General features: G+C 44.6%; 1 protein-coding gene and 1 long non-coding RNA gene across 2 annotated transcripts; both read left to right on the top strand.

Annotated features, from left to right (window-relative positions):
- The first annotated feature begins 20,183 nt into the window (after positions 1-20,183).
- On the top strand, positions 20,184-129,042 carry SLC9A1 (solute carrier family 9 member A1). Its single transcript, XM_061596370.1, has 12 exons — positions 20,184-21,494; positions 93,073-93,533; positions 105,205-105,455; positions 108,795-109,012; positions 111,415-111,617; positions 113,031-113,120; positions 116,513-116,583; positions 116,988-117,161; positions 118,733-118,847; positions 120,868-120,969; positions 122,465-122,537; positions 125,099-129,042. The coding sequence occupies exons 1-12, from the start codon at positions 21,134-21,136 to the stop codon at positions 125,425-125,427; spliced, it is 2,448 nt and encodes an 815-aa protein (XP_061452354.1). The 5' UTR covers positions 20,184-21,133; the 3' UTR covers positions 125,428-129,042.
- On the top strand, positions 31,278-50,500 carry LOC133370277 (uncharacterized). Its single transcript, XR_009759112.1, has 4 exons — positions 31,278-31,941; positions 32,069-32,113; positions 42,494-42,585; positions 49,005-50,500. It is a non-coding gene; the product is annotated as an uncharacterized LOC133370277 (long non-coding RNA).
- Positions 129,043-140,532: the final 11,490 nt, after the last annotated feature.

Here is a 140,532-nt window from a genome sequence, read left to right as displayed (position 1 = left end):
ACCAAGCAGTTCCCAGGAGGATTCCAGTGTGGCACCGCCCCCTGCCCTCGAGCCCTTTGCTCGGGAGCAGGTGTCTTCAGATGAGCTGTTGGATGCGCGTCCCCTGTCTCCTCGTTCCCATCGCCGTGAGAAACGGACAGGGCAAAGACAGGAATTACGAAGGAGTCAGAGATTACGTTCGAAAACATTTCCTATATAAGCCTGCCGCTCCCAGTGGGGGGGTCGTTGAGTCAACTTCCTTCACACGCTGCAGAGCATGTCTAGAGTATAGTTAGGGACTCTAGTGAGTTAGCGTAGGGTTTCCTATGAAGTGCAGTGCCTTTGATGTATCCATTACTCTAATAAAACGAGATTTACTTGCACACACACTCCAGCCTCATTCTTTCGGCTCTGGATGGGACAGATTGACTCAACCACCATCCCTACTCGAACCTGTTCCCATGGCGGATGACATGGACCAGAATGGAGCAAGAGGGGGAGTACCTATCACCATGGAAGCTTTGTATGCCGAGATCCAGAACCTCCGAGTGACTACGCAAGCCCTACAAGCCGAGAACCAAAACCTCAGAGCCGCAACGCAAGCCTTGCAGGTGGATAACCAGAATCTCCATGCCTTGGTCGCCCAAGTCCAGGCTGCGCCTCCCAGGGTGGCAGCCCCTGTGAAGTCTCCAGTGGGGCTCCCCGTGCGATACGGGGGCCAGAGTGAACAGTTTGCCACGTTTCTAGCCCAATGTGAGTTGTACATTCAAGTGCGCAGAGCTGAGTTCCCAACTGATGACGCAAAGGTGGCGTTCATCATCAGTTTATTGGAAGGGGAAGCGGCAAAATGGGCCACCCCGTATTTGATTCGCAACGACCAGATATTGTGCCAGTTTGACCCCTTCAAGAATGCGATGGGGGACATGTTCCGAGTCCCCCAGAGGAAGGAGACGGTTGCCCGCCAGTTAGAGACCCTGAGACAGGGAAGGGGGTCTGTAGGGCAATACACGAATGCTTTTCGTGTTTTGTCTCAGGAGACGGAGTACAATGACCCAGCCTTGATGTACTTCTACAGAAATAGACTGAGTCCAGAAGTGTTGGATGAACTGGCGCGCTCCACACACGCCGACTCACTGAGGGGTTTGATTCAACTGAGTTTGCAGATAGACAGCCACTTAGAAGGAAGAAAGTTGGAGCGAAGAATGGAGCTTTCACGGAGTCAGGTTGCTGCTCCGCTGCCCCGTGCGCGCCCCGTGCCCAATCCTGGCATCCCTACTGTCTCGGGAGAGGAGCCCATGCAGATTGGGGGGGTAGACCGCGATTGACAGAGGAGGAGAGGGAAAGACGCCGGAGGGAAGGACTGTGTCTCTATTGCGGAAAGTCTGGACACCTCGCCAGAAATTGTGCAGCCAAAACCGGAAGATCCCAGCCGCCGGAAAACTTCACATCCCAGCTCTCATAGAGGCTAGAGAGTTGGGGGGTGCTACAGACACTGAGCCTCCATTACGACCCCTTCCCTCCCAAGGGGCCCTTCTGTTGCCCATTCGCATCACCCTATCCTCAGGCGAGAGCTTCTCAGCCAAGGCTGTGATCGACAGCGGAGCATCCTCTTGTTTCATAGACTGAGAGTTGGCGCTACACCACGCTATTCCCACAAGAGAACTGAGTCAGCCGTTGGCAGTGGAAACTATAGATGGCCGGCCTCTGAAGTCTGGGGGGGGTGTGACTCGGGTGACTGAGTCCATGGAAGTGAAGGTCCCTGGGCATCGGGAAGACCTGTCGTTCTATGTGGCATCCTTGCCATGTTTTCCGGTGGTGTTGGGTATGCCTTGGCTGGTTAGGCACAACCCCACAATCTTTTGGGATGAAGCTATGGTGGTTTTTACCTCCAAGTACTGCCATCAACATTGCCAGCCTGAAGAGGAGCCACAGGTGTTGGCAGGGGCACCTCCCCCAAGGGAGATAACTTTGCCCACCAAGTATGGGAGTTTTCGGGACGTCTTCGATAAAAAGGAAGTGGAGCAACTCCCTCCTCACCAGCCCTATGATTGTGCCATTGATTTGGTGCTTGGGGCACTCATCCCCGCCGGGCGGATCTACTCTCTATCTCAACCAGAGTTGGCAGTGTTAAGGGAGTTTCTGGATGCCAATTTGAACAAAGGCTTCATTCGCCCTTCACAGTCCCCAGCTGGTGCACCCCTGCTGTTTGTGAAGAAAAAAGGGGGGGAGCTCCGTCCCTGTAATGATTATCGAGCCCTAAACCAGCTCACTATCCCCAATAGTTACCCGCTGCTGCTCATTAGGGAAATGTTGGAGAGGTTGCGTTCCGCCAAAATTTTCACGAAACTGGACTTGAGAGCAGCTTACAACTTGGTGAGGATTAAGGCAGGTCATGAATGGAAGACTGCGTTTAAGACCCGTTACGGTCAGTTTGAGTATTTGGTGATGCCATACGGGTTGTCGGGAGCACCTGGAGTCTTCCAGAATTTTATGAATGACATCTTTCGGGACTTTGTGGACCGCTTTATGATAGTGTATTTGGATGCTATCCTGATTTATTCGAATACTCCCAAGGAACGCGACTCGCATGTGCGTGCAGTGCTGCAGAAGTTACGGGAACACCGTCTTTACGCGAAGCTGGAAAAGTGTGGGTTTGACCTAACCACGTTGGACTTTCTGGCGTATCGGATCTCTCCAGCAGGAGTAGAAATGGACCCAGAAAAAGTTCGTTGTGTACTCACGTGGCAACCCCCCAAGACCAAGAAGGATTTGCAACGCTTCTTGGGCATTGCGAATTACTACCATTGTTTCATAGCCAACTACTCCCATCAGACCGCACCGCTCACAGATTGCCTGAAGGGCTCAGGACCTTTCCAATGGACAGAAGCTGCACAAGAGGCTTTCGAGAGCCTGAAGCGAAGGTTTGCTACCGAACCCATACTACAGCATGCCAACCCAGTGCTCCCTTTTGTGGTAGAGACGGATGCGTCGGACGTCACGATTGGAGGGGTTCTTTTGCAACCGGCCCAGAAAGGGGGAGAACTGATGCCTTGTGCCTACTTTTCCAGAAAGTTAACCGACTCTGAACAAAACTACACTGTGTGGGAAAAGGAGCTATTAGCCATTAGAGATGCCTTTGAAGCCTGGAGACACCATCTGGAAGGGGCGCAGCATGAAATTGAGGTGTGCACGGACCATCGTAATCTAGAGAGTCTTCATACCGCCCGTAAACTCAATCAGAGGCAAGTGCGCTGGGCTCAGTTCTTTGCAAGGTTCCATTTCAAAATTCATTATATCTCCCAAGCACAGAATAAGCGGGCTGATGCCCTCTCAAGGAAGCCAGAATTTCTGAGGAATCCCACCACAAGACCGTTACAGCACATAATCCCTCCCGAGCGGGGAGTAGTAGGGGTCTGCCAAGATTTTTGGGAAGCTGAAGTGCGTGAAGCGCAACAACCGGACCCTTTTGTGCAGGAGCAGCGGGTCGAAGAGGGCGCGTCACCCCAGGCAGAACAGAAGGACCTTATATGGAAGGATGGCATACTGCACCATCAGGAAGCTGTTTATGTGCCCCCCGGAGAACTGCGAGTGAGGGTACTGCATCAGTGTCATGACGCCCCCACAGCCACTTTGGGGTTTTTAAGACCATTCAAGCTGTCACTTGGGAGTTCTGGTGGCCCAAGGTGAAGAAGGATGTAGAGCATTACGTTTGCTCTTGCCCCACTTGCATGAGGGCTAAACATGCCACTAGGAAGCCACCGGGGCTACTGGAACCCCTTCCTACTCCAGGAGGACCTTGGCGAATGATTACTATGGATTTTATAACAGACCTTCCACCTTCACAGGGGAAAACCACAGTTTTGGTGGTCGTTGATGCCTTCTCGAAAATGGCTCACTTCATTCCTTGCGCAGGGCTCCCAAGCGCTCAAGACACTGCCAAGTTGTACGTGCAAAATGTGTATCGGCTGCACGGTCTGCCAGACAGCCTGGTTTCCGATCGGGCCACACAATTCACCTCGCGTTTTTGGCAAGCATTGTGGAAGTTGCTGCAAAGTGAGCTGAGACTGTCGTCTGCCCATCATCCCCAAACGGATGGGCAGTCCGAGAGGGTCAACGCAGTGTTGCAACAATATTTACGTTGTTTTGTGGGGTATCAGCAGGACAACTGGATGTCCTACCTGCATTTAGCAGAATTTGCCTTTAATAATGCTGTGCATTCGCACACGCAACAGGCTCCTTTCTTCACCAATTTTGGCTACCATCCACGAGCCTTCCCTGCCCCAAAAGACAGTCTCTCAGTCCCAGCCGCTGAGGATTACTTGCAGGAACTTCACGCTATGCAACAGCTACTCCAAGAGCAACTAGAACAGGCCAAAGCGGATTACAAACGCGCAGCTGACCAGCATCGGAGAGAGGGGGACCTCATACGAATGGGAGACCAGGTCTGGATCTCTACACGTTTCCTAGCTATGCCTGGCCGGTGTCGTAAACTGCAGGATCGGCGTGTAGGGCCCTTTGAGGTGGAGGCTCAGATTAACCCCGTGGCTTACAGACTAAAATTGCCGCCCACCTTCAAGATGCACCCAGTCTTCCACAGGGCATTGTTGACCAAGGACGCTGCCCCCGACCCTCACCGTCCGCAAGTGGAGCCCGCACCACTGTTGTTGGTAGAGGGGGAGGAGGAATACGAAGTAGAACAGATTTTGGACTCGCGAAAACGCCGAGGGTGTCTTCAGTACCTGATTCATTGGAAGGGGTACGATCCAACTGAACGTTCCTGGGAAACAGAGGAGAATGTGCACGCTCCGACTTTGGTGAGAGAATTCCATGAGGCTTATCCAGAGAAACCTAGACCTCAGGGGTGGGAAGGGTTAAAGCATGGAGGGGGGGATGATGTTGCGCTGCAGCCAACTCAGAAGGGCAGGAAGGGGGGAGGCATGAGTTTCAGGCACCTCCGCAGCCAGAAGAAGCAGAGTTGGGGATTGTTGTGTCTGAGCAGGATCGTGCGGGAGGGGGGCAGCCTGCTCTCCAGCCAGTTCCCACGAGTAACGCCCTTTCCGAGGAGCCGAGCGCACCGCCCCCAGTTGATGCAGAGGACTTGTGGGGGGAAGCTTCAGAGTCAGTGCCAGCTCCTCCTTTACCAAGCAGTTCCCAGGAGGATTCCAGTGTGGCACCACCCCCTGACCTCGAGCCCGTTACTCGGGAGCAGGTGTCTTCAGATGAGCTGTTGGAGGCGCGTCCCCTGTCTCCTCGTTCCCGTCGCCGCGAGAAATGGACAGGGCAGAGACAGGAATTACGAAGGAGTCAGAGATTACGTTCGAAAACATTTCCTATATAAGCCTGCCACTCCCAGTGGGGGGTCTTTGAGTCAACTTCCTTCACACGCTGCAGAGCATGTCTAGAGTATAGTTAGGGACTCTAGTGAGTTAGCATAGGGTTTCCTATGAAGCGCAATGCCTTTGATGTATCCATTACTCTAATAAAACGAGATTTACTTGCACACACACACTCCAGCCTCATTCTTTCGGCTCTGGACGGGTCAAAGACATCCAAGCTGGATTTAGAAAGGGAAGAGGCACCAGAGATCATATTGCAAACATACGTTGGATAAAGGAAGGGACCAAGGAATTTCAGAAGAAAATCACCCTTGTGCTTTATAGATTACAGCTAAGCCTTTGATTAACTGAAAAACTATGGAATGCTGTAAAAGAAATGGGGGTGCCACACTATCTGATTGTCCTGATGCGCAACCTATACTCTGGACAAGAGGCTACAGTAAGGACAGAATATGGAGAAACTGATTGGTTCCCCATTGGAAAGGGTGTGAGACGGGTTTATTTTATCACCCTACTTGTTTAATCTATACAGTGAACATATCATACAGAAAGTGGGATTGGGCCAAGATGAAGGAGGTGTGAAAATTGGAGGGAGAAATATCAATAATTTAAGATATGCAGACGATACCATACTACTAGCAGAAACCAATAATGATTTGAAACAAATGCTGATGAAAGTTAATGAGGAAAGCATAAAAGCAGGACTACAGCTGAATGTCCAGAAGACTTAAAGTAATACAACAGAAGAAGAGTTATGTAATTTTAAAGTTGACAATGAGGACATTGAACTTGTCAAGGATTATCAATACCTTGGCACAGTCATTAACCAAAATTTGGACAATAGTCAAGAAATCAGAAGAAGGCTAGGACTAGGGAGGGCAGCTGTGAGAGGATAGAAAAGGTCCTCAAATGCAAAGATGTATCACTGAACACTAAAGTCAGGATCAATCAGACCGTGGTATTCCCAATCTCTATGTACGGATGTGAAAGCTGGATAGTGAAAAAAGTGGGTAAGAGAAAAATCAGCTCAATTGAAATGTGGTGTTGGAGGAGAGCTTTGCGCATACCATGGACTGCAAAATAGACATATAGTTGGGTGTTAGAACAAATTAAACCTGAAGTGTCACTAGAAGCTAAAATGATGAAACTGAGGTTATCATACTTTGGACACATAAGGAGAAGACATGATTCACTAGAAAATACAATAATACTGGGAACACCTTTTTTATCCCATGAACCCCTTGAAAATTGCTTGATGGTCTTGGCGGACCACTGAATGATTTTTTCTACCTGTTGTAAGAATTGTAATGAACTGTGGTAAATGCGGGATGATTTTTAAATTGTAATCAACTTGAAGACACGTAACAACCACTACAGAATCTTTATAGGAATCCAGAGCAAGCTTGGGTGAAGTTCTGCTTTATAATTGTGGTGTTCACTAAACTGTGGTCTGTGGACCACCTGTGGTCCATGAACTTCATGAGATGGTTCGTTGCATGTCTGTAAAAATATACTACACCACACTGGCTCTCAATTATAGCACAGTGCATTACAATTCCTACAAGAGGCAAAAAGATAATTAAGTGATCCGCCAAGACCATCAGGCAATTTTCAAGTTGTCCATGGCGGAAAATGTTTGGGAACCACTGGGCTATGAAATTGCCAAAGAACAATATCGATGCAGGGAAAAATAGTTAAAGAGCTGCTTCAAGTCCATTAGAGATCTTCTAGAGGGAGAGATGTTCCAGTTTTATTTATTTATTTATTACATTTGTATGCTGCCCCTTAGCCGAAGCTCTCTGGGCGGTTTGCAGAGGTTTGCAGAGGAATGCAAGTTGCATTCTTTTTGTAGCTTAATCTGTGAGGAAGCCCCAATAAAGCAAGCCAAGAGAGGGAGGGATAGCCCCTTCTAAATATTTCTGCCCCCCTAATTTTTTTATAAATAAATTCATTACTGAAAAAAAATTCCCCCTACTTCCCTCCTCCCCCAAAAAACTTTTAGGCTGGCCATGAGCCTGCACTGAAGTTAGGACTTACTTTTCTGAGTATACATGCATAGGCTTCATATGACACCAGCACACTTGGACTGAATGCAATCTGAAGAGGGCCGGATTTGCTATAGAAAACAGCAACAGAGTTGAATCACTAATGTGGTGCCTGTAGGCACAGTGGCACCCCTGAAAATTTCTCTTGGTGCCTGCAAAGCCTCTACTGCCAACCACCCCACTCTGAATCATGAGGTGACAAGGCTAGTTACCTTTCTTTTTGCATTGAAAAGTACTGTATATATAAGATGAAGGAAGTTGGAAGAGAGGTGCTCTTTCCCGCTTCCTCTTTCAGAACTATGTGGTTTTCAAGGTTCAGATTGGCACCTGAGCAGCTGAACAGAAAGGTTAGTGACCATGAGGGTAGGAGGGAACGGGAGTGATCTGAGAGATAGAAGGGAAGAAAACTGAGCAAATGGAGGAATGACAAGCCGAACAACGTGGGGTCCATAGTCAGGAGGGAGAGAGTGCCAGGGAGAGAAAGAATAGGAGAGAGAAAATGCAGTGCCAGATAAAAAGGAGGTGCACACATACAAAATTCAGATCCAGGTAAAAAAGAAAAAGGATCCTTTTGAAATCGCATATTTTTAATGAGTTTCCCCACCCCATCAAAACACTGACCACATATTGACTCCACTGAATGCTTTCTAGTGCTGCCATGGTGCAAAACATAGATCTGGGACATGGATCATAATTTTTACAAGGGATCTAAACCAGGGCCGGTGCTAAAGGGCGGCCAGGTCAGGCCCTGGCCGAGGGGCCCTGAGGGGCCCCTCGATATGATGGGCAAGGAGTAGCGCTCCCCTTCCGTGATCCATGGCAGAGTACTGCCACGGATTGCAGGCAGAGAGCTTCCCAGCTGCTCGCAAGTTTGCTGGCTCCACCTATCTGTCTCTCCTGTCTTTTGCGGCTGCGTGTGCAGGGCTGCCATTAGCCAAGATGGCAGCCGAGGTTTCCCTAAGGTGCTGATGCCCCTGCTGCCATCTTGGTTGATGGCAGGGATGCACGTGCGTAACAGTACATCCCAATGAACTCAAAAAGCGTGCAGATGATCAAACCTGCCCTCCCTTCCTCCTCCCTCCTATCCCCTCCCTCTTGCCCCTTCCCTCCCCCTTCCTTTGCCCCTCCCCATCCCCTTCCAATCACCTCCTTTCCCCTTCTTCTTCTCCTCCTCCTCCTCCCCTCTTCCACTCTTACCTGCAGAGCCACTACCAGAATGTAGTACTAGGAGAGTGTTGCCTGGCTCCATGGCTTTTGGGCTGTGGGTCTCACAAGCGTCCATTCTGTTTCCTATGCTATTTAACATCTACATAAAATCGTTGGGATCTGTCATCTGGAGATTTGGAACACAGTGTCATCAGCATGCAGATGACACACAGCTCTATCTCTCACTGTTCCATCTGAATCAGGAGAGGTTGGGAAGGTGTTGGACAGGAGTCTGGGTGCGGTGATGGGCAGGATGGCAGTCAACAAACTGAGGCTGAATTCTAAGAGAGAAGTGCTGTGGGTGGGTGTTTCCTGTGTCTGGAAATCAGGTGTTCTGGGAAGGGTTATATTACCTCTGAAGGAACAGGTTCGCAGTCTGGGAGAACTCCTGGATTCCAGCTTGTTACTAGAGTCCCAAGTGCCTTTGTGGCTAGGAGTGCTTATGCCAAGCTATGGCTGATTCACCAGCTACAGCTGTTCCTGGACCAAGATAGCTTGGACGCAGTTGTCCATTCTCTGGTGACTTTCCGTCTGGACTATTGTAATGTGTGGCTGTAGGGCTGCCCTTGGAGATGGTGGAGCTTGTGCAGAATGTGGCTGCTAGGCTGGTAATGTGGGCATATCGATGGGACCATGTGTCACCAGTCCTAAAAGCACTGCACTGGCTACCAGTGAGCTACCAGGCCCAATGCAAGGTATTCGTACTAGCACATAAAGCCCTAAATGATTTGGGTCCCAAGTAGCTAAAAAAGCACCTTCCCCAGTATCAGTCATCTTGGATCCTATGATTGGCAGGTGAGGCCTTATTGGTGGTGCCACTGCTGAACACTGTCCAGTTGAAGCTGGCCTGTGACAGGACCTTTTCAGTGATAGCTCCCCGTTTGTGGAATGCCCTCCCCCGTGAGGTGCATTTGTCTACATCACTATTGACTTTCAGGAAGAATTTGAAAACATTCCTGTTTACTCAGGCATTTGATGGCTGAAGGGGATTGTTGCTGGCGACCCAATGATCACCGATGAAAGAATGTTTTTAACTGCATTTTAGAATATTTTAAACTGCATTTTAGAATATTTTTAATAGGAATTGTGTTTGGTATGTTTTTAGCTGTATTTAGTATGATTTTCTTTTTCTTGTTAAATTGTTTTGTGTTGGCCACCCTGGGCTCCTTTGGGAGAAAGGGTGGGATAGAAATTCAACAAATAAATAAACAAATAGTCCGATCAGATGGACACTGACATAATCTCTGGACTGAAGTGAACTCCAGGGTTGTATCCAATGCTAGTCCTACTCATAGGACTAGGTTTCACTCATAGTAGACCCGTTGGAAACTAATGAACATAACCAAGGCTGCAATCCAATACACACTTACTGGCAGTAACTCCCATTGAACCCAATGGAGCTTTCTTCTGAGTGGACATGTACTGGATTGCCGCTTCAGTTAGGTTCATTAATTTCAATGGCTCTACTATGAGTAAAACCTAGTTAGTGACAACCCTTAGTTTAAAAAAGCTTATGTCATAATAAACATACTGTTTTGTAAGGCACTGCAAAACTCAGTTGTCTTGACTGGCTAGAATCTATGCTTGTTTAAAACTAGTGTTTTTCTACTGCATTATCCTGCATTAACATGCAACTGCAAGTCAGACCTTGCGGAAGGGTCATAGCTCGCTGGTAGAGCCTCTGAGGGTCCCATGTTCAGTCCCAGGCACGTCCAGTTAGGGCTGGGAGAGAGAGAGATCCCATTCTGAAATCCTGGACAGCCACTGCCAGTCAGTGTAGGCAATACTGAACTAGATGAGCCAGCGGGCTGACTCAGTAAGACAGCTTCCTATGTACCTCACTCCTGTAAAACACTCTTCTACCCTGGGTCTGAATTAGCCTTACTAAATTTAGTGGAATATACTTCTCTGCAAGTAGGCTGAAGAGGTTTGTAGCCTTATCCCTTTTTCAGAAATACGCCTGGCTGAAATCAGTGAGATCTACTCACTTGTAAGTGCAATCTTAACGTTACTTGTGAAAATACCATTTCTTAAATGTGTAGCTTTATACAACTCAGTTCCTGTGTTGGGAAATTATTTCTCCTCCAGAAGGTGGCAGTATTTGCAAAAATTAAAGAGGAAAGCACAAAAGCAGGACTATAGCTGAAGGTCAAGAAGACTAAAGTAATGACAACAGAAGTTTTATGTAACTTTAAAGTTGATAATGAGGACATTGAACTTGTAAAGGATTATCAATACCTTGGCACAGTCATTAACCAAAATTTAGACAATAGTCAAGAAATCAGAAGGAGGCTAGGACTGTGGAGGGCAGCTGTGAGAGAACTAGAAAAGGTCCTCAAATACAAAGATGTATCACTGAACACTAAAGTCAGGATCATTCAGACCATGGTATTCCTGATCTCTATGTATGGATGTAAAAGTTAGAAAGTGAAAAAAGCAGATAAGAGAAAAATCAACTGATTTGAAATGTGGTGTTGGAGGAGAGCTCTGCACATACCAGGGCAGTTGCCAGGCATGCCGGGGCCCTTGGGCACCAGCTTGCCCTGGGCCCTGGTGCACATGCATGCCCACACATGCACATGTGTGTGTGCAAAGGGCCCCACCTACCTGTCTCTCCTGTCTATTGCAGCTGTGTGCGCTGGGCTGCCATCAACCAAGATGTCAGCAGGGGCATTAGCGCCTTAGGGAAACTTTGGCCGCCGTCTTGGTTAATGGCACCCCTGCATGCGCAGCCTGCGCACTGCAGCTGCAAAAGACAGGAGAAACAGGTCTGTGGAGCCCGCAAATGGGCAGCTGGCTGGGAAGCTCTCTCCCTGTGATCCACGGCAGTACTCTGCTGTGGATCGCGGAAGGGGAGCACTACTCCTCACCCACCCTATCAAGGGGCCCCTCAGGGGCCTTCAGCCAGGGCCTGACCTGGCCGCCCTTTGGCGCCGGCCCTGGTCATCTGAATGAAGCTTGCAGACCACTGGTGGTCCATCGACCACAGTTTGGAAACCCGTGTCTTAAATCAATACTGTGGATTCAAAATAACTGTTCATATTGGTAATGTATGTACATAAGCAGCAGTTCTTGCCAATAGATTGTAGGGGGCCCAATCTACAAACAGTACCAGGCCCAGGAAATTCTGTTGGCACCCCAGATGAGAGACAGATATGAAAGAAAGGCCAAAGAATGGATTTTATTAATGACAATTTCCAGAGGCCATATTAGCCTGTTGCAGCATTGCAGCAAATACAGTGAAGAGCATTGTGGCATAAATGTTTATGGATAAGATGATGAAAGCTTAAGCCATAATAAATAGGGTTGCCAAGCCATTCTGGGCCTGTGGGTACATTTGGAGTCTGGATAGTGTCATAAGCACCATCCCTAACAGACAGAAAAAGTTTGCAGATATACATACTGAGTGGTATTCAATGCTAGTCCCACTCAGACTAGACCCATTGAAGTTAATAAACATGACTAACTTGGGTTAGTTCATTTCAGTGGGCCTACTCTGAGTAGGACTTGGCTTAATACAACCCATTATTTGTTTTTCCATGGGTCTGTTTAAGTCAGTGTATTTAAAGCAGATTCTCTTGAATTTGCATTTTACATGCCACTCCACAAATCACCATCAGATTAAAGTTTATATTACTCAATTGCACAGTAAAAACCACATATATGGTACTTGCCAACACCACAAAGACATTGATTCAAGGCATGGATCCTCAGGATTTTTGCATAAGGTGATGACAAAACCACCAACAAATCACAGAATTCATCTCTGGAGACAGATATGACCTATGATTTGATAGCAGTTTTGAAGGTTTTGATCAGGGCCAGCACCAGGCATGCTGGGGCCCTTGGGCTCCAGCTTGCCCCGGTGCGTGAACACACACACATGCATGTGCGCCCCACCTACCTGTCTCTCCTGTCTTTTGCGGCTGCACGTGCAGGGCTGCCATTAACCAGGGTGGCGGCTGAGGTTTCCCTAAGGGGCTGAAGCCTCTGTCACCATCTTGGTTGATGGCACGCATGCATGCTACATGCATGCAAATACAGGAGAGACAGGTAGATGGAGCCAGTGAGTGGGCAGTCGGCTGAGAAGCTCTCTGCCTGCTATCTGCCATGGATCACAGAAGGGGAGCACTACTCCTCACCCACCCTATCGAGGGGCCCCTGTGGCCCCAAGGGCCCTTGGCCAGGGCCCGACATGGCCACCCTTTAGCGCCAGCCCTGGCACATATCATGGACCACAAAAAAGACAAATAATTGGGTGTTAGAACAAATTAAACCAGAACTGTCACTAGAAGCTAAAAAAATGGGGGGGGGTTAAAAAGATGAAACTGAGGTTATCATACTTTGGACACATGAGATGGATTGATTCCATAAAAGAAGCCACAGATCTGAATGTACAAGATCTGAACAGGGTGGTTTATAACAGATGCTATTGGAGGTCGTTGATTCATAGGGTCGCCCTAAGTTGAAATCGACTTGAAGGCACGTAACAACAAGAACAAATTAAAGCAGAACTATCACTAGAAGCTAAAATGATGAAACCGAGGTTATCATACTTTGAACACATAATGAGAAGACAGGATTCACTAGAAAATACAATAATGCTGGGAAAGCCTTTTTTATCCTATGAACCCCTTGAAAATTGCTGATGGTCTTGGCGAACCTCTGAATTATTTTTTCTGCCTGTTGTAGCAATTGTAATGAACTGTGGTAGATGCTGGATGATTTTTAATTGTATTTTTATTGCTTCTTTTTTCTTATATCAACCTGCATTCCATAACATTCATGTTGTAATATAATAAAATACAACATAAGAAATAAAAGAAGCAATACACTTAAAGTCAATATTAATATTTAATGCGGACATGCCATGGACCACCTGAACAAAGCTCATGGACCACTGATGGTCCATGGACCACATTTGGGGAAGTCCTGCCTTGGACAATTTAATTAAACTTCATTTTTTCCTTTTTCTTACTGGTTTTTGTAGTGGCAGATTCTGAAGCGCAGGGTCCCTTCATGATAGACATACCACACCACCAGGACTCGCCATTTCTTCCGCAATTACAGAATTATAGACCCAAAATAAAACAGCAGAGTGCATAAGCTTCCCCCCGCTCTCTCTCTTTCTCTCTTTGGGGACTAAACAGTGGCAGAAATTTGAATTTAAGAATTCCAAAATTAAGCCAAGCATGGGACTACGATTTGGGAGACCGAGGTACTTTGCCATGAAGCTCACTTTTCACTTACCCTAGGAGCCAATTAGCATAAAAGGGGAGGCGTGTGTTAGCTACTGAGAAGAGCCTTCTCAGTGACTGACTGGCTCATACATAGAGACCCTGCTCCCAAAATAGTAAGGGATCTACTGTACAATTACATCCCTGCTGCTGAGCATTCCCTTCTGTACAAGGAAGGGGTGGAAAATCTGTTTTAGGCTCAAACTAGATGTGATGCCACATGCATCATGGCAAACCACTTCAGTGTCTTTTGTAAAGCTGAAACCAGAGACAAGAGTGGAGGGGAATTGTTGGGACTGCAGTGAGTAAGGTGGCCATGTGCTCTGCTTTACAGAGGAAAGTCCTCTATTTGAAGGTGTCCTCTGTTTGAAAGGCTACCCAGTCCAAGCCTGATAAAGACTCATTAAGAAGGGAGAGCAAGGACATTGGAGTTGTCCGTTATCAGCTCCTAGACAACCAAACTGAGCAGGCAGAGAGATCACCAGTCACAGTCTTCTCTATTAAAAACATGTTTGGGACATATTTGTAATGTGTGTTCGGGATCATCACCAGTGTGGCTAAGAGTATCAGACTAGGATCTGGAAGACCAAGGTTCAAATCCCCATTTGGCCATGATGCTCACTGGGTGATCTTGAGCCAGTTACTGCCTCTCCACCTAACCCCTTTCACGGGGTTGTTGCAATGATAAAACAGAGAGGGAGAGAAACATCTATGCCCCCTTGAGGTCCTTGGAGGAAAGGACTAACATTTACTTGTAAAAGATAACAGGTATTCAGCATTGTTCTAATTCTCAGTTCTGATCATTTTAATGGTTACATTCTTTCCTAATCTATCCAGGTGAATGAGGTGGCGGCAGCTGTAGGGCGGGGGCACATTTGTCACTATTGTTATTTTCCTCTTACAGTTGTAGGATTATCACTGTTGCAGCATTTACTTCTGTATGCTCACTGCATTGCTCGCCTATATTAGATATCCATGACTTACCTGTACACAGCATATGGAAAATAGGTAAAAAGTAAAAAAGAAAATAAAATGTCTTTCTGTTCAAATGATAGAAATCCTTTCTAAATTTGCATCTATCCATATAAATTAAAATATGCACTTTTAAAGCTTGATTAATTTTTAGCTTAAAAAGAAATAACTTTGAAATCGCACAAAAATATGGTGCAATGATAGAACAATACATTATTCTAAAAAAAAAAAAAATTAGAACAATGTATGCTACCGTGGCTCCTTCAAGGAAGAATAGAAATGTAGTTAATAATGTTAATTAAATTAACAACAACATATGCAAATTTTATGAGAAGTTGTATCCTCCTTTGTCTTCTTTAAGGAGTTTAACCCTTCCACCACCATTTCATTTCATTGGTGATCCCTCGTGGCCGAGTAAGATTGTCTTCCAGGGTAAGGTCTTTAACAGTGGGTCCGTAAGTGACTGTGGAGGCCAATTCTGGATCCACACAGCCTCCCACAGTGAGGATATAGGTTTCCAGATGGAAGATGGTCGCATTGAGGATTTGCTTGACGTGCCTTCCACTTATCTCATTTGCCTCTTTCGCCCTGTACTCGCTTCTTCAAAGTCCATAGCACCTTTGATAATGGCCCTTCCACCACCATCACCATGGTCTTAACAACCCTCTCCCCAAGCTGTGTGTGTGAGAGAAGTTCCTGTTGCCTGCAGAGGGGCAATCTTCATCAGGACTGCGGCAATGGGGGAAAGGATTTAAACTCCCCAGACGCCACAGTCTCAATGAAAATCCACCACCACCACTAACGTGCTATTAATTTAACTAGTTTGTCTAGACAAGGTAGACATGATGTCACACCAGGTCATTATCAGGACACTAAGGCATAAGCACAGCCTCGAGATATCTCACCTAGTTAGATCCCAGCCACAGATAGTTGGATGGGTGATGCAGTTAGGTAATTTTTTTTATTCTGCATTAATAATTTTATGAACTCCACCACCACCACCCTTTAGATCAGGTGTGGGGAACCTTTGCCTGCCCCCCCTAGCCATTGGCCATGCTTGCTGAGGTTGATGGGAGTTGTAGTCCAGCAACATCTGGGGGGGCACACCTGGACTGGTTAAAAGTAAGAACGCCGGCAGGTGTGGGCTGGCTGAGGTTGTTGGGGCAGTGCCCCATTAGCCCAATGGGTGTACTACCTCCACTGGATGTGCCTTCAGACTATGCCCTGTGGACCTCTGGATGTAATGTGTGTGTGTGTGGGGGGGAGGCATACATTTTCAGAGGCATCAATTAAAACCATAAGTAAATGAAGCATGGTTTTTATCATCTGTGGCCCCAGAAAGGTGCTGCCCCATACGACGGGCATCTGTCTGTAGTGCAGCCCTTTCAGAAGCCTTATTTGTATTCCATAAAAACTCCAACCTGTCACTGGCAGCAATTAATTATAAAGCCTTCCTTTCTTATGAAGGCATTTAAGGGTTTTTTTCTTTCTTTAATGTGGTGTGCATCTGTGCTACTTTAATGACACTGTAGCAAGGGCCTCTCTGGATATTCTGTATAAATCCCAAATAATTTTTTTTTGGGGGGGGTAATTTTTTTGTTAATATTTTACTTTATGCTTCTTTCTTGGGGGCAGGGAGGGAAAGAGAGTATATCATCATTATTTATTTGTATAACACCTTTCCATGCATCAGTACCCTATTTGCACAATAGTACACACCACACATTTTGTTATGTGCCTTCAAGTTGATCACGACTTATGGTGACCCTATGAATCAGTGACCTCCAAGAGCATCTGTCATGTACCACCCTGTTCAGATCTTGTAAGTTCAGGTCTGTGGCTTCCGTTATGGACTCAATCGATCCTTGTTTGGCCTTCCTCTTTTTCTACTCCCTTCTGTTCTTCCCAGCATTATTGTCTTTTCTAGTGAATCATATCTTCTCATTATGTGTCCAAAGTATGATAACCTCAGTTTCATCATTTTAGCTTCTAGTGATAGTTCAGGCTTAATTTGTTCTAACACCCAATTATTTGTCTATTTTGCAGTCCATGGTATGTGCAAAGCTCTCCTCCACCACCACATTTCAAATCAGTTGATTTTTCTCTTACCCACTTTTTTCACTATCCAGCTTTCACATCCGTACATAGAGATTGGGAATACCATGGTCTGAATGATCCTGACTAGTGTTCAGTGATACATCTTTGCATTTGAGGACCTTTTCTAGTTCTCTCACAGCTGCCTTCCCCAGTCCTAGCCTTCTTTTGATTTCTTGACTATTGTCTAAATTTTGGTTAATGACTGTGCCAAGGTATTGATAATCCTTGACAAGTTCAATGTCCTAGTTGTCAACTTTAAAGTTACACAACTCTTCTGTTGTCGTTACTTTACTCTTCCTGACATTCAGCTGTAGTCCTACTTTTATGCTTTCCTCATTAACTTTCATCAGCATTCGTTTCAAATCGTTACTGGTTTCTGCTAAGAGTATGGTGTCATCTGCATATCTTAAATTATTGATATTTCTCCCTCCAAATTTCACACCTCCATTTTGGTCCAATTCCGCTTTCCGTATGATATGTTCTGCATACAGATTAAACAAATAGGGAGATAAAATACACCCGTCTCATACCCTTTCCGATTGGGAACCAATAGGTTTCTCCATATTCTGTCCTTACAGTAGCCTCTTGTCCAGAATATAGGTTGCACATCAGGACAATCAGATGCTGTGGACCCCCATTTCTTTTAAAGCATTCCATAGTTTTTCATGATCTACACAATCAAAGGCTTTGCTGTAATCTATAAAGCACAGGGTGATTTCCTTCTGAAAGTCCTTGGTCCGTTCCAATATCCAACATATGTTTGTGATATGATCTCTGGTGCCTCTTCCTTTTCTAAATCCAGCTTGTATGTCTGGCATTTCTTGCTCCATATATGGTAAGAGCCTTTGTTGTACAATCTTGAGCATTACTTTACTTTCATGGGATATTAAGGCAATAGTTCGATAATTACTGCATTCCCTGGGATCCCCTTTCTTTGGAATTGGGATGTATGTTGAATGGGCCATTGTTTAGTTTTCCATATTTGTTGACAAATTTTTGTCAAAATTTGGACAGATTCAGTCTCAGTAGCTTGTAGCAACTCTGTTGGTATGCCATCTGTTCCTAGTGACTTGTTTCTTCTAAGTATTTTAAGAGCTGCTTTCACTCCACATTCTAAAATTTCTGGTTCTTTATCATACGGTTCCTCCGTGAATGAATCTATCATCTTTGCATCTCTTTTATAGAGTTCTTCATTGTATTGCTTCCATCTTCCTTTTATTTCATCTCGGTCAGTCAGTGTGTTGCCCTGTTGATTATTCAATATCCCTACTCTTGGTTTAAATTTTCCTTTCATTTCTCTAATCTTTTGGAATAGGGCTCTTGTTCTACCCTATTTCTTTACAATAACTATTGTAATAGTTCTCTTTGTCCCTACGTACTAGTTGCTGTATTGTTGCATTTAAGGTTCTGACCGTGTTTCTGTTTCCTTTTGCTTTCCTTCTTTCTTTAACCATTTAAAGAGTTTCGTCAGTCATCCATCAAGGTCTTTCTCTCTTTTTAATGAGAGATATTGTCTTTTTGCATTCTTCCCTGATAATGTCTCTAACTTCACTTCATAGTTCTTCTGGTTCTCTATCAACTGTTTAAAGCCTCAAATCTGTTCCTTATTTGATCTTTATATTCTTCTGGGATGTTATTTAAATTGTATTTTGGCATTATGATTGCTTTGTTGTTCTTCTTTAGCTTTATTCTGATTTTTGATATGACCATTTCCTGATCTGTACCACAGCCTGCTCCTGGTCTTGTTTTCGCAGGAAGTATGGAACTTCTCCATCTTCTGCTACCAATTATGTAATCAATTGGATTCTTATATTGAGCATTTGGTGATGTCCACATGTACAGTTGTCTTTTCAGTTGCTCAAAAATGTGTTTGCAAGAAACAAATTATTAGCTTCACAGAATTCGATGTTTTTCTCCTGCTTCATTTCTATCTCCTAAGCCCCATTTTCCCACAATTTCTAGTTCTTCTTTGTTCCCTACTTTTGCATTCCAGTCCCCCATGATTAACAGCACATCTTGTTTTGGTGTGTGATCAATTTCTTCCTGTACTTCTGTGTACAATTTCTCCAATTCCTCTTCTTCTGCATTTGCCGTTGGAGCGTAGACTTCGATGATGGTTATGTTAATAGGTTTCCTGTTGAATCTCATTGATATAACTTGCTCAGACCTTGCATTATAGCTCTTAATGGTTTTGCTACATCACTTCTCACTATTAAACCAACCCCATTTCTTCTTAATTGCTCATGTCCTGCATAAAATATTTTGTAGTTGCCTTATTGAAAATGTCCCATTCCCATCCATTTTAATTCACTCACGCCAAGTGTTGTAATGTTGATACGTTCCATTTCTTGCTTGACCATTTCTAACTTTCCCTGGTTCATGCTTCTCACATTCCATGTTCTTATTGTGTGTGTTGTACAACTCCGGACTCACCTTTCACATCTGTGCGCATCAACCTCTGGGCTTCCTTTCGGCTTTGACCCAGCTGCGTCATTAGTCACAGCACTACTCATACTTGTCCTTTTTTCTTCCCCAGTAGCTCGGTGAGTGCCTTTTGACCTGGGGGTCTCATCTTCCAGCACTATCTTGTGTTGCATTTTGGATACTCTGTTCATAGCGTTTTCATGGTAAGAGGTATTCAGAGGTGGTTTACCATTGTCTTCCTCTGAGTTTGGATGCATCTTAGTCTGGTGTCTCAGCTTTGACCATTCCGGCTTGGGTGCCCCTGCTAGGAGTCTAGCCTCCGATCTAGACTCCTGACGGCATTGCTCTCAGCTTCTTCAACACTCTCAAAGCCCCTCACCACGTTAAGGTGTGCATCCTACATTTAGAGCACATGATTTCCCCCAAAGAATCCTGGGAACTGTAGTTTACCCCTCAATACAATCCCCAGCACCCTTAGCAAGCTACAGTTCTCAAGATTCTTTTTCGGGGAGGGGGAGGATAATTTATGTATTGATAAAAGTATTTATATACCGCATAAGGGCAATACACAGCAACATAAAAACATTTAAAAGCAATGCAAAACAATAATTAAAATGACTAAGCATCTGCATAGGCCTGTCAGCAAGCGAGGTTGCCTGTCGCATCTCTGCCTGAAAAGTTTTCCACAGCATGGGACCGGGGACACTGAATACTGTAACGCGCTTTCAACGTATGAAACAGGGTCTCTGCCCCTAGGAGCTTACAATCGATATGCTAGATATTCCATGTTTTACAGAAGGAGAGGTCTCTGGCAAGGAGGAGGAGGAGCTTGCCGCAAGGCTGTGTGAAACCTCTCCAGAGCGGAAGCGTCTCCCTTCCCCCGGGACTGGCTATCTCCAACCCACACCTGTGGTAGGAAAGAGGGAGGGCTGGCGTGTAGCGCTGCTCCCTGCCGGTGGAGGCTGCTGTGGGGGCAGAGGCCCCGCCTCCTTCTCCGCCTCTCCCCGTGCCCTTGGCTCGGAGTTGATTAAACTGAAAAGAGCCGTCGGAGGAGGAGTTGTTGGACTGGGCCGCGCGCTGCAGCACACGAGGATCCGGAACAGGCACAGCTTCCTCCTTCCCGGTTCACACTAGCCGATCCTCGGGCCCCCCGCCCGCTGGCTTCTCCCGTGAGCTGCAGCGGAGAGGGCGGCCTCTCCGGGGAAGCTCGGCTGCGCTCGCCATCGCCCTCCCTTTCCTGCTGCTCCTGCTCAGGCTGTCTCCTTGCCCCTGCGCTTCCTTTTCTCGCGCCCGGGCATCTAATCTCCTTTCCCCCTCCCCACCCGCGCTCTTGCTGCCGCCCGCCGCCCCCTCTTCTAGCGATTCGGAGCCGCCCACTTATTCCTTTCCTCTTTGTGGGGGTGTGGGGGTGAGGTATGTCCCAGCCTCGAGTCGCGTTAGCTTTAGCGAGGTTTTCGGAGTCGGCTTTGTAACAGCTGCAGGCTGTTTTCTTTCTCCCCTCCCCTCCCCTCCATCCCCTGAGGAGAAAAGAAAACATTGCAGGGGGTTTCTTTGGTGTTTTTTTCGAGGGGGGGAGTCGAAAGGGGGGGAAAGTGCACCCCGTCCTGAAGCAGCTCTCCTTATTATGAAAGCTTTATCAAACTTGTCTCTGTTTAGGTTCCCTTCTTGGACAAGGGCTCCTTTTGTGGCCTTGTTTCATTTCTGGGGGGGGGGCGTCATCCGATGAAGCATCTCCCTGGAACCAATTTCCTTTGATTTTTTTTTTTTTTAGAAGCCCACTAAGCCCAGCAGATCCTCTTGGGTGTATTGTTTTGGAGAGGGAAGATAGGAAGGAATAATGCAGGGGAAATTCGTGGGGGCTTTTTGCTCTTTCTGGGCTTTGCCTTTCTTGTTTGGTGCAGCTGCCCTCCTGGGTCTCCTGCCGGTGCTCCATAGCTATGGCTCCCAGCCGAACCCCATGGTGGTCACGACGCAATCCCACTCCTCCAGTGCTCTGGTGGCTGCGATTGAGAGCATCACCGCTGCTCCGCCTGTGCCCCAAGAGAGTCAGACTGTGCCCAAGCACCCCGAAAACACTTCCACCGTTGGACATGGCAAGCATCGGAAGCTTTTCCCCGTCCTGGGCATTCAGTATGAAAATGTACGGATCCCCTTTGAGATTGCCCTTTGGATCCTGCTTGCCTGCCTCATGAAGCTGGGTATGTAATCTGTGCATTTGGCTACCGTGTATGTGTAAGTAAGCGCCCAATGTGTGCCAGAGGGATCTGTTTTGCAGAAAGTCATTTGAAGCGGTGGTCCGGATGGGTAACGTTAGACTGAGGATTTAACGTGAATTACTTTATTTGCTTCAAAACGTCGTTAGCCAGCCCTCCAGGGTTTGGGGTCCCTCCTGCGCATTCTGCTGAGTGGGACCTTTGGCTTCTGCTCCCAAGCTAGTGGTGGCTGGTGTCCATTGGGACTGGTAGGGCGGAAGGCAGGGGAGACCAACAGTAGGTGGGTGGCACGCAGAGCCACCCCAGTTGGTTGGAAGAATATCAGCTGTGAGAAGGCAGGCAGGTGGGGGCTGGCTGAGAGCAGACTGACACTGGTGGGGCAATGCCCCATCTGCCCTAATGGACCAGCTTCCATTGCTCCAAGTTCTGCCCTAACGGGTACTGCTGATCTGGAGTGTCCCAGGCCTGCGTTTCTATTAAACTGCTACTCCTTTAATGCTGCTAAGGCTGTCCCAGGATGCTTATGTGATTGAATCAAAGGCCATTGACAGCAGGTTGAATGCTTGGTTGTTTGAGGAAGGATGTGTTCCTCCTGAGATGCTCCCTACATACATGACACTAGATCACATGAGGTGCTTACTGAAGAGCAAAGCCTCTGGTCGTCTGCAGGGCTGTGTCCGCATACTGCAATAGTGGAAGTTCCCATTTGCTGTTTCAGGTTGGATCTCCCTTGTGCTGCTGTGCAGTACATTTTATGTAGTCCACAGCATTCACATGTGATAAAAGCAAACTGGTTCCTTGGTCCTGGTTTTTCTGGAAAAACCAGCCACTCCGCAGGGTTTGAACAGTTAACTTTACTGGGGAAGGGCTGTGGCTGAGTGGTAGAGCATCTGTTTTATATGCGGAAGGTCCCAGCTTCAGTCCCTGGTAGCTTCAGGCAGGACTGGGAAAGATTTCTTATCTGAAAGCCTGGAGAGTTGCTGCCAGTCAGTGTAGACAATAGTGAGCAAGATGGACCAATAGTCTGATTCAGTCTAAGGAAGCATCCTAGGTTCTCCCCTGGTGCCAAGAAGTCCATTAGATCCTGGCTTTCCCTGCAGTACTGTTCATTGCCCAAAGGCCCAGGATGGTCTGACCTGGGTGAACATGCTTTCAATTTCTCTATTCCCCTCACTGAGCTACAATTCTCAGAGCAGTTTAACAATCAATCCCTCTTCTTAGAGTACTCTGGGCACTGCAGGTTTGTGAGGGGAATAGGGATCTCCTAACACCTCTCGGCACCCTTCACAAACTACACTTCCCAGGATTCTATGGGAGGAAGCCATGACAGTTTACAGTGGAATAATAGTGGAATAAAGGTATGGCATGAATGTGGCCTAGGTGTGAACAAGGCCTATGTCTCAGATATTAAAGTAGCCTTCTGAATCCAAGTACGGAGGGCAAACTGGCTCTCTTCCAAGTAGTGGTGATTTCTATACTTCATCCTGGGGTGGAGCAGAAATTCTAGGTTTTGGGTGGGTGGGGGACATGATAGAAAAGGGATAAGGAGAAAAGTGCTTGCTTGTTCCTTTGTAGTGTTATCAATTCCCTTGTAAATGTAAAACTTGTGTGAACGGCTGGTGTGACTGGGTTGCAGGCTCAGCTCATTGGGAAATTGGGACCATTGCCAGGAGTGGGCTGTCTTACATAGCCTGGAGTCTCGCACATCCTAACACCTTCATTGAGGTTAGGCTGTTATGTCATAAAATGCGAGTGCTGAAACAGAGAGGCTGGCACTTTGGCTGAGAGGTATTCCGTGCATCAAGTATGAACATTCAAGAAGTGATCATAGTGTTGCTTCCCCTGATGTAGAACATAAGAGGCCTACTGGATCCGGCCAAAGGCTCATCTTGTCCAGCATCCTGTTCTTACAGTGTCCAACCAGATGCTTATCAGAAGCCATCAAGCAGGACCTGAGTGCAACAACACATTCCCCACTTGTGCTCCCCATCAACTGATATTCAGAGGTATACTGTCTCTGACACTGGACGTAGCATGCAGCCGTTCCTGGTTCCGTGTAATATTTGCCCATCACCTGACCCCACAAGACTTGGCCTCAAGAAAACTTGATTAGGGATAGAATCCGTAGGGAAGTTCTGTTTGCATGAGCCTGATTGGAAAGAATGTTTTCTATCCAAAAGCATCATTGTGCTTTCGTTCCTATCAATAGGGCCTATGCAGAACCTCCCTGTGGATTATGCCTCAGGTATTTATTTTTAATACTTGGCGTTCATTCAGGCAAAACACTGTGACAGTTTTCTACTGCCAGATGTTAGAGCTGGGTTTGAGACTTTTTTGCATTCTTTTTGTAAACTTTCTCCATCCCTGCAGTTGAATTCTTGGAAAGTTTGTCGTTGCTGTTTTCCACTTTTGGAGGAGCAGTTATTGCAAGGTTATGTGGTGGTGGAGCACATGTTTTGCCTGCACAAGGTCTGTGGTTCAGTCCCTGGCATCGTCAGGAAAAGAGCCCTGTGGGAAACTCTGAGGAGCCAGAGTCTGTCAGAGCAGACAATACTGAGATCATTGGACCATTATAGCTGAATAAGGCCTTGCAAAAGTAATCAAACCCCTGACCAATGCTGTCATATTACTGAGTTACAAATGGTACATTGTAATTTTGTTTCATATGATTTTTTATTTTGAAACACTTACAAACATTTCCCAACATAAAACCAATGTCACCTTACAATAATGGATTTTGAGTTTCAGTGTTTCAAAATAATATACCACACAGAAAGAAATTACAATGTACCATTTGTAATTCAGTAATATGAGAGCACTGGTCAGGAGTATGATTACTTGTGCAAGGCACTGTAGTTCCCTGTGTTTCTGTGTAAAAGCCTGAAGATCACAGAGGCTTCTGTTTTTGCACATCTTGTCTCTGAAATGTCAAGAAACAAAAAGCAGCAGTTAAGATTCTAGATATTTATTTGCATTGGCCACTGACCTTTGCCAATTGAATATAAAATACAAACACATAAGCTAAGCAAGTAAAATGTTCAAGCTTGCAAGCTGTTGCAATTTGTGTGCAAGTATCAGAACACTACAGAACAGATGAGATTTGCTAAGAATTTTGCCATTTTTGCTGTCACCAGCTTGTCTTGATCTATAAGGAGAAAAGTCACATAAAATCTTCTGAACACCCTCGTTATAATAATAAAAGAGAGATTAACAATTAATGGGAATCTGCAGCACTAGAGAGGAAATGGTCTAGAAGGAGTGAGAACTTGCCCAGCAAGATAAGATTCAAAAGTGAAGAGGGGAGGGGATATTAGAATAATCCCTTACCTCCAGTCTTCCCCCAACCTGGTGCCCTCCAGATGTTGTTGGCCTACACACTCACCTCAACAGCAACATCTGGAGGCTCATAGGTTGTCTACTCCTGAATTAGAAGGTAGGAGATGATGGGCAAAACCTTTGCCTGAGACCCTGCAGAGAAGTCAGTCCTGGGCCCCATCTGCCCTGCACATTTAAAGCAGTATTATACCATGACAATAGCCATGGCTTCCCCAAAGCATCCTGGGAATTGTAGTTTGTTAAGGGTGTTGCGTTGTTGGCAGACCTTTCTGCCCCTCGCAGAACTACAATTCCCAGAGTAGAGGAATTGATTGTTAAACCACATGGGAATTGCAGTTCTGTGAGGGAATTAGGGGCTCTTCACAACTTTCAGCACCCTTAACCCTACAGTTCCCAGGATGCTTTGGGGGAAGCCATGCTTGTTTAAAGTGGTATAATAAAGCTTTGCATGTACATTGTGGATGGGAACCTGGCCTAGATGGACAAACAGTCTGACCTGATATAAAGTAGCTATCTTTGGGGATGTTCTCTTTCTGCACATGGGCTAAGTAACATTTTCTTTGTATCTGTTTCACGAGTGCATATTGGCAGGGGTCCCTCTGATGTAGCAGGTAATGCCTGAGGAAATTGGGGGGGCTTATATGTGGAAGCTTGTAGAGGGTAGAAGGAAGAGGATAAGGCTATCGATGGCTACAAACCATGATGGCTATGTCCTACCTCCATGTTCATAGGCAGTATACTTCTAAATACCAGTTGCTGGAAACCACAGCAGGGGAGAGTGCTCTTGCACTCAGGTCCTGGTTTTGGGTTTCCCAAAGGCATCTGGTTGGCCACTGTGAGAACAGGATGCTAGACTAGATGGGCCTGATCCCTGATCCAGTAGGCTGTTCTCAGGTCCTTATTAAGAACATTGGTCTTTAGTCAAGCAAGTACCCTTGTCCAAGGCTGTGTAGATGCAACTGGCTGCCTCTTGTGTTTTGTGGTTGGTGTAATGCTGAGCATTAGGAAGACTGGTTTCCAAGTTACTGAAATTTATGCCATCTGGGGGGGGGAAAGGAAGTTTGGGGAGAAAACAGCCAGGAAGTCTGAATCAGCATGAAGATATGTTAGATCAGGGGGGAGGAACCTGTCGTTCTCTAGATGTTGTTGGACTACAGCCGCCACCAGCTCCATTCAGCATTGTCAACAGTCAGGGATGATGGGAGTTGTAGTCCATCAAAGATCTGGGCCACATTAACACCAAACATTTATTTGACTATTTATCTACTTTAGACAGTCATGGCTTCCCCCAAAGTCAAGGGTATTGAGGGTGCTGAGAATTGGTAAGAGACCCTTACAGAGCTACAATTCCCAGACTGATTTAACAGTCAATCCCTCTTCCCAGGGAACTGTAGCTCTGGGAGGGGAATAAGGGGGGTCTCCTAACAATGCTCATCACCCTTCACAAACTACCCTTCACAGGATTCTTTGTGGGAAGCCATGACTGTCCTGGAGGGCACCAGGTTTCTAACCCTTGTTCTAAGATCTGCTTGCTACATTTGAACTATTTACTGGCTGTTACATACACTATTTATTGGAAAGTCAGGATCTGCCTTCAGTCATAAAAATGCAAGTTTCCCATGGAAATCTGTATTAAATTGAAATGTATAATTGTGAAAAAATGTGTTGGCAGAAGTTTCAACATCAAGCAGAAATCCCAAGAAGAAACTATGCTACCAGCCTCATTTCATGTAGGTATCCCACACCCCTTTTTCTCTGCAACAGAAAATTGTATTATGCAGCTTAGAGGCCTGTGATATAGTAATTAATGCTGAAATGTCAAGCCATAAGAGAGGGCTAGGGAAGTTTATTTATTTATTTATTAAATTTATTGGTCGCCCATCTGGCTGGTTATCCAGCCACTGGGCAACGTACAACATAAAAACATACAAATTACATTAGAGCATTAAAAATCTCAACAACAATAATAGAACCTAACCCAGATGTTGTCAGACTACATCTGTGGTCCTCCAGATGTTGTCGGACTACACCTCCCATCAGCACCAACCAGTATGGTCAGGGATAATGGGAGCAGAATTTGGAAGGCAACAGACCTGTCTTGAAGCTCCAGTCCTATACATGCTAATCTAAGATATCGATCACAGGGTTGGGGAAGGGCCGTAGCTCAGTGGCAGTGCACCTGCCTTGCATGCAGAAGGTCCCAGGTTCAATCCCTGGCATCTCCAGGGAGGGCTTCGTGTGACCCTTCCCTGAAATCCTGGAGAAGTGCTGCTGCTAGAGTGGACAACACTGAGCTAGATGGAGCAGTGGTCGGATTCAGTATAAGACAGCTTCCTATGTTCAAGTGGACATTAACGTACAATTGAAATTGACTCACTCAGCAGAGGACATCCCACCCCACTTTGTGCTACTCCCGAATAAAGAGACATCCCCCTCTTCCCCCAAGACACTGTTGGGAACAGTCTAACATGGGATAAAGGGGTATGGGGACAGGGGAACAGCAGTAGTGTAGCCTATGAAAATACCTGCAGAATTAAATCATTGCTCCAGACCAGGAGCAAATTGCTCCAGCATTATAGGCCCAGAGACGAGAGGCATGGCAAAATCAAGTCCTCGCCTATGCTTTTAGAAGATGAGGCTTGCCAGTTTCCATCTTCATTTGTATATGGTAGGAAAGGCTCACCCACTAGCTAAAAACGCTCTCCCTTACTAAACAGCCAGTTTTGCAGAAAGCTGTCCTCCGGACAAGTTTCTACAGAGGGATTACAAATCAAGATGACAGATGAGGATCTTTACAAAGGGAGACAGCCAAGTAATGCCCCTGGTAGGCCAGTGGTCCGTGATGATGGGATGCATAGGTCAGAATATCTGGAGAGCACCAGGTAGGGCAGGAGAGAGGATCTAGAACTGGCCAATGGACTAGATCCTGACCTCTCCCAACCCCCGCGGCACATCCATTTTCTTTGGCAGTAACACGTTACTCCTAGAATTTGTTTCCTTCAGAGACTTTTCCATGTTTTTGGAAGCACCTCCTCTATCTTCATGAAATATTCTCTGATTCATGGAGGTGTTTTGATTCATGGCCTCTTATCCTTGCCCATTCCCTTCCCTTTCTTCCTTGCATGCCTATTTCAGATTGTGAGCCTTCAAGCTTGTCTCTCCTGCCTTTTTAAAAATTCTTCCCCCCCCCCAGGCACTCAAAATGAAATACTTATTATTTTATTACCGCTCCTCCAAGGAGATCAAGGCATTGTGCATGGTTCTTCTTCCCTTTTCATTTACAGCAACCCTGTGAGGTATGTTAGGCAGAGAGGGAGAGACTGGCCAGAAGTCACAGAGTAAGACCTTCATGGCTGACTAGGGATTTGAATCCAGACCTCCTCAGGTAGAGTTCGACATTAATCCCTGCACCATGCTGGCTCTACATAATATATGTGCGTATGTGTTATCAGAAGTGTCTCATGTTATGTTGCCTTTGCTCATATGGATACAGCCTGAGACTCTTTATAAGGGCACATCTGCACCGGACACCAGGTCACTTTCCTGGGGGAGGCCCTGTTGAAGCCTGTCCTAGTGCTGGGATGGGGAACCTCTGGTCCTCTGGAGATTGTTGGACTCCAGCTCCCATCAGCCCCCAGCTGTCATGGCCAATGATAAGAGATGATGGGAGTTTTATTTATTTCAGGCATTTATATACTGCTCTTCAGGCAGACCTCATAAAGCAGTTTACATAAGATTGTACAATAAGTATTTCATTTATATATTTATTAAATTTCTATCCCACCTTTCCTCCCAGACTGAGCCTATTGTATTTATATATGTGTGTGTGTGTATGTATGTGTGTATATATATATATATAAAGTTACAATAAAATGAAAAAGGCAGCTTGTTTGCTTAAGAAGAAGCTATCATGGATTCTTCTCACTCCCTTCAGGTCAAGATGGTACTGCTGCAGTTGCCCCTGTGGTGACAGTTTGGGAAGGAGGGGGCCACTATGGGAGCTGGATGGTATCAGTTCCTTAAGCTTCTTTCTTCTCCTCTCTGCTCAGGGCAAGATGGGTTTGTGGCAGGAGATCCAAGCTGGAGTACCAGATCTGCTGGTGGTTTTGCTGCCATCTTCCTTAAGGCTGAAGCAAACAGTATTTGTGGTCACTTCCAGGCAACCTATGCACTGAGCATTCCTTCTGATTTGTTTGCAGGGATGCTAGGTGATGTCTCACTAAGTTATTGTTATTCCACATTTTCAGGTGTTCTTTCCTATGTCTTTCCTTATTGCAAAAACAAAAAGTCCATGGGGGGGGGAGCAGGTTTGTTGTGCCAGAACACCAAATCTCCTTTAATTGCACAACCCTGAATTGTCTGTTATGCACTTGAATCCCACCTGCAAAATAGCAACAATCTGGCAGTGGCCCATGTTGGTTTTTTTATGTTACCTTTCCCTTTTTCTTGAGATCCCTCCTGGCCTCTCCTTTTATTACTTGATTACGTGTTTTGAAGCAGGACACACGAGCACAAGTAATCTAATTCCAGATCAGTTTCTATTTTCTGGAACTTGTCCTGGAAAATCGTTGGTCCCAAGACTACAAAATTCATAGAAGTGCAAAATTTGAATGCTCCTATCTGTGTATTTGTCCAGGAGGTTGGTTTGCTTAAAAATGTGAACTGAGCAAAGTTCTTCTCCATCCATATTGCAGACACCAATCACTTATCTTCCAGTGGGTTTCCAGACATCTAATGTAAGGTCAGACCAACATGGGCAGGATAATTATCTAGGAGGGTTTTGCCACCTTAGCTCACACCTCTCGATTGCAATGTTCAGGCTAACAATTTAGCTCTGAAATCCAACTGTCTCTCAGATAAGTATGGCTTGCTAAAATTGGTTGCCGGACTGACCCATCTTTAGTTTTAATGATGTGGGAGAAGCATAACAAAGGGGGCTTGAGCTACATTTTGCATCACCTCCACCTCCATGTCTGATCTGGGTGTTTAATTATCACCATGCCAACATCTGAATTGTAGTACTGAGACAGGCAATTGCAGATGAGATGGGAAAAACTGGAGACTTGCCTGCACTGCTTGCAATGCATTTTTATCTGGTTGTCTGCCCCTCTCATTGCTCTTGTAGGGGGGCTAGAGTGTGAATGTCTCAAGACACCTAATTTGCTTATAAGATGGGATGTTGGTAACAAGTAATGCAAGAAGGATGCTAAACTTTCTTCTAAAAAGCATGCTTCTGTCCCAAATCCTGTGGGTGGATAGCTGCATAAAACAAAAACGTAATGGCACAAGTGCATGTTTTAGAAAGTGTGGTGGAGTGGCCAACATGATGCCCTCCATATGTTGTCGGGCTCCATCTCCCATCAGCCCCAGCCAGCATAGACAATGATCAGGGATGATGGGAGTTGTAGTCCGGCAATATCTGGAGGGCACCACATTGGCTATCTCTGAAGTATGGTAACACTCCACACACAGATTAGATGTGCCTCTCCAAAATACACCTAAACGGGCATCTAGGCTGGCAGCTTCTTCTGCAGTCCACTGCCAAAAACGGTATAAGAAGGGGGTACAGTCTGTCCTCTGTGTTTTTGTTTCCCTTTGTTCCGGTTTAGCACTCCTATTAAGTACTTTCCCCAGTTGAAAAACAGATGTACTGTTAAATCATGGAAAAGTTTGTTCCTTTTTATCTGGGGAAAAGTAACATACTGTCCCTGTTTCCAGCTGTCATTTGGGCCCTCATTAATTTATTTGGTTGGCTGTCCTTTTTTAAATATTAAAATTGTACCTGTGCCACCCTTAATGTAGACAACTACTTGCTGTGTGTTTTAAAACCATTTCACGATCCTGGGACTTAGCTGCATCCTGATCCAGGCTCAAACTTCCTTCTTCATTGTAGCCAGCTCTCTGGCAAGGATCCATTGGTGCAAAAACACGTTGGAGGAAAACCTCACCAGAGGTACATACTAGATCAGCTTTTGCCAACCTGGTGCCCTCCCAGATCTGTTGAACTACAAACCGCGTCAGCCCTAGCCACTACGGCCCACCCAGTAACATCAGGAAAGTCACAGGTTCCTCATCCCTGGCCTTGGATTTCAGCAACAATTGCCATTGATCTTTAGCTGTCTAGGCCAAGGATCCATCTTTTGGAGAGAGAGATTTAAATATTACCAGGTTCTGGGTCTGTGATGACAGTCACAAGGCACAAGCCATCTGTTTCTCAACACTTTGTCAAGAGTCCAAATATATGAAGGATCTTGGATAATGAACGTTCATGACTGGGGTTGGACCTTCTGTCAAGCCTTTTATATATTATATATTATATATATATATATATATATATATATATATATATATATATATATATATATATATATTTCTGGCTGAGTGGCTTGTCAAAATATTTTGTTCCCTTTCATTTGTGGAGAATCGTGCCTAGCTTGCTCCCTGTGTAAACCCTATACCAGCCCCTAGAAAACTCCGGCAGTGCGCACGGAAACCCTGAGCAGACAATCCAGTGTGGAAAGAGTACTCTGGAGATAGCAAGTTTAAGAAGCGTGATTTTAAAGTAGGGATAGTGAAGCATTTTCAGCTTGAGAGCCGCATTCCCTTCTGAGGGCCACATGCCAGCAATGGGTGGAGCAAGAGGCATAAGTGGGCACAGCAATTGTACAGTACAGTAGGCTAGTTGCTACGCAGACTTGCACATCCCTCTCTTGTCTTCCATCCAGGGAAGAAAGAAACATCATCAGAGTTCAAGGACACCTTGCAGCGAGGCAAAGAAGCGTAAGGAGGGTGCAAAAGGATGCAGTTTGGGGAGGGTGGACTAGGCAGGGTATGGCCTAGAGAGGGTCCCAAGGGCCAAACAGAGAGGCCTTGAGGGCCGGGTTTTCTTCCAAGGCCTGAAATTCTCCATTCTGGTTTTATAGAATATAATTTTCTTTTTCAGATGTTTTCGTCTTTCTTTTTTTTGTTAACACAGAACACCAAGAGAGTGCTCATGTCCCTGGTTCAGGAAGATGTTGCCTTGGAATTCTAAGGAAGCTTTTTCTCCAGCAGTGAAGCAGCTGAGGCTGAGAGCTAATACAGAACCAGCGCAGGGGTGGGGGAACCTTCTGGGGGCTTTATGCTGGGGGTGGCCGGGGCTAGAACAACAAATGTAAATTTTACTTAGTACAGCAGGCTAGTTTCTACATGCACTCACTCACCCCTCTCTGTCCACCATCCAGGCAAGCAAGAGGCATGATCGGAGCTCAAGGACACATTCCAGCCAGGTAAAACCACTCTGGGTGCGGCCTGGGAAGAGGAGGTGTTGCGTGGTCAGAGTTCCAAGGGCCAGGGAAGGAAGCACGGAGGGCCACAGTTGGCCCCAGGGCTTGCGGTTCCCCACTACTGGACTAGAGACTCCACTCCATCCCAGCTCTCAGCTGGGCCCTGATCCAGGCATGTGTTTCCATGTGCTTCTTCTGCCTCCTGAGTAGACTCATGTGCAACCAGCCAGGCAGTTCATCAGCGCTCCTGCAGCTCCTCCCTGGCTCACGGCCTGCATCTCTCTGGCTCCTGGGTTTGATAATGGGGGCATCTGAGAGTAGGCCAGGAGCCCGGGCAACTTATATGGGGACTTCCAATCCAGGTGGGGAGTGTGTGGATCCGATGGAGTGGTGTGGAGATGCCGAGGAGGTGGGGAAGGTCCTGCTCCTTGTCCAAAGAGATCTCAGGTTTCAGATCTAGGGAATTCAGTGTCTTTCAAAACCTTGCTTCCAGTATTTTTAATGTTACATGGTCCAACGACTGTACATCATTTGGGGGTGGTAGGGCTGCTTTACATGTGCATACTCTGCCTAAGCATATCAAAAAGTCAGATATCTATATTAGCCATTCAAAAAAATTCCTCTGCTGACTATCGTCCTTTGTGTGCTAAATCAGTCTGAGAGGTGTGTGATTTCATTTTTGTTTTTAAGGCTGTATGATGTGAACATCTGGCCTTGACCTTGCTCATTGGGCCATTCCCTGGATGTTGTAGACGTTTCACATGCGCTCTTGTGCCCTACCTGTGAGAGATGTTCTTATACTAGTTTGGATGTGGCTGTAGCATAGTTAACTATTTCTCAGCTTGTAGGTTTGGAGTTGCTTCGTCCAACACTTTTTTTAATTCAATATAAACAAGTGTAAAATTATGCATATTGGAGCAAAAAAACTTAATTTCACATATACGCTCATGGGGTCTGAACTGGCGGTGACCGACCAGGAGAGAGACCTCAGGGTTGTAGTGGACAGCACGATGAAAATGTCGACCCAGTGTGCGGCAGCTGTGAAAAAGGCAAATTCCATGCTAGCGATAATTAGGAAAGGTATTGAAAATAAAACAGCCGATATCATAATGCCGTTGTATAAATCTATGGTGCGACCGCATTTGGAATACTGTGTACAGTTCTGGTCGCCTCATCTCAAAAAGGATATTATAGAGTTGGAAAAGGTTCAGAAGAGGGCAACCAGAATGATCAAGGGGATGGAGCGACTCCCTTACGAGGAAAGGTTGCAGCATTTGGGGCTTTTTAGTTTAGAGAAAAGGCGGGTCAGAGGAGACATGATAGAAGTGTATAAAATTATGCATGGCATTGAGAAAGTGGATAGAGAAAAGTTCTTCTCCCTCTCTCATAATACTAGAACTCGTGGACATTCAAAGAAGCTGAATGTTGGAAGATTCAGGACAGACAAAAGGAAGTACTTCTTTACTCAGCACATAGTTAAACTATGGAATTTGCTCCCACAAGATGCAGTAATGGCCACCAGCTTGGATGGCTTTAAAAGAAGATTAGACAAATTCATGGAGGACAGGGCTATCAATGGCTACTAGCTGTGATGACTGTGCTCTGCCACCCTAGTCAGAGGCAGCATGCTTCTGAAAACCAGTTGCCGGAAGCCTCAGGAGGGGAGAGTGTTCTTGCACTCGGGTCCTGCTTGCGGGCTTCCCCCAGGCACCTGGTTGGCCACTGTGAGAACAGGATGCTGGACTAGATGGGCCACTGGCCTGATCCAGCAGGCTCTCCTTATGTTCTTATGTTCTTAACACTGACAGTGGTGGCTGATGCCCATTGGAACTGCTGGGGTCGAAGGCAGGGTGGCCAATGATGGGTGGAGCCTAAACCAATGACAGGCAGAGTTCGAGCCAATGATAGGTGAAATCAACTAATTCTGGTTTTTGTTCCCAGCCTCCTCCCTATTGTGTAGTGTGTTAACCACTGAGAAGAGTCTTCTCAGTGACTCACTCATCTCCTTTCATTCTGATTGGCTCCAGTCAGCACAAAAGGACATGGAAGCATGTTAGCCAAGTGAGAAGACTCTTCTCACTTGGCTAACATGCCCTCCTTTCATGCTGACTGACTTGTACATAGGGACCCTTATGGGACCCTGCTTCCAAAAAAGTAAAGGGTGTATGACCCCCCCCCATGACCCTGGACTACTACACCTCTGAATATAACTTTTTCAAAATAAAATGTGAACTAATTCATCCTTTGGATACACTTACTTTCACTCCTGACTCTCCTCTTGTTGGCTATTAAACCGAGAAAGCAGAGGTTAAATTTCCACAAGTGAGCTACGTGACTTAGAAGCGAAAGTTGGCAGAGCTCGAGCCATCTTCAAGGACACGTTGCTATGCAACCTAGGCTCGGGCAGCTGGCCTTATCTATATAGAGGGCCAGCAGACACTTGTGAGTGTGGGGGTCGAGGAGTTTGTACAGAGAGAGCTTGTGATATATTGTCAGTAAAGTGACTCTTAAAACTTATTGCTTGTCCGGCTCATTGCTTCAACTGGCATCTAGCCTGTCACTATATTGTTCTGCATCCTGGGCATCTGCTTGCGCCAGATACAACATCCAACAAGTGGTAGCAGAGGATGGTTTCCTGGTGCTGATGGTTACCTGGTGCTGAGGATTACCTGGAGCGGAGGATTGCAGAAAAGCAGCAGAGAAAAGCCAGAACTGCAGACCAGCGGGAAAAACAGCAGAGAGACGGAGAAACCGAAAGCTGAGCTGAAAGCTGTGAGAGAGCCGTGGGAAAGAAAAAAACTAACTGAAGGACAGAGGTGAGAAGCTCTAATTACAAAGGCGGTGAACTGTGAAAAGTGAAAGTATGTCTGTTACGTTATCGGCCGGGATTCCCTTGGAAAGGCTGACAGGGAAAAATTATGGCACTTGGAAACAGAGAATGCAGGCTTTTCTAGTGAAAGAAGACCTGTGGAAAGCTATCACAGAAGACCCACCCGCCGGGGTGCCTATTCCAGCAGATTGGAGAAGGCTGGATGAGAGGGCAAAGGCGTTAATTGTTCTTGCTATTGATGATTCTCAATTACTGCACGTGCGTGGTGCAACAACGGCAAAGGAAACCTGGGAAACTTTAAGAAATATTCATGTGAAAAAGACTGCCAGTTCTAAAATCTATCTTGCCAGAAGATTGTATCAGATGCGCTTATCTGGAGATACAACCATGTCAGAGCATTTGTTGGAAATAAACAGACTGTTTACTGAGTTGTCAGAACGTGAAATTGAACATTCTCAAACGCAAAAAGTGTATATCACATTATCTTCACTAGATTCAAGTTATGATAGTCTGGTGAGCTCTTTGGAAGCAATGGACGATGCCAATCTCAATATGGATTATATAGAAGGCAAACTTTTACAAGAATTTCAAAGAAGGCTAGAAATGACAAAGCAGGAAAAGACTGAGTCTAAACACAACGTGGAAAAGCAGAACAACAAAGCAGCACAAGAGAGACTGTATGGACAAAAGGCATGTTATTTTTGTGGTTCCAAGCAACATCTTCAAAGGAATTGTGAAGCAAGAAGAAGAGAAAGAGGAAGAAAACCATGTGTACAGGTGATCTATGCTAGTAAGAATAAGCAATGTATTAACAATGAGCAGGGAAATAACTGTAAAGATTTATGGGCAATTGACAGTGGGGCAACAAATAGTATAATCAAAGATAAATCCATGTTTCATACATTTTGTGACGTAGAGGATCATGTAATAATGGCTGATGGGACTAAGAAACTTATCAAAAGTAGGGGTACAGTGAAATTAGCAGGTTTCAATACCATTATGACAGATGTGCTGTTTGTTCCTGATATCGAATGTAACATCATGGCTGTTTCGAAACTCAATGAAATGGGGTTCACAGTAATGTTCAAAAGGGGTTCAGTGCATGTAATGGGAGGAGAAAAAATATTCATGAAAGGAATAGTAAGGAACTCATTGTTCTTCTTACATGTGAAACTAACAAATCATGTACTCATGTGTGCTAATAAGAAACCCCATAATAATTGTGTTCATTTATGGCACAGAAAACTAGGCCATATAGGATATGAAAATGTGGTGAAAACAACAGAGAACAGTAATGATGTGACATTGAAAAACTGTGAAAAATATGTAGACTGCCACGTGTGTAAACAAACTAGGGCAGTTGTGGCTGCAAAGAACAAAGAAGCCATGCCCAGTACAAATGCACCTTATCAATTAATACACGTGGACTTAGTGGGGCCATTTCAACCTACTCAGGGGGGTGCAAGATATTTCCTGACAATAGTTGATGATTTTTCAAAATTCTGCACTGTTTATTTACTAAAAGCTAAAAGTGAAGCTGCAGAGAAACTGAAAAGATTTGTTACAAAAATTGAAGTGCAGTTTGGTGTCAAAATACAGAGAATAAGATCAGATCAAGGAGGAGAGTTCTTAGGACACTCTTCTACTGAATACTTGGATAAAAGAGGGATAAAACAGGAGTTAACAGCCCCTTATAGTCCTCATCAGAACGGGTTAGCTGAACGCTGGAACAGGTTGCTTCAGGACTCAATAAGATCAATGCTATGTGACTCCTCTTTAACACAAGGTTTCTGGGGAGAGTGTGTTCTGTATTCAGCTTGCATTCAAAACAGAATATTCCATAAGGCCACTGGAATGTCTCCTTATCAGAAATTGTATGACAGAAAACCCAGATTAAACCATTTGATTAGGTTTGGAGCAGAATGCTGGGTACATGTTCCCAAAAATAAAAGGACAGGGAAGCTGCAAAGGAGAGCAGACAAAGGGTACATGCTGGGATTTGAAAACACGTATTACAGAATATGGATGCCAAAACAAAGGTCTGTGGTGTTAAGCAGAAGCGTGCAAGCAATAGAGCAGGATTGGGAAGAGAAAACATATGTGGAGTTGGGAAACACTGAAGGTAGTAATGAACAAGAACAGGCAGACACAGTACCAATAAAACAAGAAGAAACAGGCAGCAGTAGTGAATCAAGTTCTAGCTCTGAGAGAGAAACAGAGGAATCGCCTGACGCAGACACAGATACTAAGGCAGAAATACAACCACGCAGATCAGAGAGAACAACAAAAGGTATTCCACCTGTTAGATTTAAAATAAATTCCATTAAACATATAGACTTCAGTAACTGGAGAAAGTGGGATGATGGAAATCATGAAGAGTAATGAAATATAATGAAAATGATGCTCAGAGTGCAATGGAGTAACTGTATTACAAATGAAAGTGATGTAAACTGAAATAAAACCAAATGATGTAAATGTAATGACATGTAAAATGTAACACATGTAAATGGAAGAGAAATGTAACTAGCTGAATGTGGAAATTTAAGGTGGGGGATTGTTGGCTATTAAACCGAGAAAGCAGAGGTTAAATAGATACAACATCCAACACCTCTCCCTCCTTTCTGCTAAGCTGTGTGTGATGTAAGATCAGCAGCTGATGCGGTTCTTTGGCTTAGCTGGGGCTGCTGTAACAATTGAGTAATTGCAGAGTTCTCTCCCTCTCGTTTGCAGCCCTTAGGTTTTACATACTGTCTAGATCAGGACTGGCGGATTGGGTTAGTGTGGTTGGTGTACAGCAACCTGCTCCATTGACCTGGCTCTTAATTGCTACCTAATGCCAACCAGTGCTTTGGGGACTGGAGAGAATGTAGCTATATAATTTAGGTGAGCAAGATCAGCTCTAAAATGATCTTGGCCTTAAGCCTTTTAACGTTAAGTATGATTGAAAAAGCGAACTGCTTGCAGGTTCCATGCAGTCGGGCAGACTCCCTGACCCGCTGCCAGACTCACTGTGTGATGGGCTAAGCCATGTGCAATAATTGTTAGCTTAGTAGATGCATCTCATCCACAATAAGCCTCGTGTGGGTTCATTTACACAATGTGCTATTTTTGTAATGTGGGATGGCTGCATTGCAGAAATGTCATCGGCTTTGTCGGGCTGCTTCCTGTAATGACATCCTGGCTTTCTGTTGTACCGCTTGCTCTCTTGGGACATAAGCAGCACACAGTCAAACCCCAGAGTAACCTACTGTCTGGGAGTAAATCTGCATCTCTTACCTGTCCCAATTACTCTTGGTCAGCTTATCATACCCTTGTTCTCTTAACCAGTGATCACTGCTATTTTTTTGTGTGAAATTGCCCCTCGCCTATGGCGAGTCAGAATTTCTCTCCAGGTGGCTGGGAAAGGGGAATGCCCATAAATTGGAAGAGTTGTTGCTCTCTATTTCTTTGCTTCCCCCCTCCCTCTTAAAGACAACTGATGTATCAATATTGGCTAGTTACATATCTGTTGGGAGGCAAGTTAGTGAAAATGCATGTGGGCTAGTAGCTCTTTTTTTGTGTGTGGACTAATTTGCAAACCTGTGTATGAGGACTGTTTGAGAAAAGTAAAAGAAAATCCAAGGACAATGAAAATCCTTGGATGAACTGTGCAACCTCTTGCACAGTTAAAAGCAGGAGAGCTGCTGGAATGGAACACCTGCTTTTTATAGCACTATGTTAACTCTTAAGCTTTTAGCAAATAGTATTTGTGGCTATTTCCCTTCCAATCATAGTTCTTATATGTTCAGTCATATACTCCAGTGTAATGTTGTTAATTTTTTAAATCAATATGCACAGTTGCAGGTTATTCAGTTTTCCCGTTTTGTACGAAGTATAGCAATACTACATGTGAGAAGAATTTTGGAATTGTTGATCACAAGCTGAATATGAACCAACAGTGCGATGTGGCTGCAAAAAAAGCTAAAAATATTTTAGGCTGCATTAACAGAAATACAGTTTCCAAATGGTGTGAAGTATTACCTTCCCCTCTATTTGGCACTGATTAGACCTCATCTTGGAGTACTGTGTCCAGTTCTGGACACCGCACTTTAAGAAGGATGCAGACAAACTGGAACAGATTCAGAGGAAGGCAACAAGGATGATCAGTTGGAAACAAAGCCCTATGAAGAGACAGTAAAAGAACTGGGCATGCTTAGCCTTGAGAAAAGAAGACTGAGGGGAGATATGATAGCGCTCTTCAAGTACTTCAAAGGCTGCCACACAGAGGAGGGCCAGGATCTCTTCTGAATCGTCCCAGAGTGCAGGACACGGAATAATGGGCTCAGGTTACAGGAAACCAGATTTCGGCTGAACATCAGGAAAGCCTTGCTGACTGTTAGAGCGGTGCAACAATGGAACCAATGACCTAGGGAGGTGGTGGACTCACCAACACTGGAGGCCTTCAAGAGGCAGCTGGACAGCCACCTGTCGGGTATGCTTTAATTTGGATTCCTGCATTGAGCAGGGGGTTGGCCTTTGATGGCTTTATAGGGCCCTTCTAACTACTGTTCTGCGATTCTGTATCAGAGTATTGGGTCACCTCATATAATGGAAGGATCCCATCATTTCCAGTGATGCTTAACGGTTGTTCTCAGTCTTTTCAAAGTATACAATAAAAAACAATACAAAAACAAATGTCTGTCATCTCATTTACAGATTCTCAAAAAGGGGTGGGTGTAAGGAAAAAACAACAAGGTTCCAATGAAAATAGTTGGAAGCCCCTCTGAGCATAGGAAACCGAAAGGCATGGGGTGATTCCTATTCTGCTCTGTGCTGTCAGCATGTGATGTGTTGTGTGCATGACCATGTCAGGAGGACTGAACGTGGGGCTCTTTCCCACCAAATCACCACCCTTCTTCCTGGTAGGGAGCCGATTGGGCTGGCCAAGTTTCAGGAGCTGCTGGATCAATATGCACATCCTCTGTGTGGTGAACCACTAAATTCTAGGTGGCAGTCTTCTCATTGAAGTATCTTCAGCCCCTGGACTATCTCCGCCCACCCAGGCTGGCCATGGGATCCTCAGGGCAGGGAGGAGTACGAAAGGGCTTCCTGTTCCAGCTGACCCTTGCTGGAGCAACAAGGCCTTTCTAGATACCTGGTTAATTCTCGGTTCTGACCCTCCCTGGTTTGTTCTCCAGTCCTGACTTGTTCTTCAGTCTTGATCACTGCCTTGTTCCATGGTTTCTGCCTCCCAACTTTGACTCACCTCAGACTGCTGCGAATAGCCCAGCCATGACAGCAAGGCCCTAAACAGTCACTCCACCCATTATGCTACTGATATTCCCAGTGCTTTTTTTTTTTGGTTAAAAAGCAAGGTGCTGGTACACCTAGCTTGATGCAAGTGCCGTAGGAGCCAACTTGTCAAGAAAACTAAGCACATAACACAGACCACATTCACACCATATATTTATTATTCATTATAAAGAGTCACAGTTTCCTCAAAGAATCCTGGGACATGTATGTGAAGGGTACTGAGAGTTGCTAGGAGACAGCCTATTCTCCTCACAGAGCTACAATCGCCAAAGTGGTTTAACAGTCCCGCTTCCCAGGGAACTCTGGGAATTGTAGCTCTGTCAGGGAAATAATGGCTTTCCTAACAACTCTCAGCACCATTCACAAACTACCCTTCTCAGGATTTTTCTCTTTAAAGTGGAACAATAGTGGAATAAATGTATGGTGTGAATGTGGCTGCAAACCAACTGTGGTACCAGATGAGAAAGTCCATCTAGTCCAGCATCCACTTTCTAGAACAGACCAGCCAGATGCTCCTGGGAAGCTCATGAGCTTGGCACAAAGGGATTAGCTCTTTTATGTTGTTTCTACACTACACAGATGCTTTAGGGTACCACACTGCATATAACCATATAGCTGTATACTGAATATAGTAGTCATCGATAGCCCTGTCCATCTCCATGAATTTATCTAATTCTCCTTTAAAGCCACCTGAGCTAGTGGCCATCTTGTTGCAATGAGTTTCATAAATTTATTATACTGGAGACATGTAGGACTGGAACACTGAATACTTATAATAAAGCTTGCCTTGTTAGCTAATAATATATCATGAAATGCTTAAACGAGAAAAATGATGGCTCACAGCCTTTCTGCTTCATTATATATTTATATAATCCATCCTAAGATTCTTAACACTCAATATATATTAAAGCGAACATTAAAATGACATTTATTGTAATATGTAGTAAAGTTTTTTTAATATGGGGGGAAACGTGATTTTTTATTGTGAAATATAACCAATTGATGACATTTCAGTGTGCTAAATGTAGACTCAACCTTAAAATATTGGGTGGGAGGACTGGAACCCTTCTTGAGACCATCATTACTTTTTATCTTCTGGATTGACTTAATAATATATTTTGTACATGAGAGTTAAGTAGCCTAACTGCACCTGAATTACACCTTTATGAGATTTAGAAGGATCTACCAATTTGCTGTGATTCATGACTACTATTAACTGATCCTGGGTATATCATGCTTGCTTTAATAATTAGGATAATTGCTTGCTCAAATGTTCCTCTTGTGGTTAGGCAATGCCAGAGAGCGAGAGAGAGTGTTGCCATACTGGAGATTTATGTTGATGATGTTACCAGTTCAAAAATATCAAATTTCTGGGAGCCAAATGGATTCAGAAAATCAAGCAAAGAGATGAATGCTAGGATGTTAGCAATATGTACTGCACATTGTCTCATGAATCCAAATCTAGCAGTGATCCGGACATGGAGTGATAGCTGCAGAGGCATAAGATGGGGAGCTGGGTCAGGGTCAGGGCTGACTGCTGATGACAGGGAGATCATTGTACCAGAGACTGTTGGGCAGGAATCCTCAGTGGAACCTTTCAGACCACCAGGGCTTACAGGCCTGGACTCTGGACTCCCACAGGCATTTTCCCCATTGACTGAAGAACCAGATACTTTCCATTGCACATCACCTGTCAGGCGGTGCAGGAATGCCCAAGGAGGGAGGCTATGGAATGGAGGAAGGCTGTTTCTCTTTAGGCTAGAGGGTTGGTCCTTTAAGGCTCTGGAGTTCTCTATGAGAGGGTGGAGCCTGGTGAAAGGAGCCTGGAGACAAAAGCTTAAAAGGCTTCAGTACATTCCCAACCCTTGTTGGAGCAAGTTTGCTCACTTGGAGCTATATTGCCTCCAGTCCAGCTGCTTCCTCTGTGATATCTGTCGCTGGACCAGAACATGCCACATTTGGGTTCTCAAAACCATATCTTCAGGACTGCTAAACATCATATTGATATATTTGTGGCATTGCATTATAGTAGGCTTGCACAATTTGTGACCGCTAAGCCAAGTGTTTCCTAACAGCCATATACTGTGGCATGGCAGGTGCATGATTAATATTGGCTTTTAATAAGCGTTAAAACCTGGAAGTGCATCTGGTCTCTAATGGGCCATCATATATAGTTTGTGGGCTTAATTTGGTTGCAGGTCTCTGATGCTATGCATATGTTTCTGTTCTGCCTGTAACTGAACTTCCCTCTTTCTGATCAGTAGGAACTTTGAGGACAGCTCCCAATGGGTGTGTTGAAGCCTGGGGATGTAATAGTGTTTCTCTGACATTGTTCTTGAAGGAAATGCACAAGGTGAGCTTTGGGACCTAGACTGGTTTGATGCAGATATAACACTTCTGATCTCCTAGCTGTGCTTTGGAATCAGGATAATGGGTTTATGGGCACCCTCCCATCGCATGTGAGAATTCCTCCTTCTCATTTTGGAGCCAATTAAAGTACTTTATCACTATTATTGCTAACCATGGTTAGTTTCACATCAGAGTCTTAGAACAAGGATTAGAATGTTATTTGTAAAAGTTGTTCTTTGTGGGGCGGGGGACAAATGTTTATTACTGAGCTTTTACAAAAGCTCTACAACAGTTGCACACAACCCTGCCATGGAATAGATGCATCAGAACATGGTTGGGGAACCTTTTTTGGCCAATGGGCCAGATCTTAATCTCTCCACTCCTGGCAGGCCAAATTTGACATCAGGTGTTGTGCTTTGAAGCCCTGATTGATGGAAATTCAAAGGCCAGTGCAAGGCTGTTTGAAAGCCCTTTGCAAGCAGCTCAGCACTGATCCTTCAACCTCTGAAAATCAGCACAGGGTTGTTTACAAAGGACTTCCAAATAGCCCCGTGCTGCTCTTTGAACCCTGGTTTTGGAGGTTCAAAGAGCAATGCTGGGAGGGAAAAGTGGTTTCCATTAAATGCAAATAACTTTCCCCTCCTTGAATAAGGCATGCACCCACTCCCCATCAGCTGATGGTTGGGTGGGAGTGCCTCATTCTCTAGCAAAGGAATAATTAGGAGCTGACTTTAAGAAGCTCTGCTCTTACCCACCCCACACCTGAATCATGTATGATGTCAGATGTAGGACAAGTAAGTGTGGTTTCCCCCAAATGGCCTTGCACGCCAAATTGAAAGGCTGGCAGGCCAAGTTTGTCCTGTGGGCCAGAAGTCACCCACTCAGGCATCCATGTAGGCAATGCAGACCCTGGCTATAGTCAACCATGATTCCCATGATCATTTGTGGAGATGTAAAGCCAAATGGTGGCTGGCTCTGGAAAGGGAAGGGAATGCATAAGTCAGCCTGGAGCCAGTTACTGCTCTCCTAACTGGGATTGTTACATTTAAATCAGTCCATTATGGTAGTCCAAAAAGCAATATAATTCCCTCCTCCCAAATACAAACTCCATCTGCTTTGAGCCTTTCCCCTCCCCATCAGCCCCTCAAGTCTATTTCTCTTCAGCCAACAGCAAAGTTCTTGTCTCCTTACTTGGCTAAGTTCCAAACCAAACAATTTCATTCCAGCCCCACCCAAATGTGTGGGATGGGTTAAAGCTAGTGGTTCCCAATTGATAATGCTGGGAGTTGTTTTAAAATGAAACCCCCTCTCTCCTAAGATATCACAAGCTATTGCACAAGCATCCTCGAAAGCGTCAGAAACATCAAGTGTTCATTGGCAGTAACCAAGTTATATAAGATGCAGTCATGTCTCCACTTGATACAGGAGTGTCCCCATTTGCAGTATATGGCAATGTTGGATGTCATATTATATTTTAGAGGCATTTATTAAAAGAGAAGAAAGCCAATTGAGTGTACCAATGGGAAACCTTAAATTTATGGGCTGTGTCAAGACCTTGACACTAATGAATGAAGAATTGGAAAGAGCGGAGAACATTATGTTGTTCTATAAAAAGCCAGGTATTGTAGCAAAATTTAAATTGGAGAGATGAAGATGGATCAGTTTGCTTTGGACCCTGATAATTTTTTTAGAAAGATTATGGGAGAAGGTTTAGAAAATCTTCTGGGCAACCTCTGTTGACTCAGTGCCTACATTTGCCGATGTATCTACAGATCTGAAAGATACTGGAAAAGGAGGAAGATTATTCTTGTAGCATCACAGAGTCTTCATGGCTTAGAATGTATCTGAGGCCTGCCGATGAGGGCAGCATCATTTCCATATTGTTTTGAATAAGATATGGTATAATTATGCAGGAAAGCTTGCTACATAAATATACCATATATATTTCCAAGCAGGTGCCTCATCTCCGTACTTTGGCATGGAATAGTGAAGGAAAAGGCTATATGGGGTGGTTTTGCATGGACTCCTTTATTTTTACTGTTGTAAACTGGTACAGCTATTCTCATTGTTTTAAAACAGACATACATGATACATTGACACAGAGCTTGGAAATGCCATTTCCTTGCACTTGCACACTCTTCCCCTTCTGTTACAAGTGGGTCCTGAAAAAATGAGTAAGTTTATGGGGTGTGGTTTCCCCACTGCAGCACATTTGAAAATCACCCGCCTGGGCAAAGGGGGATAAGATCAAGTGGAGGGCCTAGGAAAAGAGTTGTGAGAGGCTTGCAGAAAACAAAGGCTGAATGACAACTCCCATCAGCCCCTGCATGCATGGCAGTGGTCAGGGATAATGGGAATCGTAGTCAATCTGGGGGGCAGCATAAGCTTCCCATTCCTGTCTTAGTGTAGCCTACATCACAGGGTTGTTGTGAGGATAAAATGGGGTGGGGAAAAATCATGTATGCCACCTAGAGCACCTTAGAGAAAAGGTGGTATATGACTGTAATAATAAAATGAAAAATAAGGACAGGGCTATCAATGGCTACTAGCTGTGATGGCTGTGCTCTGCCACCCTAGTCAGAGGCAGCATGCTTCTGAAAACCAGTTGCCGGAAGCCTCAGGAGGGGAGAGTGTTCTTGCACTCGGGTCCTGCTTGCGGGCTTCCCCCAGGCACCTGGTTGGCCACTGTGAGAACAGGATGCTGGACTAGATGGGCCACTGGCCTGATCCAGCAGGCTCTTCTTATGTTCTTATGTTCTATATGTTCTTAATAACTTGTTCTCCAGACAGGATTGAAGCATAGCCAGGTCATATATGGCTATTGCAGTATTATGATTTGAATGATTTCTCCCTGCAGTTTGTGTGGGCACAAACTTTTTCAGAAAGCTTTAGACTCTGCAAAGGCCCAAATTATAGATATTAAGTTAATGTGTCTGTGCAGTTGCCATAATTCTTGCACTTTCTGGAACCAGCTTTGGCAATGAGGTGGTTAAGCTTCACTGCCATGGAAAAACTTTTGTGTATGTTTTCCTCACCTGACTGTTTCATGAATGCCTTGAATGCGCTGAGGGAAGAAAATGCTTTTTTAAAAAGTGTAAATAGGAATGACTTGCAGGAGCCAGCCTTGTAAACACTTTTTATTCTTTTGATCCCCAAGGTTTAATTTGCCCAAATCAAAACTGACAATTCCCATCAGCATCATGCATAGAGGATGCACACTTAGCAAGGTGCCAGACCTCTACATGGTAAATACTGTAGCTGGGAAAGAGATTTCTTTCCTCTCTTGTAGACAGAAGGCCCTTGCAGCAATAAGTTGTATATCCAGTAATCACATGCAAAAACGAAACAAGCAAACCCCATGTTTTTGCTGTTGAAGTATGTCATAGAATATAATGAACAAGGTTGCCTATAGTTGGTGGCTTAAAAAAATGAATTCTGTGCAATAAGTTAATTTTACATGTGTACATTTGCAAAAAAACTTTTACATAAATATTCCATGTCTTCTAGTCTTGAGAAGGAGCTAATTTTGATCCTCGGAAATATTATTCAGCTATCTGTCTGGCTGCTGAGATTTCAGCAGGTGTTTTGTCCATATGCTTTGAACCATATCATTGCATAAACCATAATGACTACAAACCTTTGGGGGGGAGAGTTCAGGTTCTTGGAAAATGAAATTCTGCATCCGTTACCATAGCCTACCTGTGTGTTTCTTGGTATTGTGATGTACACACAAGTCCTAGCAGTGAGCATTTGAATTGTGTGGAAACTGCCTGACAAAAGGTTTGTGAAACTTGAACTTACTTTCTTACCCTACTACAGTTTCACTAATAGGCAGAAAAAGCCCTTGCAGTTTAAGAACATACCTATAGCCAACAAATATTTTTATCAAACTTTAAAAAGCAGGGAAATTGGACAGCTGTAGTGGTTAGAGTGTTGGACTATGACCTGGGAGACCAGGGTTTGAATCCCCACACAGCCATGAAGCTCACTGGGTGACCTTGGGCCAGTCACTGCCTCTCAGCCTCAGAGGAAGGCAATGGCAAACCACCTCTGAATACTGCTTACCATGAAAACCCTATTCATAGAGTCGCCATAAGTCAGGATTGACTTTCAGTCCAGCCAACCTACTGAATGCACCAAGGGAGCAGGAGACTTGACCTCCTCTCTGAGATATTGTATTGCCCTCCAAATTTGTGAAAATGCAAACACAATTTGAGTTGGTCTTTCACAGTCCGCTTTCACAATACACTTCCTGTGTAGCTTGGAAGAATTTGGTAATATGTGCCTCCAACCATATGGTGAGTGGTGGCAACACCTGCAATCAGCCCAAATAACAGAAAGAAGATGAACTGTGTTGATCTTGTTTTAGCAGGGAGGAAGCAACAATATTAAGACAGTTGATAGAGTTCAGATAATTACTTTAAATATGTTTTATTTACTTCACAATTTTAGTGAAGTTTCCTATAGTAAATTATTTTCTTTTGCTTCCATTTTTGTGAATATGTAAAGTACAGAAACACTTTGCATAATTTACACTAAATAAAACCTCCAAAAACTATTGTGGTATAATGGTACTGACTTTTCTGCAGAACAGTCTCCAGTGGACATGAGGAGTGTCTCAGTGTGCACAAGTGGGAGGTGAAATCTATTCTAGCAAATTTCTAGGTGTGCTCTATGTTTTTAATTGACCGTGTCCACCCTTCCTTAAGTGGAGTGGTTTAAGCACAGCAGACTAAACTCATGCATCTCAAGCAGACCAAGTTTGTTTTTTCCAACAGCTAGATTTATCGCTTAAGAAGCAACATATTATCATCTGTCTAATTTTACATCAAACTGCAGTTTCAGATTCAACTGTTAATGCACCCAAAATATAAATAGAATATAACCTCCAGTTTGAAACACAAAAGGCTGTCTTCACCATCATATGATACTGACCAATAAAAGGCTTTGAAATTAATGAAAATAAATTTGACACAGATTTCTAGGATGAATAATGAGAGCAATATAATTTCCTAGGTCAGATTCTCTGTAGAAACAGTAGTAACACAGGAAAGAAGCAAAGTAAGAAGAACAGCAACAAACATACAAAAAGTGTAATTCTCCGTCTTTGGAGATGCCAGTCCGGTTTGCTTACATGCTTACTGAGAGCGGGATTTACTCCAGTGCAATCATGCTTGTGTGTCTGTGTACTGCCTTCAAGTTGATTCCGATTTATGGCTTAGGATAGGTGAAACTGACCACAGGGGAGGAGTAGAAGGGGGAGGGGTTAGAGGGAAGATTGGAGTGGGAAGGGGAGGAGGAAGAGGGAGGGGAGAGGGAGGGGAAAGGCAGGTCTGATCATTTGCATGCTTATTTAGTTCAGTGGGATTTATTCCCCTGCAATCATGCTTAGGATAGGCGAAACTGACCATGGAATTACTAAACTGTGTTGGAAGACGTGAGAAGGAGGACCCTCTCTGATAGAGTGGTGGTGAACACAGCTTGTCCAAGGCTAGGATGGCCCACTTGTGATTCCCAGCAACTGGCATTCAGGGGCACACTGGGTGGTGTCCAGTGTTCTTGTTCTGTTAGTGCAACAATTTATGCTTGCACAATGAAACTACCCCGTTCCTTCCCTACACCCTCTCCAAATCTGCTCTGGAGGGTTGGGGAAAACCCCAGAATAGATTTAGGGGTCATGTGGGGAGAGGAGGGGAGAAGTTCCATTGTGCAAGCCTAAACTTTTGTGCTAGTGAGACCAATTTCTTAACAGTACATTGGATACAAGCCACTGCCTCTGACCGTGGAGGTAGAACATAGCCATAGCCACAGAGTAGCTTTGCTAACTCGGGAAAAACCAGACTAATCTGCAGAAAGCTGTGATGTCTCCTTACTTTGCAGATTAGTTATGGCCCCATATTTGAAGATGCAAGGTTTCCCCCCCTGTTTAATTGTCATTCATATTTAATGGTTTATAAAGCTTCCATTTTCCCCAATGCAAAGAGCTGTTCCATGTTGTTATAGCTTGTGGTACATGGCAGACAGTGACAGGTTGAGAGATGTGAAGAGAGAATCTGGTGCTACAATTTCTACTTTGGTGCAGATTTCTAATGTACATAGTGCATATGTGCCACATCAGCTGTGAAATGTGTGTATATATACATGTGTGCACAGACGCACATGCTTTGCATGCACAAGAACCAGATTTACCAGTATCCCTAATGAAAATGGTCTTTGGTAGCAAGTCTGCAAAATCCTTGGAGAGTATAGAGGCATAGCAAGTGTCTTTGTTCCAGGCTAGATTATTTCTTCACATTCTTTTAACCAACTAATCAGCTGACAGACTGAAAGACATGATACAAAAGGAAATGTGAATGGGAGGGAGGAAAAAAGCAAACACAGGTGCTATTTGTTACCAATTTTTATATGTGTTCTTTCGAGCAGGGAAGGGCAAGCCAAGTGCCCTGCAACTGTGCCCTCTCTGGCCAGGACTGCCTGCTCCAACTGACGGTGTCTCTCCAGAGTTTCTCCCTCTCTCAAAACGCTAGACCTCGTGGGCATCCAGTGAGCCTGAATGTTGGAAGGTTGAGGACAGACCAAAGGGAGTTCATACAGCTCATAGTTGGACTATGGGAATTTGCTCCCACAAGATGTGGTCCCAGCTTGGGTGGCTTTGAAAAGTGATTAGACAAATTCATGAGGGCTAAGGCTATTGATGGCTATAGTGCCTCCTGTACTGGAAGCAACATACCTCCGAATACCAGTTGGGGGGGGGGATTGTGGGATAGAGCCATTGTCCTTGTGTTCTGCTTGTGGCCTTCCACAGGCATCTGCTGGGATATTGTGAGGATCAGGATGCTTTACTAGATGGACCTTTGGTCTGGTGCAGCAGGGCTCTCCTTACTGTGTTATGTAGGGGATGCCAGTGTGGTATCTGCAGGCACCTGTGTGCCCACCAAGTACCTCCTGTGATACCCACAAAAGGTCTCTGTGTATATTCCTTCAAAAATCCACAATGCACAAGAGGGTGTTTGCTCTTCCTCCTCATCTGCTGTTTGCACTGACTCAGCCTCTCCTACATTGAACATGCCCACATATCATTGGATGCCAGGATTGGACACCCTCCCGTCCATTCTGAACTGAGGAAAGGTGCAAAGCTTCCAGCACTTGCTTAAAACGTTTTTGTTTAGGCAAGCCTATCCAGTCACATGGATGCTGATGTGTTCTAATCGTTTTAGTCTGTTGCTGTTTAATTGTTCTTAAAATGTTTTAAACTGCTTGTTTTTAACTGCTTTATGGATCAGTTTAATGTTTTTTATAAACTGCTTGGAGGGGTTTTTTTTACAATCGAGTGGTATATAAATTTTGTGAAATAAAAAAAGAGCTTCTCTGTGTGCACGAGCACAGCGGTGCCTTTTTTCTCATTAATGGAGAGTATGCCCACACATTTTTGTGGTCCTGCCCCTTTTCTGCTCTTTTAGATGTGGCAGCCATTTTGTGTTCTTTTTCAAATTTTATTATGCAGTCATAGACCCACAATACAAGTGATTAAGCAGTCAGTTAAACAAACAAGATTAAAACCAAATACAGTATTAATGATAATAATTTAGCAAGAGGCCAGGGTAGTACAGATTGGCCTTTTCTGTAAAGTCTGAGCTACATAGAGAAACTTTGCAACTAATTCAATCTTTATCCTTGTCAGACAGAAGATATTGCACGAGCCACTCAATAGATCTACCGGGAAAGGCTTTGGTGATTGGAAAAATAAGTCTAGATCGAGCATCCCTGTATACTTCACAGGAAAGTAGGACGTGTCCAACTGTTCATTTTGTGTTCTGTTACACTCATGTAACAGCTATTTTGTGACTGGTGCCCTCAAGCACTTTCTCAAAATTTCAAATGTGCCCACTGGCTCGAAAAGGTTTATAAGAAAGAGATGTACTGGAGCATGCGAAGACAAGATGCATTAAACTGTAGGTATATTAGTTTTTCCTTTCAGAAATCCTTTCTAAGGAAAAGGTGGAACGGGGGATAATTTCTCTTGCTTATGCCCCAATAGTTTATATCGTACCCTCTGACAACCCACACCCACAAGGAGAAGCCCAGGCATGACTTTGTCCCACCTTGCCAAGTCGGCCAGTAGGCTGGGATACCTAAGCCACAAACAGATCTGCTGGTAGAGTAAGCTTTGGCTTGAAGCTTGATGGGACAGGATTTGGGCAGTCATGGTCTAGATGCTTTAAAGAGGGGAGGAAAGCCCAGCTGAACTGTAATCTATTGATGAGCAGGGCTGCGTGTTGTCCTGCTGGTGAGACTGTTTCTGGCACAATATCTGTCCAGACTGCCAGGAACACATCTCGTAAAGACTTATCTTTTTGCCCTGGCAACCCTGACCCATGCCAGTGGACCCTGTTTTTTTGTCCATATGAATGTTCCTAATTCCCTTTTTTTTTAAGTTTGCTTTTATATGATTTTACAGTACTGTTTACTACTCTCAAGTTGTGGTTTTGTTTAAATGTTATTGTCTGCTATTATGTTTTTACATCACCAGAGAGATTAAAATTAAAGCGGTTTATAAATGTGTTTAAAGAAAGAAAGAAAACATTGTTGGGAAAGACAAGTGTGATTTAAGTGGACATTTGCTTCTCAATAACTGTGCCCCCTGGAAACAGAGCCTAAATCCAGGTGCATGATATGGGTATATCGGGGAGGGGAGGGGGAAAAAAGCTGGCACGGATATAAAGTGAGTTTGCCCTCCCTTGTACCAGTGTTCCAGCACACCCCTTCTTTCTGGGACAAATAGTTCTGCTGGTAAAAGGGGAGGAGTCCTGGCTCAAACATAGAACACCATGCTTTGTGCAGAGGAGGTCCCAGGTGTCTCTAGGCAAGGATCAGGTGTCAAGTGTCGTCTGACCTGCTATCAGGCAGGTTTCTTGTTTTTTCCCCTTCAGCATCTCTTTCTCTTCTTCATGTATCTGCTCTGCTTGTTGTTCATGGTATCGGCTTCTCTTAGGACCACCAACTTGCTAAACTTGCCAAACTGAGATGTATTGCTGAGAATGCTGTTGAACTGACAATTTTGTATGAGGGTAGAAGTTGAAAATAGATGCAGAGGCTGTAGTTCAGTATAGAATTCTATGCATGCGGAACGTCCCGAGTTCAGTCCCCGCCATCTCCAGGTAGGGCGAGGAGAGGCTCCTGGATGAAGTGTAGGCCTCTGTGGTGTCCTCTAGCTGTTGTTGGACTACAGCTCTCATAATCCCTGACCATTGGGCATGCTGCCTGGCGACGATGGGAGCTGAAGTCCAATAACAGCTGGAGGGCGGCACATTGGCTATCTGGTGAAGAGAATGAGTTAGATGCGCTAATGGTCTGGCTTTGCATAAAGCAAGTCCCCATGTTCATTCTGTTGGAGTGTGTGTGGGGTGGGGATGGGGTTCACTGCCTAGTTCCGATCCACTTGTATTCCGGTAGTCTGTTGTTCAATCCTGATCTGCCCCTTTTTTGTTCCTGCATATTTTGGCACTTGCCGATTCAATCCACTGTTTGGGTTTTTTTGGTTGTGGAAAAAAAAAATCCGTAATTTTTAACATACATTCCTATGTAAATGATCATGGTGTTCCACATGTTCTTTTAGGCTTGGTGATCATATTATATGATTTTATTATTTTAAATTGTTTGTTGCTTTTAACCTATATTTATAGTTTTAATTTTTCTCATAGTTTAATTCTTTTTAATAATATATTTTGTACGTTTTAATGATGTTTTTAACTGTAAGCCGCTCTGAATCCTATCGGAGAAGGGCGGGGTATAAATAAAGTTTATTATTATTATATTATTATTATTTCTTCCTATTTAACACACCTACGACAGCCAGTGTGGCATAGTGGTTAAGGTGCTGGACTACGACCTGGGAGACCACAGTTCGAATCCCCACACAGCCATGAAACTCCCTGGGTGACCTTGGGCCTGTCACTGCCTCTCAGCCTCATGAAAGCCCTATTCATAGGGTCACCGTCAGAATCGACTTGAAGGCAGTACATTTTTTTATCACACCTACACACTGTTACAAATGCATCAGTTTGGAGGAAATTATGAAGATAATTACATAAAATAGGGATTTCTTTTTTTAAAAAAACCTGTGCCGATTACAGCTGCAGCCCACCGCAAGAAATTAGTGCCAGTCCGAAAAGACAGCGGACTGTCGAATTCAGTCAGAATGTGGTATTAAGTGCGAGTGAGTGGCTATTCTTCCCCATCCCTAGTGTAGGGTAACCACAGAGAGTTGTTTCCAGTGCCAGTCCTATTTTGAGTACAGTAGGGCCCCGCTTATACGGTGGGTTCCGTTCTGGACCCCTGCTGTAAAGCGGAAAACGCCATAAAGCGGAACCCCATTGACTTTAATGGGCCGCATCGTGCGAAAATGACGCGAAAACGGCGCAAAATGTCGCAAAACGGCGCAAAAGAGGGGAAAAAAGCTTTTAAATTAAAAATGAAAGCCGCCGCATCAGCGGAACGCCTTAAAGCAGAACGCCGTAAAGCGGGGCCCTACTGTAGACCTATTGAAATGAATGGGCATGACTAACTTAGGGCATTAAATTTGGTGGGTCTACTCTGAGTAATATCTAGGTTGATAGGGTCCCTGACGTGCATCTGGATTAGGATTTGCCAGGCCCTTGAAGACACTTGTATGTCCAAGATGTTGCTTGATTGATTACCATACAGGACAGACCAATTATTTATTTCTTCCTTGGCAGACCCTAATTTCAGTGGCTCTATTCTGAGTAGGCTACAACTCAGAGGGCTGGCATCACAAAAGTGCATCATTGTGCCACAGGATGAGACACTGGGCTGGGTGGACCAATGGGCTGACTCCATTATTAGGCATCTTGTTGTATTCCTGCTCTCCATTATGCTAGCAATAAGAAACTATTGTTGGAAAGCAGGCATCTTAACCTGGGCTCTTGGGAGTCTTTTGGCCACCCTGCAGTTGCTTGTGCCTAGTCTAGAAAGGCCTGGTTCTTCTGTTTCCAGCATGAGTGGCTGTCACACTGGTGAGGAGGCATAAACGCTGATTGTGTTCCTTGAATACATATTTCTCTCATTGCGTCAAATGACGGAGAGCACATGTTCATCTTTCATGTGCATGCGTGCATGTGCATGGACTATGTTTATCTCTCCTCTCAATCTGCCTTTTATCAGTCGGCTGCAGAGTGGCTTGTGTATTGCTCTCTCCTTTCCTTTGTTTTGGTTCTCAGAAGAGAAAAGAGATCATTTGGTGGAGGGAAAATGTTCTCATAACCTTGCTTGAGTTGCTCTAAAATATACAAAGATTTTAAGTGTCATATCTTTACTTGCATATCTGAATTTGGGAGAACAGGCTCACTAGTGAAAGCTCCTGTTGAGGATGGTTTGCAAACAATTATGTTTTGTATGCTTTTTTGGGTGGGGGGATTGGAGAATCATAGAATAGTAGAGTTTGGAAGGGGCCTATAAGGCCATTGAGTCCAACCCTCTGCTCAATGCAGGAATCCGAGTTAAAGCATACCTGATAGGTGGCTGTCCAGCTGCCTCTTGAAGCACCATTTCAGATTCTAATGCAGGGATGAGGAACCTGTGGCCCTCTGGATATTGTTGGACCATCTCCCATCAGTCTCAGGCAGCATTGTTGATGCCCAAGGATGATGAGAGTTGTAGTGCAACATCTGGAGGTCACCAGGTTGCCCATCCTATTCTAATTGGTTACAGTTTTAAGTTTATTATTATTATTATTATTATTATTATTATTATTATTATTATTATTATTATTATTATTATTATTATTATTATGGTTTATTTCTATTCCACCTTTTGGGCCCTCAATAAAAGACGACGGTTTTAAGGCTGTCTTCTGATAAAAGATCTTTGCTGATATTGAGACATGAGGATTACAGTTTATAATATTCTATTACTGTTCTAATTTATTTACTTTTATTGAACAAACTCATTTTAAGCATATAAGGATTTAAGGAAGCACAAGTTTCTCTCTCTGTTTTAAAATATATTTTTATTTCATGTTTAACATACAAGTATCAACACAATTTACCAGAGCTTGGAAAAGTTACTTTTTTGAACTACAACTCCCATCAGCCCAATCCAGTGGCCATGCTAGCTGGGGCTGATGGGAGTTGTAGTTCAAAAAAAGTAACTTTTTCAAGCTCTGATTTAGACCTTCCCATAAGAAGTAAGAAAATTAAGAGCATCAGTCATGTTCAGTGGAGGCTGGGCCATTGGGGCAAATGGGGCACTGCCCTAGCAACCTCAAGTCTGCCATCATCCAACCTGCACCCACCTGCTTTCTTATTTACAACTAGTCCAGGGGTTAGCATTGCCTATCAGCTTCCTCTTCCTTAGTGTCAGTGTTGCCTTTTGTAGAACTCAGCAGGGAGGAGGAGGATGGGGACAAAGACAGAATTAGTTGGGTCTGCCTGTCATTGGCTCTGGCTCCGCCTACTTTTGGGCTCCCTGCCTTCCACCCCACCAGTTCTAATGGGCACCAGCTACTGCTGGTCATGTTACATCTTCAAAGTACATCACATTTCATAGCAGCTGCAATTATTGAATATTTATCTTCTCCTGGTTCCAAGGGGATCTTATGGAGTCTGTACAAAGAGGTCCACGTGTGGACAATGGTTGCCAGTGATGCCCTTTTTGCACCATACATGTGATGAAATTCAACCACATCTCCTGGAACTTGTGGTTTTTTAAAAGTTATTTCTATCTCTCACTTTCTAGTCCAGCCTTTCCCAACTAGTGGGCCACCAGATGTTGTTGGACCACAATTCCCATCTTTCCTGACCATTGGCAATGCTGGCTGAGGCTGATGGGAGTTGTGGTTCAACAACATCTGGTGGCCCACTAGTTGGGAAAGGCTGTTCTAGTCAGTTTTTTCCATTAAAGCAGTTGACTGTATTTGTTGGTAACGTTCGGTCATTAGAAGCACAAATTAAGGTATGCTGGACACTAGCCAGCAGTCTGAAAAATGAATGTGGTCTTAGGCTGCATGAACAAAAGCATTGTGTCCAGATCACAAGAACTAATGGTTCCACTTTATTCTGCACTAGTCAGGCTGTACTGAACTGACTGGACTGTAGCCAACACTAATCCTGCTCAGAATAGACCCATTGAAATGAATGAATGAAAATAACTAATTTGGTTTTTTAATTACAGTGGGTCTACTCTGAGTAGAGCTAGCGTTGGAGACAACCCCCTTGGTCCAGATCTGGGTGCCACATTTTAAGAAGGATGTTAACTAACTGGAAGGGAAGGGTGACCAGGGCAATGAAGGGTCAGGAAACCCAGGTACCGTGAGGAATGCTTGAAAGAGCTGAGTGTGTGTAGGCTAGAGAAGAGGTGATTATAAGGAAACATGATAGCTGTCTTCAAATAGCTAAAGCAGCCTTTCCCAACCTTTGGGTCCCATCAGCCCCAGCCAGCATGGCCAATGTTCAGGAATGATGGGAACTGTAGTCCAGCAACATCTGGGGATCCAAAGGTTGGGAAAGGCAGGTTTAAAGCATAGTTCAGGGCTGGGGAAACCAGATGTTGATGGATTCCAACTTCAGCTCCAGCCATCATGGTTATCAAGCAGGGAGGATGCTGGGAGTTGTAGTTCAGTGACATCTGGAGGGCCCCAGCTGTGGTGTACTGTTTAATCTCTTTTGGCTCCGATAACATTGTTTTAGTAATGCAAAACATACGATGACGTGTCATCATTTTGCAGCTTTCCCTGCGTGTGGACATGAATGGAGAAATGTGGGGGTGGGGAAACTCATGACATGATGATGCCATGGCTCTTGCATTGCTAAACAAGATGGGGGGGAGAGAAGGAGATGGCAGTTCTGGGCTGTTGCTTTTGGTGCCCATCTCTTGCCAGCCATAGACCATAGACCATTACTTGCCAGCTTTAGACCACGTAGTTCTAGCCTAGGATCTTTTTGGTTGCAGCTGAAAACATGCGTACCCGGGTATAAAATGTGACTGAATTCCTTGGGACTTATTTCTAGGGAAACATGCACAGGATGGTGCTGCATGTAGCATAATTACAAACTTTCTATTCTGTTCGGTTCCCCCACCTTCACCCCACCCTTTCTGACAGTTTGGGTATTGCCATGTTGTTCTCCCCTAGTGATTTTGTTTTGGAAAAGACATGCATGCAGCCCCTTGATCTGAAAGTCCGAATTGTATTTTGAGAGAGCTCATATTTTCGCCCAAAATAAGTGATGCAGTTTAATTTATTTGTGTGAATCTGCTTGCTTTGCATTAGTTTTGCTTTATTCTGCATCCAATATTCATTTATTTTCTTGGATTCTAAAGTAGCAATGGCTAGAGTGTTTGCAGGACTATTTTGTAAGCAAGGAAACATGACTAGTAGGAATCATAAGGGAGGAACAAGTTGCTGTGCATGACACAAAAGCCACATGGGAGCCCTTGGCATGCATTAGCCACAGAGTTTCAAATGTATTTTCTGCAGCAATGAATGCTAGAAACTTGTCTTTTTTCCTTTTTTTTAAAAAAAGAATTTTTTTGATTCAGTATAATGGTCTTGCAGCGGTACTTATTAAATAATAATTCCTATATGCTATTCCTGCATTGAGCTGGGGGTTGGACTTGATGGCCTTATAGGCCCCTTCAACTCTACTATTCTATGATTCTATGATGATGATGATAATGATAATAATAATAATAATAATAATTGCTTGAAGTATTTATATACTGCCACCTTTTTAAGAGAGGTGTGGGGAACCTTTTCAGCTCTGCAATCCAGGTCCTTATGAGATATAACCTCATGGGTCAAATTTGAAGGTGGTTGGGCCACCCACTTATCAGTCACCACCCATTGCACTCTAAACTCCCAAAGTCAGGACTTCAAAACACCACACAGCTTGCAAAGAGCCCTTTAAGTGCCTGAGGCTTTGGTTTTACTGCCCATCAGCTGATGAGTGGTAAAACTACAGTCTGCTTTGTGCTTGTTAGCGCAGCTGAACCAGGAGGCTTTGTCCATCAGCTAATGGGTGGCAGAGTCAAAACCTGCTTTCTCTTGCTACTTTAAGGCTCCCGGTTGTGCATTGACAGCTGTGTCTCTACCTGCCCCACATCTGATGTCATATTGTGTGCTGGGTGTGGGATAGGTGGGCGTGGTTTTGGGAAAAATACCTTGTAGGCCAGGTTGGGCACATGGGCCAGCGTCCCCCCCCCCCCCAGTTTTAGGACACAGCTCTCACAAGGCAGGAGATACAATCTGAACGGTAAAAAGCAGTCAACCTCAGAAGACAGAGTAGTAAGGAAGCATCCAGACCTCAGGAATTGTTACAGAAAGGCAGACTGGAACAAATTTGTCTTCAGGGCACATTTGAAGACCTGTTCTGAAAGGGTCTTTCATGGCTCCGTAGGGAGTGAGTCCTGCAACAGTGAGGCCACCACCAAGAAGGCTCTTCTTGTGCCTGCCAAACAAAATGACTGTATTTGTGGGCACTCCACGAGGGCCTCTGTAGTCAGGGCCAGCCCAAGACATTTTGCTCCCCAAGGCAAAAGACAAGATGGTGTCCACCCACCCTTCCACTTTTCCATGTACACAAGATGATTGAACTGGCAGTTGCATCTCACTTTAAAACTGACAACAGGACAGCGACCCCCACTGTACCTGAGAACTAGCTTAGGGGGCATAGGGCAGGCTGTGTGACACATACAGTTCTGTGCTCCTAATAGCTCATCATTGATCCCTGCTCATCATAGATCCCTGCTCCTCCCAACACCTGTTGTCTAGGATAGCCAGTTTTCTCGGCCTAATGGTAGGACTGGCTCCGTCTGTAGGTGATCTTAACAAACAAGTAGGATCATACAATCCTAATGCTGAGAGGGCTCCTTCTGCAGAGCGCTTCTGTGTGCTGCCACCTGCCAGCTGATTTTGGAAGCAGGTGAAACGATTTCATCTAATTATTTCAAATAGTCCCCCATAATTTTTTTCTTGGTTGTTGAGCAAGTTAATAATCCAGACTGCTTCTGGTTTAATGTGTAACTGTTAAATTGCCCTTTCAACCAGTTCAGGAGCAGTTAAACATGTCAATGGCTCTGATTTCAAGATTGAGTGGAAATCCTATTTGGTTGTTCTGCCTGTTTCTAAAATTAGCTGGAGACAGATGGTATTTCTCCTCCCATTCCTTAAATACTAGAAGGTGGCCTGAAAACATCCCACTATTTCCTCCTTGGTTAAATGGGTTTTGAAGTCCCTCCCACCCAAATATAGTTTCAATACAGTGTAAGAGGTGAAAGTGAAGGAAAATAAAATATGCAGAGATTCTGGAAAGCCAGTCCTTTCTCAACCCCCTTCATAGCTACTGTCTTATCTCTAGTCCTTAGTGTAGGGAGGGGGCACCTGTAGCCCTCCAGATGTCATTGGATGACAACTCCCATCTTCCCTGACCATTGGCCATGCTGGCTGGAGCTGATGGGAGCTAGAGCCCAGCAGCATCAGGAGGACCACAGTGCTCCTCATCCTTGTTTTAGAGAGAGCAAGAGCAGGGCTGGTGCCAGTTTTGAGTGGGCTCACACAAGGTGTTCTGGGGGGATGCACCACCCCGGTGCCCTACTTCTAAGGCTATCCTTTTCAGATGATGGGCACATGGTAAAGCAAAACACCAGCCAAGGCTGCAGCTGCCAGCCACATTCTCTTCCCCACAATGCCTCTGGGCCCTGATGTAGCAGACCCCAGAGGCATTCTGGGAAAATAGAACATGGTGGGTGGCTGCAGCCTTGGCCAGCATTTTGCTTTGCAGTGTACCCACTGTGTGAAAAGAAAAAGTGACGTCAGCAACTGGCAATTGCCACAGTGAGCCCTGACATATGCCCAGCAATGGCAGGTGCTGATGCCAGGCCTGAATTGTAGTCAAAACGGACAAGCCCTTAAGCATCCTGTTTCCAAATAGGGAATTTGCTTGGTGAATTTTAGATGCACCAGCGAGGCAGAATGAGAGAAATGAGTGTGCAGATGTTGGCATATTGAATCTCTCTCTCTCTCTCTCTTTCTGTCTCTCTCCCCCTGCTCTTCGAAACGGTGGCAGCTGGTGGCTCCATGTCAGTGGGGCAGTGGAATCACTCGGGGTTTTAGTCTGAATGCTTAAGGAGCTGTCCAAGGTGCTTCAGCACTTTAACAGCCATGGTCTCCCCCAAAATCCTGGGAAGTATAGTTAAGGGCCTTGAGAATTGTAAGGAGACCCCTTATTCCCCTCACAGTGCTACAGTTCACAGAATTTCCTGAGAAGAGGGATTGATTGTTAAACCACACTGGGAATTGTAGCTCTGTGAGGGGGGAAATAATCTATCAACTCCCACCATCTTTTACAAACTACAGTTCCCAGGATGCTCTGGGGGAAGCCATGACTGTTTAAAGTGGTATCATAGCGCTTTAAATGGATAGTGTGGATATCGCCTATAATTGTCACAGTCTGTACTTTCACATTTCAGTTCGCTGTTTACAATTCATTCTCTCTCTCTCTCAAACCAGTCCTTTCTCAAATCACTTTGAGCAGCCTTCAGCTCTGTTTGTCTCTAGCCCTTAGAGCGGGGTGGGGGCACTTGTGACCCTTCAGATATTGTTGGACTCCAGCCACCATAATCTCTGACCATTGGCCATGCTGGCTGGGGCTGATGGGAGCTGGAGTCCAGTAGCAGCTGGAAGACTACAGTTTTCCCCATCCCTGCTGTAGGTGTAGTAGACATTCTTAAAACGGAATGCATATTTCCATTTTACCCTACTGGTTAAAAATTTCCCATGAAAATGAGAAAGGAGCATTGTATAAACTGTGGAGGTTGCATGGAAGGGAAATAGGCTGCTGACAATTCACCTCTTTAAAATATAGTGATCTAGAAGAAGTGGGCCTCTCTGGCTTCCATGGGGTGAGTTTCCAATTTCGATACAGGCAGCTTTATCTTCAGTTTCCAGCCATAGCTCGGGCTATGGCTTGCATCTGCAGTACTTTGCCTACCGGCTTCTTTTCTCTGCTGTTGCCCCCACTGAGCTGTGTCTCTTGCTGCTGATTAAATGGAAGCCGGATGCCTCTGCTGTGCTGAGCCTAGACAACTAGCTGAGCTCTTTTCAAATCAGTAGATGGCCTGTGAAGCTGCAGAACATCCCCTCTGCAATCCTGTTCTTGTAACCCGTGGGGGATGCTCACTTGAAAGTGAATGAGGAAGTCCTGGTTAATTTGACCTATACTTTTCTTTGGGGGAGGGCACCTGCATCTAGCAGTCTCCAAACACTACTGTGTGTAGAAACTAGCCTACTGTACAAGGGTATTGTTTACATCCACTTCTCCATCCTCTTATGGCTCTAGGCCTGCCTGTGGCATGCAGCCCCTGAAAGGTTGCCTCGAGCGGAACGTGGCCCTCTGGCTCAAAAAAGTTCCTCACGTCTGATGTAAGGTGTGTGTGAGAGAGAGAGTTTCTCACGTTCTCTGTGGTTTGCCAAATGTGTGGCTTGTACTGAAGGGGAAAAAAAGGTAGAGCGACTTTTCAAAATTCCATTCTTTCTACCAGGCATGGCAAGCTTTTCTTGGTTTCCAGCAGGTTTAAGTGCTTTCACTTCTTGAAGGTTGACCGCACGTGCAGTATCTGTTGTAGGGACTTCCTTAGGATGGTGTCTTGGTGGGGTACTGAGCCTCTGAACCAGGATGTGTGAATGAGTTGTTTGACATCTCCACCCCCAACAAGTGAGATGCCATCTCTGTCTCTTGAACTGTCCATGTATCAGCATTCTATTCTTCTGTCCAGGACAAGAGCAGTGCCCTGTCCCAGGATACCTCTGTGTTACTTCTATGCACTTCCTGTTTCTCAGAGAGACACATGTAGGTCTAATTTTTGGGGAGATGGTGAACCTATCTGAACGGTCTGTAACTGCAAGAAAGGGCTCACATGATAGAATGCTAGTCTGTATGCATAAATAAACTAAATAAAAGCAAATTCTCTCAATGCAAAGAGAACTGCTATATTAGAGAGAAGTTCCCTGAGCTGCTACTTTTCTGTGTGTGTGGAGGCTGCAGCTAGTGCAGAACACAGTGGCTAGGTTGCTTGTGGAGGCAAACTACTGCCAGCATATAACCCCTTGTTTGTGGGATTTGTACTGGCTGCCTGGTTGTGGGGCCAGGTTCAAGGTTTTGGTACTAACATATAGACCCTATACAGCTTGGAACCAGGCTACTTGAGAAAACACCTTATCCCTTGTATACACAGTAAGTCACTGTGGTCTGCAGGAGAGCTTCTCCTTAAAGCCCCAAAAATATCAGCAGCCAGCTCCACAGCAGTTTGGAGCAGGGCTTTCAGTGTGGCAGCCCCTGCAATGTGGAACAGCATCATGGTTGAGCTATGACAGGCACTCGCTGTCTGTACTTTCCAGAAACAGCTGAAGACATTTTGTTTCCACAAGCTTTTCCAGCTGAATGAAAAGGTCTCTGCCTTAGGTGTTCATTTTGTACTGTTTCAAAATCTGTCTTCAGTTGTTTTTTGTACTGTTTTAAATATTTTTGGGTGTGTTTATGGTGTGTTTATGAATATATTAAGTAATATATGAATATTCTTCTAATTTATTTATGAATATCCTTTTAAATGTGTCTGAAGATTATTTACAAATAATATATTTATTTTTTAAAGGGGGAAACGCTTAATCATGTCGCACACCCGCCACTGCAGTCTGAAGTGATTCGACCGATTTGCCTCCTCAGTGAGAACTAGGTCCCTAGCAGCACTCTTGATTCGTCAGCTTTTCATCACCTCCAATTAGATTAGGAATTTGCTAACCTTCCTTTCTACCTTCATTACACTACAGGGGTGCTTTATTTTCCTCCTTAAAAAGCTATTCTTTACTAGCTATTAATCATTTGAGCATTGCATTCTGGGCATCATCTTAATTGTACACATCTTAAGCAGACTTTGGTCCTGTAGAAAGAGAAGGGGGGTTTTGGGGGGAAGGGTTGCTCTTTGCATCCCTTCCCTCTCCCTCCCCTTGATATTATTTGTCCTCTTATCGGAGATTATGCCTTGTCTTTTACTAGCAGGGGAAAAACGCTTGTTTAAATACTCAAACCTACTCTCCCACAGTTATTGCCAATTCCACAGATATTTCTCATCTTTGCTGTGGCAGCTGCAGTTCATTACAGGCTGCGAGCAGAATTTTAAGGCACAGATCAGATAGCGCAGCAACAATGCAAGTTTTCTCTTTGTACAAAAACACGAGCAGACTCATCCATCCTGCTTTGGGGCATTGGCTACCTGCGCTGTTGGGCCTCGTTCGTATCTACCGACACCAGTCACACAGGTAGATTAAGTAGGAATATAGGAAGCTGCTTTATACTGGATGAGGTCATTGGTCCATCAAGCTCAGTATGGTCTACTCAGACTGGCAGCAGCAGACAAGGGGACATTCCAAGCCCTACCTGGAAATGCCAGGAATTGAACCTGGGACCTTCTGCATGCAAAGCAGATGCTCTACCATAGAGCTATGGGCCTTCCCCTTCTCTCCTCCAAGGCCCGTGTTTCTGCTCCATCACAATCGCCAGACCTACTCCAGAAGTACTTGCCCGTGCTGAATGTAAAACTAATAGGTGGCATTCAATGCTAGTCTTACTCAGAGTAGGCCATTGAAGTTAACACACACGGCTAACTTAGACTCATTAATTTCAGAGAATCTACTCTGAGTAGAACTTGGTTGACTATAACCCAATAATTCTTAAACCCACATTCCAAATAAATGATGAAGAGCCAGAAAGTCTGGCTTACCCATTATGTGTGAACATGGACAATACTTAGAGAGCTTTGAATGCTACAAAGAAAATGGAAATGGACTGCCTTCAAGTCGATCCCGACTTATGGCTACCCTGTGTTTTCATGGGAAGTGGTATTCAGAGGGGGTTTACCATTTCCTCCCCAGCTGGCTAGAGCCTGCTGACCTTGCCACAGCTGCACAAGCCAGCCCCTTCCTTGTCTGCACCTGCCAGCTGGAGGGCAACTGGGCTCCTTGGGACTATGCAGCTTGCCCACAGCTGCATAGGTGGCAGGGCATGTAACCCCTGAGCCACTCACTGTGGGATGATCTTTCGCTGGCCCTTGATACCCAGGAGACCCGAGCGGGGATGTGAACTCACAGACTCTAGACTCCCAGCCAGGCTCTCCTCCCCACTGTGCTATACCAGCTGTATGCTACAAAGAAGCATTCTATAAATGCTAAATGTTGCTGTTAACTTCTGCTCTGGAGCAGGTGGCTGTAACACTCAGGTGAGAATTCCATGGTGATGAGGGTGCTGCTTTATCATAAAATGTTTGCTTTGCCTGTAGGCAGTGAAGTGGTGGCCACAAAGTTTGCTATACTAGCAAGTTGCACCAGGTCCCTAAAGAACATATAATGAGCAGGACTTTGCTTTCCTGATCTCTTATCTACAGGTGTGGCTTAAAATTCAAAAGGGAGCCTTCTGTTGACACAAGGCATGGACCTTTTATGGTGTGTGTGTTTTCTTTCTTTAAATTGTGCTAGAGCTCAGGGGAAGGACTGGACTTTAACGATTGACAAGGGCATGTTTAGGTGTCGTAAAGAGAGACCTAAAAGCAGAAATTGGCATGTTTTTCTTCTCCCTGTCTTCACACTACATGACAGGCATACTCTTTTCCAAATCAACTGCTGAATATTCAGTTTTGCCCTCTCTCCCAGGCCTTCAAGTGTGGCAGCCCTTCAGCTTAGATGGCTGTAAAAGAGCATTAGACAAATTCATCAGGGATCAGGCTATCAGTAGCTACTAGCCCCAATAGCTGTGTTGTACCTCCTCTATGGTGACAGTATGATCACAGTGCGGAGAGGGCTGTTGCACTCAGGTCCTGCTTGCAGTCTTCCCATAGGCAACTTGTTGGCCACTGTGAGAACAGGGTGTTCAGTTAGATGGGCCGTTGGTCTTATCCAGAAGGCTCTTATGCTTTCTTTTCTTTTTAAAGGATACAGCATTGTTTTGTATGTTTATCTATTTAAAAGTTTATTTGGCATCCTTTAAAAAAAATGTTTCATTAAGTAGAAAAATGGTTCCAAGGAGGGGGAGGCAGGTTAGTGATGATACAGGGATGAGCCAATCCATGCTGTGCAATAGCCAGCTTGAATTTCAAGATGAGAAAATCTGTTTTCACTAAGCTCAACCCAGATGAGAATAGTATTTATATGAAGAAAATCCACTGAGTATACACCCATAGAAATTCCAGTGCTCAGATATATACCATGTTCTTATGTTTGGACCATTGTAAGGACAAAGATGCAAACCCATATTGATGCAAGCAAAACTAGCACAGAGGTGCACAGGCTGCTATCTCTGTGGGTGCCATTTCATTTGTCTCTTATCTTCCCAAGGGGGAGGAATGTATATAGAAATGACCTCAGAAAGCAGCTCTGTTCTGTATTTTTAGGAGCACAATGTCTCTTTGGGTGCTGCTGAAAATGCCCCCTCTCTTATGCACAGTTGAGGCTGGATGGGAGTGCACATTGAGAAACAACGGCAAAAATGGCAAACTTGGTATGTGATGGGAATGTGTCTACCGACTGTCGAAAGTTCCTTTGATCCAAATGGGGCAATGCTCAGTGCAAATTCATTTTTAAAGCATGTCACATTTTATTTAGAGACTTGGACCAGAATGAGTGGGGAGAGTTAAATCTCCCTCCCCTTTTTTTACCTCCACCCCAATTTTTTAACTACCAAAGTCTGTCAACTGTAGCCCAAGGTGGAGCGAGCGCCTCCTCATCAGCCTGCTCAGGAAACTGACCCTGCTGGATGGTCTTCCTCCTTCCTTTTCCTGTCCTTTTGCTAAGATCGAAGTGCCTCAAGCCAAGCGTAGGTGGTGGGAAAGAAGTGACCAGATAAGGTGACACAGCTCCACCTGCTTCAGAATTCCTTCCCTCCAGCCCGTTCCTCACTTCTGCTGCACCAAACCTTCCAGTGTAGCAATATAAAAGTCTAAGGGAAGGACCGTTTCTTTGGCTTTTGCAAAAGAAGGTGTATTTGGAGCAAGCCTATCCTTAAATAAGAAATTGTGACCAGCAGGTGGTGATGAAATTGGTTAAACTTGCTTTTCACAAATTTGATTTCAAGGCTCTTAAAAAGTAAAACTTGTGTTCCATCCTGTTTTTAGGTATAAAATACTAGAGGGTGTGTGTGGCTGGGCTCCTATGGGATTTCAGAAGCTCTGAACACTTGCAGTGGAAAATCTAATTTTCAGTTCTCTTCAACTTCATTAGCTTCAACCCTTCTGCCCTGTTATCTGTGATAAGCTCGCTGGGTAACCTTGGGTCTCAGCCTCAGAGGAAGGCAATAGTAAACCATATCTGAATACCGCTTACCATGAAAACCCTATTCATAGGGTCGCCATAAGTCGGAATTGACTTGAAGCCAGTCCATTTCCATTTTTCAATATGTGTTTTGCTTTCATCAAGATATTTCAAGGTGTCCCCATTATTGGGCCTGTGTCTTCTACCCAAGGGCTTCTCAGGCACCCAGTTCTTTCTGTGCTGAATTAACAAATGTGAGATGCAGCATCAAGAAGGAATGATTCCACGTGGACTTCCTATGCTGACATTGCTTCTCCATGTTCAGGTGTATAGCAGGTACGCACAGATGAAGTGCCAAACTGAGCAGGATTTAGCCCCCCACTCATCAGCTTATCACTAAGTGACATCAGCTGATTGGCAGGTGTGTTTGGTTTTTGAAAAATGGCCTCGTGGCCAAATCTGACCCTCTGGCTAGAGGTTCCCCACCTTTGCCCTAATCTACTTCACAGGGCTGTTGTGAGGACAAATTTGGGTGGCCAAGAGTGTACAATGTATGCCGCCTTGGAGGAAAGGTAGGATAGAATTGTAATTTAACTAACTAATTAAGCTTCAATAAAGAGATAGGACTGGAAAGTCCTGTATCCCTCAAACCCGAACTCTTAGGCTGCCTTCAGACAGCAATTTATTCCATTTTCCCAGTGTTTTCTTACCTGATAAATTGCCACATTTCATTTGATCTTTCACATGACATAAAAGCCACATCTGGAAATCTAGCAGAATATAGTGGAAGTTTAGCACTTATTTCTGTATTAATTGCTTTAAAAAAAATCCATTTGCAACCCCATTAACTCAGAAATATGCAGGAGTAAAGTGATGAAATTTGGGCAGTATACCAGCACACAATTCTTTCCTAATGTTTTCATGGGGGAATCATGGGCGAACAGAAGTGCGCATGTGTGGAAAGGGTGGGGAAGTAGCAACATGTCCAGTGGCGCTTATTGTTGTGTCACAGCACATCCACTGGTGTGAATGGAATTTGATGCAACATGGTGATATATTGGTCAAAAAGCCACAGTTAGGTACCGCAGCCTGAAAGGAATGTGAGAAATCCAGACAGAAGCACTATCATTATAATCAGTAAAACTAACGCAATAAGCCCCATGCTTGAATGCAGCCTTAGGTTAAGTGGCCAGTAGCAAGGCTACTTGGAAGACTTTACCACCACTGAGGCACCCTGGCAAAGCGTCGGGACCCAGCACATCCCCATCCAACATGACAGCATGACTAGCATCATTATAAGAACTATATAACTTTTAGAATTGGCATCTGAGTTTGCTTTCTTACCTCATCCCTCCATGTCACACAATACTGAACTTGTGCGTTGTATCTTTTAGATTGTAAGCCTGCAGGCCGGGACTGTCTTGTTTTAATGGATTGTACATAGGTTGCTCTTGGAGCCTTTTTGGCTGAAGAGCACGTTGCAAATACTCTAGAACAAAGTTAGGTTTTAAAGATGGCAATTGACCAAATTAAAAAGTGTGGAAGGCATGCCCCTTTAGCAGGGAATAAAATGTCGTGCCATATGTGACTAGACAATTAGGCAAGATGCTTTGCTGGGGTAGCAATGGCTCAACCTGGAATATCCATTAGGAACGTGGGAAGCTGCCTTACACTGAATCAGACTGCAGGGTCCATCTAGCTTAGTACTGTCCCCACTGACTGGCAGCAGCTCTCCAGGGTTTGAAGCAGGAGCCTCTCCCCGCTCTACCTGGAGATGTCGGGAATTGAATTTGGGATTTTCTGCCTGCAAAGCAGATGCTCTACCGCTGAGCTGTGGCCCTGCCAATTCAGTTCTTTAAAAGTTAAGCTTGCCTTAACAACTGGATTTCCCCCGCTATTTGAAGAGGGGTGCGTGCACACGCATCCTCTGGTTGAAGCAGTCTAGCTGCAGTGTCCTTCAGAAGGGCAGCCCCACAGGAGTGTGTTCCTCCCTCCCCATATAAAATCCACTTTCCTACATATTAGCAACTCATCATCGCTCTGCTCTTCATATCTGGGGCACGAACCAATTTCTTTGTCACGTTGTCTAGTGAAGAAGGAGTCACAGACGTACCATTGCTATCGCTTAGCTGTGCTTGCATTTTTCAGAAGCCGCTCTGGAGCCTGCGAAAAAGTTACATTCTAAGGTTTTTTTAGCCTTTTCTTCTATGCATCAGTCTCCTCTAGCAAAAAGAGACAGACTTTTCCCCAGGAGACTGATTTTAAAGTACCTATAAAAGAAGAAGAGGAGGAGGAGGAGAAAGAAAGACCTCATTAATATCCCATTGGAAGGATTGTTGCTATAAGCCCAGAGAAGTATATAATCAGTGTGTCTAGAAGGAGAAAAAATATGAGCAACATTATGGCAGGTTCCTCCTCTCTGGAGCCTCGTAGATTAGAATGTGCAGTGAAAAGGCAGCTTGGGAACATCTTTAGATCTGTTGCATCCTGCATGACAATAAATCAAAAGAGGATTATTTTTTAAGTGGCTCCTAGCTTTTTTTAAAAGGAGGAGAGTTCTGTCTGAAGCAGGGTTAGCCAAACATGGTGCCTTACAGAGGTTGTTGGACTCTTAACTCCCATCAGTCCCAGTTAGCAGAAATGGTGGGGGGCACAGGTTCCCTATCACTGCTATAAGGGAGGCACTGTTTTGTGCCCCTCCCTTAAAAGATGGGAAAATTCTGCAGGCACAGATTCCTATCCTTCTTGTGGAACCCCCTGCCATGTGGACTGTGGTGGGCCATAACTCCGGTTTTCTTGCGTCTACTTCAGCCTCCCCCAACCTGGCACCCTGCAGATGTTTTCAACTACAACTCCCATCAGCCCCAGCCACCATATGTGAAAGCTGATCTAGTTAAAACATTGCTGTTCTGGAATACCTTTTTTTGTTAGGTAAATATTGTTTGAATCCTGTTCTCTTTGCTGTCCTTCTGCTAAAATGTTCTTGGCACTGGTATGTGTGTGTGTGTGTGTGTGTGTTTATGTTGGCTGTGACCACTTTTAAAATGTATCTTCAGGTTTTAAAACATTGTACTATTTGGTGGGTGTCCTTATCTGTTTCATTGTGTTGCAACACTGCTTAAGGGGGCTGGGTTCGTGGCAGAGAATGTGATAAATTTCCCAGGTTGCATCCGGACTTAGTCATGCTTAAAGTTATTTATTTAAATATTTCAACAATTTATAGACCACTTAACTCTGAAGTTTGTGGAGATGATGGGTGAATCAAAGCTTGGTTTGGCTTTGCACTTACTGGGTGCTTTGAACTTGGAACCCCTGACAAGCCCAGAGATGAACCCACCGGCCTCCATCTGCCCTCTCCAGCTTGGTGAGATGGTTGGCTTGCTCTCACTTGGCACCCGCATCTGGCTTACAGATCCATCAAGTGCACAGGTGTGCACAAGTTATCAGGTGCTCAGACAAGCTCAGCTTAGAGCCAGAAAGGGGAGGCAGAGACACATTTTGGTACTGTGTGTGCATCTGGTAAGCACAGAGCCCAAACAGATCCCAGATTTTGCCTAACTTTGGGGCTACGGTGGGGAGCATCCTCCCATCCTCAGCACTAGGGTTGATAGGAAGGCTGAAGCTGGTCTTGCTCGCAAAAGGCTAGCCAACCACTGGAGATGGTATAGGATATTCACAGAATCAGATTTGGTATTGAATTCTGGGATAATCCGCAAGTCTGTCTCATTGAATAGGCTCCCACTCTTTGCTTGTGTTCACAGCTGTTGGCGACACAATAATTTTTTAAAAAAAAATCCATGCCAAGTTTTACGTAATTATTTTTGTAATCAGCTGTTGCTGTGTACATTATATGAATTATACAGCAACATAAGGAATAACAGGGAAAGCTATGTAATTTTTTGGAAAATAAAAAAAGGGAGAACTGGGAATTGTGATAACTAGCAGAACACAATATATGGCAAATCATAACTGCCAGCCCATTTGATGAATTGAAAAATGAAATGTAATTAGATAGTGAACCCCATCCCTACCGACCACTTGCCATGGCAAGAGTGGTGAGTGAGACTGTGGTGCCCTCTCTGTCATGCTGTTGGTGGGTTGCCTTTTAGGTCGATGGGGCACAACAAACCATTTCAGTTTGCTTTAAAAGCCTTGTTCATACTCCATTGGGTGATAGTCTTCCCTCTCTCTCAGGAGTCATCTAGTTGGATAGCTCAGAAATTTGGAAAAGAGATTTTTATGGCCACTGCAGGTATTATAGGCCAACAACTGTTGTGAGGTCCTGTCCTTGCATTGTTTTTTGTTGAAAGCAATGCAAATGTTTATAAGGAGCTAATTGCCATCCTTCTGGGGCAACCCAGTTAGAAATAGCTCAGCACTGATGACTCAACCCAACATACAGGAATGGATGGATAAAGTTATGGGATATAGCTTTGTCAGAGCACTTGACACAGCATCAAAGGGTTATAAAGGGTATGGTCAAACATGATCACTTTAATGTGACATGGTTCCCATGTCTCAGCTTTGTTAATAATCATGTGGGACTTCATTATCCACCAATAACGCATGCAACTTTATGGTGGGGGTACTTCAACATGGTACATGGGAAATTTGAGATGTTTTCAGTAATTAGCTACTGTGACCCAGATCTTGTGGACCACTTTTGTACGTTGTATGTTACTCATTTGTGCTATTGCACCAGCAAAAACCAATTTTTAAAATAATAATTATAATGAGTCATTTATTTCAGTTTTCTCAAGAGGAGTGAATCGCAGGAGCTGCAACCTTCTGTAAGCAAGGCCAGCAGTTTTGGCTTACAGATGTTCTGATGCAAAGGGGAGGAATTTTCCTCCACCCCCTTCATCCCCTGGTTTAGATCTGAATGGACAACTCAGACTTACTAGAGCACTGAATATGCTAAGCTTTCTGACGATATAACCTAATTCCAATGCTTCCTGTGTTGGTTTTTTAAATAACAGTAAAATAAGAAAAACATATGTGAAATACTCTTCCCTACATCTGACTCTCCTACAAGCAAAGAGAAATTTTAATCCTTGTTCAAGTTCTGGCAAATGCTTTTCTCCCCTCCAAATTCCCAAATAGCTTCTGTGGGATCCATCATTCTTGGCTTCCAAAATGTAAACAGGCATCTCATCAACAGTCCAACCAAGTGGAGGATCATGTTTCGTTTGGCAGCCACTGCTGGTTACTTTGGAGGGAATTGCACTAAAAATGGAACACTGAGGATATGTCTTCTGTGAACAGTGCGTAATTCAGATATTAAATCTGGAGGCTACTGGATATGATTGAGTATGAGAGCCACAGACCTAGGCAGGTTTCCGGTCCTGGCTCATCAACACATGAGTACTGCTTCTGGACTCATAGCTCAGGAAATGAGCTTGCCAAAATGGGATTATTATTATTATTATTATTGATTTATTAGTTGTTTGTTACCTGAAGGTCTCCAAGCGACTTACAGTCTTGTTAAATACCACAGTAAATATATTGTACCATAAATTTTTAAAATGTTTTTGACCCTTTAAAAAGTTTTTAAAATGTTTTTAACGCTGTTTTGTCTTAATGTATTTTAAGATTTGTTTTTATGATGTTTTAAAGTGTTTTTAGTGCCTTGTTTGCCGCCCTGGGCTCCTGCTGGGAGGAAGGGCAGGATACAAATTAAATAATTAAATAAATAATAATAATAAAATGAAATAATAAAGCTACCGCCACCACCCTAAAGCCACAGAAAACTTTGGCACCACACTAATACTGCTGTATCAAGTGCTCTGGCATCATCTTACTCTGTCTGGACAACTGGAGAAGAAGATGGGTTGCAAAATGCATCCTAGAGCAATTTTTTCCCCCATCAGACATGGAGAAGCCAGCATGCCCATTACTCCCATTTCAGGGAAGTTGATTGTGGTGCTCAAACGTAGCTGGAATTTCTACCACTTCCTGGATCTCACCCAGGCCTTGATCCAGGCAGGTGTTTACATGTGTTTCTCACACCTTCTGAGCAGCGTCATATGCATCCAGCCTGACACTTCAGCAGTGGCCATTGTCTCTGTTCCTCGGGATGATGAGAGGGGGCTGTTTGAGAGCTGGCCAGGGACCAAGGCAGCTGGGGTTGAGACCTCTGGTCCTGTGGGTTAGGATTTCTGTCCTTGTCCTTTAATCCTGTCCAAGTTCTTGTAAATCCTTTTCTCCCTGCTCTACTTCCTTTTTGTGGGTCCCAAGTGCCTTATTAATTTTTATTTTATTTTATTTCTTAAATTCATATCCCATCCTTCCTCCCAAAGGGAGCTCAAGGTGGCCTTCAGAGCCTTGGTATGTCTTGTGTTGAGAGCTTATCTGGTGGACTCCTCCCCCTTTCCAGGTTTTGCTGATACCACGGACTACAAAAAAGACAATTAATTGGGTGTTGGAACAAATTAAACCAGAACTATCACTAGAAGCTACAATGATGAAACTGAGGTTATCATACCTTGGACACATAATGAGAAGACATTATTCACTGGAAAAGACAATAATGCTGGGAAAAACAGAAGGGAGTAGAACAAGAGGAAGACCAAACAAGAGATGGATTGATTCCATAATGGAAGCCACAGACCTGAAGATCTGAACAGGGTGGTTCATGACAGATGCTCTTTGAAATCACTGATTCATAGGGTCGCCATAAGTTGAAATTGACTTGAAGGCACATAACAACAACAAAAACAACAACAATGCACCCACTGTCAACGATGCTAATTATGTTGGGGAATGTGTTCTGTGACTGGGTGCTGTAGTAGTTGGTGACTGGCCATTGTTAAAACTGCTGTGGCTCATGCAAGAAGCATTAGTTCTTTGCCCCCTTGAGTGGTGGGTAATTCTGCGCATATACAGCCCAGGAGAAGAGAACTCTGAGAGGCTTCAGAATTCTTCCCAACAACACTACTACTTTTCTTTTAATATGTTTTAAATTTTTATTTATTTTTATTTTGTTTTTAGAACAAGGGAACAAACAATCCTTACAAAACACGATGTGGAGTAGGCAACACAAAATGAAACAAAATATATGATGCTCATATTTCATACAGCAAGACGCCTAATAACCTTGGGATCTAGTGTAGTGGTTCCCAAACTTTTTTCCGTGTGAGCTAGTTGAAAACTGCTGAGTGTCTTGGTGGACCACCTATTGTTTTTTCTGACTGTTACAGGAATTGCAATGTGCTATGCTGGGTGCTGCATGATGTTTGATTATACTTGTAACTGCTCCTTTAATCTCCTATACTGTATTTTATTGTATTTTAACTTGCATTCTGTAGAATTCAGATTGTAGTACAGTCAAGTACAATATAAGAAATAAAAGAAGCAATAAAATGCAAATATACATATACACACAGAAAAAGAGAGAGAGTAGTATAGTGGCAAATTAAAAAATGCAGGGTCCCTTCATGTTAGTCGTAGTCATGCCCCTTCCCCTTTTCTGTTGTGGGGTTGAGAAGATCCTTGTTAATGCCTTCTCCGACAATAGACATCCCTAGGAGCCAATAGGCGTGACAGGGGAGAGTGTTAGCTACCTAGAAGAGTCTTCTCAGTGGCTGACTCGCCTCCTTTCACTCTCATTGCCTCCAATCAGCAGGAAAGGTCAAGGAAGCATGTTAAAATATTCTTCTCGGTGGCTAAGACACTCTCCCCTTCCTTGCTGATTGGCTCACAGGATGCTGGAGACACAGGGACCCTGCTGGGACCCTGCTCCCCAAAAAGTAAAGGGTCTAAGAAGAACACCTGAATGAAGCGCACGGACCTCGATTGGGAACCTCCGATCTAGTACACAAGGTGAAATTGTCAAATATAACCAGAGCCAGAGTGCAAGCAACCATGTAATAATTGAGAAATGATTTTATGTTGGAATGATTCAGTGCAGGTTGCAGCAAATCCATATGCATTATTAGGTGGGATGTAGAATGAAGTATGATCCTCCGTGGTGCAGAGTGGTAAGCGGCGGTAACGCAGCCGAAGCTCTGCTCACGGCCGGAGTTCGATTCCAACGGAAGGAGGAAGTCAAATCTCCGGTAAAAGGGGTCGAGGTCCACTCAGCCTTCCATCCATCCGTGGTCGGTAAAATGAGTACCCGGCATATGCTGGGGGGTAAAGAAAGGCCCGGGAAGGAACTGGCAATCCCACCCCATATCTACGGTCTGCCTAGTAAACGTCGCAAGACGTCACCCTAAGAGTCGGAAACGACTCGCACTATAAGTGCGGGGACACCTTTACCTTTACCTTTTATAGAATGAAGTATAGGATATCAATATGTAGGAGGACAAGAAATATTGTGTGAGTGTGTGTGCATGCGTGTGCATGCATGTATTAACAGAGATTATATATTTATTTAAGACATTTATATACCATTTAATCATTAGCATTGTTAAGCAGTGTACATAAAAATAAGCCAAACAGAAAATAAAACAATAAAAATGTATCATAAAAAATGAACAGTACCTTAAAATGCCTGCTGGAACAAGAAAGTCTTAGTCATGCACTGGCAGTTCAGCAAGGAGGGTGCCCGTCTCTTCTCAGTTGGGAGGGAGTTCCAAAGGCTTGGGCCCACTACATGGAATGGATGGCTTCTAGCTGTTAAGAGCTGTGCAGATGAGCCATGGGGAACCACCAAGGAGACCTGCCCAAAGATCTCAGTGATCGGGTTGAAATATAAAGGATCAGGTGGTCCTTATGTGGCAAAATTTCTGCCTTCATCAGCTGCAGATTACAGAAATGAAAGGATGCTGTTGCCGAAGTGGCTGTTATAGAGGTCTGAGGATGGAATGTTCAGAAGGGCTTCATTTGCTGAAGTTAAGACCCCATCTAAAGTGCTACTGTACCACTTTCAACAGTCATGGCTTCCCCCAAAGAATCCTGGAAACTGTAGTTTGTTAAGGTGCCAAGAATTCTTAGGAGATTCTTATTCCTTTCACAGAGCTACAGTTTTCAGAGTTCCCTGGTAAGAGTGATTGATTGTTAAACCACTCTGGGAAGTGTAGCTATAGGAGAAGAAAATCCTAACAACTCTCAGCACCCTTAACAAACTATAGTTCCCAAGATTATTTGGGGGAAGCCATGATTGTTTAAAGTGATATATTACTGCATTAAATTTAGGGTGCAAATGGGACCTATGTGATGTTGGTACTAGGCTGAGGCCTTGTGGTGCTCGTGTGTCCAGTGTATAGACATAAAATGTATCCAGAAGTTCTCTGTATTTGCCAACGTTGTAGGATCAGTTGGCTGTTTTTCTCAGAAATGAAATATTTAGCAGCTGTGGTTGCTCCACTTTTTTGGTCAAAATAGCAGATTTGTGGTTTATAAAATGGGTGCATAAGTCTAAAACATGCTCATAGGTCAGTTGCAATTTTACCTATGTACTGAATATGACATCCTCATTTTTTGTAATTGATTATATAGATTATATTGCAGAACCTGTAGGTGATGTTCTGTTTGGTATAGTATGTCCTATAGAGAGAGAAAGTTTTTAAAAATGTTCTGTTTGGGGGGTTAGAAGCATTGTTTGTGGTGGATCATTTGCAAATGATTGGATTAGAATTATTTACGACTAAATGGCAGAGCAATCCAACTGGGAAGAAGGTGACGGAAGTGGAGCCAGCGGAATAAAAGGCAGCACCGGGTTCCGCCCACGTCCTATCAGGAGCCCCTGAGAGGGGAGCATGCTGGCTGCACCAGCAGAGCATGGTGGAAGGAAAAGGAAAGGCATGTTTCCTTCCACCACCCTTTTTCCCGGTGTAGCGTCTGCCAGGACTGGAGGCTGCAGGACCAAGCTGAACGAGGCCAGGATGTGGCAAAAGTCCTGCCTCCTCATTTCCACTCCTGACACATACCCCCAAATGCTCGCTTTCCAGGACTTGCGCCAGCCTCGGCTGTGCTGGCCAAACCTTGGATGTGCTTGGATAGTGGCGGAGTTCCCTGGCTGTGTCGCAGGTGCACCTAGGTGGGGGATTCCTGCCAGCACAGCACAGATGCACCAATCCTTCCCTCCCTCCCCCTCTGCAGCTAGGCAACATCCTGGATCCCCTTGACCTTGTGTAACTACCAGGAGGATTACTTGTGAAAAAGATGTAGGGTTTCTCCTAATGCTGATTCACACCTTTACAATTGCATTTTTGTTATTTTTTATAATTTCAACTCTCAGTCTGAAGTTAGAACTGTATTGAAAGAAACAGGATCATCTTTTTATTTCTCCTTTTCAAATAATAAAAGATACATATGCAGGAGTTCTCTGAGTGAAAATAGCATGCATTATATTGGGGGAAATTACATGCAAACGTGTGCATTAGGAGACGTGTTAATTTTGTTCTGTACGTTGTAGGAATCACGCTTTTAGTGTGGCGGCATCTAACCGTATCACACAGACGCCATGTCTGTTGTTTTTTTGGCACCTGTTGGAGACTTTCAATTTTAGCAAGCCTTTTAAGAGGAGAGTTTTATCCCAGTCCGTATTGGGTTTGAAATAGTTTTTATACATGAAATTGCTTTATATATATATTTATGGCTAAATCACTTTGAGATGTTTCATAGGAAGCAATTCATAAATGAAATAAATACTTTAAATCAAATGTTGATCAGTTTTCGTGGGGACTTTTTTAAATTGCAAACTGATAGGAAATGGGGCTTAAGATTGGAATTAGATAGGATCGGAACCACTCTAAAACAGTACCTCTGATACCCATCTCACCAAGTCAGCCCAGAAGGATACCATGGTCAATAGTATCGAAAGCCTTCCTAATTCTGCATAACTGAAAATCATGGCTCTTACATTCAGCACTAATTGGGAGGTCTAATTGCCACTTCTGGGTTTTATTATTACTAATTTCTAAAGAACTTTTTAGCATGGAAAGAGCTTTGCAATTTGCACAGCCCAGCCCTATGCATGTTTGTTTGGAATTCAGTGGGGCTTACTCCCAAGCAAAGTGAATTGCAGCCTTAGGCAGCATACACCCCATGTATTATAAGCACTTGGATTCCCACAAAGAAACCTGGGAATGGTAGTTTACCCCTCCCAGAGCTATATTTCCAGCACCCTTAACAAACTACACTTCCCAGGGTTCTTTGGGAGAAGTCATGTGCCTTAAATGTATGATGTGTATAAGGCTTTAGCTGCATTCATTTCAGTAAGCTTATCATATCTTGTCATTTAAATTTTTTCCCCAAAGGGCTGTATTCAGGTCCTACTCAGAGTAGACCTATTGAAATTAATGAACTGAAGTTAGTCATGTCTATTAACATCCATGGGTTTTCTCTGAGTAGAACTATCACTGGATACAACCCAAAGAACTGAGGCACAATGACTTGTGCAACCCATGGTCATTCAGTGGATCCCTGACTTTAGGAATTTGGCCTCATATTTCCATGTTTAAATTGGGTGCATAGTCATGCAAGGAATGGGATAAGATCCAAGGCAACAATAAGTGGGAAAGGGAGTAGGCAGTGTCGTTACATCAGAGATGAGTTTCCCATACTGGGAAGCAAGCTTTGAGGTTAGACTTTATAGGGCCTGGTAGATAGGGAGTGGTAAGCGGCGGTAATGCAGCCGAAGCTCTGCTCACGGCCGGAGTTCGATTCCAACGGAAGGAGGAAGTTGAATCTCCAGTAAAAGGGGTCGAGGTCCACTCAGCCTTCCATCCATCCGTGGTCGGTAAAATGAGTACCCGACATTTGCTGGCGGGTAAAGAAAGGCCGGGGAAGGAACTGGCAATCCCACCCCATATATACGGTCTGCCTAGTAAACGTTGCAAGATGTCACCCTAAGAGTCGGAAACGACTCGCACTATAAGTGCGGGGACACCTTTACCTTTTTTAGATAGGGATTGGCTCTTGGGGTCAGTTGACAGGCTGGCATTGCAGCCTAGATAAGTGCCTTTGAAGCACGGAGCTCAGTTTGCCAGCTTGCAGTGGAAACAGCACCGGGGTGATGAAGAAGGTAAGGTGCCAAAGCGTGACTGCTGCGAGTGCCAGTTCAGCACACACAGACACAGAGGTTTCATGCACTTCTGTGCCCTTACTCCTAACAACTTTTAAATTGTGGCTGAGTCTAGCAGAATTTGACTCTGTAATTTCCTCTTTTTTCTTTATTTGCATTGCACATCCGTATTGTTCCCTTGACTGTGGTGGCAATTAATATGCAATGACGTTCTGCATGGCAGGCTGTTAATAGCAGAAGCAGCCAGCCGCAAACTTCGTGACTGGTGTAGCATTTGGCTGTGTTCTGACAGTTGTTATAAAGTATGGGCTCTCAGCATGCCGGGTGGCGTTTGAATGTGTGTTAGCGCTGAAGGTTATTTTTATGGGTCTCATGCACAGAGAGTGAGTCATGTTGTAACAGTGCTTTTCCAGATGGAATTTCAGCTTAGATTTTTCCTTTTTCTCTCCGTCTCTCTCCTAAGAGACCTCCAAAGGGTCAGGGGATCCTATGCTTTGCAGTCGTGAAAAAATGCAGCCATTGAGCCAAATCATGGACCCTAAAAGTTGGAAGCTATTGAACTGAACACATGCTTAAATATATGTACGTACTTCCACACATTCCTCATTGCCATGAGACATTCTCTTGCTATTCTTCTATACGTGAATGGAATGTGGTGTGTATTTACTCAGAAGTAAGTCCCTTTGTGCTCAGTGGGGCTTACTCCAACTGTGTAGAATGGCAGCCTTAGATGAGAGTACACTGGAGACTTAGACTCGCTTTATACATAACAATCGGTATGCAATAAGACCACACTCATCCATGATTTGATTGTGGATGAAGATGCCAATTTGGTGTGCATTACCGAGACCTGGGTGGGTGAGCTGGGAGGATGACCCAGCTTTGCCCACCTGGATACTCGGTGCAACACCAGCACAGGCTGCAGGGACGGGGAGGGGGAGGAGTTGCCGTGGTTTGCAGAACTTCCATCTCTGTCACCAAGAAACCACTGTCTTGGAGCTGGCTGTGAGGGCCTGCACCTGATGTTGGGCCAAGGAGACTGTAAACTAAAGTTGCAGCTGGTTTACCGTCCACCCTGCTGCCCGGCAGCTTCTCTGGCTGAGCGGGTGGAGGCCATCTAGGAGTGCCTTTTACCAGCTTCAGCTGGTAAGACAGCTGTGGCCATTTCTGGACCAGGATAGCCTGACCACTGTTGTCCATTCACTGGTAACCTCCAGGCTGGATTACTGTAATGCGCTCTAGGTGGGGCCTCCCTTGAGGTTGGTCTGGAAGCTGCAGCTGGTGCAAAATGTGGCAACGAGACTGCTCACTGGGGCAGGATATTGCCAACATGTCACCCTGCTGCTGAAATAATTGCACTGGCTGCCCATTAGCTACCGGGCCAAGTTCAAGGTTCTGGATTTGGTGTACAAAGCCCTATACAGCTTGGGACCAGGATACCTGAAAGACTGTCTTATATACCCAGTCGATCACTGCGCTCTGCAGGCGAGGGCCTCTTGCAGATGCCATCTTATCAGAAGGTCTGCTCTGCACAACATAGGAAATGGATCTTTAGTGTGGCGCACCTACCCTGTGGAACTCCCTACCCTTAAATATTAGGCAGGTGCCATCTCATAGAATCATAGAATAGTAGAGTTGGAAGGGGCCTACAAGGCCATCAAGTCCAACCCCCTGCGCAATGCAGGAATCCAAATCAAAGCATTCCCGACAGATGGCTGTTCAGATGCCTCTTGAATGCCTCGTGTGTCTGTTATCTTTTTGGTTCCTATTGAAGACCTTCCCCTTTCAACAAGCCTTTTAAGTTGAGACCTTATCCAAGTCTGCGTCTGTGTTGGAATAGCTTTTTAGTGTGTTTTTAAACCTTTTTTAAAACCTTTTTTAAAGTTATCTTCAACGCTTTTTTAAAAAAAATGTTTTTAAAGATTTTTTGTTTTAATGTATTTTAAAGTCTGTTTTTATGATGTTTTAAAATGTTTTTAATGCATTTGTTTGCCGCCCTGGGCTCCTGCTGGGAGAAAGGGTGGGATATAAATCAAATAATAATTCAAATAAAAAAATAAATCTTGGTCCAATAAGCCATGGTTCATTGTACCGAGTATGAACCTTGTGTTTCCATATCTCCACTCTTTCCTTCCTTCCTCTCACTTTCCCGGCTTCAAGGAAAATATTATGGTTTTTTGCTTGTTTCATATCCTGTTTTATAGGATGTTTAAAACCACAGTTTCCTGGTTCAGAAGCCACAGGAACCTGTGGCTTAACCATAGTATCTCCCTTGAAGCCAGGTAAATGAGGGGAGAGAAGGGAGTGCAGAAGTGCAAGGCTTGTGCTTGGTCTAACAAGGCAAGGTTTGTTGCATGTGAATCAAGCCTGAGTGTCTTTTTTTATACGTATTTGCTTTGCAATTGCAATTGTACTGCCTTCAAGTCGATTCCGACTTATGGCGACCCTATGAATAGGGTTTTCATGAGGCTGAGAGGCAGTGACTGGCCCAAGGTCACCCAGTGAGCTTCATGGCTATGTGGGGATTCGAACCCTGGTCTCGTATAAGTGGAGGCAAGCAGATACTCCTACAAGGCCCAGGATCTCCCAGGGAGCAACTTGAGGCAGCCATCTGAGACTATACTCTCACTTTCAGATCTTTAACTAAAAACTCTAAAAGAGAAAGAGAAAGTGGCAGGTTTGGAAGGCACACACAACTGCCCTTTCACTTTCACAGGTAGTGTGTGACTTTCCTCGAGTACTGATGGTCGCAATTGGTAGCTATGTTTAATGGCATCTTAAAAACGAAGCAACTTATTGTGGCATAAACTTTCATGGACTTAAGACGTGGTTCCCAAACTTTTTCCCCATAGACCACTTAAAAATTGCTCAGGGTCTTGGCAGACTACTTAATGATTTTTCTGCCTGTTGTAGCAATTGCAATTCCATAGAATTCAAATTGTAACACAATAAAACACAACGTAAGAAATAAAAGAAGCAATTGAAATACAATGAAAAATCAATCTGAATATTCAGTGCAGTGGGTGTGCCATCTGCCATCTTCATCCATAAATCCACAGACATGCTGCAGACCACCTGAATGCAGCTCATGGACTACTTGTGGTCCATGGACTATAGTTTGGGAGTCCTTGGACCACCCTGAAGATTTGCAGATGAACACAGAGGGTACATCCAACTAAGTTTTACTCAGAGAAGACCCACTGAAATGAATGGACCAAAGTTAGCCTTGTCCATTTATTTCAGTGGGTCTATTCTGAATAGGATTAGCATTGGACACAACCTAGAAAGATCCCTAACTATAGGGAGACCATCCACTAATTTCAGATGATCATTCTGGGCTAGTAACCAGTATGGTATAAGTAATATATGCGGCCCCGCTGTCCAAGTGCTTGAGGCAGTTTATAATAAAGGCATAAGAGTGCAAAATGCACAACCACATCTTCAGAACCTCAGAGCACAGTCCTACTAGAGGATAAAGGAAGGGTTTATATGGGGAGAACCTTTTTCTGTTATATGTTTTAGTGGCATTGTTCTCTTCTGGGATTAATCACATAGGGTTGTTTTATTTGGGAAGGGGGCTTTTTGCCCAACATCATTGCACAAAATCAGCCTAGCTTGCAAGTCCTTTATTGGGCAGAAAGCATCTGCCTGCCTCTTTGATCTTCCCAGATGCACTTTATTGACCTATCATTTTCTGGAGTTTGCAACTAGATGTTTTCCCAGGGAGGCTAAAGTGAAGTAGCTGCCTAGTGGCTTAACATTTTAATAGCCAGGGAAGAAAGACAGGACATAAGGGGCAAAGTAATGAAGTTCAGCGACAACAGATTGATCTGGGAACACTGGGGCAGGGAGAGGTAATTGAGTTTCAAGCTCTTTTCAAAGGCAACAGCAGAACCCTCCGTAAACCTCAGAAGAGAAATCCAAAGAAAGGAGCTGGTGCAAGGGAAAGAGATTGAGGGAAATGATTTGAGGCTTAAGCAAGAGATTGTTGTGTTCCGATGGCAGCTGGTGGCTCCATGTTAGTGGGGCAGTGAATTCCACTCCGGGTTTTAGTCCAAACTTGCAAGGAGCTGTCCAAGGTTCTGAAACCAAGTTCTACTCAGAGTAGGCCTATTGAAATCAATGAACCTGAGTTAGTCATATCTATTAACTTCAGTGGGTTTACTTTCAGTAGGACTAGCTCTGAATACCACCCTAAAATGGCATATGCCATCAACAGGTTTGTGGGAAAACTGCCTTATACTGAGTCAGACGATTGACCCATGTAGCTCAGTATTGTCAGCATTGAGTGGCAGTGGCTCTCAGGGTTTCAGGCAGGAACCTTTGCCCAGCCCTACCTGGAGTTGTCAGGGTGTCAGTCTGGGATCTTCTTCATGCAAGGCAGATGCTCTGCCTCTGAGCCATGGCTCTTAGTTTTAGTGGATTTATGTGTATGTCCAAACAGTGCCAAAGGTTTCTGGATTGGCTCAGAGAAAACTAGAGCCCTGTTCATGTATTACTCATGCATAGAACATGTGGGTGTAGAAAGAGGGGCATCTTGGCATCATATCCCTCCCCCTTGCAATGTGGCTTTTGGAGAGCTGTCCAATATTGAATGCAACCCTTAAGCTAAAAAAGACACACACACACCCCAAAAAAACCCATGTGATTAAACCCAGAAAGGAATAACAGCACTAAAACATGACAGGAAAAAAAGATGTATGTCCACACAATGTGATGGGGGGGGGAATTCAGGACTGATGGCACCTGGTCCCACTGGGATGCCCAACTTACTGACCTAGTGCAGTTCCAGGTTTGCATAAGGTCTTGGTAAGGTTTATTATGATATTTAAACATCCTTGTACTAGTTCATTTCAAAATTGCAATGAAACAAATTGCCCCTGTGTGTGTGTGTGTGTGTGTGTGTGTGTGTGTGTGTGTGTGTGTGTGTGTACATACAGCAGGGGTGGGGGCAGGTTGCAGTCACTCCTTAAATACTAAAGGAATTGAGACAGGCTCTATACAGTGCCTTGCAAAAATAATCAGACCCCTGACCAATGCTCTTATATTACTGAATTACAAATGGTACATTGTAATTTTCTTCCGTATGATATTTTATCTTGAAACTCAAAATCAATTATTGTAAGGTGACATTGGTTTTATGTTGGGAAATGTTTGTAAGAAACATACAAAAACTGAAACATGTTGCTTGCATAAGTATTCAGCCCCTGTGCTGTGGAAGCTCCCAATGCACACAGATGAAAGACATTGCCCTGTTGAGGACACAGTTACCTTACCATTGGCCTCCACCTGTGAACCATTAAAGTTGCTGTCACATTGTCAGGATAAAAACCGCACTGTTGAAGGATCATTGCTCAGGCTGTGGATCTGAAGGAAAATGAAGGCCCAACATCCTACAGAAGTGAGAGATAATGTAATACAAATGCATAGATAAGGAAAAGGGTACAAAATAATATTCAAGTGTTTGGACATCCCAGTGAGCACAGTTGGATCAATAATCTGGAATTGGAAGCTGCATCACACCATCCAGGCACTGCCAAGAAAAGGCCGACCCTCAAAACTCAGCGCTTGAACAAGAAGGAGACTTGTGAGAGACGCCACAGAGAGGCCAACAATCACTTTGAAGAAGCTACAGAGTTCAGTGGCTGGGAGTGGAGTATTGGTGCACCAGTCAACCAAATCAAGAGCTCTGCATAACACTGGTCTGTATGGGAGGGTGGCAACAAAGAAGCCATTACTCAAAAAGTACCATCTGAAAACACGTCTGGAGTTTGCCAGGAAGCATGAGCGTGCCCCAGCTGTGATGTGGGAAAACGTTTTGTGGTCAGATGAGACCAAGATAGAGCTTTTTGGCCAAAACGCAAAGCACTATGTATGGCACAAACCTAACGCTGCCCATTCCTCAAGACACCCCATCCCTACAATGAAGTATGGTGGTATCAGCATCATGCTGTGGGGATGGTTCTCATCAGCAGGGACTGGGCATCTTGTTAAAATTGCAGGAAGAATGGATGGAGCAAAATACAGGGAAATACTGCAAGAGAACCTGCTTCAATCCACTAAAAAAACTGAAGCTTGGGAGGAAATTCACTTTTCAACAGGACAATGATCCCAAGCACAAGGTCAAAGCCACATTGGAGTGGCTCAAGAACAAAAAGGCGAATATCCTGCAGTGGCCCAGTCAAAGTCCTGATCTCAGTACCATTGAGAATCTGTGGCGCTCTTTGAAAATTACAGTCCACAAGTGACGTCCAGCCAACCTGAATGACCTGGAGCAAATCTGCCAAGAAGAATGGGCCAAAATCCCTCCGACACTGTGTGCAAAGCTGGTACATACCTACCCCAAAAGACTTAAAGCTGTTATTGCAGCGAAAGGTGGCTCTACCAAATAATAATGTGTGGGGGTTGAATACTTATGCAAGCAAAATGTTTCAGTTTTTTATGTTTCTTAACAAACATTTCCCAACATAAAACCAATGTCACCTTACAATAATAGATTACAATTACAATGTACCATTTGTAATACAGTAATATGAGATTAATTAAAAAGAAAGACCTCAATGGATGACTGATGAAACTCTTAAAATGATTAAAGACAGAAGGAAAGCAAAAGCAAAAGGAGACAGAAACAAAGTTAGAACCCTGAATGCAATAATACAGCGACTGGTACAAAGAGAACTACTACAACAATTATTGTACAGAAATAGAAGAGGATAATAAAAAAGGTAGAACAAGATCCCTATTCCAAAAGATTAGAGAAATTAAAGGGAAATTCAGACCAAGAGTAGGGATGTTGAATAATTCAACAGGGGAACACTGACTGACCAAGATAAAGTGAAAGGAAGATGGAAGCAATATACTAAAGAATTATATAAAAGAGATGCAAGGATGACAGATTCATTCATGGAGGAACTGTATGATGAAGAATAAGAAATTTTAGAATGTGAGATAAAAGCTGCTCTTAAAATACTTGGAAGAAACAAATCACCAGGAATAGATGGCATACAAACAGAGTTGTTGCAAGTTCTTGAGACTGTCCAAATTTTGATAAAAAATTGTCAACAAATATGGAAAAGAAAACAATGGCCCACACACTGGAAGTGTTCAATATACATCCCAATTCCAAAGAAAGGGGATCCCAGGGAATGCAGTAATTATCAAACTATTGCTTTAATATCCCATGCAAGTAAAGTAATGCTCAAGATTCTACAACAAAGACTCTTACCATATGTGGAGTGAGAAATGCCAGATGTCCAAGCTGGATTTAGAAAGGGAAGAGGCACCAGAGATCATATTGCAAACATACACTGGATAATGGAATGGACCAAGGAATTTCAGAAGGAAATCACGCTGTGCTTTATAGATTACAGCAAAGCCTTTGATTGTGTAGATCATGAAAAACTATGGAATGCTTTAAAAGAAATGGGGGTGCCACAGCATCTGATTGTCCTGATGTGCAGCCTATACTCTGGACAAGAGGCTACTGTAAGGACAGAATATGGAGAAACCAATTGGTTCCCGATTGGAACGCATGTGAGACAGGGGTGTATTTTATCACCCTATTTGTTTAATCTATATGCAGAACATATCATACAGAAAGCAGGATTGGACCAAGATGGAGGTGTGAAAATTGGAGGGAGAAATATCAATAATTTAAGATATGCAGATAATAGCATACTACTAGCAGAAACCAGTAATGATCTGAAATGAATGCTGATGAAAGTTGAAGAGGAAAGCACAAAAGCAGGACTACAGCTGAATGTCAAAAAGACTAAAGTAATGACAACAGAAGATTTATGTAACTTCATAGTTGATAATGAGGACATTGAACTTGGTATTCCCAATCTCTATGTATGGATGTGAAAGTTGGACAATGAAAAAAGTGGATAAGAGAAAAATCAGCTCATTTGAAATGTGGTGTTGGAGGAGAGTTTTGCTGATACCATGGACCACAAAAAAGACAATTAATTGGGTGTTGGAACATATTAAACCAGAACTATCACTAGAAGCTAAAACTATGAAACTGAGCTTATCATAGTTTGGACACATAATGAGAAGACATGATTCACTAGAAAAGACAATAATGCTGGGAAAAACAGAAGGGAGTAATAAAGAGGAAGACCAAACAAGAGTCGGATTAATTCCATCAAGGAAGCCACAGACCTGAACTTGCAAGATCTGAACAGGGTGGTTTACAACAGATGCTACTGGAGATCATTGATTCATAGGGTCGCCATAAGTCGTGATCAACTTGAAGGCACATAACACACAATATGAGAGCATTGGTCAGGGGTCTGATTACTCTTGCAAGACTCTGTATACAGAGGTATTGATCATATACAGGTGCATTACAATTTCTTAGTATAAAAAAGGGTTTGATGGAATGGTAGTCGCTAGGGATGGAATCCGTTGGCTGTTGCCACTTCAAAAGCATTCCATCGACCTAACTGGCAGTATCAGTTCGAGTTCGATCTTTGTCCACTATCCATTGCTTTTACCGGTGAGGTTTTTTCCTCCCAAAATATTAATATTGATATTTTGAAAGGAACTATTGATAGTTTGAAAGGAAAGCAGCTTTGCATTCTCCTCCTCCTCTGCTATTATAGTCTTGGCTTGCTTCCTTCTTGCTTGGAGCTTGGATTATTTGAGTGGAGGGGAAGTGGCACAGAGTGAGCGAGCAAGAGAGCACTGTACTGCTATGCTATAAGTAAAATCAATAAAAGAACAATATGTTTGAGGGAATATTTGAGGGGGGGAAATCTGGTCTTGAGGAAAAGCCTTTGAAGTTCAGAGCAAACAGGATTGCTCTGCAAAGATGGAGAATATGCGGACTATTGAAGAATTGGGAACAATTCTCCCGATAAACATCATGCATCAGGGTGACCAAGGCTGATTCAGTCCCATAACCAGGCCTGGACCCAGATTGGAATGGGTCAAGATAATCTGTTTCATCCAAGAATATTTACATTTGCTGTGCCACAACCCTCTCAATCACCTTCCTTAAAAGGGGGGTATTTGTTACTGGGCGGTAGTCATCACAAACCAATGGGTCCAGGGTGTGCTTTTTCGGGAGCGGTCTGATCACCGCCTCTTTCAGGTCAGCTGGAATCACTCCTTCATGCAACAACACATTTACCACACCCTGGATCCACTCGGTCAAACTCTCTTGGCAAGCCAAGAAGGGCAAGAGTCGAGAGGATACATTGCTGGCCTCATCGTCACAAGCACCTTGTCCAGGCTGCATCAGGTGGCATCAACTGAAACTGAAGTTGCAGCAGATGTTGCACTGGACACCTCACTGGGGACTACAGTAGATGTGGATGGGGCATCAGGATTGCTATGGAGGCAAACAACCTTACCCTCAAAGTGCCTTGCAAACAATTCACAGTGGGCCTCCGAAGGGTCTAAAACTCCATTTCCTGGAATTGATGTCAACAGACTCCTGACAATACAGAAAAGCTCCACTGGATGGCTACTTGAGGATGCTATGGTGGCAGAGAAGTGGGCCTTCTTTGCCACCCTCACTGCCACAAAGTAGGCATGGTTATGATGTTTTACTCATGCCCGATCAGCTTCACAGCACATCTTTTGCCACTTGGGCTCTAGCCATCATCTAGCTTGTTTCATTATAGTTAGCTCACTGGTGTATCAAGGTGCAAACCAGACTCCACAATGCTGAAGAGGGCATTCAGGAGCAACCATGTCTAGAGCCGACACTCATTGTTCCACAGTGTGACAAGGGCTAATGTGCCACACAAAGATAAAGTTTGGGAAGACCATGGACGCTTCTGCCAGTAGGAGCGGGTTTCCTTGGTTACAGTGATGATGAACGATGTGAATGGGTGCTGATGAATGATGTGAACGGGTGATGGGTACCCCTGCTTTCCCAGTTGGGGGAAAGATGCAAATAAAGTCTCCTGACAGTACCAGGAACTTGCTATAATGAATCTAAAAACTGGAAGGTACTTTTGAACAGCCTCATTTTGAAAGATGCATCTATTGAGATTTGCAGTTACTTCTCATGGAGGAGTTTACATTTTGACACCCCCACCCTTCAAGTTCAAGTACTCACCCCTTCTCTGGTTCTTATCAGCTCTCTTCTTGGATGGGTCAGGGAGCCAGATATCCCTGGGAAGGGTTTTGCTCTTTGCTGCACCACCACCATCGCTGAAGTGGTGCCTGTGGGGAATGCCAAAAAGTATTTTTATCTTTTGGCATTGCCCTTCAACATGGACACTAAAGGCTGGCTGATGGAGTTTGTTGCTTTGTTTTTGTTTTAGATTGGAAGAACTTCTGTTCCTGCTCACCTGGAGTTGATTCTTGCTCACCACAGGCGAGCAGCAATTTATATGCTTGATTCTAGCTACATATCTTTGTTTTTAGGTTGTAAGAACTGCCCTTCCTGCTCACCTGGAGTTGATTATTGTTCACCACAGGCAAGCGGCAATTTATATGTTTGAGTTTAGTTACACGTCCTGTGGCCTAAGTGCCTTGCTTGTCAGCTTGTGTTTCTCTTCTGGTTCTTTGTTATCTGGCTTTGGCTTCATATTTTTCGGGAACACTCACAGCAGCAAGCTGCTAGGGAAAAAAATCCAGGCTCTTTAGTTATAAAAAAGATGGGAGGTGCAAAGTGAATGGGTGTTCTGAATTTTCACCAAGATCAAAGACATGATGAAAGCGCACTCAGCGTAGGTGTTATTTTTAGAGCATTGTAAAAAAGGCTCTGAATCCTTCATTCTCATTAACTTGGGAGTGCTCCATCCTAATGGAAACCTGACAGCCCATGGGAACAAAGTGAGCGACAGTTATACTTCCTAGATTTGAGTCTTTAATTCGTACTTGACTCTCCTCCTTTTGTCAGGGTGAAAAAAGTGGCTTTGCTGCAGCCTTCAGCGACGGGAGCAGCTCAGGAGTCTGCAGACAGGCCATGAGAGTTAAAGGGATCTTCATATTGGCTGCCAGCTTTAATTTGGCTTTCTCGAGTTAATTTGGCAAGGGCAGAGCGAGCTAGGAAGCACCATGGTCAAAGCATTGCCGGTTTGGACAGGGGCAGAACTCTGGGAGGGGCTGTGTCAGGTGGGGTGTGCCAGCTGGCCTCCCTAGTTGTTACTAACTTGTTAATATTTTACTTGTTGTGATAGGTTATCAGAAAACAATATAAATATTTAGAAAATTAAATTTGTGCTTTATTTAATTTAAGCAAAACATTTACACACACACAATGTGCATGCATTGCACACCATTATTTTTAAAGGGGGGAGTGGCTTAACCCAGTACTGGGAAAGCTATGGCCCTCCAAGATGTTGCTGGATTACAGCTCGCGTTCTCTCTGACCGTTGGCCATGCTGGCTGGGGCTGATGGGAGCCGGAGGCTGACCACATCTGGAGGGTCAGAGGTTAGCCACTGCTGTTTTTAAAAAGAGCCCTCAGTGTTTAGGAAATCTATGTACAGCTTTGTTGTGGTGCATGCTCTACCAACACCAAAACCAGCCTGCAGGCTGGTTTGAATGTCAGGCAGCATCAGCGGGCACGGTGTCCGGTATTTGGTTTGTGGATTTTAACCTATGCTCTGCAAGTAACACATGAAAGTCTCTCTATCTTGGGTGTGGAGCAGGCGTCTTCGGCAGTTAATCCTCCTTTCATGCCCCTGTTAGTGCATTTTTTTATCGAGCGGTTGCAGCAAAGTTGCTGACTCATCGTTCTATCCTTAGATGACTCCACTGAATTCTGGTCTGTTGCTTACAAGGGAAAGAACAGTGGGATGGCATTGCAAGGGAGCCAGGTGCAGAACTGCTGCCTCTGAGCACTGCGTTTTCATCTGGGGCTAGGCACTTGTCATTCCAAGGCTGCTGCCTGGTGTTTCTCTGCAATGTGCAAAATAATGGCATTGCCCCAGGTGGGCTCAGCAAGCTGTACTCCCGGCTAAAAAGTATTACAGTTCTGCACCCGGGTAGTCCAGATTCTGCACCAAGATGCTAAATTCCGCAAGCTGTTTAAATGATGCTGATTAAGCGGATGTGCATATCTTGCCTAGTTTTGTACACTGTGTTCTGTTTATTTCTAGTCATAGGTAGATACAGGGAGGTGCATGGGATACCCAGGCACACAGCCCCTGGAAATTTAATATGGGAGTCAAGGAGGGGGTCGTGTCCACTTTAAAAGTGGTCTGTTCTCAGATCTTAAGACTGGTCTCCACAAAATACCTTTTCCCTATCAGTCCAGCTTTCATTAAAAATAAAGAGAGTTAATGGGATGGGGTGGGGAGGATATGTCTGTGTTCTCAGTGTCGACATTGGTGCATTATCTAAAGTGCTAAAGTTAGACAGCAGAAAGTTCAGAGAATCACAGAACTGGAAGGGACTTGGAGGCCATCTAGACCAACCCTTTGCTCAGGGCATGAAATCCAGAACTAGACCATCCCCAGCAGATGGCAGTTCGGCTGTGCTGCCCCGCAGCGTGGCAAGGCTCAGCCAGGGTGTTGGACATGGTGAGGTTCAGGCTCGACACAAGGCAAGGATGGGACGTGGTTCGGACAGGGCACAGGCCGGATGCAAAGTTATGCTCTGGGGAACACAGCTCTGAAGGTGCTCCAGCAAGGAGCTGAAATCGGGCCTTTTTGTATCAGTAGCACCAGGTGCAGTCTGTCAGCACCAAGATAGCTACAAGATTCTGCTCTATGTACCAGGGCCCAGCCTTTTCTAGTAATCTACTGCAGGGAGGGGGAACCTCAGGCTCCGGGGCCACATGTGGCCTTCCAGGCCTCTCTGTTTGGCCCTCTGAACTCTCCCTAGGCCACACCCCTCACTGGTCCCACTTTTTTTTTTGGCCTGGCCAGAATGTGTCCTTGAACTCTGATCATGCCTTTGCTTGTGTGGATGGAGAATAGAGAGGGATGCATGAGTGTGTGTATAGAAAGCAACCTACTGGGTACAAAGGTAATACGTGTGCTAGTTGCTCTGCCCATTTTTGCCTCTGGCTCCGCCTGCCACAGGTGTGTGGCTCTTGAAAGGTCACTCAGAAAGGGATGCGGCCCTCAGGATGAAAAAAACTCTTCACTCCTGTCCTACTGCAATGGAGTGGAGGAGTCTCGGGTCTTTTACAGTTGGACGCCTAGAGGATGGCGGTGCCACATTCTCCAGACACAAGGGGGAGATCTGGCCTCCACAGGTTCCACTGGTAGCAGCACCTCAGGGCTAGCCCTGCGTGCCCTTCAGGTTCAGAGTCCTTGCCTCCCATCACTTGATGAAGAGGAATCCAACACCTGGCCCTGACACTTTACTCTACTTGGAGGCATCCAGTGAGGGTGAGAGGTGAGACCACCGCCTCTCTAGGCAGTTGGTTCCAATGCTTCCGGTCTGAATGTGGAAGCACAGCCGCTATCACTTGCACCGTTACAGGGTGGCCCTTTCTTGAGCTCCTCCAGATGCACAAATCACACCAGTTGTGTCTGCCCCTTGTTTATTTGTTTGTTACATTTATATCCCGTCCTTCCTCCCAAAAGTAGCCCAGGGCGCCAAACAACAAGTGAGAAAACAATAAAAACATCTTTAAAACAAAACATCTTAAAAACAATTCCAATACAGATGCAGGCTGGGATAAAGGTCTCTCCTTAAAAAGCTTGTTGGAAGAGAGAGGTCTTCAGTAGGCACCAAAAAGACAACAGAGACGGCGCCTGTCTAATATTTAAAGGGAGGGGATTCCAAAGGGTAGGCGCCACAACACTAAAGGCCTACTCCCTATCTTGTGAGGAACGGACTTCCTGATGAGATGGTATTTGCAGGAGGCCCTCATCTGCAGAGTGCATGATTGACTGGGTATATAAGGGTGAGACAGTCTTTCAGCAATCCCTTTCAGCATTCCCTTCCCTGTGCACACAACTCATGCCTCCGTGCAATCCCAGCCAGCTCACAAGCCTGCTGGTGGCCCATTGTGTTCCTGGAGGTCTTTTCATGAAAGCCAAGGACCATCCCAGCCGGGCCTTTGTTACTTATGACCTGCTGCACATGCCCATGCCTCCCCCCACATGTGTCACACAGTAATGTGTTTTGCAGCTCAACAGGTTGTACCCTGAATTGATAGTCTAATGTGCCCAACAGTTCAGCAGGGAAGAACGAAGTGACTGAGGTGTTGATTAAAAATTGCTCCCTCTCATGGAACCAAGTTCCTTTGCCAGGGAATAGGAGGACAGAGCACGCTATGCCTTCCAGTTGTCTTTTCCCTCCTAAACAGCAGGGCTGCGTTTAGAGGAGTAAGAAACCCTTACCATGGTTCTGGGGAGAAGGAAGCACTGTTTGAATGTCTCTCTTTACAAGTGGGACCTGCAACAAAATGTTGCAGTATAGAGTGGTTCCTAGTCAGCCTGCCGCAGCTGGGTCTGATTGGAGTTGTAGTCCAAAATATCTAGAAAAAAGGCTGTTTTAATGTGTAGTTGTGGGTGCAAGAATGGCCACCAACTTGGTGGACTTTAGAAGAGGATTAGACAAATTCATGGAAGATAAGGCTATACTAGCCATGATGACTATGTTTTGCCTCCATAGTTCAAGGCATTGTTGTTGTTGTTATTATTAACAACATTTATTTGTCACTACCTTTTTTTCATCTTAAAGCAACTTACAGTTTTTAAAAGCATCTAATATACCATTTTGAAAAACACCATAGATTAAAAAGAAAAAAATTATTAATTAAAAGTGCTGATCCAACAATAACTCAAAAAGGTCACATCCTATCCCACCCAACTAAAAATGAACACCTGTTAGCAGCAAAAAGCCTAGGTGAATAAAAACGTCATCAGCTGGTGCCTAAAGATTGATAGCGATAGCGTCATGTCGATCTCTCTGGAGTGAGCATTCCACAGTCAGAGAGTCACCACTGAAAAGGCCCAATCTCGTGTTGCCATCCTCCATACCTCCCTCAGACAGGGCATGCAAAGAAGGGCCTCAGATGATGAATGCAGGGTCTGGGTAGACCTGTATGCTTCTGAATACCAGTTGCTGAAAACCGCAGAAGGGGAGAGTGCTCTTGGGTTCAGGTCCTGCTTGCAGGTGTCTCATGGGTATCTAGCTGGCCACTGTGAGAATAGGAAGCTGGACTAGATGGGCCACTGGCCTGATCCTGCAGGGGTCCTCTTACGTTCTTAAGAAGTTCTGGAGGGAACTGTGATGTAGCTGAAGAGGAACTAGACATTATTGTCTTGCTTCTTTTCTCTCCCCTTCTAGGGTTCCATGTGATTCCAACCATTTCCAGTATAGTTCCAGAGAGCTGCTTACTGATTGTTGTAGGACTACTGGTCGGAGGGCTCATCAAAGCCGTGGGGGAGAAACCTCCACTCTTAAGCACAAACGTCTTCTTCCTCTTCCTCCTCCCTCCCATCATCTTGGACGCTGGCTACTTCCTCCCCTTGCGCCAGTTCACGGAGAATCTGGGCACGATCTTGATCTTTGCAGTGCTGGGAACGCTGTGGAATGCTTTCTTCGTGGGCTCGCTCATGTACGCCATGTGCCAGATTGGTGGCACTGGTTTGGCTGACATTGGCCTCCTGGCCTGCCTGCTTTTTGGCAGCATCATCTCGGCAGTAGACCCCGTTGCCGTGCTGGCTGTATTCGAAGAGATCCACATCAACGAGCTGTTGCACATCTTGGTATTTGGCGAGTCTTTACTGAACGATGCGGTCACTGTGGTAAGTGCAATGTGCGCTCTATCACGAGATGAAATGCAGTAGTTGCCTCAGATTGTAGATTTGGGGTTCCAGGTAAGGTGGCAAAGTAGAAGACAGATCTGATCCCCAGGGCATAATCCATCAAGCACCATCAAAATGAACAGGGCTGGCACAATAATAGGAAAATACAAATTGCTGTGCTGGATCAAGATTACCTAGTCCAGCTTTGTGTCTCCAAAAGTGATCAGCTGTGTGCTGTGGGAATTTTGCAGGAAAGTGTGATATAGTAGCTGCGCCCTGTTGATTGTCCTTGGCATTCAGCAGTTAGAATTGTGCTGCATCTAGTAACCCAGTGACTTGCCACAGTGAAAATACATTGACAGGCAGTGCCGGATTTACACACAAGCTAAGCAAAGTACATCTTAGGGCTTCAGATTTTGAGGGGCTTCTAGATAAAACAAAAACAAAAAACCCTAAACTTTAAGTTTTGTGTAATTGGTTAAAAAATAAAAGAAACTGGGAAAACAGACATCTTGATATGACCAAAATATCCTTAATGGCTACACAGTTTTGTTATATTGTGTTTATAAATCTGCACAGAAATAACTATAATTGATATCAAAAATTCATTAGGCCAGGTGTTTATAAGGTGTCAAATATCCTTATTGCAAGATATAGTTATTGCGAGATATATGTTTTAGTTAGATCGTTAGTTTCTAGTTGCATCTTCCCCTATGTACCTGTATATATGCTAATATAAAACTCTATTATTTCTATTTCCATTGTCCTTTCTGTTAGAGTAACACACTTTTTTTTGGTAAAGCTATCAGGCCTCTTAAACTTGACATAGCTTAGCATGTCTTAATCTGGCGTTGTTGATGGGCCTCTAATCATTTTTTAAAAACACAAAGTAGCTCAGAAGTGGAGCATCTGTTTTGCATGCAGAAGGTCCCTGGTTCAATCCCCAGCATCTCCAGATGGGGCTGGGGGAAACTCCACTTGCAACCCTGGAGAGCTGCTGCCGATCAGTGTAGAGAGTACTGTTCAATGTGTTTCATTTAATTTTTTTTTTCGTTTAACTTGTTGCTGATTTTATTGTAATTTTATTGTAATATTGTATTTTAATCTTGTTTTGTTCACCGCCCAGAGAGCTATTCGCTATGGGCGGTTTAAAAATGAAATAAATAAATAAATACTGAGCTAGATGGATCAACAGTATAAGGCAACTTCCTGTGTTAATAAGTTAGCAGCCATTGTCAGACGCTGAGGTAATGAATTCCTTAAATTTTAGTTAAATGTTGTATGAAGTATTACTGCCCTTTTGAAAATTAATATTTTATCTATTAAAATATTTAGACCGACCTATCTATACACATGCACGCATATTCTCGAACATAATAAAAATCCATGATACATTTTAGAACAAATAAAACTAACTGGATAAAAAAGCTCAGCGGTAGCATTAAAACTGAATACCATTAAAAGCCAGGAATATATTTCTAAGCCATTTTTTAATGTTCAATAAACATTAAGCGTCTTGGCAAACAAATAAGGGGAAGGATTTCCAAATATGAGGCCCCTTAACTGAAATGCTCCTCATTTCCACTCACTGCATCTGCATCTGGGGGGTTATATATGAAGAACCTTCAAAGAGCACCTCCTTAGTTGTTAGGCAGGTTTGATATGTCTGTCTTTAAATCCACTCAGTTTCATTGGGTGACCCCCAGGTTCTAGGGTTTATGTGAGAGTTTATTTTTTTAAGGTTCCCTGTTTCCAAAATACAGGTGGTGGAAGGTGGGGGCTCTTCTTTATTAGCAGTTTTGAAGGAGAGGCTTAAAAAATAGGGTTGCTCTAGCTCTGGTTTCTCTGAGTTGAGCAGAAAGGTGGACTAGATGAGCTTTAAGGTACCTTCCAATTCTGCAATTCTATATCTCTCTGTCAATTTAGTACACCAGACTAGATCTGAGTTCCAGTTACCGCCATTCCCTGACTAGATGCCGTAGAGCCCCTGATGCACATCCAGAATCATGGTTTGGTAGGCCCTTATAGATGCTGGTACATCCATGATGGCTGTGTGATTGTTTACCATACAGTACGGACCTATTTCTATATTTCTGCCCTAGATCGCAATGAAAAATCTGTGAGGTTTTGATTGCCTCCAAGCACTGAGGAATGCAATTAGGGCAGAGCATACCTGGGCTGGAGACATGTAGATGGAATGATAGAGAGAGGACCGGGCTCCTGCGTTGTGTCTTGCCAAAGTAGCTCAGGGCAAGCAGGACTCAGAGACCTAGAACTGAAGGTAGTGAAGCAAGGAAAGCATAAACAGCAACCACAGCAAAGGCAATGGATAGCTCAATGAAGATGTCAACCCAGCGTGCAGCAACTGAGAAAAAGGCAAATTCCATGCTAGGGATCATTAGGAAAGTATTGAAAATAAAACTGCTGATATCATAATTCCATTGTACAAATATATGGGGCAGCTGCATTTGGAATTCTGTGTACAGTTCTGGTCACCTCACCTCAAAAAGAATACTGTAGAATTGGAAAGGGTTCAGAAAAGAGCAACCAGAATTAGCAAGGGGGTGGAGCAACTCCCTATGAGGAAAGGTTGCAGCATTTTAATTTTAGTTTTTGGTTTAGAGAAAAGGCAAGTCAGAGGCAACATAACAGAAGTGTATAAAATTATGCATGGCGTGGAGAAAGCGGACAAAGAAAAGTTTTTCTCCCTCTCACATAACACTAGACCTCGTGGACATTCAGGGAAGCTGAATGTTGGAAGATTCAGGGCAGACAAAAGAAAGTATGTCTTTATGCAGCGCATGGTTAAAACGATGCAATTTGCTCCCACAGGGGGCATCGATGGCCACCAGCCTAGACGGCTTTAAAAGAGGAGGAGACAAATACGTGGTGGATAAGGCTATGAATGGTTGCGAGCTATGATGGTGGTGCTCTGCCTCCATGATTGGAAGCAGCGTGGTTCTGAATACCAGTTGCCGGAAGCCACAGGAGGAGAGAGTACTCTTACACTCAGGTCCTCCTTGCAGGCTTCCCATGAGCATCTGGTTGGCCACTGTGAGAACAGGATGCTGGATGAGATGGGCCATGGGCCTGATCCAGCAGGCTCTTCTTATGTTCTTAATGTTGGGGAGCCCCCAGGGAGAGAAACTGGTGGAGTGGAACTGGGCAGAGAGATGGAAGGAGAGAGGGAAACTCTCTCCAAGCAATCAGTTCTGAGTTGTATTGACTTGGTGGGGGGCCAAAGTGGATGGAGGAAAGGAGGGAGAACACATTGTAACAGAGGAAGTTGCCTTGCCCCAAGTCAGACCGTTGGCCCATCCTGCTTAGTATTGTCTACACTGACTGGCAGCAGCTTCTCCAGGGTTTCAGGCAGAGACATTTTCCCAGTTCTACCTGGAGATGCCAGGGATTGAACCTGGGACCTTTTGTACGCAAAACAGATGCTCTGCCACTGAGCTTTCCCTTCGGGCAATCTCCCAGGGGCCACATGTCAGTGGTGAGGGGGGCCAGAAGCAAAAGTGGGCCAAGCAACTAATGTAAATGTCCCCTTTGTACAGTAGGCTAGTTTCTGCACACTCGCCCCTCTCTGTCCTCCATCCAGGCATGCAAAAGGCATGATCAAGGACACATTTCAGCCAGGCAAAAAGCCCTCAAGGAGGAGGATAGGGATGGTGAGGGGTGCAGCCTGGAGAGAGGGGGTGTGGCAAGGGGAGAATCCCAAGGGCCAGGTAGTGAGGCTTGGAGGGCCGCATATGGCCCCCAGGGTTGAGCTTCCTTCCCCCTGCTGTATACTACAAGGCAAAGTTGCTTAGGAATGTCCTGGAAGTAAATAGGATGATAGTTCAGGGCATGAGTCCTTCTTGGCCAGCGAGCATTTGTTGCCAGTGGGCTAGTTAACAAATGGCTGAGAATGGAGAAGCAGTGCTGTCGTTGCTGTAGCTCTTGCGTTGGTCCTGCTGCAAGATGTTATCCTGTCTGTAGAGAAGAGGAAGGGCTCTAGCTCTGTGGGAGAGTATCTGCCTTGCATGCAGAAGGTCCCAGGTTCTACCCCTGGCATCACCACATATTTGATTTATTGAACTCAGTTCCTCCCAAAGGAGCCCAGGGTGGCCGTCAATAAGCGTTGAAACAATCACAGTTTAAAAACAATTCCCAAATGCAGAGGTGGAGAGATGCCTTAGAACAGCCTTTCCCAACCTTTGGGTCCCCAGATGCTGCTGGATTACAGTTCCCATAATTCTTGACCATTGGCCATGCTGGTTGGGGCTGATGGGAGTTGTAGTCCAGCGGCATCTGGGGACCCAGAGGTTGGAGGAAAGGGTGGCTTGGAGAGACTCCCTCTTTGCAGCCCTGGAGAGCTGCTGCCAGTCAGCACAGACCAGAGCTTGGAAAAGTTACTTTTTTAAACTACAACTCACATCAGCCCCTGCTAGCATGGCCACTGGATTGGGCTGATTGGGGTTGAAGTTCAAAAAAGTAACTTTTCCAAGCTCTGCTCTTCAGGCCTCCTTGCCCACAGTGCCTTACTCTGGAAGACCCTAAATCACAATGTAAGAGCCTTCCTCAGAGCAAGGCAGAGGAGAGTGACATGGCCCTGTTGATGATGCAGCAGAAAAACCTAGAGCGCTATCAGCAGGATGAGGAGGCCAGTCCATGAGGGTGGCAGCAATAGTGGAGAGGAGGTATGTGCATGTGGGGAGCATGTGCTGCTCCTCAGGTGACACAATTTCTTGCACCTGCCCTGCTACCAAGGAGTAGTAAATAGCCTATGGATTACAGACAGTACTAGGCTTGAAGGACCAACGGTCTGGCTCAGGGTCAGGCTGCTGCTTTGGTTCCCGAGAAGTATTTGGTACTCTCCATCCTTTATGAGAAGAACCTTCAGTGGACATCCATCTCCTCTCATCTCCATCTTACCTCCTACTGACTGTGTGACCTGGCAGGAATGGACAAGAGCCAAACTGGAACTAAAGTCTCTCTCTCTCTCTTCACAAACATGTGAGATTGCACCCTGGTAGGATTCGGGTGTGTTTTAATCTGGGACCAGTGAAAGGGCATTCAGGGATGACTCCTCTGCATTAAGGCCTCTTGAGTTTATAGCCCAAGAAGCATATTCTAATGTCAGGAGTGATGCAAGAGGGTGGTACGTCCTTTCCTTTTCCAGAAAGAGTTTCTCCTGTTTGGTTGTGACCAATTGTAGCCAACCTACTTCCTTGCCCTTTGCCTGTTTGAACTTGTGGCTGCCCTGCGTTGCAACAGCTTTGCTCTTTCCAAATTGCCACATGGCAGCATCAGGGTATGCTTTTCTCCTTCTTAATGGGTGGGATCCAGAGATCTTCTTGCATGACTGGAAGACATTTCTCCACATGAAAAGGGCTGGGATCTTTACTTTCACCCCAAGCTCTCCCTGCTATGTCCTTGGCTTATTCAGTAGAGCCTCATGACTTGGGAGTAGCCTTTCAGAAGTGTGCAGGATGATCCGGTGGGGCAGTGAAAGCAGTGGAGACAGGAAAGCCAGATCATGTTGTTATGCATGGGTATAAGTCAAGCAGAATGCATGGTCCTAAACAAGCAGCCTCATACCTGGCATTGCTCGGGAATTCTAAGAAACCGAAAGAATCAATGCAGTTTTGAAGTCAGTGCCATTTTGAAAGGTTCAGTCCACCATCTTGATTCATAATGGTGTCCAGTTGTATCCAAAATAGCCTGCTTCTTGATCTCAGGAATCATTACGCAAACTTTGGCTACAATATCTTAAGCGGTGTTCAATTGCTGGTAAAGAAACAGCTTTCCACGAAATATAGTAGACATGCTGTGGATAACTGCCCCCATATACCTGCCAACTTTTCTATAGCTATTACCAGGGCCGGTTCTAAAGGGTGGCCAGGTTGGGCACTGGCCCGACGGCTCCTGGAGCTACAGGGGGCCCCTCAGCTGCCCCTCCGCTCCCCTTCCGTGATCCACGTCCCCCCATGTCTCCCCACTTACCTGTCTGTTCTCTTTTACCGTTGCCCTTAACAAAGATGGCGGCTGTGGTTTCCCTAAGGTACTGAAGCCCCTGCCGCCATCTTAGTTGATGGTAGAGATGCGCACGCATAGCACACATGCGTGCCATCAACAAAGATGGCGGTGGAGGCGTCATGCCCTTAGAGAAACCGCGGCCGCCATCTTCGTTAATGGCAACGGTAAAAGACAGCAGACAGGTAAGTGGGGGGGGCTGCGCGCGTGCACGCAAACACAAACACGCACAGACGCTGGGGCCCAGGGCAAGGTGATGCCCAAGGGCCCCAGCATTCCTGGAGCCAGCCCTGGCTATTGCTGTCATCATAGCCCGAGTGGCAAGCAAATCCTTCATAGGTGGGAAATGCTGGTTTTCCACCCATTTTCTTCTTTTTGTTCTGATTTGCATCTGTTACCCTCCTCTAACTTAGAACCACTGCTCCCCACTACATGTCCCACCACGATACAAACAGATCTCTGCTTGCAGCCTGTGCACTATTATTATCCTTCCCCCCCCACTTCTAGTACACACAGTAATTCGTAATGCTTAGATCATTTAATCCTCACTTGGCCTGGGGCAGACTGAATGCTGGCAGACAATGGTTTGCAAACAGAAGCAGCCTGGTGCACGTGAGCTTCCTCCCCTCTCTGGAGCAATGCCCTGGTAGCCACTTGCCTCGTGGGACGTCAGATGTCCAGGCATCCCTTAGGCCTGTAGTTCTTAACCTTGTTTTTGGTTCACGAACCCCTTAAAGAATCTGATGAAAGCTGAGAACCCCCATAAATAAATAAACAAATACAGTTTGCTTTTTTGCATTGGAAACTGATTTTTTTTTGCACCCAGTTCACCCCCCCCCGAAGCCCCATCCATGGATTCCAGGTTAAGAACCCCTGCTTTTGACAGTCCTCATTAATGTATAGAAAGGCACATACAGAGACAGTTGGTCTTTTAGGAATCCTGGTCCTAAGGTATAGAGAGTTTTAAAGGTTATAGGCAGCACTTTGAATGCCTTACGTGGTGATGATGGTGATGATAATTAACATTTATGTAGCGCTTTCAAATCTTCAAAAGCACTTCTCGTGCATTATCTAGTTGCAGTTTTGCAATAACCATGTAAGTTCATTATTACTGTCTGCCATTCTGCTGATAGGGGCATTGAGGCTAGAATTTACCTAGTGAATTCATGGCAGAGATGAAATTTGAACTTCCTGATTCGTAGCCAGGCCTTTTAGCCAATGCACAACATCAGCTGTCTAAAAGCCTGTTCAGCCATAGCTGGCAAAAGGCATTCTGACTATTGCAGATCCACACCATACATTTAAAGCACACGACGTCCCTCCAAAGAATCCTGAGTTTCCCCCTCACAGAGCTAAAAATTCCCAGCACCCTTAACAAGCTACAGTTCCCGTGATTCTTTGGGGGGGGGAAGTCATGTGCTTTAAATGTGTATTGTATGTGCTGTGTTTAGGTGTATTGTGTGGAGCTGTAACTAGTCATTGCTATCCCCTGGACAGCCAGGAGGTTGGGTCCATCAGTTCCCCCAAGTTGCAAGTCTGAGCCTTGGCGGGTGGGGGGAGGGGATGTCACCCAATTCAGCACACCAACAAAAAGTTGATCTTTTCTCCACTTGTCTTTCAGGCCTAGTTCTTTCTGTATCCTAGGATTAAACTGCAATTCTGTCACTGCCTGAAAGTGGTGTGTGCCACTGAATCGAGGGCTGAAAAACTGCAGTGGAGCCACTTGAACCTGCAGAGCATACTGCCATAAAGCACCGCTGCTGCTGCAAAATGCAGTGAGATGCATCTCTCTCCCTCCCTCTCCCTCTCCCTCTCGTGTCTTCTTTCTCTTGGATTTGCAATGCAGTGCGCTTTCCTGAACACTTAACAAGGCCAACATGACCTAAGGGCTTCAGTGTATCCTTCCATCAACTTCCCATGTGCATCTGATTGGCCACTATGAGAACAAGACGCTGCATTAGACGGGCCTTAGGATGGGCCTGATCCAGCAGTGCTATTTTATGTTCAAAGGGACAGGCCAGCCAAGCTGCATAGTGCTCAGCTCAGTCTGATCTTGCTTTTCCCTTTGCGCATGACTCTGTGGAACCCTGCAGCATGAGGAGAAAGTGGATGCAATGTTCCAACCAGACAGATCTCTCCAGGAAAGGCATTTGATGCTGAACCACCTTCAGGCCACTGCTGTAATGGGCCAAGGCAGGAATTGCCACGCTATCAGATCTTGCTCCCTTCTCCTCCGCTTCTCCTAGGACTCGGCTGGACTATGCAGGGAATATCCTGCAGCAAACAACTGGTTAGACAAGTACCCACCCACCCCTCCTCTCCATTGCCTTTGGTTGAGTTCACTGGTGAACTTCATTCAGCATCCGGTCCTGAGAAGGATGGAATTTAGCTCCTTTGCCCTTGGGGAACTTTTCTGCCTGCATCTATACGTTGTCTTTAATAACCCCTCTAGGACATTTTTTAGATACCTGCCCTGAATAAATAGACAAGGATCTTGAGGAGGGAGAGGCTATTAAGAACCACTGTATGCAATGGAAATTGGCAGCAAGGGAAGGAAGGGTGCTGTCCAACATTAAAGCAGCTGGAGGGTTCTAGCCAAACTTATATGGCAGGGATGGAGGAGTCCTTTGGATGTTGCAGGTCTCCAGCTACCATAAGGCCCAGCCAGCATGGGCAATGGTTATGGATGTTGGTAGTTGAGGACACCAACATCTGGAGGGTCACAGATTTCCCATCCCTGTTATACAGCCCAGTTCACATGTCACACAGTAGACCGTAGCTGATGGTTAACTATTGTGAACACACTGAACTGGGCTTTTTTTGCTCCTCTTTGCTGCCGCTGGGGAGAAACAAACTACAGTTCCTAGCTGTCTGATGTTGTCCATTCACTGGTAACCTCCAGGCTGGATTACTGTAATGCGCTCTGTGTGGGGCTGCCCTTGAGGTTGGTGCGGAAGTTGCAGCTGGTGCAAAATGTGGCAGTGCGACTGCTTACTGGGGCAGGGTATCGCCAACATGTCACCCTGCTGCTGAAATAATTGCACTGGCTGCCCATTAGCTACCGGGCCAAGTGCAAAGTTCTGGTTTGGTGTATGAAGCCCTATACATCTTGGGGCCAGGATTCTTGAAAGATCATCTTACCCCTTATATTTATTTATTTATTATTTGATTTATATCCCACCCTTCCTCCCAGCAGGAGCTCAGGGCGGCAAACAAAAACACTAAAAACACATCAAAACATCATAAAAACAGAACTTAAACTACATTAAAACTAAACAACTTTAAGAACATTTTTTTAAAAAAAGCTTTAAAAACATTTTTAAAAAAGGGTTAAAAAACATATAACACAGATGCAGACTGGGATAGGTCTCAACTTAAAAGGCTTCCTGAAAGAGGAAAGTCAAAAGGTGCCGAAAAGATAACAGAGATGGTGCCTGCCTAATATTTAAGGGGAGGGAGTTCCACAGGGTAGGTGGCGCCACACTAAAGGTCTGTGTCCTATGTTGTGCAGAACGGACCTCCTGATAAGATGGCATCTGCAGGAGGTCCTCACCTGCAGAGTGCAGTGATCGACTGGGTATATAAGGGATAAGACGGTCTTTCAGGTGGACCTTTAGTGTTGCGGCACCTACGCTTTGGAATTCCCTCCCTTAAATATTAGACAGGCACCATCTGTTATCTTTTCGGTGCCTACTGAAGACCTGCTTTCAATAAGCCTTTTAAGTACAGACCTTATCCCGGTCTGCGTCTGTGTTGGAATTACTTTTTAAGATGTTTTTAAAGCTTTTTTAAAAATGTTTTTAAAGATGTTTTGTTTAATATGTTTTTAAAGATGTTTTGTTTAATATGTTTTTAAAGATGTTTTGTTTAATATGTTTTTAAAGATGTTTTTAAGATTTTAGAGTATTTTAGTGTTTTGTTTGCCAATCTGGGCTCCTTCTGGGAGGAAAGCCGGGATATTATTAATAATAATAATAATAATAATAATAATAATAATAATAATAATAATAATAATAATAATAATAATAATAATAATAATAATAATAATAAATGGGTCATGGTTTGTTTTGGTCCCAACAAACCATGATCCCTAGTTCAGATGTAATGCTAAGCTATGTGGTTTGTTTCCTCGCAATGTAAGCTGGGAGAAGTAGGTTAGACAAAATGGGTGCAATTTCCTTGTGCACAATAAGCCATTGTTTATGATTTGTTGTGATGTGCAAGTGAGATCAGTTAAGGCCTATATTGTAGCTAATGGCCATCTTCCATAACTCAACAAAGGCAAGGTGTTTTATTCCCCTCTTGGTTGTGATCTTGTGACTCTTCAAGAGCTCTGTCAGAATAAGGGAGCTGATGGAGGGAACAAGGATTAGAGATAAGGAGTTTTTGAAAAGGGCTCTGTGTCAGTCATGGCTGAAATTCCAAGAAAACTGCACATGAGAGTTTTGGTGTTTCGATACTGGTGGAACAAACTTTGCATGACACTCTCCCAACCCCCCTCAAAAAGACGTTGGCAACGGAGACTGCCCTGAATGGACTTCAGCAAGAAATAAAAAAAGAAAATAAAAAGAAATAAAAAGCTTCTTCTTTTTTTTAGCTGTTGTTTTTATGTGCCTTCAAGTCGATTTCGACTTATGGCAACCCTATGAATCAGCGACCTCCAATAGCATCTATTATAAACCACCCTGTTCAGATCTTGTAAGTTCAGGTCTGTGGCTTTCTTCCATACAAGATCTGAACAGGGTGGTTTCCTTACAAGATCTGACCAAGGGCTGGTTATTAAACAAAGAATGAGCATCAGGTCCATACACTTTCCATTTTATCACCTCCTGTTGCCTTGGCACTTGGATCCTTTTCACTTTAAACCACTGTTCCCTGTTGCGTCTGAAACAGGGAACTGTGATTTAATGTCTTTTTACTAAACAAGATCTCAAACTGTGACCTGAGCCTAGTTGAAGATCCAGGTTAGTAAATGGACATGGACATAACAAGGGAGAGTGGTTCTAATTTAATCAGATCACAATGCTGAAATGAACGCATGAGGAGAGAGTATGTGGACTAACCAACATGTATTACTTGTTTTCTAAACAGTGGTTTAGGAAGCCAGGATCATTGCATCTAACCCCCCCCCCCATAGAGTGGCAACTGAAAGCATAGGGGCAAGGGTGGGAATCTTTTGGCAGTCCAGATGTTGCTGAACTACAACTCCCATAATCCCTGGCCATTGGCTGATGGGAGTTGTAGTTCAGCAACATCTGGAGGACTAAAGGTTTCCCACTCCTGGTGTGTCAGAGAGAGAAAGAGAGAGGGAGAGAGATTAACTAACTCACTGGTGAGCCAAAAGCAAGATGGCAGCCCTTTTCCAGCTACTGATCTCTCGGGGTTCCTCTGTTCAAGCAGAGAAGAGCTGCTTAGTGTCTGTGTTTGCCTTGATGACTCTTAAGGCAGCAATTACAAACGGGGTTTGTACTCGGCAGGATGAACACTGTATTTTTCATGCTACCTTTTGATCCATTTCCTTGCACACACACCCTTCCCTTGTGGGATACTAGTTTCCTGACTCTCTGATGTCAGCACACCTGTTGGCAGCCTCTGATAAGTGCTTCTGTGGGCTTAGATCGCTTCTCTCTCCCTCCCCCTTTTGTCACTCCAGGTCCTCTACCATCTTTTTGAAGAGTTTGCCACGTTTGACAAAATCACTTTTACCGACATCATCCTGGGCTTCCTCAGCTTCTTTGTGGTCTCTCTGGGGGGCGTCTTTGTTGGGGTCGTCTACGGCGTCATCGGGGCCTTCACCTCCCGCTTCACTTCCCACATCCGCGTCATCGAGCCCCTCTTCGTATTTCTTTACAGCTACATGGCGTACCTCTCTGCAGAACTTTTCCATCTCTCAGGCATCATGGCGTAAGTATGGGGCTCGTGTGTGTGTGTGTGTCCTTGGCTAACCTAGTCTGGAAACTGCTTTGGTGGGAATGTAGGAAGCTCCTTATACTGAGTCAGAGCATTCAGGGGTTGCTGGGGATTGAACCTGGGGCCCTTTGCATGCAAAGCGAGTGTTCTGCACGCACTGGAGGCTCAGACCTTTGTAAGGGGTGAATCCCTCGTGGTTTGCTACACCTCTGTGGGCTTTTCCACACTTGAACCTGAAAAGAAGAAACAACCATTTAACATTTGTAGTAACAAAATGTTTATCCTGCAAGCAGAATACATGGGTCAGATTAAGAAAGGCATACAGGCTTTGCTTTCAATTATGTAAACCTTGTACATTTGGGAAGAATTTGGCTACTTGCTCTTCTCCTGGATCAGGTGCGGGGAACCTTTGGCCCTCCAGATGTTGGTGAACAACAAATCCCATCAGCCCCAGGCAGCACGGCCAATGGCCAGGGAAAATGGGTGTTGCAGTTCAGCAACATCTGGAGGGCCAAAGGTTCCCCATACCTCTGATGAAGGCTTCATTCATCCATGTGAATGTGGGTAATCTGTGTCACATTTGATCCTACGAGTGCTTAGAATTTATACAATGCTTTTCCAGAGTATCCAAAGTGCCTGCTTTGTATATATTATCTCAGCAAACCATAGAACAACCCTGCAAGGCAGACCAGTATCACTGTTCCCCCATATTACAGATGACAGACTGAGATTCAGAGACAGAGGCTTGCTTAAGCATACCAAGTTTTTTTTTAATTTAAATATTTGTGTACTGCCTTTCACGCAGAATAACAAAGCGGTGTACAAAGCACAAAATTCAGAATAAAGCAATAGTTGCTAGGTCAGCGGCAGGTAGTTAAAAGAGTCCAACAGATATTGCTGGCCAGAAAAAACCTCCAAGAAGTAGTGTGTTTTGAGCAAGTGCCAAAATTGCATCAATGCAGGTTCTTGCCTCAATTTAGAGGGGATGTGGCTCCTCAGAAAGGGCACTACTACTGAAAAGACCCTGCCTCTGGTAACTACCAAGTAAACCTCTGGAGGTTGTGGGACAACCAGAAGGATTTCACAGGCATGGGTGAGTAGAGATTTGAACTTAGGACTTTTCTGGCTTCAGCCAACACATATCCAATTGTTCAAAGATGAACATGGGGCATAAATCTTAAAATCCATGTGGCTACCAGTTTGAAACAGTCCTCCTAGACATTTAGTATGGAGTAAGCTGCTCCAAACATAGTGAGACTTTCTTCTGATGCCTCTGTCAGTGTAAATTCACAAGCTGGAGCAGAGATAATCTCAGTGGAGTGGGAAAACGCCTATGTGCATCAGACGTGTATGACCAGGTTGGGCAGACTTTAGGCCCTGGATGTACTCTGCTAAAATAGCAAGGTTCACAACCAGAGCCAGAAGCAAAATCATGGCTATGGGGATGGTGCCAGATGCAAATTGTGGTTTGGATCAGAGCCAATTGCTTCCACCACTCCATGAGCCACACATTGGCCTGGTTCACACAAAATGCTAAGCCATGGTTCGTTTAGCCTAAGTGTAGCCAGAGCTTGGAAACGTTACTTTTTTGAACTACAACTCCCATCAACCCAATCCAGTGGCTATGCTGGCTGGGGCTGATGGGAGTTGTAGTTCAAAAAAGTAACTTTTCCAAGCTCTGAGTGTAGCTGATTTGAATGTCTGAGCCCAGACTAGCAGACTAGCCATGGCTTAATTTCTGGCAGCAATGTGAAACCATGATTTGTTTTTGGTTTATAAACCATGGTCTGCTTTGTGGTTTGGCATTATTGCTCAACCCAACAGCCTTGATTAACCATGGTTTCTGTGGCCACCCAGCCCTGGACATTTGCTAAGCTGCAGAGATACAAAGCAGGAGCCGCTGGAAAACAAACTAAACTTTGAAGAAACAAACCATGGTTTGTTTGCTCATCTGTGAGACAATTTGTGGTTTGTTGAGACAAACCATGTTTTAAAATAAATCACAGCTTAGTGTGAATGAAGCCGCTAAGATAACTTGCATATATAAGTAAAAATCTGCAAGTGAGTTACTATGGATCAGGGATTCTAAAACAAAATTCTAAAATCAGTTAGCAGAGCTGTACAAAAGTCTACAACCAGTTCATACAAGTGAGAGATACTGAGGCTGAGAAATAAGCAATTAGCAAAAGGTCAGCCATCCATACATATATATTCAATTTTACTTACCTATTGGGAATCAGGAACCCTTGCAGATCTGCAGCAAATTACCCAGCCATCTAGCTTTAGGTGGGATCTATCGCCTGATCTACTGACCCTGGTGTATTGAGTTTTTTTTCCTATACAGACTTTGTCTCCATGTAGGAAAACTGTATTGCATGAAGCCGCTCTCAGCTGGACCAAAGAAATACATGGTCTTTTCCTGTTTTGTAACCTTGTTTTCTTAGAGGCTGACATAGCAACAGCTCTCCACCAAGCTCGATGAGTGAGTCATCATCGGGGTTGGTTGCTAGTGAGGCCAGTACTGTCTACAAAATCAGCTAGAAAAGGAACAGTGGCTCCCACCTGCATAGTTTGAAACCAGCAGGAAAAAGAACTGCAATCTGATCCGGGCAATAAATCATGGGAGCAATGCAGAGGAAATTAGAAAAAAAAAACCCAACTCCCAACTGGTAATACTTGTATGCATGGCCTGAGGATTTATTGCAGCCTTCCCCAACCTTGTGCCCTCCAGCCAGCTGTGCTGGTTGGGGCTGATGGGAATTGTAGTCCACAAGTGCTGGAGGGCACCAAGTTGGGGATAGCTGATTTAGTGGGACCTGGGACTTGCTCATCTCAGCAAGTTCCATTACCTGGTGACAGCAATGTAATGTGATGACCTGCAAGATGTGAACAAGCCACCCTAGATCTAACCTTTATGTCACTGAATCTTACCTAAATGATTTCACATGTTTGACTGCCATTCCTCAAGGGCCCGTCTGCACTATACATTTAAAGCAGTATCATGCCACTTTAAACAGCCAGAGCTTCCCCCAAAGAATTCAGGGGGCTATAGCTTGTTAAGAGTGCCAAGAGTTGTTAGGAGACCCCTATTCCTCCCACAGAGCTGCAATTCCCAGAGTGGTTTAATAATCAATCCCTCTTCCCAGAGAACACTAGGATTTGCACTGAATACTGCCCTCTGCCCGTTTCCTTGCTGTCTTAGACCCAATCAAAATGGGCTATTGTGGACTGTGTAAAACCAATGAGGCCTCCCTGATCTTAAGAAGAAATGAACGAACTGTCTGCTCTGTTGTTTCTGCGGCTTTCCATAGCACACATCTTCCTTCCTTACAGGCTCATTGCAGCTGGGGTGGTTATGCGCCCTTATGTGGAAGCTAACATCTCCCATAAATCCCACACCACCATCAAGTACTTCCTGAAGATGTGGAGTAGTGTCAGCGAGACCCTCATTTTCATATTCCTTGGGGTCTCCACGGTGGCCGGGAACCATCGCTGGAACTGGACCTTTGTCATTGGCACCCTTTTTTTCTGCTTGATCGCCAGGGTTTTAGGTGAGAGGCTCAGGTTCTGAGGGGAAAGGTTGCAGGGGTGGTGAAGATGGATATGTCTGTGCCCCTTGCCTGCAACTTGTACTGCTGAGGGCAAACCTCAAATCCTAGATGTGTAGGGCCTAAAAAGAGCCAGAACAACAAGTTTTAACAGGAAAAGCATTCCCCATAACAAATAAAGTGTCTAAATGTTTTACCTGTGTTGAGAGCTGCACGTGTTCTCTGTGCCTGCAGGGTTTGCACATTGTGGCTGCATTTGGAGATTAGAACAAGTCTAGCCTTTCCTTAGGCTCACATTCTCCACCCTTCTCCAGCATGACTTTGAGGAGGAATATGGAAGCTTTCACTTTTGATTTCATTTGACCACAGTTTAGTATTGCATCTGAACCCTGAACTGTGGCTAATCTTAACTAAAGTTTGTTTGAAGTTGGCTTGCTTCAAACAAACCATGGTTAAGATTAACCACACTTTTTCAGGTTTGAACCATGTGTGGTTAATAAAACAAACTTAATTGAAAGCTTTCAGGCTTTTCCTTGTGGCTGGAAGGAGGAAAAATGGGAGGGGAATTGTTTTAGTCCAAGGGGAAGCTAGGCTCCTTCCCGCCCCAGAAAACCATGGTTTGTCCAAACACTGAGTCTTACTGCTTTTAAAGACAGCGCTTCAAACCTTCTTGTATCCATGTCTGTGTGTGTTCAGTGACTCCATCAGCCACGTGTGGAAGCATGCACTGACTCCAGGACAGATTTCTAAGGCTGAAAAGGTAGAGTGGTCAGAGTCAGGGCAAAGGTCTGTCAGAAGTGCCAGGGCCAGAACTGGGAAGACACAGTGCTCATGTAGTGAGGCACTGGGGGTTGGCGTGCTCTCTGGGTTGGGGCACGTTCTTAAGCTCTGCAGTGACTCCCCTCCCCCCCAAAAAAACCCTGTCCATTGCCCCCACGGACCTAGAAGGACTATATTATTACTGTTACTAATTTTCAGTTTTTCAGAGTTGTGGCTCTCTGTCTATGGAAGCTCTTCCAGGTGAGCTCCGCCTGGCACCTTCACTGACATGTTTTCGGCGTTAGGTAAATACCTTTTCCTCTAGGCCTTTGATGGACTAAGCTGATACTGTTCTATTGTCAGTGTGCTGCCAAAGCTTCCTAAGGCTTTTAATGGGGTTCTTGCGGGTTTTGTGTGCTGTATTAAAAAGTTAATGTTTTATATGAATGTTTGTTTTTTTCTCTGCGGTAATGCACGTTTCTGTTTCTAAATGTCAGTCGCTTGGAGACCTTTTAGGTAACAAGTGACTAATATTATTCATATTGTCGTTTGCTGCGTAAGCGACTGCAAAGCTTCAGAAACATAAAGCATAACATAAAATCCAGAAGGAAAAACAGCGATACATTGCAGCAAAAGCCTTACAAAAATCCATAGAACAGCAGCAAACAATTTTGGCAGCAAAACATGTATCATCCAGCATGTCATCATAATCCATCAAATGTCTAGGAGAAGAGATGTTTTTATGTGGGGGCAAAAGGATTGTTAATAAAGGTGCCAGGCGGACCAAAAGCATTCTACAAACAGGGAGCCACAACTGAAAAGGCCCCCTAGGGGCTTCCAGGTCAGGCTGTTGCTTGGGCAACAACAGCATTTACGGTGCTTGGCTGCTGGCTCTCTGAAGATGCCCATGGCCCAGCACTGAAAGCCAGAGATGTTTTTGGCAGGATTTTTTTATGGTCAAAGCATGGCAGCTTTCTAGTATTTCACGTCATTCTTTTGTCTTGCCTTATGACTGGAAGGATCAGAAAAATGGATGGTATCCACCTTACTCAGAGTAAACCAATCAAAATTAATGGACCTCATTTAGTCATGTTCATTAATTTCAATGGGACTACTCTGAGTAGGACGAGGATACATCCCAAATTATACAAATTTGGCATAATTTCTACCTAAGATGCAGAATTCTCTGTGGTTCCATCTGATGCATCCATAATGGCCACGGTGGAGATATGTACCCTAACCTCTTCCCTCACTGAACACTTGAAAATTGCTGAGCGTTTTGGCGGACCGCCCAATGACTTTTCTGCCTGTTGCAGCAATTGTAATGCACTGCGCTAGATGCTGTATGGTTTTCAATTGTATTTTGATTGCTTCTTTTATTACTTATATTGTATTTTATTGTACTACAATTTGCATTCCATAGAATTCAAGTTGTAATAAATGAAATACAATATAAGAAATAAAAGAAGCAATCAAAATACAGTTAAGAATCAGTGTGAATATTTAATGTGGACATGCTGCAGACCACCTGAATGAAGTTCATGGACCACTGGTGGTCCATGGACAACCGCTTGGGAACCCCTCCCCTAAACTTTACTTTTCACTTTTATATTATTATTATTACTATTACTTTATCATTTATTCAGGCGTCTTGGGGCTGACTTGGTTCATTAACAAATTCCGCATTGTGAAGTTGACACCGAAGGATCAGTTCATCATTGCCTACGGGGGCCTGCGAGGGGCCATTGCCTTCTCTCTGGGCTACCTTCTTGATTATGAACATTTTCCCATGAGAGAGATGTTCCTCACTGCCATCATCACAGTCATCTTTTTCACAGTGTTTGTGCAGGTAGGCCTGTAGATCTCCTCTATTTCCCAGGCTTGGGTACATCCTTGCAACAGCTGTATAGGATGAGGTTGTTACCACTGGATTGAATTTTCGCAGAAGTTGAACTGTAATGGAATCCTTGTTGAAGGGACACACCTTAGCTGCAATCACACTGAAATACTGGCTTTAAGAAAACAAGAAGCTGGCATTTATTAATGGAAATGCATGTTGGATAGGAAAGATCTTGCACTGATAGCTGGCTAACAAAGGTGGAGATGAAACAAGGCATACTTGTGTCTGTATCTCAAAAGAAGAGAGATGCAAATGGGTCTCCTCTCCAAAGGAGGAGTGGAAACAGAGAGAGCGGGTGCAGGAAATGATGTCAGCAATCCTAAGAATATCAGTCTAACACAGGAAGGAAGATAACATATGTTCAAAAGGAAAGGACAGTCTAGGCATCATGGAAGTTCCTCTCTCTGCCTACTTTTTGCCATGCAGCCACATCAGCCTTCAGTGCAAGCTGAGTTGAACCCCAACAGTTCCGACAGAAGTTCAGTCTACTCATGTAGCAGATAGAGATGGAAGAACAGGGCTGCATCACTTAAGGAGGGGGATACCATTTTTATCCCTCCCCCATGTAAAAACAAAGCAACAGCAAAACCTCCCTGCAGTTTTAAAGAAATTCCCATTGGATCAGGGTTTTTTGTTTTATACACAGAGAGGGGCATTCAAAAACATTATAACCCCCACCCCCACCTGCAAGATTCCTACTTTTTCAGATTTGGGCTAGTGATGCCATTTATCCACTGCAGGATGGAGGACCCATTAAGATGGCTTCTCCACAAAGGCTTATGTATCCAGCTGGGTTCCTGATCTCCCTATACTTTTAGAATTCACTCTCACAGAAGGCAGGGATGGCCACCAACTTGGATGGCTTTAAAAGCGGATTAGACAAATTCATGGAGAATAAGGCTATCAATGCCTACTAGCCACAATGACTATTTTCTGCCTTCGTGATTGGAGGCAGTATGCTTCCGAGTACCAATTCTTGGAAACCGCAGGAGAGGAGAGTGCTCTTGTGCTTTAGGTCCTGCTTGTGGGCTTCCCATAGGCATCTGTTGGTCACTGTGTGAACAGGATGCTGGACTAGATGGGCCATTGGTCTGATCCAGCAGGCTCTTCTTACGTTCTCTTGGGCATTTTTCCTTGGGGATGGTCCTGTTGATCCTCTGCTGACCTCTGGAAAAAGGAAATTACTTGAGCAATAGACCCATTACTCCTGGATACCAGCTCTCTCTTTTCTTATAGAACTAAGGGCAATTTTTTAAAAAAGGGACTAGAATGCAAGTGAAGACTTGAAATGAATCCAGCCAAACACAGACTGGAGTCCATATTTAAGGCCTACTGAATTTAACTAGGCTTATGTCTCTACAGGGAATGACCATTCGCCCTTTGGTGGACCTTCTAGCAGTGAAAAAAAAGCAAGAGACCAAGAGGTCTATCAATGAGGAAATTCACACTCAGGTAATAGTTCTGTTCTACTTTGTGGTGAGTGATCTGTGTATGTTTGCACACCTCTGTTCAGCTGCCTTAATAGGAGGGATGGAGGAGAAGTTCATCCAATCCATGCTGTAAAGTAAACTGACCTAATTTGCCAGTTATGAACTTAACATGCGGATCAAGCTATCAACAGGATTACCTGCTTCTCCAGATTTTGTCATGCACTTTCAGGTTTTTAAAAAATGGAAATGGACTGCCTTTAAGTCCATCCCGACTTATGGCTACCCTATGAATAGGTTTTTCATGGTAAGTGGTATTCTGACTGGATGGTGGATGTCCAACCTGTCCTGGATGGGGTTGCATTTCCCCTGAAGGAGCAGGTTCGTAGCTTGGGGGTTCTCCTAGAACCATCTCTGTCACTTGAGGCTCAGGTAGTCTTGGTGGCACAGAGTGCCTTCTACCAACTTCGGATGGTGGCCCAGCTACGCCCCTCTCTGGACAGGGATAACCTGGCTTCAGTTGTCCATGCTCTGATAACCTTCAAGCTAGATTACTGCAATACGCTCTATGTGGGCTGCCTTTGAAGATGGTTCGGAAGCTGCGGCTTGTGCAAAATGCAGCGGCCAGATTGGTAACAGGGACCAGACAGTTCAAACACATAAAACCGATTCTGGCCCGCTTGCATTGGCTGCCTGTATGTTTCCGAGCTTGAATCAAGGTGCTGATTTTAACCTATAAAGCCTTACACGGCTTAGGACCACAATACCTGATGGACCACTGCTCCCGACATGAACCCACCCATACACTACACTCAACATCTAAGGCCCTCCTCCAGGTGCCTACTCTGAGGGAAGCTCGGAGGCTGACAACAAGGGAGAGGGCCTTCTCAGTGGTGGCCCCCAAATTATGGAATGATCTCCCTGATGAGATGCGCCTGGTGCCAACACTGTTATCTTTTCGGCGCCAGGTCAAGAGTTTCCTCTTCTCCCAGGCATTTTAGCATGTGTTTTTAAATTGTTTTTAATTGTGTTTTTAAATTGTTTTTAATTGTGTTTTTAAATTGTTTTTTGTGTTTTAAAATTTGTATATTTGTTTTTATTGTTTTAATTGCTGTAAACCACCCAGAGAGCTTCAGCTATGGGGCGGTATGTAAATATAATAAATAAATAAATAAAGAGGGGGTTTACTATTGCCTCCCTCTGAGGCTAGTCCTCCCCAGCTGGCTAGGGCCTCCTCAGCTTGCCACAGCTGCACAAGCCAGCCCCTTCCTTGTCCGCTACCGCCAGCTGGGGGGCAACTGGGCTCCTTGAGACTATGCAGCTTGCCCACAGGTGGCAGGGCACGTAACCCCTGAGCCACTCACTGTGGGGGTGATCTTTAGCTGGCCCTTGACACCCAGGGAGGAGAGCCTGGCTGGGAGTCCAGAGTCTATGAGTTCAGGTTTTTAAAGCAGGCACACAAAAAAGCATATTTTATGGAAGGAAAGTATAAAAACATGTTTTATTGGGGGGAAATGTGCACAAAATGCTTATTTTTTTAAAAAAAAGTATATTGAGAAAAATGCACACAAAATGCTTGTTTTAGGGAAATAATGTTTTCCAAATTTATACAATTTAACTGTGTGTGTGTGTGTGTGTTTTAAATCTGCAGAAAACAGGATGGAATACAAATAGGATGATTGTCTATTCCTACTTGCCACTCTTCTTCATATCTGGTGTCAAGACACACACTTATAGAGTACAAAATGACATGTAAAGTACTTTTTTAAAAGAAAACAAAAGCATAAGAGTTTATTGCAGGCTGAAATGTCTCGCATATGCTCTCCCCATTTTCCCTGTCCCAAAAAGTTACCATTGCTTTTCCTCAGAGGAATGGTTGGTACAGCCCTCTGCTGCCACCTAGCAGCTGATCAGGCACTGGACGTAATCCATGTGTTGATTCATTGATGGGTGGCTAGTGGGTTAGGACCACAAATGGGTCACAATTTGACTTAATATGGATCTTGCCAGTGGCAGGAAAAAAGGATGGCAGCATCCATTCCAAACAAATAAGAAAAACCCAAAAGGCAAACTTCACAAGACGCTGAGGGAATACTATCATTTATTTGCAAAAGCATTTCAGTTTTCTAATTATACCTGATGGGTGTTGAGTTATGACATCTCTTTGTCAAAGGTGGTTGATTCTTGTTTCTGGAATAATGAGTTTCTTTGTCTTTTGGGAAATGTTTTTTGCTACCCAAGGTGGAACAGTAAATAGTGTCACAAATACACACACTCCACCAAGTCCAGGTGTCTGCTACCCAAAGTCAATCAAGTTATTTAACATCTGAATATGAAACTCCAATAAGTGCCTCTCCCCTCCCTGGCAGCAATACTAAATTAAATATCTAATAATTTGCTGCCTTTGGAAATCAGCTGCCCAAGATGGCTGCCTCAAACTGTCTCAGGTGTGGGGAATCTTTCGCCTTCCAGATGTTTCTGGACTGCAGCTCCCAACATCCCTGGCCATTGACCATGCTGGCTGAGGCTGATGGGAGTCGTAGTCCAGCAACATCTGAAGGCCAAAGGTTTCCCATACCTGCTCTATCTCGTGGTAGGATCAGCCTGACTGACAAATAGTTGTCATTCTCAAAAGCCATTAGATATATCAACAGAAAATGGGAGTTCCTTTGCACATAAGCTTTATTTATTTAGCAGTTTTTTTCTTCAGGTTAGCTTCTTTAGGCTTGTTGTAGCAGTAAAAAATAAATAGTTGTAGAAAAGTATGAGAATATGGCTGCATTCAGACAGGAGTTTATTCTGTTTTATTTAATTTGGTTTAATGTTGATTGATTTTGTAAATAATCAAGATAATCAAATAAGGATACCCCACAACTATATCACTGTTTAGAACAGTTAATAAAATACTACTAACAGCATTAGTGCCCATGTTGTGTGGTTATGATCTTGATAAGTTGTCATAGAAACAGAGAATGATAAATTATTGTCTCCCTCTGATATGATTAAATATTGTAATGAAGTATGGGATTAATTAATATGCATTAGTGTTTTCACATGTAGTCACCTTTCTGGACTCTGTATATGGTGCTGTAATGTTAAGCATGCAAGGTATAGACCAAATGTCTTATTTATGGCATGTGTCTTTGGAAAATTAATAAATAAAAAGTGAATTGACAATGAGCTACATCCCTTGTTATTACAAACAATGTCCAATAGATGCCTGTGTTGTGCGCTGTCACTGCTGTCACATTTTTTCCTTGGTACAAAATACTGCAGATTAAATGAGTATGTGGGATGGGGACACTTCTCACCAGTTTGTATTTCTGTTGCAGAGATCAGAGGTGCAGACAGTGTGCTGTAGGCAAGGAAATATCCAAGCTTACTTTTTCTCTCTCTCTCTCACTCTCTCTTAAATAGTTCTTGGATCATCTTTTGACAGGGATTGAGGATATATGTGGCCACTATGGTCACCACCACTGGAAGGATAAGTAAGTGTTACTGAGCCAGACGTTTTTCAGAAATAAGATATTGTTTAAAATTATTTAAACTATTGTAATTGCATTTCTGTAACAATTGTGTTTGGGGTTTGTTTTTGGTGTTGAGTAAGATGCCTCATTAACATTTTTGGAGGGTGGGGTGTTAATCTCACATTTCCTCCAAGAAACTCTTGGTAGGTTACGTGGTTCTCTTTTACTTAACTGAACCAGGCTAGCTAACCTCTGGGCCTGCAGTTGTTGTTGGACTCCAACTCCCATCAGCCCCAGCCAAACTGGGAGCTATAGTCCCAAAACACCTGGAGGGCCATAACTGAGACACTCCTGAACTATACAGACTGGATGGATGGTGCTGAGTATAGCCTTCTGTTGCTGTTTTTTCTTGTCTCTCTTCAAAGGCTGAATCGCTTCAACAAGAAATATGTGAAGAAGTGCCTAATAGCTGGGGAAAGGTCGAAAGAGCCCCAGCTGATCGCCTTCTATCACAAGATGGAAATGAAGCAGGCAATTGAGCTGGTGGAGAGCGGAGGAATGGGCAAGATCCCCTCCGCTGTCTCCACCGTCTCTATGCAGTGAGTATTATTCTGAGCAAGGAAGGAGGGGATTTTCATTCATTAAAGGGGAAAAGGTGTGCTGTGATTGGGGGCAACAGAGCACTTCACATCCATTATCTTCTTATAATCATTACGGCAACCCCTGTAAAATAAGTCAGTGGTAGTACCTCCATATTGCAGATTAGGAGGGGACTGAGAGTGAGAAAACTATGGCTTACACCCAGTGGTTCCCAAGCTTTTTTTCCCTATGGCCCAAAATTGCCAAGGTCTAGGCAGACCTTTTTTTATGGTTTTTCCGCCTGTTGTAGCAGTTGTGATGTGTGCTGGGCCAGATGATGTATGATTTTGAATTGTATTTTCATTGCTGCTTCTGTTTCGTATATATTGCATTTTATTGTATGCCACAGAATTCAAACTGAAATACAATAAAACATCCTATAAGAAGTAAGAAAAACAATTAAAATGCAATTCAAAATCAATATGAATATTTAACATGATGGATAAGCCATCTTCCATCTTCAACCACAAATCCACAGACACACCATGGACTACCCAAATGAAGCTCAAGTGTGGAGCACGGTTTGGGAACCCCTCGCTTACACTAAGGCCATCTAGCTTTGAGGTCACCTGGTGATGAAAACGCCATACAAATATACGAATTATTATTATTATTATTATTAAAACAAAAAAACCACTGAGTTTGTGGCAGTGATGTGATTTGATGCAAGGATCTCCTTCTCCGTAGCTCAGTCTCTCTGCTGCTTATGTAATGCCAGTTTGCTGGTTAAGCTTGTTAAAAAGTTAACCAATCTTGCGTATTTTGTTCTTTACCAAATTTGGAGCTCTTCCTTACAGAATCTGGAGCTTTGAAACAAAAGAGGGAATAGCCTGATAGGGGCAACCCGAAGGGGAGATGTCAAGGAAGGGACAGGTAAACTGTGCGTGTCCCATCTTGGCCATTGGAAGCCGTACACAAAGCCAGCTTAGGAGTCAAAACGGATTCCCCCATTCCCTTGGGTTTATTTGTTTAGAAGATTTATATGCTGACCTTCAGCTGTTCTTCCTTGGCAGTTTGCAAAAACAAAGATAAAATATAAGAGGTTGTCTTCAACAAAGCTCTACTCTCTGAGTAGACCCATTGAAATCAATGCACCTAAGTCATGTCAATCAATTTCAATAGGTCTACTCTGGGTAGAACCAGCACTGGATACAACCTAAAGTTAGATCGGCTTTGCTGAGCAACACTAGTGCTGTTGGTGTGATCATATATCCTCCCTGTGTATGATTTTGACCTCTGCAGTGGTGCTCATCTTTTAGCAGGGCAGGGTAGGATTTCTCCTTTTTATAATATTATTGGATGAGCACTTATTTCTTGTATTTTGTTTTCCTTTTGTTATCTGGTTTTTAAATTGATTTTAGCTGTCTTGTATTCCACACTGTTGTTTTTAATACAGCGATTTTTTAAATAAAGTGACAAATAAATGCAATAAATAGTAGTAGTAGCAATAGTAGTAGTAATAGGGAATTTTGCTTTTCCCTTGTAGATAAAACTTTTGAGGTTTTTTAAAAATGTTCTTTTCATCTTTTAGAAATATCAGTCCCAAAACCTTGCCTGTGGAGCGCATCCTGCCAGCTCTGTCTAAGGACAAAGAGGAGGAGATCCGGAAGATTCTGCGCAACAACTTGCAAAAAACCAGACAGAGGGTAAGAAAGAGGATCCCGTTAGCATCTGTGGTCTGGAAAACCTTGGTAGGTCAGAGCTATTTCCAGTGTTGCATCTTCCTGGGTCCCACTCATCAGTCCCTCTGATTCTCACAATCAAAGAAAGAATATATGGGCTGGGACCTGCATTTGCAGCCCGCTGGCAAAACAGGCGAATGGCAGAGCAGATAATTGCTTTGCTACCTGGCCTGGTGATTTTTCCCAATCTGCATCTTGGTCCAATCGTTTGATTGAATGAACTGGCCCTTATTAAATAAATGAAAATTAATCTGAGAGTAGAAGGGCCATTATTGGGCTCTGGGCCAAAGCAAGGAACAGCAAATTGAGACCAGTCAGCTAGAAGATGGGCAATGATGAGCCTGCAAGCTGAGAATGGAACTTGAGGTCATCAGGTAGATCGGCATGCATGCCTAGAGCAATGATACACTTGATTGAGAGGAGAAGTAAGACCTCTACAGCAGAAATGAATGCCCATGGGACTCCTGATCTGTGCAGCCCCAGGGGCCTAGCAAAAATGAGCTGAGAGGAGAGGCCTCTTGTTACATCTACCTCTGTCCAATGTTATAATGGTAGACAAGGCATTTGGGAGAGGGGAAAGTCTGACGGAATAAGTGCCGCCATCTATCTGCTGAGAGTGGGATTGCAGAGCCTTGAGAACATTGGCGCTGTTGAAATGGAAATGGTCTGCCTTCAAGTTCAGAGGGGATATACCATTGCCTCCCTCTGAGGCTAGTCCTCCCCAGTTGGCTAGGGCCTCCTCAGCTTGCCACAGCTGCAAAAGCCAGCCCCTTCCTTGTCCGCAACTGCCAGCTGGGGGGCAACTGGGCTCCTTGGGACTATGCAGCTTGCCCATGCCAGGGCACGTAACAGGTGGCAGGGCACGTAACCCCTGAGCCACTCACTGCAGGGCTCATCTTTAGCTGGCCCTTGACACCCAGGAGACACGAGCGGGGATTTGAACTCACAGACTTTGGACTCCAGCCAGGCTCTCCTCCCCACTGTGCTATAGCAGCTATTCTGTTGGGGCTGTTAGAGAAGATAAATGTGGCCCCTGGGAAGAGAGATGTCACCACTCCCAGATTTTGTGGGCAAGAGGAACGTGGGTCATTGATCACGTACATTTTAGGTGAAGCAACATTAGTGATTCAACCAGTGGGGCAGAATCAAAATTTAATTACCAAACCCCCATGTGTTAGGGCTGTATGTTTTGCTTTTAACAATAATGGCAAGACAAAGCAAGTGACCGCCCCCCTTTCCCATTATTTTTTGTTTACAGTAAAAAAAAAAAAGTAATCTGAACGAATGAAAGCCACGTGAAAATTCATTCAGGATTTTATTCGTTTTTAAGTGTTTTGCATTGAGGAGAAGGGTTCGATCCCTATGTACAGTTCACAGAAAAGTCACAGATAAGGAGAAAAAAGAGAAAGCCCTGAAACTGACACGGCAAGAAGCTGTGTTTAAGTTGGGATAATAGTTAGGCTGCATCTATCCACTTTTTTAGTTCCTTATAAAACCACGACCCTTTGTTCTATTGTTCTGAAATTCATCAGGCCTGATGGCTGGCTGCAAATTTCATTCCATTTGGATGGGAAACACTAAAGTTACAGCAACAGAAATCTGGCTTGGCCTTCCATTGCCATTGGGGAAATTAATGCCGTGCAAACAAATGGAAAAATGAAATGAAAACTATTTTCCTTGCACACTCCCATGCAAGCTTGCTCATTCTTGGGGGAACATTAAAAGCAGGGTTTTTGTTTTTGTTTTTTCTGAAGAAGTCATGGTCAAATAGCTTGTTTCCAGTATCCCCTGAGGAAGAGTGGCTTTGCTCAAAACTTACTGGGGTGTGGGTACCTCCATTTAAAATCAAGACCCTCTTTTTGAATCACTGTTGTCGTTTCCCAGATGTCAGTCGTGTTTTCCCCAGAGTTCTGCCTTAGAAACCACGCTGTCTTCACACAAGGGGGGTAGTTCTGTGTGTAACCTCTTTTGAGTTTCATTTTAGCTGCGGTCATATAATCGACACACTTTGGTGGCAGACCCTTATGAAGAAGCCTGGAATCAGATGTTGTTGAGGAGGCAGAAAGCCAGACAGCTGGAACACAAGGTGCGATTATGTGAGAGCTGTATTGGTGGAGGGGTTGCAATAGAGGCCTGAGGGACTTCAGTGTGAGATCTTTCCCTTCAGTGACTGACAAAGCTAGGCCTGCTTCAGGGCCTGCATTTCCATTTCCAATTGCACTTTGTCAGCCTCTTCAGTGCTCTAAATTTCTTTCCCCTTTGAACTCTGAAAGTGATGCTCATCCTAAATCAGTGTCCTTCAACCTAGGTCCTCGGATGCTGTTGAACTACAACTCCCATCATCCCTGACTATTGCCTAAACTGGCTTGGGATGATGGGAATTGTAGTCCAATAGCATCTGGGGACCCAAGGCTGCCCTAAGTGACCCAAATCACATTCTTTGCATAAAGTCATTTTTAATTTTAATTCTTTAAATATATATTGCATACACTACAGTAAGTCAGTGCTACAAGTTGCATGTACTAAAATAACCAAAGAATCCAAAATAATCCACATCAACAAACAATGATGAATACACTGTGGGACCCCTCCCCCCAATTCTTAACTACAGACTTTTTCTTATTTTTTTTTAATTTGCAAATTTAGCAAAGAAAGAAAAGGTAGAAATAAAAAAAGATTATTAGATAATAATAATATAAGGAAAAGAAATAATAATATATCAACTTATCAGTTCGCATTGCAGATACAGTATCCATCAGTACATCCATCTTAAGTTAAACATAGAGGTTAATATAAGCCCTCCAGATGTCCAAATAGGCATCCACGTGAAATTGATGTCTATATGAAGTAAGTTCAAATGTAGCCAGGGCAGTGAGGTCCTTGGACCATGGTGTAATAGACGGTGGGTGTTTATCCTTCCAGGCTCAAAGTATAAGTCTCTTAGTGACCATAAGGGCTCACAAAATCCACTTTGTTGTCTTGCCCTTAATTCCCATATTACAGGAATATAATTTAAAAGTCCATGAACAACTGCAAATATCAAGGATTTCACCAATATAAAATAGATACAGACAACAACTTCAGACCAAAAAGAATTTATCACTGGGCAATTAACTAGAGTCTCAATCCACACTGAAACCTTACGAGGAGAACACTACATAAATATAAACTGTGCAAAAATCAGAAAAAGAAAGTAAAAGAAGAGTGGGGGAGCTGCTAAAGGCTCATCCATAATAATCTATATAAAAAAGAAGGATCTAGGATGCAATCCAAACCCCCTTTCCACCAAGCCTGGAAAGGGAGGGTGATGGATTGTGCAGATGTGTCCCTACACTCAGCCCTGCTGGCCTCTGACGGAGAGAGGTGGATATATGTGGGGAGGGGGTGGAAGGGGAAGAGCTTTTTCCATGTGGCGGTTCTGTGGGGAGAAGGCATGGAGATAAGAATTTTCAAAAGAAGGTGGCTGGTAAGAGATGAGCTTGACTTCATCTTGGAGAGAGGGAGATACAGAGAGGAGATGCCATTGGGGTCTCCGAGATGGAGGGCTCTTCAACAAATATCTGTTGCTTTTCTGATTCCAGATGAACAACTACCTGACAGTACCAACGCACAAAATAGATTCACCAACCATGTCAAGGGCACGCATTGGCTCAGGTGAGGAGAGATGACTTCTAGGAATTAGAAATGGGACACCAGGGTGCAAGGTGAACTATACGGGCATGAGCTTTCAAGCCAGCCCTGCTGTTGTTACTTACTTAAGCCCTCTTAGTTCAAGCCCTGCAGGTCCCACTTTAAAGGCCACAACTCTGACTTTTAGCCTGAGGCCATCTGCAGGAAATCCGCTGTGGACTCTAAAGTGGCAGCCTCAGGACAGAGCACTCTCTCATTGGGTGTCTCTCCAGCTGGGACGAAAGACTACCTTTCTGAGCTATGCAGCACAGGAGGGAGTAGAGATGGTAAGAAGACACTGATCCTGCATGTAACCTTGATACCATGTTGCAAAAGGGCCACAGCTCAGTGGTAGAGCTTCTGCCTTGTGTGCAGAAGGTCCCAGGTTCAGTCCCTGGCTTCTCCAGGTAAGGCTGGGAGAGATTCCTGCCCAGAACCCTGAAGAGTCACTGCCAGTCACTTTAGGCAATAATGCGCTACATGGCCAATGGTCTGATTCACGAGAAGGCAGCTTCCTCTGTTCCTATCGGCTCTGTGTCATCCCCAGCTGTGTAATGTCTACCTCTGTGGGGAGCCTGTGGCCCTCCAGATGTTGCTGGACTACAACCCCCATTATCCATGATTGTTGACCATCCTGGCTGGGGCTGATGGGAGCTGGAGTCCAGCAACATCTGGAGGGCCTTGGGTTCCCCACCCCTCTGTTAGGGTGGTGTGAAAAATGAATATAACTGCACCAGAGGGCTGTTGCACTCATGCCCTACTTGTGGGTTTCCTGTAGGCATCTGGTTGGCTACAGTAAGTACAGAATGCTTGGCTTGAAGAGTCTGATCCAGCAAGGCTCTCATCTTATGTCCCAGGTTTGCTCACCCCCAAAGGAAAACGGCTGTTAAATCTCTGAGTGATTTGCTGCTTGGACAGTAGCTCTTAATTGAGTTCATTTAGGGGCAGAGATATAGATTATCTGGACATTTTGGAGCCATTGGCAGTGGCGGGCATCCCCCCCCCCGGACATTTTTAGCAAAAAAACCGTGAAAAGTTTTGGAGAAATTGAAATATACACAGTAGTTACTTTCTTACCAATCCTAAACTTGGTTTACTGCTTTAATGAGCTAAAAGGCATCATTTACATGTAACTTAGTTAGCATATAAAATTGTACTGTTTGGCACACTTGTGAAATTAACAGAGCAATCCTATGCATGTTTACCCAGAAGTAAGACCCACTCTGTTTAGTGGAGTTCTAGTCCCAACTAACCACACACAGGATTGCAGTCTCAAAAGTACACATGCCTTAGTTATCTGTGTCACAGTCATTTGAAGGGAGAAGTGAAAAGGTAAACAACGGCAACGGAGGGGCTGGGTCAAAAGAACAGGAGATACAGGCTACTTGCTTTTAGTATTTTCAAACTATTATTATTGTTATTGTTAGTTTAATTTGCTATCTGCCCTTTGCCCTGAGATTCCAGGGCAGGTTACAAAATCTGAAATACATCCTTAAAAACAAATTAAAACAATGTACAATCTCAAAGGTAGGTCACCAGAAGAAATCAAGCAGCAATTCACAGGCCATGAAGGTCCTTCTAGAGATGCTAAAACTCATATTGGATGTGAGTGTTGTATTTGTTTGCAGTATACATAGGAATTATTGTCCTCTAATGCTGTGGATTGAGAGGACATAAACATATTCATACTAAACATTTTGAAGGAGTAAATCTTGTCTTAAAAATCATATCACTGAGCCCAAAAAAGAAAATAAATGTTAGCATTCTTCCAAAAGTCTAATTTTTTCCACTGGAAAAACTGGAAGAAGAAAAAAAGTCATTTGAGGAAAATATTGATGGGGAAATGGTTGTCCACCACCACCACCACCTCAAATTTTCCCAGGTTTTTTTCCCCAGGCCTTGACATCTCTGTTTGGGAACAGCTGAATTAGCCATGCTCAAAGGAAGCTGGCTGTTGGGTCTTGGATGAGTTTCTGCTCTGAGTGTGCTTCTTGATTGAGAGGAGGCACAGCCGGGTCAGTTATTAATGCAGAAATATGGTGTAGTGGTTAAAGTGTTGAACTACGACCTGGGAGACCAGGGATCGAATCCCCACATAGCCATGAAGCTCACTGGGTGACCCTGGCCAGTCACTGCCTCTCAGCCTCATGAAAACCCTATTCATAGGGTCGCCATAAGTCGGAATCGACTTGAAGGCAGTACAATACAGAGATATGGATGGGACAGGAGGGAGAACAGGAAATTTCCTGCAGAAGTGTTACTTTATACCAGGTGTGGGAAGCCTTTGGCCTTCCAGATGTTGCTGAACTAAAGCTCACATCATCCTTGGCCATTGGCTGTGCTTGCTAGGGCTGATGGGTGATGTAGTTCAGTAACATCTGGAGGGCCAAAGGTTCCCCAGGCATGTCTTATACACCCCACAGTAAACTTTTTTAATTCAGAAAAAAAAGGTGAGCCTTTGAAATCAGGAGTTTGAGAAACTCTGGCCCGCTCCCCTTTGTCTACTCTTTCCTTCAGCTATGTGGTTCTTTCCTTTCCTCCTCCAGACCCTCTAGCCTATGACCCCAAGCCCGACTCCGAGAACCTCCCTATCATAACCATCGACCCTGCATCCCCACAGTCTCCGGAGTCTGTTGACTTGGTGAACGAAGCACCAAAGGGAATGAGCCACCTCCCACCATCCCCAGAGGAAGATGAGGATGACGACGGGCTGGTGATGCGAGCCAAGGAGCCTTCCTCTCCAGGCACAGATGACGTGTTCACCCCCGGAACTGGCGACAGCCCCAGCAACCAGCGGATAATGAGATGCCTGAGTGACCCTGGGCCTAGGCCTGACCCTGAGGAGGGGGAGCCCTTCATCCCCAAAGGGCAGTAAGCTCTCCCCCGATGCACTACTTGACCTGACCTGTAGAGGGAACTTCCTGCAAAACCACACACACGTACCACGGGCTTCTCTGTGTTGCTTCCTCCTCTTGCTCTTTCTCTCTCTTTGCGCTCGTCGTTTTGGAAGCTTTGATAGGAGGTAAGAAATAGTAACCCAAATGGAATGCATATCTCATGCCAGCTTGGCTGTTTGGCTGAGAAAGCAACGGGTATGGTGGGTGACCAAATTCCTTTTCCTGAAAAATGCCAGCCCACCCCCTCTCCTCCACATTGAGAGGAACATCCCATCCTCCAGGACGGGCGGGGTGAGCTGGTGTGCTTTGCCCCATTGCTGCCTTCTCACGTAGTGCCAAGAATCTGTTTTCATTTGAGCTCCCAAAGCCGCTTCTTCATTCGCTCTCCAGAGAGCCTGCTTTTCCTTCTTTTTTATTGTCGCTCTTGTTTTCCATTCCAAACACATTGGAGAAGCAGAGGAAACCCATCTTGCATCTGGTATAGCAGAATCTGTGGCTAGACGGTGTGTCCTGTTACACCAGCACTTTCCTGGGGTTCCTGTGGGCCGGCCACAGGGAGGCTGTGCCTCGGGTAAGCGGTGAAGCTGGAACTCCGCGCAATGTTGAGTATGGCTTTAAGTTACCAGCTGAACTTCTTAGCTTTTACCTCTGCTAGAGCTGGCATTGGCGGCAGCAGACCTCCCAGCCTCTCCACTAAAGAAGGTCCTTGTAATAAATCTCTGAGCTGTTGGCGCTTTAAACCCCATTGGGTTGTTTTTAAAAAATTACTTTAGAGTACTTCTGGATTGGAAGGAGTTTGGTACTGTGATGTCTCAGCCTTGCCCAGTGCTTCCATCATCAAGGCAAACACCACTTTTTTCTGACATCATGTTTTAGTATCTGGTGGTGGTTGGGTAAGAGCTGAAGCATTCCAAGCTTTAGAGTTTGTGGATTTCTTTTTGAATCCCATAAAGCCATAAGAAAAAAAACCCTTCCAAACTTTGAATCACCTGGGGTTGTTTTTTTTGGGGGGGGGGCTTTGTTTTGTTTTCTCAAGCCTATTAAGTGAAAATTAGCAGTTTGCTCCTAGAACCTAACCTGTTAAGTGTGTCCTGACACTGAGGGTTGATCACGTGCCAACTTTGGCGGCGAACACATGGGCAAGTTAGCACAAGTGTACACAACTGCAGCCTCTTCTCTACTCCCCTGTAGGGTTCAGAGGGCCACACTTACAAGCCCCCATCACTGTCTAAAATTGTACAGATTTCACAGAATCAGAGAATAGTAGGAAGGGGCCTAAAAGGGCATCAAGTCCAACCATTTCTGCTGATCATTTCTCCATGTTCTCCTTTTCCTGGAGTCACTCATTTTCTCATCTTATAATCTCAATTACTTTTTAAAAACACGCACTCAGAACATTTTGTTGACCAAAGACTGAATATGTGGTTGTACATAATAGAATTGCTGGTTTGTTTTATTTTTTTTAAAACACAGGGTATCTGTTTCTTTAAAAGGTGACAAATTATTCCACAAAGGGCCGCGACAGTGCCTGTTGCTCCACCTGTCCCATCAGAGGGCATGAGGACTGCATTCTCCGTCTCTCTAGTGCCAGCCTTTGCCAATCTGGTACGCTCCAGATGTTTGGCCTACAACTCCAGATGTTCTGGGCTACAATTAGAGCCCAAAACATCTGGAGGGTACCAGATTGGCAAAGGCTACGTTGGCAAAAAAGCTTTAATAATTTTTTTTTTGCTGCCTATAAATGTGAGAGCATGAAATCTACTAGGTAGCTGGGTTTGGGCCTTACTTTTTAGCAATATCTGGGAAGAGAAGATCAAACCCTAGCCAGTTTTCTCTCCTTCCAGGGACACCTTTCTCAACAAGAGCGTCCTTGTCACTGGTTTTTGACCCTTCGTCCTCTTAACAAGTTCCTTTCAGCTCTGCTTTTTCTCACCTGCCTGCTAGAGTCTTTCTCCAGCCTTCGCTCCCCATAGCACATTCCCCAGTTTTCTCTCACAGTGGGCATCACCCCCCTGTAGAAGGTGCTAGGTTAGCTTTCCCCTACCTGGTTTTGGACTACAACTCCCATCACACCTGACCATTGGCCAGACTGGCAGGAATGATAGTCCAACATTTGGAGAGCATCCACATTGGCTATCCCTGAACTAGATTCTCCGTATCTTACCCTTTATCCTCTATCACTTCACTGCCACCACTGCTGTCCTGCTTTCTGAAAACCCAGCCTCTCATTATCCTGTGCTGTGAAACTCTGATCTCCACCCACCTCTATGAAGATGGAGCCCCACAGTGGTTCTACAGCTAGGAGTAAATCCACCCTTGCAAGCAATTGCAAGGCTTAAGTGTCTGGAAGTTCCAAGGCTTTCCGTGTCTCCCAAAGACAAAAGTGTTGTCTACAGAACAAGCAGATCGCATGGTCAAGACTGTGTTTGCAGACTGTCCCAGATCAGACTGAGGGTGGGGGAAGAAAAAGGTTCTGCGTGTCAGGAAAGAGGGCTCTAGCGTACCTTTTGCCCTGACAGGCTAGTTTTCTATATAGTGGATGTTTACAGATAGATAGGTATGAGGGAGCATCCAATGACTCCATTGCCCTATAGTCTGAAATGATATGGTTCACAAAACAGTTTTGATCCTGTGATCTGCTTTGGTAGAGTAGCCCTTAGCCAAAGATGGCCTTTCCTGTCAAGGCATTGCAGTGATTCCCTATTGCTTACCCCAAAGAAATAGGACAACATTCAGAAAGGAGACTGGAGCCTTTGGGCTGCAGCCCTACACAGAAGTGATCGACACAGTTATTCCACAATGAGCTGTTTTTTTATTTTCTTACTGAGGATGGGTATGTTGTGTACTGACTGGCGGGGAGAATCAAGTAGAGAGGGGTATCAGTTCTGCACTTTAGACATCACTTCTGGAAATTACAAATCTGTTACCAACGCTGCTTTCAAGGACTGTGCCCTCTACAGAGCCATGCTGGTGCCTCCTGGGGGTTTTCCGGTAGTTCTTAGCCTCCCCCACCCATCCCAAAGGGGGTAATTTCTCTCTCTGCCCCCTGTGCCGTGCCTTTTTAGCCATACAGTGTCTGCCTGCGCAAAAAAACAGAAAAAAGATGTCGTGATTGTGCTACTCTGTCTGGTCACTCTAGGCCCCAGCCAGGAAGACTAGACTTGGCCTGTTAATAGCTCTTTGTGCGTGCCTGTCCGTCTTTTTTCCATCCAAACAGTGACACCTTCTCCCTCCTTCAGCACACTCATCCCTCCCCCCCAGAGGGGAATTGCTGCAAGCGGCACAGGTCAGAGAAGGGAAGAGCGGCAGAAGGGGGCCCATCCGGCTTGCCCACCCAAACCAACCCGACCCAGCCCAGTCCTCGGCTCTGTGTACTCTCTACCTAACTTGGGCCTTGCCATAGCGCTCTGCTTCAGGCTGAGCAGAAGTCACTAGGCTGTAGTAGCCTGTATGTGCTTTCATGTACAAATGCTCTGTCTCCAGCAGCAGCTGTTGAAGCAATTGGGGTGGGGGAGAGAAACTACTGTATAAAAATATGTGTAAAGAGAGTCTTTTTACATAAATATTCTAATAAATGAATGTTTTAATTTTTAGTGGCCTGTGTTGATTCCTTCCGACTGGTGCCTTTAAACTGCTACCTGCTCTTCTTTTTAACATCACACACACACACTATGAATGCTACCAAAGGTTAGCTTTGTGTATATATATATATTTTATTTGTTCCATTTATATTCCGCTCTTAGTCCCAAAGGGTCCTAGGGTGGCAAACGCATCAATAAAACAAGTTTAAAAAATATATAAAAACAGTTAAAAGCATTCTCTCAACCAGTGATCTCAGCATTAACAGTGTTTCTCAGCCATCAAAGACCTGGGTAAACAGGAATGTTTTTACGTTCTTCCTGAAAGTTAGTAATGAGGGAGATAGATGCACCTCATGGGGCGGCATTCCACAAATGAGGAGCCATCACTGAAAAGACCCTGTCACGGGCCAACACCAACCAGGCAGTCCCCAGTGGCAGCATCAACAACAAGGCCTCACTTTGTTGTTGCTATTAGGGAAGATGCACTTTTAGGTACTTGGGTTCCAAGCCATTTAGGGCTTTATATGCTAGTGCTAACACCATGAATTGGGCCCAGTAGCTCGCTGGCTATTTGATGACTTTTTAGAGACTTGAAGGCAGGCGCTGTCTTTTTTCTCTCTCTGAAAAGTTCCATCAGCCAGTGGAGGACAGCATAATTTGAGCGGAATGGCCACTTGGCTCTGACCTTCATATGTTGTCTCAAACTAAGAATGAGCAGGGATTGGCAGGAACATATGGGTCCAGTAGCGTAGTGGCAAATTCAGAAGTGCAGGGTCCCTTCATGACCATCACAGCCATACCCCTTCTATCTATCTAGCCCAGTATGATCAACACTGAGTGGCAGCGGCTCTCCAGCATTTCAAATGGGAGCCTTTTCCCAGCCGTATGTAGATGCCGGGGATGGAACCTGGGGAACGACGCAATGCCCAACTCAACCAAACAGGCCCTGGCCCAGCGAGAGACAGAATCGGCCAATCCTGCCTGATCCTGGGAATGGAAGCAGAGACATAAGGACCTGGCTGGGACCCCACTCCCCCAAAAGTAAGGAGTCTACAACCCCCCTGCGACCCTGGACAGCTACACCAGTCTGGATGGGCCCATTTGAGCTGATGAGGGGCTGGATCTGGAAGGGGCAGAAAACAGGTTAAGGGACAGGGCAGGGCCATTTCAGATGAGCCACACCACTGTGATAAGGGAACTAGAGGTCCAAAGGAAGGAGAGAAGGAATATTAGGAGGAGGAGATGATGACGAGCGTGAAAGAGAGACTGGGGAAAGAGGCAGCAATGAAAAGCCTTTCCATGAGTGAGATGGCTAGAGGTAAGAGCGGACAAATGGAGGACAGCTGAGCTCGAGCCAAAGCAGGAGGTGGGATGGAAGAACCAAACAAATGTATGACTGGAAAGAAGCTGCAGCAAGGACAGTAGCCATATCCCTCAACAGGAGTGTGGGTGTTGCCAGGGGGTTGGTACAAACTAGGGTTGTTCAAAGCATTTTCCAGAATATAGCACAGTGGGGAGGAGAGCCTGGCTGGGAGTCCAGAGGCTGTGAGTTCAAATCCCTGCTCGTGTCTCCTGGGTGTCAAGGGCCAGCTAAAGATCACTCCCACAGAGAGTGGCTCGGGGTTACGTCCCCTGCCACCTGTGCAGCCATGGGCAAGCTGCAAAGTCCCAAGGAGCCCAGTTGTCCCCTAGCTGGCAGGTGCAGACAAGGAAGGGGCTGGCTTGTGCAGCTGTGGCAAGCTGAGCAGGCCCTAGCCAGCTGGGGAGAACTAGCCTCAGAGGGAGGCAATGGTAACCCCCCTCTGAATACTACCTACCATGAAAACCCTATTCATAGGGTAGCCATAAGTCGGGCTCAACTTGAAGGCAGTCCATTTCCATTTTCAAAGTATCAATATAAATTGCATCACCTAAATCCAACACAACAAAAACTTAATTAAATGTTAACTTCCATTGTTGCTTTTTGAAGTAAAAAGAGGAAGGCAGTGACGCAAGGGGCCTGGAGGACTTTGCAGAGGACACATCCATTGGCTAAGGTGCCACAACTGAAAAGGCTCTGTCTCCTGTTGGATCTGAGAAGGAGTAGGAAGCAGGAGTTCACCCAATTTATTTAAAGGAATGGGCAGGTTTGTATTGTAGAGCTATCATTGCCAAAGTATGCATATTACTTTTTTTTTTTTTTTTGCTCTGCCTTAGTGTTTGGTCAGACTGATTTTGTAGGTGGTTGTAGATTTTCATTTCATTTGGGAGGGCAGGGCACATTGATTTTTTTAATTAACAAAAATCAGAGTACAGAAGAGTCAGAAAAAAACATAGACAGAATACATGTTTTACAAGGAGAAATGACCACATGGTTGAATATTATTGGGCTGGAGCCAGATTTGCCGAGAGCGGAACACCACTAACAGGATGGTTCCACTGGTGGAAAGGGGGGGATGGGGTCTTCATCATTTCCCCTTTCTCCTTGCGGCCCCTTATGCCTCTTACCACCCAAAAACACCCCAGGCGATTAAAAGATTAAGATATGCTTAGCTTCAGCATCAGATTATTCTCTGGGTCAATAGCTGAGATAGCTGTTACGAGTGCTCGGGCTAACCCCCATTTTGATTCATTTGGAGTCTAGTTTGGACCTGCATTTTTGAGGTTATACACACACTATTTAAGCACATTTCAGGGCAAAGCACTTGGTTTATCCCTAGCAAATGATCCCCCTCCTCTCAAGGAGGTGTGTTTCATGGGACATGTGGGTGGCAGGTTCACACACTCAGGTTCCCAAGGACACGTGTGTTAACATAGCTGAGAGGGGGGGAAAACACCGTTCCTATTCTCCTGCAGCAGAAACAGGAGATGTGTTCCTCCAGATATTGCTGGACTCCAATTCCCATCATTCCTAGCCAGCATGGCCAAAGGTCAGGGTTGATGGACGTTGGAGTCCCCAACATCATCAAGAGGGCCACAGATCCCCATTCCTGCTTTACAGGAATAATCATCGGTAAATACAACAGTACTGTCTAAGCTTAAAGCTGACACACGCTCAGAAGAATTGCTATAAATCACATGAGCACAAGGTGGCAATCTTCCTCCTTTAATTGTTACCCCAGCAAATGACTGTAGGACGAGTGTTGCCTGAGCAGACCAAAGACCTGTCTAGCCCAGCATCCTGTTTTCCACTGTGATTAACTAGATGTCTATGAGAAGCAAGCCTGCAAGCAGGACAAGAGGGCAACAGGGCGTTTCCCACTGTTGTCCCCCAGCATGCTGCCCCCTTGATTCTGCACGTTGCATAACGCCACCATGCCTAGCAGTCATCTTGTGCTCTATGAATTTGCCTAGGAGCACTGCAGATGACCCATTTGTCCCTGGTACAGGAGACAATTGCAAATGCCAGGCATCGAGAAAAGAGGAAGGGATAGGCAATGCTCCAATTTCTTGCTCAATGCTCAGGAAAATGAACTGAACAGGTTGAGGCACTTCTGGATGAAATTAGTCCTCTGGATCCATTTCAGTCTGGTTTCAGGCCGAGTATCGGTACTGAGATTGTTTTGGTTGGCCCTGGTGGGTGAACTATGCCAGCAGGGAGAGGGCCAGAGAAAGCTTGATGGCCCTGTTGGCTGTCCCGGCTCTCGGTGACTTTTGCTATCATCAGTTGTGTGTTGGCGGGCAGCAGGGCAAGTGGCAGGGTGAGGAAGTGAGTGGGTGATGGAGGGAGGGGGCGAGCCGGCAGCAGCAGCAACATGGGAGGCAGATAAGCAGTTGAGGTGGGGCAGCAGCTTAAATGGGGCAGCAGTGAATGCCTGAGGGCATTTGGGGAGTTGCTTGAGGGTGGGAGGCTGCTTTGGGCATCTCCAGGGAAATGTTTTGGGGGCTGTGTATGTGTGTGTTTGTATGTGCGCACATGCGTGCGTGCTTGGGAGTGCCTGGTGTGTGTGTTTGAGAGTCTGTGTGTGCGCTGCATCAGTCCCCAGAGCTTTTCTCAGCCAGTCACCTGCCACCCCCAAACCTTGTCAATCGCCCTCCCCATTTTACCAGAGCAACTGCCAGCAGAACTTCAGATCAACTCTGGTTACAGTGGGATTTGCTGCCAAATTGAGCATGAGGAGGATCCAAAGTGTCACTGACAATTCTTCTGTCTCATTTCAGCCCTTTGACATTGTCAATGAATTGTGCATTCCCATTTTATAGAGGGGAGCACTGAGGGGCAAACTGCCCATTTTGTGGGTGATATACAATGGGAACTTCTGATATGGTCTGTCATTTTAATGCAGCCACTGGGGTGGGGTGGGGGCCTTACCAGTTTTACAATAGGCAAAAGTAGTGGGGCAAACAGCAGCCATGGGTGGCGGTGATGGTTTTGATTGGGGGAAGGGGTAAACTCTCATCCACCTCCCAGAAGCATTTTATTTTAAAAACAAAACAAAACACTGGATGATCCTGTGTAACATGAAGCATGTGTTCTAAAGGTGAAAACAAATGATGTGGTCAGGTCAATTTTCCCAAGACAGTGGCAACCTCCATCCCAAAGTTCAACATTCAAAAGCCCGCTGTTTATACACATACATCCGACAGCATCAAAAACTAAAGCTTTCCTTGGACTATATCACTTGGGAGTATTTTGTATTCCAGCTAAGGTGGCTTTTCCCTGGCCCAGTTGCCATCTCAGGATTTTTTAAGAACAGATAGCCAACAAAGTTCCCTCCAGATATTGCTGGACTACAACTCCCATCATCACTGACCATTGGCCATGTCTGTAAACGTATGGAGGGCCAAAGGGTCCTTACACCTGGTCTAAAACTACCTCGCTGCACGATGGGAGAAAGGGAAGCAGCAAACCAGAAGACTGTGTGGTATGATGGCATGGGACCTGATTTTTAATTTGTTTGCTGCCTTTCTACATTGCTGAAATTCAAGGTGGTTTACAACCCACAGAAATGACAAAATAACATACAACAGAAATCATAATCCTTTAACTGATCGATGCAATGAAAAGAGGCCACAATGAAACATTATAACTAGAAACAAAACAACAAACATAACATTCAATGGAATGGGAAAGGAGGGGAATGGAATGAAAGGGGATATGGACTTTCCCTGAACTAGTATAAGAGAGAGCTCACAGGTCCCATTTGTTATTCCCATGTGCTCTCTATTCTGAACACTGTTGTGACAAACTCTGAATCTGCCTTGTCCCCAAACCTGTGCTGACTTTGCTGCTGTTAGCAGATGACTCATCAGTGTGGGATGCCATTCAGACCTTTCTAGATTGCTGTTCAGAAGCTAAAGAATTGAGACAGGCAGACAGCAACATGCGAGAGCCAGTTCAAATGTTAAGGAAGAGTACATTGTACAGTCACCCTGGGAGAGTACCGCTTAACCATGCAGGTGGACAATGGTTTTGAATGTTTCCCATATCCAAGGGTGTAGTTGTCTGGAGTTTTGGGGGCTCCTAGACCCCTTACGTTTTTGGGAGTGGGGTCCCAGCAGAGTCCCTATGTCTTCAACATCCTATGAGCCAATTAGCATGAAAGTGTAAGTGTGTTAGTCACTGAGAAGAGTCTTCTAACAAGCTTCCTTGTCCTTTCCCACTGATTGGAGCAAATCAGAGTAAGCCAGTGAGAAGACCCATTTAAGTAGTTAACACTCCCTCCTTTCATGCTTATTGACTCCTAGGGAAGTCCTTTGTTGAGGGAGAAGGCGTTAACAAGGATCTCATTCTCAACCCAGCAGCAAAAAAAGGGGGCATGATGTGGCTGTCATGAAGGAACCATGCACTTCTGAATTTGCCACTATACTACCACCTGTATCTCATAGAATCATAGAGTTGGAAGGGGCCTTGTAGACCATCGAGTCCAACCCCCTGCTCACAGCAGGAAATCCACAGCTAGAGCATCTCCCGCAGATAGCTGTCCAGCTTCTGCTTGAAGACATCCAGCGAAGGGGATCCCACCACCTCCCTAGGCAGTTGGTTCCATTGCCGAACTGCCCTTACTGTCAAGAAGTTCCTTCTAATGTCCAATCTGAATCTATGCTCCTGCAACTTAAAACCATTAGACCTAGTCCTACCCTCTGGGGCAGCAGAGAACAAATCTGTACCTTCCTCTATGTGACAGCCCTTCAGGTACTTAAAGAGTGTAATCATGTCACCCCTCAGCCTTCTCTTCACCAGACTGAACATGCCAAGTTCCTTCAACCTTTCCTCACAAGACTTGTTCTCCATACTGGCTATCATCCTCATCGCCCTCTTCTGAACCCGCTCTAACTTGTCTATATCTTTCTTAAAATGAGGCACCCAGAACTGAACTCAGTATTCCAGATGAGGCCTGACTAATGCAGAATATGGTGGGACTATTACTTCCCTCGACCTGGAAACTATAGCTCTGTTTATGCATCCCAAAACCGCATTTGCCTTTTTTGTCGCAGCATCACACTGCTGGGTCATGTTCAACTTGCGATCCACTACAATTCCAAGATCCTTCTCACATGCACTACTGCTAAGCCGGGTATTTCCCATCCTGTACCCGTGCATTTTGTTTTTGTGGCCTAAATGCAGAATCCTGCATTTGTCTTTATTGAATGTCATTTTATTAATTTCAGCCCAATTTTCTAGTCTATCCAGGTCCCTTTGGATTTTATTCCTGTCTTCCATTGTGTTAGCTATCCCGCCCAGTTTCGTATCGTCCACAAACTTCATAAGGCTTCCCTCCACCCCATCATCTATGTCATTGATAAAAATGTTGGAGAGTATCGGCCCCAGGACAGAACCCTGCGGCACTCCACTCGAAACCTCCTTCCAGTCCGAAGCAGAGCCACCGACGGCCACTCTTTGAGTACAGTTTTCCAACCAGTTGTGAATCCACCTGACAGTATTTCCATGTAGTCCGCATTTGACGAGTTTGCTAATCAAAAGGTCGTGGGGGACTTTGTCAAACGCTTTGCTGAAACCTAGATAGATGATATCTACAGCATTTCCACCATCTACTAAGCTAGTGACCCGATCAAAAAAAGAGATGAGATTAGTTTGACAGGATTTTTTCTTGACAAACCCATGCTGGCTCCTACTAATCACAGCATTGTTATCTAGATAGTTGCCAATGGACCCTTTTATTATCCGTTCTAATATCTTTCCTGGTATTGAAGTCAGACTGGCCGGCATGTAATTCCCCGGATCTTCTTTTTTACCCTTTTTAAAGAGCGGGATGACGTTTGCCCGTCTCCAATCCTCCGGCACCTCTCCTGTTGTCCAGAATTTCTCAAAGATGATGGCAAGAGGTTCCGAGAGTACATCCGCAAGTTCCTTCAATACTCGGTGATGCAGTTCATCAGGCCCTGGAGATTTGAACTCATTTAGGTTAACTAGGTATTTCCTGACTATCTCCTTATCAATCTTGAACTGCAATCCCGACCCCTTCCTGAGATTGCTACCGATGCAAGGTTGCACACTGTTCCCTTTTTGGGAGAAAATGGAGGCAAAATATGCGTTGAGCAGTTCTGCCATTTCCTTGTTATCTGTCAACATTTTGCCATCCTCATTGAGCAGCAGTCCCACCGTTTCCTTGGTCTTTCTCTTGCTTCGAACATATCTGAAAACCCCCTTTTTGTTGTTCCTCGCTTCCCTCGCCAACCTCAGCTCATTCTGGGTTTTAGCTTTCCTTACGCTATTCCTGCAAGCCTGAGCCGCTCGTCGGTACTCTTCCTTGGTGATGCGTCCTTCCTTCCATTCTTTATACATGCTCTTTTTTACTTTTACCTCCTCCACCAGTCTTCCGTGTAGCCACATTGGCTTTTTCCGATGTCTTCCGTTTTTCTTCCTCTTTGGAATTGTTTGCGATTGCGCTTTTTGTAATACGTTCTTCATGAACTCCCACGCTTCTTGGGCTCCTTTTTTCTTTAGTCTATCTAGCCACAGGATCCTACCCATCATTTCCCTGAGCTTGCTAAAATCGACTTTCCTGAAATCCAAGGTCCATGTTTGACTATATTCTTCTTTGGCTTTCCCCAGAATCCCGAATTCCAGCATTACGTGGTCACTTTCCCCCAAGGTACCGACCGCTTTAATTCCCGTGACCAATTCGTCCCTGTTAGTTAAGATCAGGTCCAGGATTGCCGATCCCCTTGTTTCTTCTTCTACTTTTTGAAAGAGGAAATTATCAGCAAGGCCCATCAGGAATTTGTTGGAGGCTTTGTGCTTTGCAGAGTTTGTCTCCCAGCAGATATCCGGGTAGTTGAAGTCCCCCATCACTACTACTTCTTGCCTCCTTGAGATTTCAGAGATTTGTTTGAGAAAGGCCTCGTCTACCACCTCTTCTTGGCCAGGGGGTCTGTAGTAGACACCTACTACCATGTCGGTTTTATTTGTTTCTCCATTTATTTTTACCCAAATGGTCTCTACCGGACCCCTTTGTTCGCTCTCTTGGATTTCCATAGAGGTGTATTTGTCTTTGACGTATAACGCTACTCCTCCTCCTTTTCTGTTGCTTCTATTCTTTCTGTAGAGTTTATATCCTTGAATGGCTATATTCCAATCATGGGAGTCATCCCACCAAGTCTCTGTTATCCCTATCTCACTTATGTCTTGCATGTGGAAAGCTTAAAGCAATTGTTTTGGGGGAAATGTGCGCATTAGGAAAATGTACATTCAAAAGGTGTATATTAGGAGAAATTTGCCCTGCAATGCTGATGACTTTTTATGAGGACCTTTTAAAAAATGAATTTGCAAACTGACGCAGAAATGTGGAGAATGGAAAAATGAGAAACTAAGGGGAAACAAAATTTGTGGATTTGTCCATTCCTAACATAAATGAGACGATTTGATAGCTCAGGGTAAGCCAGTGGCTTTAATGCTGGTTCTAGAGCTGGTTTAAAATCACCTCTATGGTAGAATAAGTGGAATACAATCTACTGGTATAGCACTGGCCAATTTCTGATAGCCTGCCCAATGCCACAGAAGATTATTGCTGAGAGTTCTGAACTAGGCAAATCATAATCTGATCTAGCACAGTGCTTTGTATGTTCCTAATCAAGAAGGCCATTGAACACAGATGGAGTTTTGCAGTCACAGTTAAAAGATTCTGAGTATGCACTCTTGCTATGCTAATTGAAAACAACGTTGATGGAACGACAAGGATTTGAGTAAATAATCTAACAAAATCATCGTTAGTGCAAACCATGTGAGGCCATCTCTGCTCTACATGTAGTGTCCCAACCATCTACAAGGATGCAATTAATGTGCAACATGTAACCCAGCCTGATATAAGGACCCAGCAGCAATGTCTGTGAGCATTGTAGCCTAGATAACAGTACCAGGGAGACCACTGGCAGCACACAAAATTAAATCAGCCTCCCATTTCCAGCCATTTATGGCATTCATGTGTTCGCTTGTTTCCATGCTGTTCCTCTCAGTACCATTTGTCTTTTGTTTACCCTCACTGTCCCCAACCTCATTGGCCTTCACTTGCTTTTTAATCCTACTGGCTGTGGCAGCCTCCATGGTTTTGTCAAAGGCATCACACTGACAACCCTATGTCCAGTACAATGACACTTTCAAATAAAATTGCAGAGATTGTCATCAGCCGATCAAGTTGAACACCAGTGTGGGCAAATGAGCCCAAGGACAGTGAGGGCAAAAAAGAAAAAGGGAAATGGCGCTAAGAGGAAACAGTTGCCAGGGGGACAGAGTGTGCTGAACATCATTGAAACAACGTGGATGCATCTTTTCTGGCCATTTGTTCAGCTGTATGGAATGTGCTAATTTTGAGATGAATATCAAAATCAGAGGGCATTTCATACAACACTTTTGCACTAGATAGTAACTAATTCCCACAGGTTTCAGCAGTGGGTATAATTATGGTACCAAAAAAAAAAACAACCCACCAAAAAAATCCACAGTGGAATTTCACTGTGTGTATGACAGCAAGTACCTTTGCAGTTTTTAATTCCTCTCCTTGGGACATGGCTGATTCATCCACTTCACTTATTTTCCCTTTACTGCTTTGAGGATGTTCTCTCCCTTTTTTTTGGTTGGAGTCCTGGTGCCTGCTACTTCCCCCGTCTTCCTTGCCACATCTTCCTTTTAAAGATGCCCTGAGTCACTTGTTTTTGGGTGGGGCAGAGTGAGAGACAAGCCCTGGAATCTGAGCAGAACTGGGTCGCGCTCAAATTGAATGGGCTCCTAGATGGGATAATAAATGATGACTGGCTGGGCTGCATCTAGCTAGCAAAGCAGGAAGTCTGTCGGCGGTGTCAATAAAAGACCTTTGTGCAAGCCAGGCCCAGCTAATAGCTTCACAGCCGGCCCGCCAGCCCTGTTGCTACTGTGCCCTGCCCTGCACAGAATGAGGCTTTCTGACTGATGCTGCAATTTTCTCATTTTGGAAGCATTTTTTTAATTAAGCCTGCCACCACCTCCTTGCGATTGCTTCTCTTTGCAACAAGGAAGCTTGATAAGTGTCATTTGCACACCTCAGTTCAGATCAAGGCCGAGGGACTTCCTCAGAGATAGGGAAATGCTATTGCTCAAACACAGAGCTTTGCACTTCCAGTTCTTGCCTGAAAGCTCCGTCTTGCCATGGAGGGTAAGAGGAGACACATGGACAGTACTCTAACTCCCATTCCCCTCAGTATTTCTACGGAGGTCTGGTCCATTTGCTCTTCAGGAAGCTGCACAAAATTGATGGGCGCAGTGGTGTAGTGGGGGTGAGTTGTTCTAGGGCCTTTTTTTTCCGCAGCAGGAGCAATGATGTCATCTGTCAGAGCAGTACATATTTATAATTTTATTTATAAATAGATTTGTATACCGCTATTTCATTAAAAACATCAAAGCAGTTTACAAGAAGTTACAAGCAAAACAAACCAAACAACAACTATGCAATAGAAACATTAAAAATACAATCGAAACAAAGGTCAACTGTGGAGAAAAAAGCATGTCCGTACCTGCCTGCATGAGCCTGGTGGAACAGAAAGGTTTTCAGCAGGCGCTTAAAAGTTAAAAGAGACAGCGCCTGCTGAATCTCTGTTGGATGAGCATTCCAGAGAACCAGGCCGATAACACTGAAGGCTCAGTTTTCTGTTGATGTTAAATGAGCCTCGCCAACTTGAGGGACAACCTAAGCCACTCCTGCCGGTGACGGCAGTGAGGCTGAAGGACAGGTCTGGCCTGGCACGAAATCCCTCTGCTAGAGTGATTGGCCAAAGGTCATCTAGTGAATTTCATGACTGATCAGGGATGAAAGCTCAGGTCCCCTCAGCCAACTGAGATATGTATCGGTATGTACCAATATATACCAATATGTAGCCTCTAGATATTGCTGAACTACAATTCCCATCGCCCCAGCAGGCATGGCTAATGATCAAAGATGATGGGTTGTAGTTCAGCAACAACTAGAGGACCAAAGGTTCCCCATACCTGTCCTAACTAGCACTGTGCCGAAACCCAGGGCCAGCACCAGCCTTCAGTGGGTCCTTGGGCACTACCACCTCTGCTGGCTTAAATAGGCCTGGCTGTGTCAT

Source organism: Rhineura floridana, chromosome 15 (genome assembly GCF_030035675.1).
Source record: "Rhineura floridana isolate rRhiFlo1 chromosome 15, rRhiFlo1.hap2, whole genome shotgun sequence".
Classification (NCBI taxonomy): Eukaryota; Metazoa; Chordata; class Lepidosauria; order Squamata; family Rhineuridae; genus Rhineura; species Rhineura floridana.
Note: the sequence above shows the minus strand (reverse complement) of the source record. Positions and strands in the feature narration are given on the sequence as shown.

What these genes read in the sequence shown, in the direction of transcription:
- SLC9A1 (XM_061596370.1), top strand. Translation starts at nt 21,134, where the DNA reads ATGCAGGGGAAATTCGTGGGGGCTTTTTGCTCTTTCTGGGCTTTGCCT. An exon ending in CTTGATCGCCAGGGTTTTAG is followed by an intron (nt 109,013 to 111,414) that starts GTGAGAGGCTCA and finishes TCATTTATTCAG; the next exon opens with GCGTCTTGGGGCTGACTTGG. An exon ending in CCAGACAGCTGGAACACAAG is followed by an intron (nt 120,970 to 122,464) that starts GTGCGATTATGT and finishes TTCTGATTCCAG; the next exon opens with ATGAACAACTACCTGACAGT.